This window comes from Lampris incognitus, chromosome 15, assembly GCF_029633865.1.
Source record: "Lampris incognitus isolate fLamInc1 chromosome 15, fLamInc1.hap2, whole genome shotgun sequence".
NCBI lineage: Eukaryota > Metazoa > Chordata > Actinopteri > Lampriformes > Lampridae > Lampris > Lampris incognitus.
In genome coordinates, this window is record NC_079225.1 from 38010205 (window position 1) to 38154383 (window position 144179).

Below are 144179 nucleotides of genomic sequence, written 5' to 3' on the forward strand. Positions count from 1 at the left end.
AAGACTACAACTCATCATGGCCACCAAAGAAGGAACACCAACTCCCATAGGCAACAAAGTAAGGGAAACTGTAGGACCCATCTGATAGTAATAAGGGTTGTTTTGATCAGACAAGGGAGGGAGGATGTTCACAGTGGAGACAGAGATGGGTAGCAGCACACAAGAAAAGAACAAAACCTTTTGTTTTCTTTTTGGACAATGGTTACTTTAAAATTGAGTTTTTTTATGTTGACCCCCCCCCCTTTTGGAAGTCTTTTGCAATTGTGCCTCTTAGAGTGAAGTCTATATATAGTGTGTGTGTGTATATATATATATATATATATATATATATATATATATATATATATATATATATGACTCCACTACATTGTGGAAAGGGCGGTGATCCTAATATATCTATATAACCAGTAAATAGCTGTATAATCACTATATATGTATGTCTCAAAACGTAGAATGAAATAAAGGATACAAAATATCACTCTTTTTAATTATTTTTTAAACAACCTGCCTCATCTTGTTAAGTCAGATTATGTAAAATTTGCAGATTTACACCAAAATATTTTGCAGAGTATTGGCCTATCATACAGACAAAGCAAACAGACTTTAATTTGCAGACAAAAAGGTCCCACACAGCAAACACATATTGTTGGGTCAAGCATCCTAGTCAGTGAGTATCACTGTGTATGCAGATTTTCCAACAAATTAACACTATACCAGCTGATTTCCCTGAATGGTTTGGTTGAAGGTGAGATAATCAGTGAGATCAGCCGGTGTAGCGTTAGTTTGGTTAAAAAATGGTACCCCCAGTCCTCCATAGCTCATGGTTGAGTATCGCTGACATAATTTTTGGGGCATTGTACGTGTTGGTGTTACCGATGTATTATCTTGTGCACACTAGTTTTTCCTCAACATAACAGCAATGGTGGTTGTGGATCGTTTTGGTTTAGACTTTTTCGGTTTTAAATCTGGTGTGTATTCTGTCGCTCATCAGTTCTTTCTCCATATTTACTAAATCTAATTCAGGGTAGTTGAGGAACTGACGTCTGTCACAGCAGGAATGCAGGGAGATGCCCTTGACAGGTTGCGAGTCCATAACAGGGCTCACATACACAGTGACTCACACACCATTCACACCTATGGGCAGAATCTTACAACCTGCCATTTACCTTGAACCCATGTTTTTTTTGACTGTGGAAGGAAACCAGAGGAAGCAAAGGGACAGCATGCATACTGCACACAGAATGGCTGGGTTACGCTGTTGCTTAACTGATTTTTTTTTTTTAATGTAAAGATGTAATTGTCAAAAGGGAACCTCACACAAAGAAGCCCGTAATTGTCTTTGTGTCCCTAACCAAACTTAATTTTTATAGATGTTTTTCCCTCATGGTCAGCATCAACATCATCGCTGGTACACCACCGCTGTTGAATGAATGTGGGGGGGGGGGGACCTCTCTAAATTTCCTCTCAATGGGGCCTCCTGATGAAAGAGACAATAGCCATTGTTAGAACTATTGTCCCAGCCATGCCGCCGATCAGAATTCCAATAATGCCACTGTCAATGTGCTGGTTCTCACATCTCTGGCCGGTGAAGTACTGGGCCTGGCCTGAGGTGCACCTAAGAGAGGGGACATAAGCACAATTTATTTCTATCATGAAGCACTGCCCAACAGCATGGAGGTCAGCTCTCCTGATTTCTTTTTTCTTTTTTGTGTGGATTTTCCCCCTTTTTCTCCCCAGTTGTATCCAGCCAATTACCCCACTCTCCCGAGCCGTCCCGGTCGCTGCTCCACCCCGTCTGCCGATCCGGGGGGGGGGGGGCTGCAGACTACCACATGTCTCCTCCGATACATGTGGAGTCGCCAGCCGCTTCTTTTCACCTGACAGTGAGGAGTTTCACCAGGGGGACGTAGTGCGTGGGAGGATCACGCTATTCCCCCCAGTTCCCCCTCCCCCTCGAACAGGATCCCCGATCGACCAGAGGAGGCGCTAGTGCAGCAACCAGGATACATACCCATACCCGGCTTCCCACCAGCAGACACGGCCAATTGTGTCTGTAGGGACGCCCGACCAAGCCGAAATTAACACGGGGATTCAAACCGGCGAGCCCCGTGTTGGTAGGCAACGGAATAGACCGCCACACCACCCGGATGCCCGCTCTCCTGATTTCTGCAAGTGAGAGATGTACTAAGAGCAACATTTGATATGGTTTCCTTAGGCTGTTGTATCATTTGTCCAATTAGAATCACATTAGAAGTAGGGTTAGGTTAGCCTGAGGTAACAGTGCACATGGACACATGTTCTCTCACACACACACACACACACACACACACACCTGCATGAGAATGTCCCGTGATTGTCCACACACACTCCTCCATTAAGACACGGGTTGACACTGCAGGGGTCATTGGGGGCAGCACGCGCTTCTCTGTGTTCGGGAACACCCGGTTCCCTTTCCTCGTTTCTCATTGGCTCTACGTCTGTGATGTCATCACTGGGCACCTTTGGTTTGACGGGTACTTCCGTGTTGATCAGGTGGGTTAAATCTAGAACGGTAAAGAATGAGATAAAAGATATTACGGGGGCATTTTATGGAGATTGATCGTCACTGGGAATCGGTAATTGTTAAGTGCACAGAAAAAGAGAAGATGGCTGATGCGCAGTGGTGAAGAAAACACCACTCAATCTCTATTGTCCATCCATCCATCATCCAAGCCACTTATCCTGCTCTCAGGGTCGCGGGGATGCTGGAGCCTATCCCTATTCTCCATAATTTACCATTATCCATCCATCTATCGATCTATCTATCTATTAAGTGCATTAAAGCAATTTATGTAATTTGGGTTTTATAAATCATTTTTACATCGTTAAATATTCAACCGTTTATCGCCATTAAGGTAACTAGGCTATAGGCAAGCTGGTTTTCTGAGTCTCACCGTTGAAGTCGGCTGTAATGATAAGATCATCGTTCTTCAGGAAGCTCCTCCTGTGCAGCTGCATGTGAGAGATAAAGGTGCTCCAGCCGAGGCTCGGCCCACGGTAGCACTGGCAGCCGGCATCCCATACTGCCCCCGACGTTGCCGACGGCTTGTTCCAGAGTGCACTTGCGTCTAAAGGAAAAACACAGTTATGAAACGACCAAACAACTACTTTTTGCACTATTTGTGGCGACATATTTTAGAGATAGAATCGGTAGTAGTGTCAAAGAGCGGCCTCTAGGCAAATGAAACGATCTGCAGAAACCAATCAGGGTTCATTTACCCAGAGGCTGCTTTTTTTTTTAAAACTTTTTTACTTTTTTCTCCCCAATTGTACTTGGCCAACTACTCCACCCTTCTGATCCATCCCGGTCGCTGCTCCACCCCCTCTGCCAATCCGGGGAGGGCTGCAGACTACCACAAGCCTCCTCCGATACAGGTGGAGTTGCCAGCGCTTCTTTTCACCTGACAGTGAGGAGTTTCACCAGGGGGGCATAGCACATGGGAGGATCACGCTATCCCCCCCCCTCGAACAGACAGCCCGACCGACCAGAGGAGGCACTAGTGCAGCGACCAGGACACATACCCACATCCAGCTTCAATTGTGTCTGTAGGGATGCCTGACCAAGCCGGAGGTAACACGGGGATTCGAACCAGCGATCCCCATGTTGGTAGGCAACGGAATAGCCTGCCATGCCACCCGGACACCGAGGCTGCTGTCTGACACCATCACAGATTGTACCTCTAAGTGTACGGCAAGAACTATACATGCGTTCGGTTTAAAGGAGCAATCGTTAATTCAAATGTCAACGAGAGGGACGCCATGCAGCCAAAATACGAAGCGCCGGAATGAAACCTGCGGACACTCCCAGCCAGACTGACAGGTCTGGTAATACAACGACTAATACCAAACAACAACTAGAGCGGAGTTTCTGATGTAAAATGTTTGTTTACATTGGTACAGTGGCAGTTGGTGCTAACCTTTTTTTGGGGGGGGGGGCGCAATTTACCTTGGCGCAGCACACCTGACAGCTGCTTTAATGTCCACACAGGGACAGAGTTATTAAGAAGGACAATATAGCCTATAGATTTTAAAGTTTTATGTGGTCAAATAAGATACAGATCGGGCCTTTAATAGACAATTAAAACCTGTTTTCAATTTCCAAAAGGAGGAAGTTGCATTCACCCCTAGGCAAACATGAATGAAAACTATTTACATCCTCACTGTCAACATGAACTGTCATTGAGACCCAGCTCACCGGTGGTGAAGCTTCTCGTGGCAGACATCCCGAGCTTAACATCAGGGTCCTGGTCCATGGCAGTGATGGTCACCTGTCTATTCTTCACTGGCCACTCCAGGACTGCATCATTTTCCCCACTGCAGAGGTGGAAGTACATGGAAGTGTAGTTTTTGTATTTGCCGTCTTGTCTGTTAGGGTAAACCACGATGCCAAAGCTGTAGCCTTCTGAGTTGTAGAAGCATTTGCTGAGAACTGCAGTACCACTGGTGGCGAGCAGGCCGGTGAAGTTGCGGATTGGCCAAACAGCATTGGGACAAACTGTCTCACTCAAAGTGATGTCATCGATCAAAATGGCCCCCGAGGAGCTATTTGATCCTCTGATGCCCTGGAAGGAATAACGGAATTTATCCGTAACCTTCAGGGTCACGTGGGCAATTTTCCAAAGGTCATCTCCATCACCTAAGGGAGATAACTTGTCAGTTATTCAAGACGTCATCTATGAAAACATGACTTATGCAAAAAGACAAAAACGCAGTATTGTGTAGCCAGTATGCTGATGTGGTTCATAGTATTACAGAATGAGTTGGGTTTCTAAGGTCGTGAAAGTAGCACAAGAACCAGAAGGCTCCAGAAACCTTCAGTTCAATTAAAACTAAACTCTGCAACTATAATTTTAATATCAACATCAACAAATTATTAATAGATAAAGATGACAAGAGCTAATTTCCCTTAGAACAGATGCAAGTGTGCCCATTAAACAAAGTGTGCCTTTGCTGTTCCCATAGAATTTAATCTGTCGAAGGCACCTCTTCACCTTGGCTTTGGCTTTAGTGAAAGAAATAAAAATACATTGTCCTCCAGTATGTGGGATGATGTGATTCTGTTCTACTATTTCCCTAATAACACGCTTTCCTTTCCTATGGCCATGTCTTTTTTCTTATCTAGTATTAACTATTTTATACGCATCAAATCAGCTCTCTGTTACGCTTAATGGAGTGTTGGACATCGGAGGAAGTAGAAATAATTTCTAAGCCCTGACTGGTGGATTGATGTGTCAATCATTATTTTGCAAATGGTCAAATGTCCCATTGCACCAGAGACAAATTGCAACATTAACATCCTAAGTAGGATATAGATACGAATGAAGGAAATACCTGTGATAGTGTGAACCTTCCTCATGCTGCGAACAGTTCCTGTCCCATCATCAGTTCTGATCCAGACCACCAGTTTGTCCCCTGCAGCTCCAGTCATCTTGTAGAAGAACTGCAGGCACTGCTCACCTCTTTTGGGGTACAGGATGCGGGATTCCAGCAGGGCGCTTTTACCAGCCACACCGGTAGATGTGTCAAACTTCATGAAGTAGCCAGCATCTATGAAGACCAGTGGTGGTTGGAGGTATTTTATCAAGGGATTTTTGCAAGATTGGTCGATCAGAATAGAACATTTTACATAAATGACAAATGGACTGCATGTATGTTATCCTGTTGGAACAACTTTGCTTCATCTTAAATATGTATTAAATCAGAAACTTATCTGCAGCAACAACAATGAGACCTAAATGACTCCTCTCAATCTCACTGAAATTTCACTTCCTAATAATGATAGTAATAAACTTAATTTATATGGCACTTATCAAACCTGGAGTAACAAAACGCTTTACAAAAAAAGCAATTAAAAAGAGTAAAATTTGAAAAATTAGATAGTGAAACATGGTAGTAAAAAAGTAACAATTCACACAAAATAAGAAAAACAGGGGAAAAAAATGAAAAACGTTTCACAAAAATGCCTTTCTAAAAAAGTCCATTATAGAAAGTGGTACAGATTGTGCGGATCTGAGCTCTTCAGGAAACCCATTCCACAGTTTAGGGACCTGAGTGCAAAGACCCAATCCCCTCAAGTTGTTGAACTGGATCTGGAAACAATTAAGACACTGTCCAATGGACCCCAAGCTACAGTTTAGGCTTATATGGAGTTAAAATCTTAAATGTAATCTGAGGACTGTCTGAGCAGTGCTTTAAAAGTGATTAAAACCCCAGTCCAGTGATTTTAATTCAGTCAGACAAGTTTAATTGTGGAATATTCATGTTAGGGGTGTCAACTTTCAGTTTCACAAGTGTCATTTGGTTTGTTACCCATGTCAGGTGGAAAGCCTGGAGGGGATTATATGTTTGGTCGGTTGCATACGCATGTGTGTCTGTCTGTCCACGGCTAATCTCGCAAACTACCGGACCCATCAGCCTAAACATTTTTGTACACAGTTATGGCTGTATGATGAAGAACCTCTCATGGTTGCTGGGATTCAAAATCTTTGAAAAACGTTTGTTCTTGCTACCGCTGCTCCCTCTCTTCATTCACTCTCTAGCTCGCTTGACCAACGCTGCACTCTGCCGCTGCCCCGATCTGAGTCTAGAGTTGACCCAGATCGGACAGACCAGCTGACACAGACCGATGATGACGATTAAGTCCCTGTCCAATCAAATCTGAGTATTGGATGATGTCATTTATTACCAGAAGCTGATTGTTTTTATGAAACGGTTTAATTATGTCAACAACCAGGAGGAGAGTTTCTCAAGGGGTTTCAGTCACATTTTCACAACAACAGCAGTGCTAACATTTTGGCTAACTTTACACAAACCCTCTGTTGAAAAATTAAATGAGAGTGGGGGAGGGATTCTAATTGCACTGGGTTCATTAATAAAATTTTTAAAATCAATTCTAAAATTTAAAGGCAGCCAGTGCCCAGATGCCCGGACAGGGATAACTTTGTCAAAATACAGTTTCCCATTAGCGTTAGCATGTTTAATATGACGGTTTACTATAGTTTAGGAGCATCTAGTTTACATACCTTTGCACAAAGTCCTGACTAGTCTTGTCATTCTTGAATTCCTTCTCTAAGACCCTGTTATGTTTGCTGCCTGATTTCAGTGGCTGACCGCATTGCATTGTGTCAGTTTTTGCTATTTACCTCTGCAGCGCCCTGCCAGGGTTTGGTCTGTGTTCTCTGGAGTGCTCAGTGTCTGGACCCAGTCTGCATCGTTCGCCTCATCCTGAATCATTCCACAGATGTTGATCAGCTCAAATGAGCACTGGTCCAGGAGCGTGTGGGTGTTCGCTGCAATGACAATGATCACAACATATTGTAGCGCATTCGGGGGACAACGCAACCACAGGAAGTGCCGCGGCCGGGAAGCGAACCCGTATCGCCCGCACCGCAGGAGACATCGCTGGCCGGTGGGTCTGACCCTTTAGTCGAGCGGTTAGCGATGTCTCCTGCGGTGCGGGCGATACGGGTTCGCTTCCCGGCCGCGGCAGCTCCTGTGGTTGCGTTGTCCCCCGAATTCGCTACAATATAATCTATCTACTTTCATTTAAAATGAGGGGAAAAAAATTACAATGTCCAGTGCATCAACAGTTTCATTTTAATAATAACTTTTTAACAGCTAAACCTTGTTTATGGGAGGATGGTGCAAGTGTGAGAGCAGTGTTAAAGTCCCATGAAACAAAAATATATATTTTCATTATTTTTCCCTTTTAGCTGTATGATAGCAAAAACATTTCTAGATGTCTTTCACCTGTCAGTATAATATCTGTATCGTGATATGAGACTATAGATATCTTGCAGGATTTTGGCTCTGGTAATCTGGTGAGATATAATTCAAATTTTGCCATTCACTGTTCTTAAAGGCCGCATTAGAGTAAAGTGAGACTTTTTTTTTATCAGACGGTTTTAGCTAAGTGAAATGAACAATGAATATCTCTACCTGCTTGGTCATCGTATACACATTACTAATGACCCATTCTCCAAAATGACTCAGCTGTGAATATCTTATGGAAGTCAAGCTGTTTCCAAACTATCATCACATTATCAATATCGACAACAGTCAAAAATATCATAATACTTGATTTTGTCAATATTTCCCAGCCCTACTTTCACCGCCCTAGACTTCCTCGGCCGGCCTGGGATTCAAACCAGCAGCAAATCCAGTCTCGATCTCGGTCCTACTTTGAGGTAAATCCTGATAACATGACGACAACTGCAAGCGAGCAGAGTAGGGGCACTCACCACAGTCATACAGGCGGTTTAGCCGGGTGAGGTCCATGGCACTGAAGTCCAGCCGCTGGCCGATGATGTCGTTGAAGTAAAGGATAGTGGTGGTAATGGTGGGTATGCTCTCGTTCTTGTTGAAGGACAGGGGTCTGTAGTGCATGACGGACTCGTAGTCGTATGGCGTGTTCAGGTCGGTGATGAAGTCATCCTCGTACTTGTTGAAATTGTGCTCCCTCCCTGTATTTAGTAACAGTAAAATGAGGTGTGTGTGGGGGGGGGGGTGTCATAATTGATGCATATAACTGTTCAGTGTCCATTTTCCAGGGGAGAAGGTGGAAAAGTTTGGTCATTTCACTAAAGATTGTGCTTCATTCATATGCAGCTTTCCAAACACAAGATACTTAGTAAAACACTTTCCTACTAATACTACAAACATTTCTTACTTTTAAAGGTTGTCACAGTAAGTGCATTTAATACTGAGCACATCTTTTAAGATATATGGATTTACCCAGTGCCCATTTCTGCTTTTATCTGAATACACACGCACATCTTTTACGCATGCTCAATAATCCAGGTAAGAAAATCACAGAAAGTTGAGTCTGTTCATCTGGACACAACGTTTTTATATATGTGAGTGGGCCTGGTTTCTCCAGCAGACTTTTTCTCTCAATAAACGTGTCCGGATGACCTGATTCAACGTCCTGTGATCATACACAGACAGTTTTCAGTGTATAAACGACAAAAATCTGCGTGTCAAAGTTCTCCCGAGTATGAACCATAAGCAAAGGCGTTGTCACGGGAATTTACTCTGCTGCCGGAAGTGAAGCCACTAAATGCAGCGAGCCCATCCAAATGAACTGATTCCGGTGCCAAATATTGCCGTCATAAATGCCGGTGTGAACAGATTGGAAAGTGAAGCCAGAATATCTCTGATGGTTTCTAGAGGCTGTTTCCAGCCCGGCCGTTTAACGCGCCCATGTAACCGAACAGAGCACAGTCCAAACTTACGTTTCAGAATACACATCCAATAAACTTTTTACTCTGGTAATCTGTTACTTGATCTAGTTCACTTCACGTTAAAAATCTCTCCCAATATTAATCTATAACTATAATCTATAACTGTGTTTTATAGAAGTCACTTCAAAGAGGGCGTGGTTTGAACTGGAGACGAGTTGATTGACAGCTCAGTCACAGCGTATACACGCTCTGCAATGAGAGGGGACGTGCCCGTAATGAATTCAGACAGACACACTTAGACCTCCCGTCTCTACTCTCTTCTATTCTATTATAGCTGTTCTATTAATACCTCCAAGTCTCCACTGCCCAGAGTCTGGTGAGCAACCTGGCTGCGACCATAATCAAGATATTTTGGTTTCAAAACGGTATTACGAGAATGAATGATGACCCACTGTCCACTTAGATATACATAAGCAATACAAAGGATTTGCATATAAGTATATACACAAGGCAAATTACTGCTGACAGTTTGGGCTCTAGCTGGTGAGTTGGGGGTGGTTGAAGTGAGGTGAGCATGCTAAGCTAATTCTAAGGCTTATAAAGTACCATGACTTGTTTTAATTTTCTACTGTCAATCTATTATAGTGAAAGTCACTCTTTTTGAAAATGGTAAATTTCTCCTCTTGAAAATGACCAGCCAGGTCCTGACACAGTAGGTTAACCTACGCATAGCTCAATTATGATTCTGGGATCACAGGCAAATACCACAGCCAATAAGAACCCAGAACAATCGAAACCCACCTTCTTCAATCTGGTCCCACCAGATCTTAACGTAGTCATCTCTGTCCGAGCGGGACTGCTCGTGGTAAAAGCCCAGAGCGTGAAGAAGCTCGTGCTCCACAATGGCCTTGGTATCGCACCTCGCCCCAATGGACAGGTTCTGGCCTGTTTGGAGGTTTCCTACAAATGACCAGCATCTGTGAACGCGGTATAGGTGGTGTTATATTATGATCAAGTCGACTGGGCACCTTGAGAAGCCATCCTCCGATTGGACTGCCTGGGTTTAAAGTCCCTCAATCACAAATCTGCCCAAGCACAGTTGAGTAAAGCGCTGATTTCCTGTTTCTGACAGAAGTGCTCAGGGATGAATTAAAACTGAAAGCTAAAAGGAGACACGGCTAATGGATCTCTTTTAGACTCTTCTTCTTCTTCTTCTTCTTTCAGCTTGTTCCTTGTTTCTCAGGGGTCGCCACGGCAGATTTTATACTTTCCATCGGTACCCAATGAGGGCACAGCACCAATGGGGGTCGTTAACCCGGGCTCGACCCATCCCGTACGGAGCCTCGACCAATCCGGTGTGGTCTTGTCAATTCGCATAATGATTTGGTAAAATCTCTTTTAGACTGTTTTTTTTTTATCCCCCCCCCCTTTTTTTGTCCCCAATTGTACTTGGCCAATTATCCTATTTTCCGAGCAGTCCCGGTCGTTGCTCCACCCCCTCTGCTGATCCGGGGAGGGTTGCAGACTACCACATGCCTCCTCCCATACATGTGGGGTCGCCAGCCGCTTCTTCTCACCTGACAGTGAGGAGTTTCGCCAGGGGGACGTAGCGCGTGGGAGGGTGGCTGGGTTGCATTTATATAGCGCTTTTCTACCACGCTATTCCCCCCTTGAACAGGCACCCCAACCAACCAGAGGAGGCGCTAGTGCAACGACCAGGACACATACCCACATCCGGCTTCCCACACGCAGACACGGCCAGTTGTGTCTGTAGGACGCCCGACCAAGCCCAAGGTAACGCGGGGATTCGAACCGGCGATCCCTGTGTTGGTAGGCAACGGAATAGACCGCCACGCTACCCGGACGCCCCTTTAGACTGTTTTTCTGAATGGAAACAGGAGAAAGGCACGATAACTGAAAACAAGCGACTTGCTTTCGTAGAGCCACACAGGTTGTTTCTTTACAGAAGCAGGGCCCACCACACGTCATTACTTTTGCTTTACCGCACTCGTGGATCAGTCGCTGTACAGTTTACTGCCTCCCCAATAAACCACCTGAAAACGTAACCGCTGCCTGTGATCATACAACACATCATTAAATACAACCTCACATTGTTGTGTTCGGGTTTAGAAGGATGAGGCTTGTTTTATTCCACTCTTAACTCACTTATTAACCACCTCGTTCAGTTCCATCCATGTGCGTTCTTAGCGTGTCTTCTTCATCTAATCCTATCTAGTTCTCTCAGGCAAGTACTAACCGCTAGTTCCACCTAGTGGGCGGAACATGTAACAACATCCAATCGTCACATTCCCTTTCTTTAAGGCAAAATGCAACAGAGGTACACTATCAAATCACTAGTGTCAGTTATCTCAACCATTTCTCATTTAACGTAACCTTAAAGCACATGTGCAGTATATATAGCATGAATTAACCTGCATGAACATAAATCTAGGCCAACACCAAGGCCTGCAAGAACACATTAACAACATTGACCAATGTACAATTCTTCACTTTTTTTTTCTTTTCTTCTTCTTTTTTTTTTTTAGATTTGCTTGCATTTCCTTTTATTCATAAGTTCAGTCTATCAGGCTTTCTGATTTCTCTTGTGGACCTCCTCACCCCACTCCTGGTACCATGTTATGTTCGGGTTTAGAAGGATGAGGCTTGTTTTATTCCACTGTGTCTTCTTCATCTAATCCTATCTAGTCCCCTCGGGTAAGTACTAACAGCTAGTTTCAGCTAGTGGGCAGAGCATGTAACAACATCCAATCGTCTCACATAAATTCTAATCCGTGCGTCTCATACGTGAATCTGGCATGCGTCTCATAAAGCTGAGCGACATCCTGTAGGGTTACTCTTAACAGGTCTGTCACAGCTCACCCTGATAACTTGGTGAAGGAGATGTAGGTCTTCTCCCCCTCGTAGGGCTTGAAGTCCACGCAGGATTTCAAACGGTACGCTTCAAAGGCCTGATGGATCACACCCTTGGCATTCAGATCTAAAGTGGAGAAGATTTGATTCTGAACTCAGTAAATGCCGCTACACCCCTTTAGAATGGTGGATTCTGTGGCGCTGTCTGTTGCGTTACTGACACCGTACCCAAGGAGTCTGTCAAGATGTAAGGGATGGGGAACTTCCATCTTTTTGATTCATCGAGGATTGCGTTTCTCCTGGGCTGTAAAGCACATTCGATAACTTAAGCTTATGTTTTCAGGCACTTGACAGCACTTGACAAAATAAAATAAAACCAGAGTATTTACATACATCTCCAGCAATGTCCCCCTGAAAGAGGCCTGTCAACTCTAGAATGTAAAGAAAAGAAAGCCGTGGTGAAGCATCAGCAACTTTTTGGGCATGGGTTTGAATGCTTCTGTGGTGAGAGTGAAAATTAAAATGCAGTGTGCTTCAGGTGAAAATGCACAGATGAAAAAGTGATCGAGTTTTACGATCTCAAAATATTTTAGTTGTGATCGTATTGAATGGGGACAGTAAAAAGAGTACCTCTGTTGAGCTCGGGTATATCATCTCTCAGCTCTCCAGCATCTGCATCACCACCTGGTTTCCATGGAGAGAAGATTAATTACAGAAATAATACCGGGGGGAAAATAATAGATAATAAGGTTGGATCGCTGTGTACTCAATAAATCAATCACAACTAACCGTAAAGTGTCGGAACAGCGTGCACCTACCATGAAGAACATAAATAAATAGCAAAATAACAGATGATACTCCAGTTAGGGCAGGGATTGCAATGAATTTCAATGCAAACAATTAAAATTAGTTCCAAATATTTAAAAATAAATGTCTCCACCTACCTCGAAAACCAGAAAAAATCCAAGTAGAGAAGCAATCCTCCACAAATTGATCCCAGATCGCATGGTTAAGTCTAGAAGTGTCTGGCAATGGCGTAAACATGCCCATAAGGAAGACATGGGCTGGAGGAACTTTGGTCATGATAAAAATGCCATTTAATGAGTAACGAAGCTTTCAGGTGTGTTTCCGACACCTCAGATAAGACTGAAATCCAGTCAGGTGTACTGGCCTGTACCGAGGATGGGAGAACAGTGAGTTTATCGCTCCTGTGAAGACCTCTGATCTTCACCGTGGCTTTATCAGCTCTTCTGAATACTTGAATAATACCGACGGCTGTAAATTAAAATTCAAGTCATCATTCCAAGACCGGTTAATTGAGCACTTCCATTATGTCCACACCTGTATGTTTTGAAATTACAAAAATAATCATCTTTGTCACCAGTCAGTAATTATTACAGTATTTTTATCATTTATTGCTTATATTACTATATGCATTGCTTATTATAGTAAGCATATAAAGAATAGATTATGACGGGTCCCAAGCCAAAGGGTCATTCATTTCCTGTGAGATTGTGGAAATGTGTTTTGTGTGTGTGTGTGTGTGTGTGTGTACTGACGTGATCATGTGACATGAACTGGTAAAAAAAAAAAAGTGCCAGCAACTGGTCAAACAACACCTACACTCATGCCTTTAAACATCACTAGCTATTCTACCACACTATCCATCCGTCCCATTATCCAAACCGCTTCTCCTGCTCTCAGGGTCACAGGGATGCTGGAGCCTATCCCAGCAGTCATTGGACAGCAGGTGGGGAGACACCCTGGACAGGCCGCCAGGCCGTCACACAGGGCCAACACACACACACACACACACACACACACACACACACACACACACACACACACACACATTCATACCTAGGACAATTTAGTACGGCCGATTCACCTGACCTACATGTCTTTGGACTGAGGGAGGAAACCGGAGCCCCCGGAGGAAACCCATGCAGACACGGGGAGAACATGCAAACTCCATACAGAGGACGACCCGGGACGACCCCCTCAGGTCGCCTCTTGCTGTGAGTGATGCTGTAAAGCAACGGCGCCAACCACTGTGCCACCGTGCCGCCCTCTACCACGCTAGTACATTGATAATACTAAAACGGGCTCCGCGGCTACTTCGCAGTAGAAGTGATTAGGTGTGTACTGCGGCATAAAACTGCTTCAGTTTACTTGGTCTGAAACCAACATTTGTACTTTTCAATAGCTGTAAAAGCTGCAAAAGGGGAATAAAATCTGAATTATCTTAACAATTCCTCTCCGTGTTGCAGTAGGACTGTGCATACTGGTAGAGAGAGGTTCAAAATATGTGTGAATACATCTGCTAGCTGGTCAGCACAGGCCTGGAATACAGGCCCATGTACTCCATCAGGGCCAGCTGCTTTGTGTGGGGTTTTGGTTTTTTTTGTGTGGACTTTTTCCCCTGTTTTTCTCCCCAATTGTATCCGGCCACTCTTCTGAGCCGTCCCGGTCGCTGCTCTGACCCCTCTGCCGATCCGGGGAGGGCTGCAGACTACCACATGCCTCCTCCCATACATGTGGAGTCGCCAGCCACTTCTTCTCACCTGAGAGTGAGGAGTTTCACCAGGGGGACGTAGCGAGTGGGAGGATCACGCTATTCCCCCCAGTTCCCCCTCCCCCCTGAACAGGCGCCCCAGCTGACCAGAGGTGGCACTAGTGCAGCGACCAGGACACATACCCACATCCGGCTTCCCGCCTGTAGACACGGCCAATTCTATCTGTAGGGACGCCCGACCAAGCCGGAGGTAACACGGGGAATCGAACTGGCGAGCCCCGTGTTGCTAGGCAACAGAATAGACCGCCACACTACCCGGATGCCCCAGCTGCTTTGTGTGTTGATGCTGTGAAGGGTCCACCATATCTATTGTGTATGGTATATTGTCTAGTCTGTGTGGGTTTCTTCCAGGTGCTCTGGTTTCCTCCCAGTCCAAACACATGTAGGCCAGGTGAATCGGCCGTACTAAATTGTCCCTAGGTGTGAATGTGCCGGCCCTGTGTGGGCTGGCGGCCTGTCCACGGTGTCTCCCCGCCTGCCGCCCAGTGAGTGCCGGGATAGGCTCCAGCATCCCGCGACCCTAAGTAGGATAAGCGGCTTGGATAACCGATGGAAGGATAATGTTTAGTGGGATCCTTTGATCACGTATGTATGTTAATTCAATGATTTATACTATGCAAATGACATTGTTATGCTAGATTTATGAGACCGGAGCTTCTTGTGCATATGTGGTTGAGGTAACAGGCTAACGTTTGTAAGTTAGCTAAATTGTACACTAACTAAATGAACTCTGAGCCCGTTAGCTAACGTTACGTAACATAATCTGCAGTTTTTGATATGGTGACCAGGTGTTGGGGTTTTATATACTAGTTTCTATTTTAGACACGATTCGGTTGTATTTGGCTTTGATGCAATACATATTTGTGCACAGAAACAGTTAAGTAGGAAAACAACGACAGTGTCATGTGAGTTATAAAAGGCCACGGAGAAACGGTGCGACCCTCCTGAGGGGCAGCCAGGCCAGGAGGCTTAACATTGCGATGTACGTTTTTTGTGATGCACTTCTGTTTTCTCCTTAGAGCGGTAGGGCTATATTATCATTTCAGAGCCCCACTCTCCATTGTTGTTCATTTAGGAGGCTTTTTATTGATTGCCACAAAATGCCAAATGTCAGTAAGATGTATAAGGTGCAAGCAGGCTGCAGCGGTTTTCGCTGATGTCGAAAATAAACTTCAACTTTTCATGACCACTGATTTTTAACTGATTTAAAGGTAGAAACTTGACCTGGGCGATGACTCGACTTGTCTTGCTTGACTTATAGCAGGGTTTCGACTTGCTTGATTCTCGTCACAGTAACTTGGGACTTGCTTGAGACTTCAAGGTTGAGACCTGAGACTCGCTTGTGACCTGCCCATGTGTAACTTCCTCCCACCTCTGCTTCATGGACAGCTGCAAACGGTCCATGACTCCAAAATTTTCTGACTCCAAAATCACCCTAATCGTTGCTGGAGTGGCAAAATCTTTGCAAAGGCAGCTTTGAAAGTTAAAAGCTGCATTTATTTGGTGAAATTGTGTAACTTTTTAAAAAACTCTTAAATATGTGTCACAAAAAAACTAAACTATATCAGCTGATTTTGTATTGGTGTTCCTGGGCAAGTAATCAAGTCCTCTGTAGTTACCCGAGTGCCTGATTGAAATTACAGAAAATACGCAGCCGACAGTGTTGTAGTACTCGAGTCCAGGACTCTGACTCGAGTCCTGATTTTCAGGACTCGTGACTCGACTTGGACTTGAGCACTGATGACTCGGACATGGACTTGGACTCGAGCATTGATGCAGTCAATGTTCGAGTCCAAGTTGGAGATGAGGACTCGGACTTGTTACTTGATAAAAACTGCTTTTTTATTTTTGTTAGTTTTTTGTAATAGGCCCTAATAATTTGGCATAAGATGTTGATAGCTGCATTAATACCGTAACATTATTCAATTTCGTGCAAGGGCAGGCACGTGTGTTCCACCTACATCCAGATTCACATGCATACCCTCATATTGGAGGGTATGAGCCCATCTTCTTCGACTCAGACTCAACCTTGATGACTCGGATTTGGACTCAGGTAATGGGGACTTGACTCGGACTCTTCTTTGGGGACTCGGACTCGAACACTGGGGACTCGAGAATTGACTCGGACTCAACTCGGGTGCTTCTTTGGGGACTCGGACTTGAACACTGAGGACTTGAGACTCGACTCGGACTCGAGGTGTAGTGACTCGACTACAACACTGGCAGCTGATGATAAAGTTCATCAGTGTTTGACGAAGCTCGTTCTGCTGATCAGGAATAACAGGCCTGTCACTCAGGAATATGTTCGGCTATTCTATCGACAGTGCAATGTCCTGCACCTTGACTGATTAAAACACACTGATACCAGAGGTGGCAAGGTACCTCCATCATGCCGACTTGTCACTCATTTTTCATAATGATGGTGGTCCTGATGCATCACAAAATGAGAAAAAAACACCACAGTTTTGTTTGTTGGTTTACCTTTTTAATTACAAAAACAAAAAAATCAACCGGATGAAGAGGTTTTGTCCAAAATGCTCAAACACAGATTTTTTTTCCATTTACTATTTAGAAAAAAAACATGGACCCATCCTTGTGCAAATATGAGATACAGTGACTATTTTTATAATAATTAATTTTATTGTCAAAGCAGCAGAGCCTACGTTCTTCGGAGCCTGCTCTTCTTGTCACAGCCGCACGTCTCCGTCACGTCTTCTCAACTCAAATAAGAGACACAAACACGGTGAGTTCAGGGGAACATTTAGGAAACGGGACCGTCGAAGTGGTTATAAAAAAAAAATAATACGGTGACTCACCTCCACTTTGTCATGGTAAAAAACACTCCAGCTGGCTTTACTTCCTTGGTTTGATAGGAACTTCTGTTTTGACCAGGGAGGTTATATCTGCAGACACAACAGCTCCATCACAAGTCATGTTCACCATGCAGACTGGCTTTGACAACAAGTATGCACAATTATTAGTCTCATGTTTTTTGGGAAAAAAAGGAATCCCACCAATTACCCCACTCTTCCAAGCCGTCCCGGTCGCTACTCCGACCCCTCTGCCAATCCGGGGAGGGCTGCAGACTACCACATGCCTCCTCCGATACATGTGGAGTTGCCAGCCACTTCTTTCCACCTGACAGTGAGGTGTTTTGCCAGGGGGATGTAGCGCATGGGAGGATCACGCTATTCCCCCCCAGTTCCCCCTCCCCCCTGAACAGGCGCCTCAACTGAACAGAGGAGGCACTAGTGCAGCGACCAGGACACACACCCACATCTGGCTTCCCGCCCGCAGACACGGCCAATTGTGTCTGTAGGGATGCCCGACCAAGCCGGAGGTAACACGGGGATTCGAACCGATGAGCCCCGTGTTGGTAGGCAACGGAATAGACTGCTACGCTCCCCAGACGCCCATAACCTTATGGACATTTTATCTAATCATCTGGACAAAGAACATGCAAATGAAGGGGGGGTGTGGCCGTTTAGATCCCCCAATGGTCACGGGTCAGTAATTATCGGGTGTAATCTGTAAAAAAAAAAACAACTATAAAAGCTGATATTACTGACTATACTAGAACAGCAATGGACACATGAATATGATGGTTGTGAGTCAGGAGGAAAAGGGAATTGCTGTTACATCCACACATTAAACACACACATAACACTTCCTTATGCCCACGCACAAAATACACACACCCACTCCATAAATGTTAGGTTTCAAACGATAGCAGTACTGACTTCTATAATCGCTACACAATGCTTTATAAGGTCTTCAATATCAACATCCGGCCTACATGGAAAAGACACTATCAACATACACACACAGGCACACACACACACTGACTGACCCTCAAAGTCGATGAAGATGATGAGGTCGTCGTTCTTCAGGTAATTGCGTCGTCTGAGGTCAAAGTGCTTGATGAAGCTGCTCCAGCCCAGAGACTGTCCTCTTTTGCAGTTACACGAAGGGTCATATGTGCCCACCTTGGAAGGGTTGTCCCAAAGCACCTTCCCATCTGGTAAAAAGAGCCCGCAAATGACCAAAAGTCCCACCAAGGGGACTCATACTGTTTGATATATTCACAGGGCGACTCCCCACTACTCGCCATTATTTAGACTTGCAGTCAAAATAAAACGTAAAACTTTTGTTTTTCTATCTTGGGCATCACAGAGTATGTTCAATCTGTCACATATGCAATCAGATAGGCTAGTGCAGCGACCAGGACACATACCCACATCCAGCTTCCCACCCGCAGACATGGCCAATTGTGTCTGTAGAGACGCTTGACCAAGCCGGGGGTAACACGGGGATTTGAACCGGTGATCCCCGTGTTGATGCAGTGGTTATTTAAATAGAGTAAATGAAGACTTTGCATTTTGTATCACACTGCATCTCATCATAAGTCAAATTGTGCGTAGGTCTGTGCCGAGCATAGGCAGAACACTTACTGTGGTTATTCAAGTTGGTGGTGTAGCTGCGGGCGGACGACATCCTCAGCTTAATGTCTGGGTCTTGGTCCATCACCACCAGAGTGGCCTGTCTGTTTATGGCTGGCCACTGCATCACCGCGTCGTTCTCCCCGCTGGCCAGGTGGAAGTAGAGCCCCACATAGTTTCCTGTGTAGTCACTGTAATCTGATATGGACTGGAGGTAGACGCCATAACCGTAGCCTTCAGGACTATAGAAACGGGGGCTGTAGAGGAAATTATTTGTCTCCATGATCTTGGAGAAGTTTTGGATCCTCCAGACAGCGCTGGGGCAGCGAGTCTCCGTCAGGCTTATGTCATCGATCAAGATGCCGCCGGTGGATGCCGAGGGGTCACCGTGCACAGCTTCGAAACCGTAGCGGAATTTCACTCCCACCTCCATTGGGACATGGGCGATCTTCCAGGTGTGGTCAAAATCCGCTTCAGCATTAAAGGAGAAATAGAGGCCCCGTTATCTGAGTTGAGAACGCACATTTACACTACAGGGAATTTGACTTGGTGGATTTCTCATGAAATACATGATAAAAGCGGAATACTTAAGTGTCCTTCTACCAGATTGGACAAATAGAAGTTAGTAGCTACCATGAAAGGTGTGTATTTTTTCCATTTTGTGAACGTTGCCCGTTCCATCATCCTTCTTGACCCAGATGACGAGCCTGTCCTTGGGGCCGCCGGTCATTTTGTAGAAGAACTGCAGACACTGGAGCTTCCTCTTGGGGTAGAGGGTTCGTGACTCCAACAGAGCGGACTTCGAAGCCTTCTCGTTGCTGAAGTGCATGAAGTAGCCGGCATCTGAAATTGTAGAGATGAATAATCGTTGTTCCAATAACGCACACAACAGGACCTGACAGACTGCATCCCAGTGAGTTCACATGCAGCGATCACAAAATATCTGCATATCCGTTTTGTGTATGCTTGATGAAAATTAATTTTGGCCATTATATTTTCTTGCTATTAACATCACTTAAATCAGTGGTTCTCAACACGGGGCCAGGGCCCAAAAGAGGGCCTCGGGGAACTGCCAGGGGAGCCTTGAGATAACAGGAAATTACTGAAAGCTTCAGTCACAAACCATCAAGACAAAAGTAAATATTTGTATAAAGAAATAACACAAAGAAAGTAGTTCATATTATCTATACCATGGTCACAGTGAACACTGGTTTCTGATCGACTAGAGACTGTACATTAAAATCCACATAATCCACAGGTAGTTCAGTTAAAGTTTAATTACTGTTCTTAATTCATGCGCTGGCCACAAATTTGTGTTGGTATGGTTACACAGCAACAAGCTGATTCAGTACTAAGCACAGTGAACATTCAAGACTAGCTTATTAAACCACTTTTATGCCTTTCTGGGGTTGAATTGAATAAGCTCGACTAACTATGTTGGAATTTGTACAGATGGAGTGACAAGCAGACAAGTTATCATGTCTCCTGTGTGTGTGCGGGGCAGGAATATTTCATTGGACATGGGAGGCATTTGGGGGAAAAAGGTTGAGAACCAATGGATTAAGGATGAACTGTGGAATTTTTGGTCACCAGTTGCATGACTAAGTGCGTCCCCATACCATATCAACAACACTAACAACACCGGAGCGTCCTCACCATGACGCTGTGTTGAAACCCATTTGCAAACATTGGAGCCTTGTAGTGTAAACATTGTAGCCTTCTAATTAGTAAAGCGTATGATTTTCCAAATATCTTGGAAGGTAATTAAGTTTTGTCAACATAGTCAGTGGGTTTAGTACCTTAAACTTAAGATAAAAGAATAATAAATTCATGGATGAATATATATATATATATATATATATATATATATATATAATCCGAACTAAAAACAATACTAATGTGTTAATATGTTTGTTAATTGACTCAAGTCTAACCTCTACATTGTCCCAGGAGTGTGTGATCCTCTGCCCCCACGCTGCTCTTGGTATGGACCCAGTCCGCATCATCGTTGGAGCTCTGGATCATGCCACATATGCTGGCGGACTCAAAGGCACACTGGTCCAGCAAAGTGAGAGGACCAGCTGTTGGGAGGAAGAAATGGGTAAATCACATATCGTTAAATCAGCTAATAAATCATTTCAAGCAAAAAGTTAGTTGAGGGAAGAGTTTGACAAGCTAGCTCCGTGTATATTTTTAAGTCCAGACTGAAAACCCATTCACTCTCTATATTACAAGCCTGTCGGCCTCATCGGCTTGCTTAACAACAGCTTTTATGCACTTGCAATCTTGTAGTTTGGTAGTTTTGCAGCACATTTAACATACTATATTTTTCTACTATTTTTGTGGCAGTGCGTTTTTTAAGTAAATAATTAATTTAATTTTTTACATTTTTTTAATGCATTGATATTTTTCATGCGCCGTTGCAATTGTCCACATTAAGCACACACAACACAAAAACTGCAGTTAAAACCATATACTGACAGCAGTTGTACATGCGGTTCAGGCGCAGTGTGTCCAGTTTGCTGAAGTCCAGGTACTGGCCGATGATGTTGTAAAACTCGGGGATCTTTGTGGTGATCGTGGGCTCTCTTTCGTTCTTGTTGAAGGAGAAGGGCCGGTAATGCATGATGGACTCGTAGTCGTATGCCGTATTTTGGTCTGTGATAAAGTCATCGTTGTATTTGTCGAAGTTGTGCTCAAACCCTGTAGGAAAACAAAATGTTGCGATTTGTCAGTTTCTCTCAACAGACGAAAGAGCATAAGGATTCAAGACTGGTGTTATAGAATTTTCTGACTCCCCTGCAGAATCTGACACCCCTTGGCGTGAACAGGTTACGGTTAGGGCTAGGGGGTTAGGGTTGGGGGAGGGGGGGGGGGAATAGTGTTAGCCTAATCTAATATAGCCTCACACCAAGGGGAGTCAGATTCTCCCGGGGAGTCGGAAAATTCTGTAACACCGGCACGACCCACTGTTTCTGTAACAATATTGGCCATGCCCCGTGATTGTGTATTGGTCAAACGGATGAACATGGTATGAATTCTGACAGGGTTTGGGGTCAGTTTCCACTTTGGCTGCTCACGCTTGAATATATCATTTATCCTCAACATAAGGTGTTTCTAAAAGCAAGTGGCAGAGCTGAGATTCTAGACTACTTATATAAACAGTACATTGTTCTAAATCAGATCACAATAGTTTGACATTTTAACAAATGGCACTGCAACAGAAAAATGCTCAAACATAAACGACAATGCCTTTTTCTTTCTGACGAGAATGACTTTAGAGCTTTGAAAGAGGTCGTCATACCCGGTATAACCTTATCCAGCCAGATGTCCACGTAGTCGTCTCTGTCTGTGCGGGACTGTTCGTGATAGAAGCCCAAGGCGTGGAGCAGCTCGTGCTCAATCACAGCCTTGTGATCACAGCCGGTCCCCAAGGACAGGATCTGTCCTGTCTGCTGGTCCCCAACGCTGGAGAAACACCTGAAACCGACCCAGGGGACACAATGGATGAATGATCTGGTCATATGTAAAAGTAAAATGCGGAACAGACATACATAGGCGACTGTGTGCCATGGAGTGCCAAGTGTACACAGAAGTTAGTTAGTCCTGTTGGCTCGTCCTTATTTATACTTTATCGATTTGTGATTGAATATTCACTCTTATCGTTTGGGTTTCTGCCATTGTATGTGTAAGGTTGTTTATAGTATATATTCAAACTTGTTTTGTTGTTCTAACTGTTATGCTTTGTATGTGGTCTCTTCAAGCAGAATCAAAATATTATGTGAAGTGGTCATGTGACTCACATGGCCACTTCAAGAGTTTTAAAATACGCACCAGAGTTTTAAATTGCACGCCTGTCCTCATTTTACCTTATACACAAAGATTCTCCGAGTTGAAATGCATTGCTTTTTCCAAGATTTTTTTTTTCTTGGACTCTTCCCTCCCTTTTCTCCCCAATTGTATCTGTTCAATTACCCCACTCTTCCGAGCCGTCCCGGTTACTGCTCCACCATCTCTGCTGATCCGGGGAGGGCTGCAGACTACCACATGTCTCCTCCGATAAATGTAGAGTCACCAGCCGCTTCTTTTCACCTGACAGTGAGGAGTTTCACAAGGGGAACGTAGTGAATGGGAGGATCACACTATTCCCCCCAGTTCCCCCTTCCCACTGAACAGGTGCCCCGACCAACCAGAGGAGGCGCTAGTGCAGCGACCAGGACACATACCCACAACCGGCTTCCCACCTGCAGACTCAGCCAATTGTGTCTGTAGGGACGCCCGACCAAGCTGGAGGTAACACGGGGATTCGAACTGCCTGTTGGTAGGCAACAGAATAGACCGCTATGCTACCCAGATGCCCAGTCATTGTTTTTCCATTCTCACTCGACTACTTGCTCTATTCTTGAAGTGAAGAGCACCTGATTTTTCTTCTTCAATCATTACCATTACTATTGTTCTTGAACCAGTGCAACACTCCACATTTATTCTTCATTTTTTGTAAACAGGAGAATTTCCCTTCACACATTAGTCTGTCCTCTTTTGGTCAAAGGCATAGAAGTCAGTGAAATTAAGAGATACTGTGACGGATAGAGAAGAGAAATGCACAGTTGATGCAGGACAGAATGTAAAATCTAAACAAAAAGTAAGGATTATGTTCTGGTTGTATACTACTAGTGTACTAATGCCTTTAAGCAAAACAAGCCCGCCGATCACTACTATTTTGGCTATGCAAAAAATCCACACAGGCCAGAATTTGTGTGGATGTCACTGGAGAAAGAGTGGTAAAATTAGCTCAGTTAAACTCCACCATTAACTGGAGGGAAGAGACTAATATGGCCAGTGAATTCACCATATCGTGTGATGCTGTTCAACCTCAAATGTGATTTAATCTATCATACTCGAATTTAAGAGAAAAGATAGAAAAAAGCAGATTTGCCTATTTGTTGTTGACAGGGCGTGGTTTGGATTGGTATTGATCTGGACCTTGTACACGCTGGCGTAAATGACACCCCTTATATTTAGAACTTTCTGAACAGTTTCTTTCGGCCCCTGTCAAGGCAGTAGTAATGACTGAAGACGCCCCCTGGAGACTGATGTAGAACATACTGCGTGCTGGTCATTGATTAAATATTTACCTTACATAAACGCCAGTTCTCTCCCATATCCTTCTGCCACATGTGTGTTACCACATGACAGACACACAACACAAGTATCAGAAGCTGGTGTCATACCCGCCTCTCTTCTCAAACTTGATGTAGGTCTTCTCTCCTTCATAAGGCTTGAAGTCGACGCAGGACTTCAGCCGGTACATCTCAAAAGCCTGGTGGATGCATCCTTTGGCGTTCAGGTCTGAGCAGAGGGCAAGAACAAACACCACAACTCAGATATGCATCCGGGGTTTTCGAAGCACTTACAGTAGCTACCTCCTTCAACTTGGTCTTTTCAGAAGGAGAAATCTTTTGGATTTTAACGAGGTAATAGCCTTTGTGCAGGAGGAACTATCGAGAAATGACCAAATGCAAGGATATCGTGGTGCATCTTCAAGCTATTCAAAGGGGATTTGTGGTGCAACAAGATATTGTAATGACTATGAATGAGGAGACTCACTGGCTGGTTGGCTAATGGGTTGGACCCTTTAGTCGACTGGTTAACGCAGTCGCCCCTCACGCGGGGGACCTGGGTTCGCGTCCTGGCTGCGGTGGTTCCCGGCTGCCCCCTGAATTCGCTACAATATGATATGATATCCCAGTGTGTGTCGGCCCTGTGATGGCCTGGCACCCTGTCCAGGGTGTCTCATCGCCTGCCACCCAATGACTGCTGGGATAGGCTCCAGCATCCCCGCGACCCTGAGAGCAGGATAAGCGGTTTGGATAATGGATGGATGGATGGATGATATTACAGATTATCAAATTAATTGATCCTCCAGGTGTGGAGCCTGTCATGTTAATTTGACCCATTCTATCTTTCTGCGGAGTATGTTTCCTACCTTTTCATTTATTTATTTTACCAGAAACTGACTTTAATCTCAGGAATTCTGAGTTTTTTTCCCCTCAGGAGTTATGTCTTATTTTCTTTCAGATATTCTAACTTTTTTTTTCTCAAAAATTCTGACATTAAACTCAGAATATAACCCCCGCACGTGCGCCCCCCCTTGAGAAAAATTAAATAGCTGATACGTTAATGTATGTTGGGTCTCTATTCAGGTTTTTTTTTTAAATCTAGCCCAGTAGAAGGCACAGATGATTTTTTTTGGGGGGGCCCCCCCCCCATTTTCTGTCCAGTTGTACCCAGTCAATTACCCCACTCTTCCGAGCCTTCCCGGTCGCTGTCCCCTCCGATACATGTGGAATCACCAGCCGCTTCTTTTCACCTGACAGTGAGGAGTTTCGCCAGGGGGATGTAGTTTGTGGGAGGATCACATTATTCCCCCCAGTTCCCCCTCCCCTGGAACAAGCGCTCCCGATCGACCACAGGGGGCACTAGTGCAGTGACCAGGACACATACTCACATCGGTCCCACCCGCAGAGACAGCCAATAGTGTCTGTAGGGACGCCGAACCAAGCCACTGCAGAAGTTGTTCAGGAATGGTTTGAGGAACATGACAAAGTGTTTAAGGTGTTGTCTTGGCCTCTGAATGCCCCAGATCTCAATCTGATTGAGCATCTGTGGAATGTACCGGAAAAACAAGTTGATCCACGTAGGCTCCACCTCGCAACTTACAGGACTTAAAGGATCTGCTGTTCACTTGTTGGTAGATATCAGAGGACACCTTCAGAGGTCTTGTGGAGTCCATGCCTCGATGGGTCAGGGCTGTTTTGGTGACATGAGGGGGGCCTACACAATATTAAGCAGGTGGTTTTAATGTTTTGGCTGATCGGTGTGTGTCTTTGGGCTGAAGAGCAATGCTGAGGTCATTTGGTTGGAGGGACTTTGCGAAGTGATAGGAGGCAGCAGAGAGCGAGGTGGAAGGATTTGCGTTAGCATGTCCATGTTACCTACTGCAGCTTTAACAGTCCAAAATCCGATCCCCACAACAGCCAGTAGGCAGCATCAGTTGCGTGTTTCAATGTTGATTAAATGCGAAATGTGGGTGTTAGTTCTTCCACTGCTTATACCTACATCGAACTGTACAATGACCAGTCTAGTTATATGGATTGCTGTGTGTATCTCAAAGTGGGTTAGTATATTTTGACACTGAAATTCCTTTTTATACAATAACTCACCCAAGTCATCACCCAGAATATAAGGGATGGGAAACTTCCACCGGTACCTCTTGTCAATAAGGGCATTGCGTCCTTGCTGTGGCATACAAAAAGATGATTAACACAGTCAAGAGCATCAGGTCAGCTTACTCTGGAGCAATTCTATAAGCCAATCAGTTCCATCTGGTCTTAACAGAACTACATATTACACTGTATATGACATACCTGCAAGTGTTAATTTAAGCTACTCGTTGAAGTTTCTTTTAATTGGATTTATATTGGTAATTTGATTAAATACTTGATTAAGTACAACAAATGAGATAAAAACCCATTGAAAACATTGTAGGAACAATCTATGTAGACTAAGAGTTATAGCTTTTCAAAAAGGAAAGCCATCAAGTCCACTATGGAGGCTGCAGAGAGGGCCTTCAGATGGCTTTGGATCAGCAGGAGTGATCTGTGGGCCAATGCTGCTGGGACACAAGCCAGGGCCTGATCAACCCTGGCTGGGTCACCTGAGCGAGGGTGTACGACGCTGAAAGACCCGAAACACCCGAGGACCTCAGGAAACACCACTGATGGTGTAACAAAGAAAAATTAACACCGTTGTGATTCAACTCACTGGAACGAGAATGTCCCCTTCAATCAGGTTGGCATCTGAACCTGCAACACCAGTAAAAGAGAAAATGTATACGTAAAACAAAATAAGATGTGACATTTTAATACCAATCAATCAGTGAATTGATGAAGACAATTTGCATAATATACCGGAGGGATAAACATGACAATTCTTATAGTTATTTCTCTATTTTCTACTTCTGTGATTCTGAAAGTTGGACAAAAATCAGTAGTTAGATTTAAACTTTCATACCTAAAACCCTTGAACACGGACGGCATGAAAAAAACATTCAGCAGCAATCTTATTTGCAAATGATTTTTTCCAATATCTTTATACATAACTGTTCTTAATGTCTCGAGAACTTTGAGGGAGTGGTCTAGTCCTCATCAATATTCATGAGCTGAGCTTTGAGCAACAAATAGTTGATGTAAGGGTGGGCGGGGTTTCATATTTTTGACTTGATCTGATTGGCTATATGTAAATGAACATGCAGACAACGTCATAAGCATCAGAAAAAGAGGCTGAGCGAAGCCGAAAAATAGGACAACTGAATTCTACCTTTAATACTTATATCTTTTTAGGATATTTTTTCAGTAGTAAGAGGAAGTACAAAAATACATGACGATTAAAGTAGCAAGTGATGTAAAAAAGCCCCTAAACGGACTGTGACTGTGAACATACCATGCAAACTTTAAGCACTAATGTGCAATCTCAGTGAATAAAAATATAATATATGCCATCTACTACTACTACTACTACTTTCGGCTGCTCCCGTTAGGGGTCGCCACAGCGGATCATCCATTTCCATTTCTTCCTGTCTTCTGTGTCTTCCTCTGTCACACCAGCCACCTGCATGTCCTCCCTCACCACATCCATAAACCTCCTCTTTGGCCTTCCTCTTTTCCTCTTCCCTGGCAGCTCCATATTCAGCATCCTTCTCCCAATATACCCAGCATCTCTCCTCCACACATATCCAAACCATGTCAATCTTGCCTCTCTTGCTTTGTCTCCAAACCGTCCAACCTGATCGGTCCCTCTAATATAATGATGTTTTATGACCTAACATTGCTATTTTCCATGTTCTCAGTATTTCCACAACATTTGATCGTGTTTTATCATTTTCCAGGTGTTTTCCATGACTGGAAAGCTAGTCAAGTCAATTTTATTTGTATAGGCCATTATCACAACTTACAAATTTGCCTCAGTGGGCTTTATAGCAACACAGCATCCTGTCCTTAGACCCTCACCTTGGATACGGAACAACTCCCCCAAAAAAAAAAACCTAATCTAGAAATTTCCAGGTTTTCCAGGATGTCTGTGAATGTTCTCCAGGATGCTTGGGTACCCTGACGTGTGTGTGTATGTGTGTATATATATATATATTCATTCATTCTCCAAACTGCTTATCCTTAATCAGGGTTGCGGGGATATGCTGAAGCCTATCCCAGCAGTCACTGGGCGGCAGGCGGGGAGACACCCTTAACAGGCTGCCAGTCCATCACAGGGCCGACACACACACATTCACACCTAGGGACAATTTAGTATGGCCAATTCACCTGACCTACATATCTCGACTGTGGGAGGAAACCGGAGCACCCGGAGGAAACCCATGCAGACACGGGGAGAACATGCAAACTCCACACAGAGGATGATCTAGGATGACCCCCAAGGTTGGACAACCCCGGGGTTCGAACCCAGGACCTTCTCACTGTGAGGCAACCGCGCTAACCATTGCGCCACTGTGCTGCTTATATAAATGTGTGTTTGTTCTGTTGAGATGAACTTGTGTTTTGATGCACAGGCTTTGGCAGCAAATTTCCTCAAGCAGGAAAATAAGGAATATGCTTGAACAACTGATCAAAATCATACTTTAAATGCGTGTGCAGATCTGAACCAACATTACAATCAATCAAGCCTTTAAAATGTGGACGCTTACCCAAATTAAGGAGAGGGTTCTCATCTTCACCATTCTCATACACCTCTGCAACAGAAGACAGATATGAACTGAAATTAAACTGTTTACCCCAGTAAACAAACAACTGTTAAGATTTTTTTCTGAAACAGGCGATTCTTTGACCTACCGTGCACCCTTGGAGACACGGGTACCTGTGTGAAACCAAGATAGTGCTGCTTATTGTCAAATTACAAACTATCCCCTGTCGTTACTTGTTAACAAACACGTTTCACAGGCACCATCAGTAAACCACCTGCACACAAAGTGTCCTGGTTGACGACTTTGTATAGGTGTCATAGGTGACTAAAGTAGAAACACACACATCATTAAAAGCAAATGAAGACTTACACTGCGTGAGGTGGCCAGAGCCACAGCGAAGAACAGCAGTCTCCGCATCGTCAACATGGTCATTGTGGCAAGGAAAACAGTTTTACCTTGGGCTTTAAGCATGCAAGTTGGACAAAATAGGACCTTTGGCCTTTGATAAAGTTTATACCAGCTGTAAATGAAAAGGCTGTAAATGAAAGGCCTTGGGTTTTACAGTGTAACTGACAGGTGAGCTCATTTGTCAGGACTGTATGTGTGCACACGTGTCTCAGTTTAAGTGTTTGGATGAGACTTTGCCATAAAGGAGGAAAGAGAAGGCATAAAGCAGACTTGTAAATGAAAGGTTCACCATGGCTGGTAAAAAAATGGGGCAAATAAAGTCAATGAGAGATGAATTAAAAAGCTATCACTAAGGTGCCATTGAGCAAGGCATACAACCCCAATTTACTCCTTCCTATAAGTTGGTTAAGTTTCCTTTATTAATCCCCTTGGGGGAAATTCAGTTACTGCAAATCAACCCATCCTAGCTGTGAGCTGTGTAGCTAGGAGCAGTGAGCTGCCGCCTTCGTGCAGCACCCGGACACCAACTCCAGTTCTTTTCCCATTGCCTTGCTCAGGGGCACAGACAGGAGTATAAACCCTAACATGCATGTTTCTTTTGATGGTGGGGGAAACCGAAGCACCCGGAGAAAACCCACTGCAGACATGGGGAGAACATGCAAACTCCACACAGAGGACGATCTGGGATGGGATGACGACGACCACCCCCTCCCAGTTGGACAACCCTGGGGTTCGAACCCAGGACCTTCTTGCTTGTGAGGCGACAGTACTAACCACCGGGCCATCGGGCCGCCCAGTGCTAAAGCTGCATAGTTGGCCAATGAGGACTACGGTTGTATTGAGGTGCATGCCAGGTGAACAAACCCTCCCTGGAGAAGTAAAAAAAGAACAGCACTTGTGATGTATACAGAACATCATATAAGCCAATGGTGAATAAAAAAAAATCAGTAAAGTGAATTCAAATTTCCATTCATGATAGGAATCAACAGCCACAGAGCTACCCATCCATCCACTATCCAAGCCGCTTATCTGAATTCGGGTTGAGGGGATGCTGGAGCCTATCCCAGCAGTCATTGGGCGGCAGGCAGGGAGACACCCTGAACAGGCCACCAGTCCATCTATATGACAGAGCTACAGCTCTATATGAAAGAATAAAAACACCAACAAAAATCCCACTGCCATCCATCTGCTGGGGAGAGGTGAAGCTGTCATCAAAAATAAATCAAATCTTACTTTATGCAGACACATAGGTAGGTCCATATTAAAAAAACAATACAACACAGGACAACACAAAAATATAGCTAAAAACATCAGTTCACAAGTCCACAATGATTAAAAGCTATACAGACATTTGTCCCAATGTTTCCAGAAACAAGAGGAATACCTGGTGTCACTTTGTGTAGGCTCAGTTAAGAGCATTATAATTACATTCTTACAATCAATTAATCGACACACAAATTTGTACATAAAATTCCTCAACACAGCATGAAAAGTGGGAACATTACTAATCACAAACACATGACTTGCACTTGTCCATCTTGGAAGCTTGAGCAAGATTCTGAACGCATCATTATATGCTACCTGCAGCTTTTTAATTTTTGCCTACACACTCACTAGACTGTAAAGCGAGCAAAGAAGATCATCTCCGACCCCCCCCACATCCTGCTCATCACCTCTTCCAGCTCCTTCCCTCGGGGAGGCGATACAGGTCACTGTCCACTAAGACTAAATGCTTCACACACAGTTTTTTCCCCTAGCCATCAGGACTCTGAATTCCTCCCTGTAGTCCCTCCCTCACACACCACTGGCATGCATACTGCCATTCACCTAACTGCTGTGCGTAATGCTTGTTCCTGCTATTGTGTAACTGTATTATTTGTGATAACCTGTGGAGTGTCTGCTGTTGTCCATGGATGTATTGTGCTGCAGAGTTTAACATGCTGTACCAAAAAGAAATTGCACCGGCCTTGATTGTGTGGCTAATAAAACAATCTATCTAATAAAACAATCCGTCTATCTGTTTTTTACAACCTGGGTCTTTTATTATTTTTGCATCGGTCATCAGTTATAATTTTTTTATTAATTTTTTTATCAATTTTTTTTTTATTACTATCCAAAGGAGTTGAATCAAGTGCGACTGGACTTGGTATATATCCGTGAAGACGTTTCGCCTCTCATCCAAGAGGCTTCCTCAGTTCGTGCCTTTCTGACTAGACCAAGCTAGTCTGACTGGCTGGTTATGAGACTCAGAATTTATCCTCTAGGAGTCGTTGTCAGAGCTATTGATATGCGTGGCTCTTTGTGATCCGAAACATATAAAGGATCACAAAGAGCCACGCATATCAATAGCTCTATCCCTTTTCACTGCTGATACTATTTCCTGGAACAGAATTTTAAGTATTGGCCAATACCAAGTCTTGATACAATCTGTTTTGGGTCAATGGACAATGCAATTGTGATAGAACCAGTTTTTTTTTCCACCACTAATGAAACTTCGTTTTTTTATTGTGCACCAAAAAATACAGTAAATCAAGCCATTTTGCTTTGATTGATCTGTGTTACTCATGGATTTGAGCCTTGGGTAAAATCTCCAATACTAATGATCCATTTTAGCCTAGTATTAGTATTAGTGCCTCCCTACGAGACAGATATTTTATTAATCCAAGGAGGGACACACACACACACACACACACACACACACACACCACAGTGTGTCAATGGAAAGCATACAGGTACAGGAACATGGCACCTTGTTCCATCAATCAGTTCATCAGAATTATGACCGGAGGCAGAGTGAAATTAAGTCAAGTGTCATCTGTTAGCACACACTGGAAATTTGTAATTTGTGATACTGGGCTATACAAATAAATTTGACTTGACCGGAGGTGCCAGCTGTCACCAGTGACATATGAAAGCACTGCAAAACCTTTTTACCCCCGAATAGAAAATTGTAGTCTATAGGAGCATCGACGTCACCTGGTTGGTTGTGTGTGTGTGTGTGTGTGTGTGTGTGTGCAGTGCCTCCTCGTGGCCACACACGGTAACTGGGTACCTTGCGATCCCTGGCTAAACTCTAGGGGATCTTGGAGCTACATTGGTCCCTGAGGTCTAATGCGCAGGCCCATGTGAAGTGGACACGCCCTGGCATTGACCAACCACTGTCCTGCTGCCTTGTGGGTAAGTCTAGGAAGACAAAGGCTACGGGAGCACACCCTGAGAGAAAAGCAACGTGCATGGCGGTGCACGATAGGCAGTCATCCGACAGACTGGAGCTCCGGCAGCCTCCTGCAGCTGTGGAAGAGTGCTGGTCGTCTTGGGTTTTCCTTGCCACCAGATCCCAACCTCTCACAGTGAAGAAGTGATGTTGGGACATGCGCACCCCCAACGGCACTCTAAATAATCTCTTTGTGCGGGTATCCACCTCTGCCTCGGTGAGACCAGCAACCGGAATATGGATCAAAGTCTGGCAGCGATTAGGTGTCTGGTGACGGGAGCAGGTATGAATGCACTGGAAGCTCCTAATCAGAACCCTGCACGCCAGCGGCACAGGGGTATTCATGGTCGCCAGCAGCTGGGTTTGAGTGGCTGCTGCTCTCGGCAGACCCGTGTGACTGAGCAGCCCTATTTAGGAGCCACACTGCTCACCCCAACTGGGGAGGGGCCTAGAAAAGGTGGCCTAAACATTGCCCACTCAAAACATCCTGGCACCTATCGGGACATTCCACTCTGCGGTCGAAATAAACAAAACAAAATAATCCCTTTTAAACTGGCAACATGGATCGTAAGAACTCTGCTGGACATTAACGCTGAAAGACCTCAGCAAAGGACTGCAGTCATTGCAGCGGAACTCAACTGCTACAATGTTGAGATCGCTGCACTCAGTGAAACCAGGTCCCTGGATGAAGGCTCCCTGAAGGAGGACACCTACACCTTCTTCTGGAAGGGATACCCTGCAGGAAGACAACATCAGCATGGTGTAGGACTTACAATAAAAAAACAGCCTCCTACCAAGACTCACTGAAACACCGATTTGGCATAAGTGAAAGGCTCATGTCACTCAGGATCCCTCTGACCAAGAAATGCTATGCCACTCTCCTAGGTGCCTATGCACCAACTCTACCATCAGAGGATGACGTAAAGGACCGCTTCTATCAGTCACTAGATGAGGCTCTCCGTCGTATACCCGAGGAGGACAAGATGTTTTTGCAAGGAGACTTTAATGCCAGAGTGGGGAAAGACAACAAGGTGTGGAGGGGTGTCATTGGTGGGAATGGCATTGGGAAAGTCACTGCTAACGGTCTGCGGCTGCTAAGCCTCTGTGCTGAGCATGGCTTGACCATCACAAACACCCTCTTTCAATTAAAAAATAAGAACAAAACATCCTGGATGCACCCACACTCCAAAAATTGGAACCTGTTGGACTACATCATTGTGAGATGCACTGATATAAAAGACATCTCACTCACTCGTGCAATGAGAGGTGCTGAGTGCTGGACAGATCACCGGCTCATCATGACCAGGCTCCAGGTGAAGGTACGCCCTGCTGTTCATCTTCAGAGGTCAGGAAAGAAGAGACTTGACTGTACCCGGCTAGAAAACGCTGAGGTCCAGAATAATCTCCACCTCTCTCTGGCTGAAAACCTGGAAGACATTGAGCTTTTCTTAAGCACAGATGATTCCATTGATAGGAAATGGTCTTCTGTGAGCTCCAGCCTCTATGAGGCAGCATCGCAATCCATCAGTTACAAGAGCAGAAAGCACCAGTACTGGTTCAGTGACAACCCAGGCACAATAACTGCCATACTCAAAGGCATGCACAAAGCACACAGTGCTGTCCTCAACAATCCTACATCAACTGCACTCCGGCAACAATGGCAAGCATCCAGGAGAGAGGTGCAGTCAAAATTGTGTGCCCTACAGAATGAGTGGTGGATATCGCAGGCAAATTAAATACAATCCCATGCTGATAGAAACGATATGCACAACTTTTATGATGCAGTGAAAACCATATACGGCCCAGGAAACTGCTCTGTCTCCCCCCTGAAGTCTGATAATGGTATCACCCTCATAAAGGATCAGAAACTCATCACAAAAAGATGGGCAGAACATTTTGAGACCTTTTTGAACAAGCCCTCCCCAACAGATCCCTCAGTCTTGGATGAACTACCTGTCCACCCCACCATCCAAGACCTTGATCTTCCACCAACCTTTGAAGAGGTTCATTGTGCAGTTAGGTCACTGAAAACTAACAAGACCCCTGGCCCTGACAGTATCCCTGCAGAGATCTTTAAACAGGGAGGCTACTTTTGCACCCGTGACCTTTTCCTGTTCATCTCACACACATGGAAGAATGAAACAGTCCCTGAGCAGTGAAGGGATGCTAACATCATCTCCATATATAAAGGCAACGGAGACAAGTCCCTCTGTGGCAACAGCCGTGGCATTTCACTACCGGCTGTTGCTGGAAAAGTCCTGGCCAAAGTCATGTTACACAGGCTGGTAAAAAACAGCTCAGAGGAACTGTTTCCTGAGTCACAGTGTGGGTTCAGGAGGAATAGGAGTACTGTGGACATGGTGTTCACAGCATGGCAACTCCAGAAGAAGTGTAGGGAACAACAACACCAGGACTTCTTCATAGCCTTCATCGACCTGTCAAAGGCTTTCGACACAGTCAACAGGGACATCCTATGGAACGTCCTCTTGAAGTTTGGCTGCCCACAAAAGTTTTTCAACATCCTTCAACAATTTCATGTTGGGATGATGGCACGTGTAACCATTGGAGGCCAGGAATCCAAGCCCCTCAGGGTGTGCACCGGGGTACGTCAGGGATGCATCCTTGCTCCAGTTCTATTTAACATCTTCCTCCTGTGTGTGACATTGCTGATGCACGAGGAAATCAGGAAGGACAGTGGGGTTACTGTGGACGTCAGACTAGATGGAAACCTATTTAACATCCGTAGGCTCCAAGCAGTCACAAAAATGACATCTGATTACATCGCCGAGCTACAGTATGCAAATGACTGTGCAGTTGTGGCCCACACATTGGAGGCACTGCAAGCTACCCTTGCAGCTGCTGCAAGGGCATATGGTAGGCTGGGTCTCTCTATAAACGTGACAAAGACTGAAGTAGTATGCTAGTGGGCATCTACTCCTCCACCGTATTCACCAACTTTCACCATCTCCGACAAACCACTTGCAACAGTGGAATCCTTCAAATACCTGGCCAGCTTCCTCTCTGACAACTGCAGCATTGACAGGGAGATACAAAACCGGATTAAGCAAGCATCATCCTCTTTTGGCAGACTTAGGAGAAGGGTTTTTCAAAACAAAGACCTCAACCTCCGCACCAAAATATCTGTCTACTTGGCAGTTGTCATCACGACTCTCCTCTACAGCTATGAGACATGGACCCTGTACAGCCACCACCTCAAGATGCTTGAGGCCTTCCACATCAGATGCCTACAATGCATCCTGAGAATAACCTGGCGTGACCGAGTTCCCCATACTGAAATACTCCGCAAGTCCAACTGCATCAGCATGGAGGCTACCGTCACCCAGCACCAACTTCGCTGGCTTGGTCACGTCATCAGGATTCCGAAGGAGCGCTTACCATGTAAAGTGCTGTATGGCCAGCTACATCTTGACCGCCGCTTGGCAGGGGGCCAGAAAAACGGTACAAAGACCAGCTGAAGACCATCATAAAAAAGTGCGGCCTGAACCTGAGCCAGCTAGAGGACACTGCCGCCCAACGCTCCATCTGGCGGGAGCTCTGTCAACAAGGGGTGCAAAAGCTCGAGGAGGACCGAGGTGATCGACGGACCAGGAGACGTCTGAAGAGACATGAAGCCAGTACCACACCTACACCCCCAGTCAGTGATCTCACCTGTTCTGTCTGTGGCAAACAGTGTGGATCGCGGATTGGGCTTTAAGGCCATAAGAAGACTCACAAGTAACAGAGGCAGGATTGTCATCGTCGGACACGACAGACAACCTTAAGCAAGTAAGAATGTGTGTGTGTGTGTGTGTGTGTTAATTGAAATGAATAGTTTTTCTTCTCGATGGCGTACGCTCGCCATCAATTGTGTTCCACTTCTAAATGCATCTGTGTACAGGGAACTTGGTGAAGCGCTAAGAAATGTCAATATGTGAACAAGACACGTTTGCAGTTGCCAATGAAACACAAATTACACTGCAAGTCTGTATGACATTTTTAAACTCTGCATTTAACAGGAATATTTGGCAGCCTTGGGAGCACGACGAACGAGACCTAGATTATTTCTGAATCTTGAGAAACCCACTTTATCTTACGCAGGTGTAACCCTGTTGAAATTTATTCATTATTATAAGATATCATTTTGAATAAATAATTTCATAGTTTAATAAATAGAATTTACGGTTAAAATGTTAAGATTCATTGACCAGCAATTAAGTTATGATTTTTCTCAATGAGAGAAACACATTCTGGGTAATGTTCATGTTTTACTGAATACAGCATTTAAAAATGTTAAATATTTGTTGTGTAATAATATATGTGAAAATGCTTTAAAAATGCCCGTAAGAATAGGAAGAAAGAGGTACACAAATGTTTTGTGAATTTTGTTTATTTCTGAAACTCTGGCGAATGAGCCAATCACATTGGAGGTCAAAGGACAAGGGAGGAGTTGAGAGAGAGCGACGAACGAGTAAGACGTGAGAAGCGTGTTGTGTGCTGAAAAGGGAAACACCAGATGTTATGTTAAGGTGTACACCATTTTTAGTGAAAGTGTTCAACCAGGACTCTTATACTAAACTTTAATGGTGACAGTTCTGTCCGTTTTGAGTGAACTACTCAGCACAAGAAGACAGAAAGAAGTTTAAGTTAGCTGCTGACTTGGTGGCTAATGCTTTTGCATGGCCTTTGCTAACAAGCTAGCGACCAGCGACCTTGACCAGTAAAGCCTGTACGGACGACGAACAAAGACCCCGACGGAGCCGGATAGCGTTGCCGAGATTGTCAGCTGCGTGAGTCTTCTCTTCATCGTGAGTCCTCTCTTCATATCTCCTGCTGCTGCCGCCGCCTTGGACCTTGTGTATTTGAGGCTACATTCCATTGAGTAAAGGTGCCGTTCTTTTGTTTTTTGCCTGCGTGGTGAAGCAGCCATTTTGTTTAAGGCTACAACGTTCACAAGCTACACTCAGGCCTGCATCGTTTGAACTGGGTATTTGAAAGTAGGCTGGGTTATTGCTGGCTATTTTCTTTTCTTGGGCCCTTATGTTTTCAATGTGTATGTGAATGCATTTGACTGGCAGATTTCAAAAGATATTTGAAAACGTGCATTTAAACACCGAACAATATTTTCTAAGTAAATATTTTATACTATTTTATAACACAGTTGTGGTGAATGACTACTTTTGATATTTGAAGTTAATTAAGAAAAAGAGTATTTTCTGTTTAAAAGTGGAAGAGTGTTTAAGGGTTACAAGTAATTCTAGACATTTTAATTTAATTCTAAAGTGTACGAATGCTTAAATAGTGATTTTGAATGAAAGAGTATTGCATACAGCCTAATAAGTAGTAATTACACACATACAAGTTAAACACTGATATGTTTATAAGTGAAACCCCACTTATGTGATTGATTGGATAGATGTTTTAAAGAACTCAGGATAGCCACCTCTCACTGTAGCCAAACCCGCTAGAGAGGCGCTACGCAAGAACCCACAACTTATTCATTGTTTCATTTCAACTCCATTTGTTTCAACACAAACAAGCCCCCAACCACAAGTCTGAGGCGGGCTTTGGGCTGACTTTCAAAGCACTTTCGTATTTACGCCTTCAATCTTGAAGCCAGTGCCTAGCGACTTTTGATTTACTAACATTAGCAATAGTTACTGTTATTACGTTTTAAAGTCGTTAAAGTATGTCGGTGCAGCGGGGAAAAAAAGGCAAATTTACACACCTGAAACTGAGTGCTGGTTGATAACGCTCCCCATCTGGCTGATTGAGCTATTGCCCTGTTAGCTAGCCCTGTTAGCAAAGTAGCTCGACTGGCAGAGCGAATTTACCCGACAGTTTTGTATGCACACCTACTGCCGTCCACAACCTGGCTTTCATTTCGACGTTGCTGAGCGTCTCTAAATTTAAATGATAAAATGCTGGGTATTCTGAGACGGCCCGGATTAACTGACCTTTCGCAAAGTCCCGCCCCCCTTAGTTGCTGTTGCTAAGGGTCAAACTTTTCAGAACCATCCAGGAAGTAGCCGGAAAACCCCAAAACGTGAAGGAAGAAATCCGCGCATTCCCAGAGAAAATAAGTGATGTATTTTGGAGTAATTCGCCCTTAATATCGCCCCGTAAAGGGCAGAAAGGATTACAGTATGCAGGAGGGGTACAGTCAGAATATTAAAAGTAAAACTGACTTGCGTGGACTCCGGGCTGCCGGGTGCGACTGTAACTGAGGGTAAAGCTTACCGGCCGCCGTCAAAGAATGGGAAACCCCATCAACTAATTCTGAAACACATTGCGGACGCCATATGTGTGCCCAATTAGTCTGGTCAAAGTAATACAGTTGGACTGATAATAATGTTAGCCTGAGCAAATCAAATGGCTGGCTATTAAATGTTAACCACCGCTGCGTGCCTCGCCGGGTTAGCAACGTGCAAAAAAAGGCGTTAATGATATACTCAGACAGACAATTGGCCGTAGGTCTAACTAGTGAGCAAATTAAAATCAGGCGGTGAATAAGGGACACAACGCCAATTTGAGAAATACTGCCAGATATATAAAGCGCTGCGTTTGCATTTGTAAGGGATCGAGAAATTGCCTTCATTAAAAGTTTAGAATAAACCCCCCTCCCGTTTTTTTAGATTAAATACAATGTGGGTTTACACCACCAAGTCAGTAGGTGGCGCTGCAGCACCTCTGGGGATCAGTACGAAAGAGAACAAAGCTCTCAAAACCAAATTGAGTTTACAAATTGTTACACTTTTTATTTTGTATTTATTTTACTTTTGATGAATATGGTAAAATGTGGAGAATTTATTTAACTGTTGAGACCGGAAATAAACTGGCGCGAACTTGAGTGACAATGTATTTTCATCGTGCCTCTGTTTTTGATTCACAGATCCACAGTGCTATTTAGCCTGTGTATCATTTGCTGCTGCTCTGGATAGCCCCTAGGTCTGGAGCCGGTAACACATTTATATAGGAAACAGACATCATTGTGTGCTACACAGACGAGGTGGCCGAGTGGTTAAGGCGATGGACTGCTAATCCATTGTGCTCTGCACGCGTGGGTTCGAATCCCATCCTCGTCGGTAAATTCAGTTTTGATTTTGTTATCTTCCGTATCAGCTTCATTGATAATCTTTTTTCCTTCCTTGTTACTAAATTTTAATGCCAAAACTGCCAGTCAAATCAAGTTAAGTCACGTTCAGTCAAATTTTTATTTGTATACGTAGCTCCAAATCACAACTCTGTTCCAGAGAGCTTAACAATACAATCACATTACATTCTTCAACAGATGAAAATACAGTAGGTGCCAAATAATGCACAACAACACCCTTCGATTCAGAAGAGGGAAAATGCCCCCCCCCCCACCACAAAAAAAAATCTGGTGGAAAAAAAATGAATAAACATTAGGAAGAGCATCAGAGGAGGGATCCCTCTTCCAGGGTAGAGAATCGGTGTCGGGCAGAGACAACAAGCAGTAACAGCTTTACAATAACCACTCATCAAACATCTTCAGACACTTCCATTAAATCACCTATATCCCAAAATGTATGTTTTAGCAATGCCATACTCTATCTGTTCAATTTTCCAGGATTTATTTGGGTATGTTTGTACTAAACACTCCAACCGATGGTCACAAAACTTCACAAAACCCACTGTGAACTCCATTGTAAAATGCTTCAGATGATCATATTGCTCATGTTGTTCCCTTAATCAACCATTTTGTCTTCGACAGTTTGATCTTCAATACAATGATAATTTGAAGTTATCGATATCTTCCTGGTATCCTTGGTTATGCAATCCTTGATTTTGTCCCTCCGCCTTCTGATCAAAGCAGGAGGGGGTCCTGGGTGACTGAGTCGCCCCATATTCTTTCCTCTCCCTGGATGAGAGGTGTGTTCTCTCCGCCCCTCCTTCAGCGAGACCCTCTTCAGTGTCTGGACTGCTTTTTATCTGAGAGTGAGATAGGGTTAGAGTGATTTGACAGTGAATTCCTGTCCATTGTGTGAAACAAAGACTTTGAACAATGGGATTCTAGCCACGTAAGCAGCTGGTTTTTCTTAAAGCCATTCTGCCACCCCATTTCCTCTGCACTTAAATCCCGCCCAGTATGTAAATTAGTCATGTGTGTCGTAGCCCAGGTGTCCACACTGGAGTTGTCTGCTGTGAAGGTAAGCTTTTTTTTGCCATTGTTTATTACCTTGTGCTCACGATGGTACTGATCTATGGCATACTGATATTTGGCTGCATTGAGTCCCAGTAGACCAGATAGTTTTTCTCCAAGAAAGTCGCAAGCTAGATGTGGGGAAAAAAAGACTTGGTGACTCAGTGAGACTGTCTTACATGACAAAACAAAGGCATATAGAATACAATAATTATAATACATTTAAATGCTTCAAGCTACATCTGTACATCACTTACTGCGCAGCGACATCCTCCCAACTAGAATGACAAAGTTTATCCATGAGAACTTGCCCTGGAAAGACGGATCACGAGAGATTTTGACAGAAAGACAGAGAAAGTAAAGGGGTGGTATTACCACTACTGTGTGTGCTCCATGTTAAAAGACAAATGTTTTATAGCTAAAAGGGTTTCCCACCTTTTCAGCTGCCCCTGTGAAGGCTTCTCCATTTGTTGGGACCTCCTCTTCTTCGCGCTCCTCTTCCTCTTCCAGAGTCTCGCCACTGGAAAAGTGGATGATCCTCTTCGTGTGGCCAGAGAGGCTCCCACCTCCAAACTCTGTCTCCTGGATGCCCACACCATAAGGCATGAGTAAAGGTTTTGCATATGTTTTGCATTTGTTGTATGGGTGCTTGTAACATTAAGATAACAGCACATCATTTACACAGTCTGTAAAACTGAAGTGTCTACTCTTTACACCTTGTTACTTACTGTTTGTGTGTATATAGGTGTGTGTGTCCCCGTCAAGTTAGGTCAGGCTCCCCAGTGACAATATGGCAGTGTAAATTTACCAAAGGAGAGTCACTAAATACTTTCACAGATGGGAACACACGCACAGAGCAACTGACAACACAGTACACACTAACTTTGTATCCTATCTTACTGAACCATTTTAGATATCAACACTTACTTCCTCGAACTTGTTGTCCATTTTACAGAAATATGCAGCCTTTTACTGATCTGGCTCGTGACGGTCAATCCTCTTTCATTCCAGAGTTGTGTCCCATTGCGGAGGAACCAACCTAATACCAGGATGCAGACTAGCGTGTTGGTCTTGTAACCTGAGATGTCAAATTTTTGGGCCGGAAGGGGTTGGACTTGTTCCCAATGTGTGAAATGTCTAGGTTTATTATTAACTTTTCAATGTGGAGTATGACGCAACTAATATACATCAAATACCATGATATTAATGTAAAACACCTTGGATGACTCTGCTTTCATGGACAATTTTTATTTCCACTTGAAGCACACTGTAAATGAGAGACAACATTAGATAAGGAATAAATGAGCTACAGGTATACACACTGCAACGACTCAGCATCGAATAATATTGATAAACGAGTCCCGAATAGGAAAATAGCAATACTATTGGTCCAAATCCATAAATATGGTTTTTATATGAAATCCACTAATCCAGACATATCCATCCAGTGTCTTGAAAAATAATCAAACTGGACCCAACAACATAAATGGTTTCTGAATAACCCTCTTTTGCCATAATTGTGCACAAGATGTTGCCTCGACTAAAATCTGCATAAGTGATTGTAAAGTGCAAAGGCGTCGTAATGGGCTAAAGTAGAAATGCTAAAGTAACAAGTGGGGGGAAACAATTTTAATGTCCATGTTTTTACGAGTTGCACAGTCACAGCAGCAGATGAAAGCTCACGTTTAAGGATTCACTTGAAAGCAGATGGATCATTATATTTATATTAATGGGATACATACATGAAGAATATACAGACATAACATATTAAACATGTTTCACCAACTGATAGTAGTAGAGCTTCATTGGAGACCGCGTCAATTTCGCGAGTTAAATACTTCTCGAGAGGGTTTGTGCAGCTTCGTCCTCAATATATATGAAAACGGCTGGAACCGCTTTTCAGTTACACGTCTGGGGTCGTATCATAAATACAACATTTGTGTGCAAATTGTGTCAATTTTTTCGCTCGCATTGGTCTTTCAGTTGTTCTGGCAGGGTAGTAAGATGACTTGGTGGGAGTTCTTCCCATGCCTAAGTCAAGGGGATGACACCGTGAGGGTATCGACGGTGTTGGAGCACACCGCATGTGGATCCATGTGTAAACTGGGACAGCTTCATCAAGAGGGCCACGGGAAAAGAAGCTAACGTAGCTGAAAATCTGTGATTTGGTTTACATAGGGATTTTACATGGGCAGAATCGGCGTTTTATTGTTTCATCTAGAACATCAATTAACAACGGAAATAAATTAAAGCCAAGACCAATGGTTTACTGTGTAAGATTGTCACCCAAATAGTCACTGAGATGAAGGAACGGTTTAGCCTAAAAACCCACTATCGATTGTTTTGTTGTTGTTTTTAAAAAACTGGATAGTAAAAATAGAAAATGGCTACCTCTTGTGTAAAAAAAAAAGCTACAAGATGAACCATGCAATCTAAAAAGTAAACTGCTACAGATAAATCACAATCCAATAATAACAATCCATGCAGTCTTAATCATCTCAGCCATTTTTTTTTTTTTTGATTTACAGTTTTAGCATTTGCTGATTTCTGAAGCAGCACCAAGTGAAATCTGTCTGGAACAGTTGCAGATTAAGATGTGTTGGAAAGGAGGTTATAAGAGTTACTGGATATGACTTGAGCCCTTCTGGAGGTGGTCATGAGTCAAATACCAACATGTATCTGTGACTGGAGGTCCTTGTTCAGCAACCCCAACGGCTGAATCTACACATGCCGGTCTGTCATCCAAACAGGCGCTCAGCTCAAGGACAGCAACATCACGTACATCCCTTGCTATGTATCGGTAAATGCTCAATTTTTGTTTAGCAGGTTTGATTTGCTTTTTTTTTTAATCCCCCATCAATGCACATGTATTCACAGCTGATTAGTCTGTGAAAACGTAAGTCGTAGCACATCATTCGTCCAGATCTGTATTGTCAATAGTGTGTTCGGCAAGGCAGTTCAAACCGAATCAGACTTCTAAAGGGAAACTCGAGCGCTCTGCATGCCGGAGAGGTTATAAATTCAGTCACTCAACTTATGACCGCTTTAAAGCCTCCATAGTATTTAGGTTTACATGCAGCCGGACAGCGTGAAGGCATTAATTACTGAGAGCTAATTTAACACTAGACTAAATGAGGACAACCTAACTGGGCCAGGCTCATCCCCCACCCCTAACTGACACCTAACATATTGTTTCCTTCACCAGTTTGATCTCAAGTATTCAATATTGTGGACCAGCGAATTTACAGACCGATTAGAAGGAACGCCATTTTCTCCAGTGAGTCACTTTTAATGACCACTGTCGTATGGCGCCTCTTTTCCTCTCTAATATCTTTGAAATAAATTTGTTCTGGCTCTGATATGGGGATACCTGGTGGCCGACATATCTGACTGCACAGTGAATACTTACCAGCATGTGTAAAACACAATGAATTACTATTACGAAAATGACATTTTCCCCTTGGATGTTTACTTTTCATGGACAGGAAATGGACTCCATCGCTAGGAGAGGTGATGGGGGGGAGCTTCAGAATGGAAAAAGACATCCGCAGAAAATTTAGGAAACAACACAGCCTGTGTCTTTCTGAGGCTTCAAATCTGGCTCCTTCACTGGCTTCACCTCCTCTTCAGGTTTGGTTTTAGCCTGGAACGAAACCAGTTTGAGCAGATAACAAAAAAAAAAAATGTTAATATCGTCAATAAATAGATGAATAAATAAACAAATGACACAGAACAAAAAAATCTCAATTACATGGCAAAACTAATATTATAAAACTCGAACTATCTTCTTAATTTCTTGTGTCATCACTGACAACTTTGAAAAGCATTCTCTCATATTTTCTGAACAGCACAACAGTAGTTTAATAATAAAATAAGCTACATCAAACAACATCAAGGAGAACTGGACTGAACTAAAATGATGATGAAACTGAACGAAATGGCAGGCAATAGAATAATTTGACGCTACTTTCCACTTGCACATGTTGTGTATTGCTTGAAACGAATTTCCTGAGGAGTTTGCAGTACCTTATCACTTTTAGCCCCCTTGGTCAGATCGAAGGTAGCGTAAACTTCAGAGGAGCACTGTTCACTGAGGGCCGGGAGCTCGAAGGTTATTGGCTCAGCCAGGCCGTAACTGGCCTTCAACTCCAGCTGGGGAGCCTCGGCGGGGACTTTGTGGAAGTATCTAGAAAACAGGGTAAATTATAAATTTTTCCCCCCTTTCTCTCTCCAATTGTACCTGGCTAATTACTCCACTCTTCTGAGTCGTCCCGGTCGCTGCTCAAGGAGGGCTACAGACTACCACATGCCTCCTCCAATTCATGTGGAGTTGCCAGCTGCTTATTTACACCTGAGAGTGAAGAGTTTCGCCAGGGGGATGTAGCGCATGGGAGGATCACGCTATTCCCCCCAGTTCCCCCTCCCATCCAAACAGGCACCCCGACCGACCAGAGGAGGTGCTAGTGCAGCGACCGGGACACATACCCACGTCTGGCTTCCCACCCGCAGACACGGTGAATTGTGTCTATATGGATGCCCGACCAAGCTGGAGGTAACACGGGGATTCGAACCGGTGAGCCCCATGTTGGTAGGCAACGGAATAGACCGCTATGCTACCCGGACGCCTGGTAAATTGTAATTTTTGTGTAAAAAAACAAAACAGAATGCTATGAGCAGTTTGTGTGAGTTTTGATATTGTCGGTCTTAATCTATGTACGCTTTCATGTATGTGTGTACATACAAATCTATACATTTTGTATGGGTTTTCCCTTTATTTGGCACATTTTCCTCAATGAGCATGACTGTGTGCCTTCAACTACACATCTGCAGGAAAGTCAACTATGACTGTTTCCACTAATGTCGATGCATCATCTAGTTTGGGTGCATATGCATCTATGTCCCCTTTGCTTCCATGCGAACACACCAACTTTTCCCACACAAATGCCTGTGTTTGTGCTTGCGTTCAGATGTATGCACTTGAATGCATGTGTGTACATCTGCACAAATCTAAGTGTGTGTGTGTGCGTGCGTGCCATGGGTGACTCACATGAAGCCGTTCTCTCTCTGGCACTTCTCCAGGGTGTTCTTGATGAGGCCGCCCAGTTTGAGGAAGAAGAGCTGCTCCGAGGGCTTGGCCGTGCTGCCCGGCCCTTTGGTCTGCCGGTACTCTTTACACAGGGCTTCAGCACGGGAGTAACCTGAATGGGATTGAAGTAGAGGTAGAGAAAAAGCAAGAGAAAGGAATCTTATTTTTATTTATTTATTTACCCCCCCCCTTTTCTCCCCAATTGTACTTGGCCAATTACCCTATTTTCCGAGCTGTCCCAGTCACTGCTCCACCCCCTCTGCCGATCCGGGGAGGGCTGCAGACTACCACATGTCTCCTCCGATACATGTGGAGTCACCAGCCGCTTCTTTTCACCTGACAGTGAGGAGTTTCACCAGGGGGACGTAGCACGTGGGAGGATCACGCAATTTCCTCCTAGTTCTCCCCCCGAACAGGCGCCCTGACCGACCAGAGGAGGCACTAGTGCAGCGACCAGGACACATACCCACATCTGGCTTCCCACCCGCAGACACAGCAAATTGTGTCTGTAGGGATGCCCAACCAAGCCAGAGATAACATGGCGATTTGAACCAGCAATCCCCGTGTTGGCAGAATAGACCACTACACTACCCGGACGCCTTGAGGAAGGAATTTTATTGAGAAAGGTGCATTTTCTAAGATAAAACCATGAAGGAAATCTGTAAGCCTATGGAATTCATTGTCAATACAGTGTTAATGTCTTGGTGGCTAATGAAAAGTCTGTTTCAGGAAGTAGTTTACTTTGTTTCTATCAGCACCAATCAGCATCCCCAGCTGGGGATACTTACTAGTCATGGTGGCGAATGGGGTGCGTTTTGACCTCTATATAGACTGACTTGACCCTGGTAAAACTGCAACCCATCCACCACACTCATTATGCTTCAGGAAGGCAAAAATATTACAAATAACCCACTTAAGAAGACACATTTTGTAACAGAACGCAGTTCAGTCATGCACACCCTGAACAGGTTGCTAGTCCATCACAGGGCCCACTCACTCAGGTTCCTTGCACACCATTCACACCTATGGGCAATTTAGAGACTCCAGTTCACCCTACATGCATGTCTTTGGACTGCTGGATGAAAGCAGAATACCGAGAGGAAATCCACACAAATATGGGCAGAACATGGAAACTCCACACAGATGGGCTGAAATTGAAGCCTGGATCCTCTTGTTGTGAGGCAACAGCGTCAACCCCTAGGCCACTGGGCTGCCACATGGAACAGCATATAAATAAATGTCAAGTCCCAGAGGAACTTACACTTTTCAGCTTCCTGGAGAGATCTGATAGCTTCTCCACACTTGTCACTGGCCAGCAGAGTCTGTCCATGATAGCAGTATGCCTGCCAACAGAATTAACAAGTGCAATAAAGAAATATAAAGATGCAGAAGAGTCACATGCCTAATTGGGCCTAATATGTGCATTCTCTCTTCATTATTTTTTAGAAATTATAAGAAAAATAATAACAAAAATTACAAAAACGATAATATTCGTTTGAGTTTAAGAATCCATAAGGGAGGTTGGGAACAAGGCTCAATTAGAATGGGAAGATGCACAAACTTTCATTGACTCACATAAGCCATGTAAAAGTGCTGCTTCAACTGAAGATACTTCCTCCACTTGCTGCTGCATTCTGGCTCCAAAGTGTTTAGTGTGTGGTCTGCGGGAGAGAAATATTAACTTCTAATAGCCTAATATGAAAACGCAATGGAAAGTTCCTTATCATATTGTCCTCTTTGTTTCACATCTCACACAAGAATAACATTAAGTAAAGAAGGAATAGGTTACTACAAAAATAAATGTGGCACAGATATCAGTCAACACAAATGTGTAAAATCCAAACTGCTTAAAAAACTGACCGGCTTTTTGATAGAAGTTTGCTGTCTCGAAGGCCAAAGCTGCAATGAGTGTGGCATTATGCTTCAATTCAATTGCCCTGGCGATTGTCACTGTAAAATGAGAAAGACACAGAAAATTTATGAGTTAAAGAGGGATTCATTCATTTAGCCTTAATAGCTGAATAATCCAGCTCAGGCTTGCAGAGGGCTGGAACAGACTCCAGCCCTCTGCTGATCAAACTGAAAATAAACACATAGGACCAAACTCTATTCAAAGGCTTAAAAAAATGATTGCAACAAGGTTAAACTGACAAACCTAGAAACATTAGCCTCTACAATGTCTTGGCAGCAACTGATCACATGATGAACAGCCATTGTGTGCAAAACAAATCTAAGCAGCAATGCTTGGTATATGCCTGCCATATCCTGACATGCTGGCTACTGTATCGCTCTGTAATACAACAGGGCTAATGAGATGTTAAAGGCTGAAACGATTGCTACCTTCTTGTGCCTCTGCCTGGCACTGGATAATGTAAGCATCAATCACTCTGGGCTCCAGATCTCGACCTTTCTCAGCAGGGGTGATGAGACGAGGGATGTGCACCTCCTGTAGGAAACATAAATATGGAAGTCATTTTCAGCCGGACTCCACCCATTCATCCGTTATCTAAACCGCTTATCCTGCTCAGTGTCGCAGGGATGGTGCAGCCTATCCCTGCAGTCATTGGGCAGCAGGCGAGGAGACACCCTGGACAGGCCGCCAGTCCATCACAGGGCCAACACACACACACGCACACATTCACACCTACGGACAATTTAGTATGGCAGATTCACCCGACCTACATGTCTTTGGAATGTGGGAGGAAACCGGAGCACCTGCAGGAAACCCACGCAGACACGGGGAGAACATGCAAACTCCACACAGAGGACGACCTGGGATGACCCCCAAGGTTGGACAACCTCAGGGTTCGAACCCCGGACCTTTTTGCTGTGAGGCAACCACGCTAACCACTGTGCCACCAATATTCAATATTCAATTTCAATATTTTGAAAAATGCAAATAATAAATACAGATAAATCCAGCTGTCTACATTTAAATCAACAGGGGGACACATTATTTAGGTCAAATAGTATTAAACCCTTGCTTAATATCCTATACAGTTAGTCATTCTTAATATACAGGTATTGGTGATAAACACCATGCCATCTGATAAGATACTTTTCATTACTACTTAGGGAAGTTCTGTGATGGTGCTTTTCTGAATTTTTTTGCGTGGTGACATCCTCCCCACCATTTGCTTTAAAAGTTGCCCCCAATGCTAGAGTAATGAAAAGGCAAAAAAAAAAAAAAAATCATTTACAGACCTAAGTACTACCTAAAACAGATATAACACAGTTCCTCCAATCATCACCCCTGAGACCCACTAGTGATTCTAAAAATAAGTATCAGGGTTATAGAACCGGAAGTACCTCCCATGCTGACTGCTCCATAACATTTTAGGGGAATCAATCGTGTGTTGGGCATCTTTCTCACCTTAAGATATTTGAATATCCCAGCAGCTACCTTCAGACTTCGGTGGACATCTTTTGCTTCAGCTTCTGTTATGCTGTGAAAAAGGCAAACAACGGATAGATAGTATAACATGAATACCCCACCCATGGTGATGATTCAATGTGATGTTATGTCCCAGCAAGAATCCATCAAGAACTCAAGTTCCAAACTCAGAATAAGTGATTAGCATAACTGGATTTTTAAAAAAAAATACACGAAATACGCAAGACATACTTCTCTTTTCCTGCTAGTCTTGAGGCAAACTTGGTGTACCAGACGGCAATGTTGAAGGCCATAGAGATTAGTTCAAAGACTGCATCCTGTTGGGAACTTTGAGAGGAATAGAGGGAGGAAATCAATAAAGAGAGACATTTAAGAGATTGATCCAAGCAATGTGGACAACGTTAAAGGACTGACACAGCACTTAGTACAGGTTCGTTTTGGCTGTAGCTTTGGCTGTGGTTCCACTTGTTTTGACTCTTAAAAGATTTTGAGTTGTTGTCTTCACCTTGGTGTGTTTCCTTGTAAGGTGTCAGTCCACTTGAAGTTCTGGAAGAACCTTAGCTTGTTCTCCTGTGTGGTTCCATCCAAGGACGCAATGAAGCCTGTTGTATTATAAACAAACCAATCACAAGCCAGCAGCTTGTTAGTGGCAACACAAAAATTACCAACGATTAAAAATGTTAGAAGACAAAACAAGCAGAAACAATAGTTTATATCAATTCAACAATTGTTTAAATCAGTAAATTGAATCTACTTTAGGACTGTACTCAGTGAAACAGATTACGTATTGCTTATGTCTGGCCATTACAGCATGCAGACAAAATATGTTGGCACTTTAGCATATCTAATGATGTGGAAGAAAAAAATCACACTAATGTGGCATAATACACAAACATTTTAATGTCAAAAAATATCATGACTGGGCTTTTTTTTATTCAGATGGAAGACTTAACTGATTAGCTAATATAAAAAAATTACCTTGTAGGAGGGAGAAGTAAGCATCCGTGGCATTTTTTATGATCTCGGGGTTACAGGTGACATCAGTGAACATTTCCAGCAGCCTTGCCCTGGTTGTCCTCAGGTCACTAAGTGAGGTCACCAAAATGAAAACAGCGATCAATCAATATTTAGCCTCCCTTTTGACTGCTGTGTTAATCTAAATCCTCCGTCACATCACCCGACAGCCCTCTTAGTGGGAAAACACATGATGTTTTTAGTTACAATGAATGGCAAAATGGTATCATTATGAACACTGAAATATTTTCCTCTCAGTGCCTGCTAGTGTAACTTTATTTATCATATCAGCGTTCTTCGCTAATAACATTGTTAGTCATGTTACTTAACAGACATACTTGCATATTTTATTGGCAGCAGGGCTAGCTGCAACTCCATAGAAATTAAAGGAAACTGGTGCTGTTGCCTTCAGTGGATTTCTGTGAAACCAATGAGCCATCCTGTTTGAATGAGGACACACCTAAAGCACCTGAAAGAAATGAGAACCAGCTTAATGAGTAACACATTCTGTATCATAGGTATTTATACTTATTGCATATACTTGAGGAGCTAGTCTCACAAACAACATGTTTAAAAGACGAATACTAGATGGGGCAACAGAAAGGAGCATCACCTACTTGACTAAGTAGCCAGGGTAGCTAATCACTGATACGACGCGTTAGCTATAGCGCCGGCTGCCTAGCGTCTTCACACACTTGTGACCAGACGCTATCCTGCCTGGCTGTTGTTATTTTATTAATTCGCTAGGTAGTAAACCTCCATATCAGGTGATACAAGCCATGGCAATGATAAGAAGAAAAAAAAGCATGTTTTAGCCTAATGTATACGAAAGCGTCCATTACGTAAGCTATAGTAAACCACAGCTAACATAAACCTTTTCTGAAAACAAACAATATTTTCGAAAAAACTGAACAATTTGATAAAGCATACGGATTAACGAATACGCCAACAACTTAAAATCACACAAAATGCATTCGTTATCGTCACCTTGCAACACTGTAGATCATGGATTATGTGGTCCTTCTGGAAAGTCTGACAAATAACCATTTATTTCCGGAAATAAACACCAGGAATGTTACGGGATTTTTAACAACATCGGCCAATCGGAACGCTGGCATAAGACGTTTAGCGTCGTTACGTTTAGCGTCGTTACGTACGTCGTCGCACAAACGCGTAACGCGCGGGAGTTTTGGTGTAACTTAACGCCGACGGAAGGAGTCTCCAGCGGGTAGGTTCTGGGTTTTTTTTTTAGCGTCGCTTATCAGATATGAAAATGTTCGCCTGGCATCTTCGGCTGTGTCTGTGACGACGTTAAATGTATGTAAAATGACATTTCCTATTTCACGCCGCTGTTTTTGAATCAGCAAACGTGACTCTTCCACCGTCTGTCGCGGGGCAACTTGAACGGGCCGCTAAAGTGACGACAAAGCTAATGCTAATCAGCTCAGTGACTCGTTAACGCCGAGTTGGACTCCGATTTGGTTCGAATTGACTTATAAAAATTTAAAAACAAACCGCGATTAGTGCACCTGTGTTTATTCCACGATAGTTTAACGGGATTAAATTTGGAGCGATATTTTAGCTGTTCTACGTTACAACGGTCCACTCGGTAGCGGTTCCGGTAACCGGCAGCAGTTATGGATTGTTCTGCGGGCCGTCTCAGCTGCGCCGCGCCACCGAACGACAGCAAGTCTCGCCAAGGGACACTAGTGTCGTCGTCTAGGGCAGCGTTTCTCAACCGGGGGTCCGCGGACCCCTAGTGGTCCGTGGTGTACTTGCAAGCGGTCCGTGAAAATAAAATATCTTTAAAAAAAGATCCTATGACATTTATAGAAATAGGATTATTTTACTCAAATGTGACTGAGACCTTTATCTACCTAAACTATAGAGGGTAACAGGACTTTTTTCTCTAATTACATCTGTTTCACAAGTGTAATTTATTGTATTGTAATAAGAGATCTCTCTCCCGTTTGCATTGTTAAAAGTTACTGCATAAAAATTCTGTTACATATATCTGAAAGTTACTGAATACATATTCTGTTTTATTACATATATCTGAAAATTACTGCAGAAGAATTCTGTTTTGCTAGCTATATCTACGTTACAACTGAAGGCTCTTATTTTTGCCTCAAAGAGTGAATAAATGCTATAATGCAATTTAAAATGCAGTTTCTACTGTTTCTATCAAATTGCAACCCCCCCTCCCCCAAGATCAGGTGGAGGGGTCCTCAGGGTAGATCAAAAATACGCAGGGGGTCCAGGACCCCAAAAAGGTTGAGAACCACTGCTCTAGGGTGCAGCCTCACGTTTGAATATGGAGACAGTGAGTCATATGCGCTATCTTTGCATTAACTTGTGTTTTACTCGTTTCGGGTGAAGGCGCGTGTGTGTACACCAGAGGTCCCCAATAGGCGGCCCGCGGGCCACGTCCGGCCCGTGACAGGTTGATTTATGGTCCGCGAGAATTTTTGGAGAAATGCCAGAAGGAAGATTTTTTTTTAGTTACCTACCAATTTTTTTAAAAAATTTCTTAGTAAAAGTAAGACTAGTAATATATCGAAAAATAGATGAAAAATCTCTGTTTAAATTATAATACCTGCAACGTATCGACACCAAAACAAACTAACGAACAACAGCGTGCCTTTCTGACTAGACAAAGCTAGTCTAGCTAGTCAGACTAGCTTCGTCTAGTCAGAAGGGCACGAACTGAGGAAGCCTCTTGGATGAGAGGCGAAACGTCTTCACGGATATATTATGTCTTCCTTTGTACAATATTTGTGTAGTCTTAACTTCTACCAGGTCCATGAACTTCATAGCTCGTGAATTTAAAAACAATTTGTTAGTGTGTTCCCTATATCCTACATTGTTTACTATCTGTCTGTGTAATAGGACCCAATTTCCCCTCGGATTAATAAAGTATTCTGTTTATTGCTCTTTTTGTAGTACAAATAACGATTGTTGGTCGCTTTTGTAGGTGGTCCCCCGTACCTCCACACCGTAATTCAAATATGGCAATACAAGTGAACAATACAGAATGTACAGTGCTTTATGATCCAGAATGTGCCTTGCCTTTTCCAGAACTCCAATGCTACTTCCCATTTTTGTTCTCACAAATCTTATGAGATTTCCAGCAGATTTTATGGTCAAGTAGCACACCCAGAATTTTATTTTTATATAATTTTTCAATGTTAATATTGTTGATCATTACTTCTACTTGTGTGTCTATTTTACGATTTCCAAAATAACATAAACTTAGATTTGTTCAGATTTAATTATAATTTATTTCTGTCAGACCACATTTTTAACTTTTTCATTTCGGCTGTGATCAACTCCAAAAGCTCCTGTAAATTCTCCCCGGAACAAAAAATGGTTGTGTCATCTGCAAATAAAATGAATATCAATAGCCTTGATACCTTACATATGTCAATGATATACAGAACAAACAATTTGGGAAATGGATTCGACCCGAGAGAGGGGCCCACGCCCTGGAAAGCGTCACGGTTCTGGCGGCGTCCAGTGAGCTCTCTCCGGTCGGCCCTTGAAAATCAGGGGGAGAAGGTGTAAATCTCGCAGAAAAATACATTGAATAAAAAAGCAATCGATAAATAAAAGTAGAAATAAAGTAATCAGACAAAATATGTATACATAATGTAAGTGAGCATGGTAGCAGCACCACTAGCAAAAAAGTACACAGTTTTTGTGGCATGAATAAATAAGTTTTCTGGCTTCAAGTCAGTTCAGCGGACAATGTCTAGATTTCTCTGACTTGCTGTGATGAAGATAACTAAAATTGTATCTAATCCCTCAGTTTACCTGGTTTCTGCGGTGTAGAATTTGTTCACCAAGGCCTCCTTTCTTTCCTACATTAGGACTTGTCAAACTCCAGGGAATGGCGATGAGAAGTGAGGTCAGAGTTGAGGCAGGGGTAGAGGAAGAGGAGAGCTATGGACCCCAGTTGTTGAGAAGATTGGAGGTACTGTATTACATATGACGGTTTCAGTTTGCTGCTGTTGAGGGAGCAGGGTTGCAGAATTATCAGGGATGCCTGTATGTCAACTGCAAGACCCTGGTTGGCAAGCATCCACCCTGCTGGTATGCTTGAACAAGATGGCAAATTACTACCAGATCCAAGGATGCAGTCCTGTAGATAACCCTGTGTAATGTTTTTGAGGGCAGCAAGAGAATAATGAATTTTCCCTTCTGTTTCCTTAACTAAGTATTATGAAATTGTTAACGTGATCTGGAATTGAGACCTCCTGATGTATGTATCTGTGATCAACATTAACATGCAGCATCATGATCATTTTATTGCTTTCAGGCATACTGCTTGTATTTGCAAAGTCTCAGGTGTGTGAATCTGGCTCATGTCCTGTGGAATATTGAATCTTCTCTGTACCCTGTTAATTTTCACTTGGGTATCAATGTTGCCCTTTATGATGTTTCTTTGTGCAGCAAAGTGGCATCAGTGCCAGTGACATTAAGAAGCTGGAGGATGCTGGGTTCCACACCATTGAGGCAGTGGCGTACGCCCCCAAGAAGGAGCTACTCAACATCAAGGGGATCAGTGAAGCCAAAGCAGACAAGATTCTGGTAGAGAGGGGATAGTAATCTTAATTACCTCATTTATTCAGTTATTTCTGAGTGAATTAGGGGGGATCAAGTTTAGATTATGCAGATGGGACATTATTTCTGTAACACCTGTCAAATTGTGTTCATAAAGAGTAGATGAATACAGCAATATTTCACTTTTGAAGAATTTTTTTTTGGTATATACTTTTTTGAAAGAGTTCATGAATAGTCAGCCGGTGAAATAATTCTTCTGAGGATTCATAATTGGTGCCAGATTTCTTGCACTTCTACTATACAGTAGCTAGAGCATATGGATACAATCCCCTCCCCCTCCCCACAGGCTGAGGCTGCTAAACTGGTGCCCATGGGCTTCACCACAGCTACAGAGTTCCACCAGAGGAGAGCTGAGATCATCCAGATCTCCACAGGGTCCAAGGAGCTGGACAAGCTTTTGCAAGGTCCGTAGTTAAGTGGGTCATTAACAGACATTCAATCATGGTTCTTATGGTGCATTTAACAATGTGGGAATCTCCTTCCAATCACAAGCAAAATTAATGCCAGATTACACGTGTTTATCGTCCTCCCACATTATACCAGCAGTATTATTAGCATCTTGATAACTGGATTTCCTTGTTTCTACCCATGTTTTAAATACCGTCTTTGTCCTCCAGGTGGGATTGAGACAGGCTCCATCACAGAGATGTTTGGAGAGTTCCGGACAGGAAAGACACAGCTGTGTCACACCCTTGCTGTCACCTGTCAGGTAAGCTTGCCCATCTAATGTGTTAAAAAAAAAAATTTTTTTTTTGTTTACCCCCCTCCATTTTTAGCAGCAGAAAAAAAAATCCCAGCCGTTAGTATAAATTGAGCGATGGACTGTGCTTTATGTTGTTTTTTTAAGTTTCAGTGCTACCTTCAGCTGTTGAAATCCAAATGTCAGTATGAAGGCCATCCTTCCTCGAACATGAAAAAACTCATTAATTGGTGTAGAAAACCTCTTTTTTTTTGCCTGATCACCAGCTAGTCTCAATCTTATGCACTTTATTTTAATCTGTGGTTTCAATATTTTGCCAACAAAAAGGGTTATTTAGGCAGGAAACGGGCATGTCCAGAAACTGTATCAGTCTTTTGTTTGCAGACAGTGTTAATTTCTTATCCTGAAGGTTTTTGTGATCCTCACTCTCCGCTCTGTCCCTAGCTGCCCATTGACCAGGGCGGTGGAGAGGGCAAAGCCATGTACATTGACACAGAGGGAACCTTCAGACCTGAGAGACTTCTTGCTGTAGCTGAGAGGTGAGTCAGCAACTCTCCAAGTTCTTCAATGCTAAAAAGCCCTAGCAGTCATTAGGCTAGGCTGCACTGTATAGCCACGGTTATTTACTAATGAATCTTAAAGTTGGGCCATTCAGTTAAACTTGTTTTGGGACTCATGTATATTCTAGTAAAGCTGATATTTAGGATTCTTACACAGGCTTGAAAAATATGTGAAATGAAATTGATAATTTTCAGATTTCAAAAGGTTTATGAATTGCACAAAACATCAAGAAAATAACGCAAAGCTGCCTTCAGTCCTGAAAAAGATGATTACGCATTTTATATTGATGTTGCTGTCATTTTAGACATTGTAATATTTAATGTTGGAAAGGGTAACATCCAGCTACTGATTGACACTGCTCAGATAATGGTCATATCATGTGACATCACGTTTAACACTTAGAAAAAACTCAAATCCATTCATGAAATAAAGGTTTGGAAAAAAAGTTTGCAGTTTTGAAATGTAAAACCTTAAGGAGGCTTGTGTTCTGAACTGCCAGTATCTTCAGAATGCACTTTGACCCCCACATCTGTCTCATGTTAGATATGGACTGGTAGGCAGCGACGTGCTGGACAATGTGGCGTATGCACGAGCCTTCAACACGGACCACCAGACACAGCTGCTGTACCAGGCTTCTGCCATGATGGCCGAGTCCAGGTCAGTCACAGCCACCTCCACCCAAGTCACCTCACACATGCTACTTCTCACCATCTTTAGGTTTTCAATCACGTAATAATTTGTGAGAATCTGATATCTTGAGATAATCTAGATTACATGCGAATCCCAAATTAGTTGTTAACTCCCCCACTCACGTTCCTCCATAGGTATGCCCTGCTGATTGTAGACAGCGCCACAGCACTTTACAGAACAGACTATTCAGGCAGAGGGGAGCTGTCGGCACGACAAGGCCACTTGGGGCGCTTCCTGCGGATGTTGCTGAGGCTGGCAGATGAGGTAGGCAGCAAGTGTGCTGCAATCAAGCAATTACACCCACAGAATGTTTTTGGTTTTTTTTGTGTTTTTATATATATATATATATATATATATATATATATATATATATATATATATATAGACAGGAGTTGAGAGGTATGAGGTGAAGTCTCTCAGACATGGTTATTTTACTTTGTCATTCACACATCACTTCACACAACAGTTTGGCGTCGCTGTGGTGATCACAAATCAGGTGGTGGCTCAAGTGGATGGGGCTGCCATGTTCTCTGCAGATCCTAAGAAGCCAATTGGGGGAAACATTTTGGCACATGCCTCCACCACACGGTGAGTATGCATTTGCCATTTTAGGGTATGGTAGATTAAATATATACAGCATGATGAAGTGGTCCCTTTATAGCTCTCATACAGTACAGTGATGGGAAAGTATGTGCTGTGAGGAGTCATTTTTTCTTTCCAACTACATACTCCACCTGCTGTTTTTACTGATTCATTAAGCCCATCTTTGATTTGTTTATTTGGAATGAAAACCTGCATACGCATGGTCCCCCCTCACCATCAGTTGGAGTGCCTCAGTATTGATAAATACAGAAAATACTGCACTTGGCCTATATTTAGTATTTGGTACCAATGGAATTGATTTATTGAGATTTAACACCCTTGGGACTTTTTAAAACTCTATTCTAGGTTGTATCTGAGGAAGGGCCGAGGAGAGACGAGGATATGTAAAATCTACGACTCGCCGTGCCTTCCTGAGGCCGAAGCCATGTTTGCCATCAACGCTGATGGCGTGGGTGATGCCAAGGATTGATTGAGTGCTGTGTAAGAGAGAAGTCAGTGAACGTTGCCATGTTGCACCCTCCTTTATGTGTCTAGCTGCAGGGTTGTACACATTTAGATGTGCTCCTGCTTTACCGTTTCCTCACAATGTTCAAGAAAGATTGTTACCAAGGAGCTTGAAGGCCGTCATCCCCGGGTTGTGTACGAGTCTGGACTGGGTTGTTGTGTAAAGCAGACCTGAGCGACAAGATGAAGGGTGGAGATTCTCTTTCAGAGGACAACAATTCACAGTAAGGTGGGACATTTGTACATATTTCAAGCCTACTGGAGACTGGGCTATTGTCACTACTGCATGGTTGAAAGGAAGAAAAAAAAAAGTACACCTTAATTTTCTAATGGTCTCCAAGGGGTGTCAAGCGTTCAGTTTTTGTTTCTCATTTTTATTTTAAAGGAGGATGCTGTTGAAACAATATGACGAGTCGCATAACTCTATACTTGCCGTCATTTTGCCTGTTTTTTAATTGGAAAGTTAATGGCAAGCGATGTATTTTGCTCTTTTTTTGTTTGTCCTAACCAGACATTCGTTCTGTATATAAACTTTATGTTCAAGGAATAAATTAGTTTTATTGTTTCAATGCCTTTTTTGGAGGGTGAATCTTGTTTCAGATGATCTTGGCAAATGGGTGGAGTGATAATTATTTTGGTACCGGTAGAATTTTCCCAAGTCACTGTTGCATCCAAACAATCTCCATCTCATAAGATCATGTACAAAAAAAAAACAGACTTTATTCAGTGCTGTTAATGTGCGAATGTTAGTTGTAGCCTTGTCATTCTTGATAGGGTCAGAGTCATTCTTATTTTCAAACATGACATCCATGTAAGGGCTGTATGAGGAACACACACTAATCTCAAAGCAAATACAATTTCTTCAAAATTAACATTATAAGACTTAAGGTGAACTCGGATTACAAAGCAATGTTGGCTCACATACTGCATCTTCTCCATAATTGATGAAAAAAGAATGTAAAACATCTCACAGATCGAAGGCAGAAAATACAATGGGGGGAAAAAGGGAGTAAATCTAAATATACTTAATTAATGCAAACCATGCACTTCCAGTGATAACACGTTTCAGCTGGGAATGATTGGTGCAAGCAGTCCAGGACAATTTGCCTTGTACTACATCAAGACAAATCAAGTCCGACTTGATTGGAGGGACAATTAAGGAATTTTCCAGACTGATATTGGTCAAAATAATACAACACTCTACCAAGGATCATTTAACAATTATATAACTGTGTTATCCAAATTTGTGGTTGAATCACCTCATGGTTGAAAAGAGCTGGCATAGTGTTATTCTCCACATAATGGCAACCTACTCAACATATTCAAGTACAGTAGTAAAATAAGAGGCATTTCACAACAATGAGAACTATTAGTTATTGAGAAAGCTCATTTTGAACATGCTATGAAGCACAGGCCTACTACACCCTCCCCAATCTCCTGAATCACCGATATAACAAAACACCCCCAAAGTGTCCCTGCATACTGTATTAACTTCTAAAGCCCATGTCTCTCGGCTGAAATAGTGCCACATTATCATACCACTGACTGGGTCGATATATCTGGTATATAGTCTTGGGTACAAGCGACTCAATATTGTAGTGAATTCACACATTTTTCATCCAAAACTTGAAATGTTTTTATCACCTCCAACACAGATTAAAACAGCTAGAAAATTATAATTTTCTATACAGTTCAATCCTGTTTAACAAACCTGCCCCCACTCCCAGTTCAGTATGTAATATGCTTTACTCTTATACACATAACATAAAAAAATAATCCCTTCAAACTCAGAGTCCTCACGACACCGCATAATCACTTGACACACACGGCACAAAGTATTTTGGGTCGGAAACTACTAAACAGGAGAAAACCAGGGTAGCGTAGTGGTCTATTGCGCTGCCTACCAACACGAGGATCACCGGTTCGAATCCCGGTGTTACCTCTGGCTTGGTCAGGCGTCCCTACAGACACGATTGGCTGTGTTTGCGGGTGGGAAGCCGGATGTGGGTATGTGTCCCGGTCGCTGCACTAGCGCCTCCTCTGGTCAGCCAGGGTGCCTGTTCGGGGAGGGGGAGGGGGAGGGCGAACTGGGGAATAATAGAGTGATCCTCCCACACGCTATGTCTTCCTGGTGAAACTCCTCACTGTCGGGTGAAAAGTGGCTGGTGACTCCACATGTAAGAGGAGGCATGTGGTAGTCTGCAGCCCTCCCCGGATCGGCAGAGGGGGTGGAGCAGCGACCGGGACAGCGTGGAAGAGTGGGGTAATTGGCCGGATACAATTGCGGAGAAAAAAAACAACAAGCAAACCAGAGCAGCAAAGAGCTCTGCTTGTATGCCTGTTGAATTAACAGCACTTCAAAAATTAAATCTGATGTGCAACACTTGATAATAAATAGAATCTTTAAATTAGGGTAGCAACAACAAATATCTCGACTGCAAAATTAGCCACATTAAAGGTTGCAATAAATAAACATATTTAAAAACTCACTCCATATTTATCACAGTGACTGTGACAGAAAAAGACTTTTTCCCCTCTGCTCATTAGTGAGGGAGGAACATGCGATGTTAATGGCGCACACCTGATTGAAAGGATAGCAAGCCAACCAGCTGATATGTCTACACGGCTCTTCCTATTGGTCCTCGCCGGTGAGCAGGTGGTCAGTTACTTTGTCAGTTAAGGCTCCAAGCTCCGCCTCCAAATTAGCAGCATCATCATCCTGGAAAATGAGGAACAATTGGCAGAAAGTCAGTAAAAACACATTATGATGGTGTCTGTGGCAAAAATGATTTCAGATCATACTGGAGGGGGGGTATTCTGCTGCCGTGCAGACATCCTGGCCTACAAACAACATTGCATGATGGGAAACAAACACTTCCTTTCTTTGTTATAGCTCGCAAATGAACAGCATTAGCAGCACGTCCCCTCCCCACAGTTTTCAACAATTGTGTAGAAAATAGCAGTGCTAAAATCAAGCGCTAAAAAAAGAACAGATGTAGAAAAGAATTTTGACCCCACATTATTAATATTATATTGATAACGTGGGGCACCTTAGCGCACCGGAGGGCTAGTGGGAGGGCCTGTAATCACAGACTGAAATAACTTCTCACACGCCACTGAAATACCGCAACGGTTATGTGCCAATTTAGTTCTATTTTTTATGCTTGGATTAATTAGTAATTACATTTGATGCAAATTTAGCTATATTTCCATAACTTTTCCAAAACTTTAAAGAAAAATATATATTCCATAACCTTTCCAGGACCTGGAAATTGCATTTTCAATTTCTATGACTTTTCCAGGTTTTTCATGACCGTACAAACCCTGAATATAGCAATCAATATTCTAAAAAAATAATGATTATGACATGCTTTCTTCTGGTGGATATTGTGCAGATAGGGCTTGTATCAACGAAGTTATATCATGGCTTGAGGTCTTACGTTGTTGGAGGTTCTGGGCATCTTCAAAGCCAGCTTGGTCCAATTCCTCGCCTCGGAGATGTTTCCGAGCTCCTTGTGACACTGAGTTAAAAATGAAGTTACTTGAGTCACTTTAAAGGAAAATGTTCACAGATGGTTTTTGTGTATGTGCAATCAATACTGATTGGTAATGTCGTCTATTGAAGCAATATAAGCCCTCACTGTGTATTATACTGATGGAGAAAAGAGTGTTCTCCTGCTCAGAGAGTCTTTCCATCAGTGCCTACATGCACCAGACTGCATTCTGAGTAAATCTCCATCGTCATACATATTAACCTCTGCGTTAGTGTTGTGGGATATCAATTCCACCATCGGAAACGTAGCGCAGAGAATGAGGACGTGTGTTTTGAACAACGTGTTTAGTATTGGAAACTCTGCTAAGTTGTATTTAGTTTCTCTGGCTGCCAACTGACGTCACAATACACTTGGAGGCCGGGGGGGGGGGGTGAGACTTCACCGCCTTCAGAGATGCAGAAACAACTGCAGGTGTTTTTATGTGCTATCTCTGTCACAGGTAGACAGAAATAAGGTTTTATATCATCAATTAAATCACATTTATTACTACCAAGTGTTTGCAGTCTTGCATGACTGATGTCTCTTTTTTTTTCTCTTAAGATTTTTATTTTTTATTTTTTGGCATTTTCCGCCATTTTATTTGATAGTGATAGTAGAGATGGACAAGGAAAGGCAGGGGAATGACATGCAGCAAAGGGCCCAGGCTGGATTCGAACCCAGGCTGCTGCAGTAAGGACTCAGCCTTATGTGGTACGCACTCTACCAGGTAAGCCACCGGGGCACCCCCAATGTTGTCTTTTAACACTAACTTTTGCTACAGGGTTTACATTCATCGTCAGAAATTATTTCTTGCATTTGATCCCACTCAGTTCAACGGTGTCACATCTCTATTTGTCACTCACGCCTTCCCCTTCTCCAGCTGCGGATCAGACCGTACGCCATTAAACAAATGGTGGGTTCATGTAGGATGATATGAGCAGCCTTGTATGCTGTTCACAACACTGTTGGCATGATCCGAGATTGCCCTGTGCCAGTGTTGTAGTACTCGAGAGGACTCGTGACTCAGACTTGGACTCGAACACTGGGGACTCGGACTCGAGGTTTAGTGACTCGACTACAACACTGCCCTGTGCTGTGTGTACCTTGATTATCCAGAGACAAACTCCTGTGACAAGTTCATTCCAAGGTGACTGATTCATTACCTTGGCAATGTAAAGTCTCACGGTCTTGGAGAAACCTGGGCTGAGTTCCTCTGCCTGAAAGAAAACAAGGTGTGGGAAAAACACAGATGTTAAGTTTCACATCAAAATCCAGATAGTTTCCCAGTCGGTCTGAGTTAATGCATAACATTTTTCATTTGAGATATGAGCCGTTTGGAAAACAATGAAAAATGAAGAATATGCACAAAAATGAAATAAATATTAAAACATTATAGGACTTTGTAATAGGGAGTTGAGTATCTTGTGTTCTAGTTAACACAGACCAGTTCCTTCACAATTCACACACGGTCAGTCACCAGCCTCCAGTACTGATCTTCTAGGTATACGGTGTTTTTTTAACCCAATTAATCGTATAGTCAGGGTCTGAAAATATGAAGCTCGCCAAAACCTCGAGTCTCTAATGTTGGTCAATACCTTGAGGAAATTTTCCAAGGCGTCATGGAGGGTGGAGTTGGGCGGATGCTGGTAAAGGGCGGCCGCAGCCTTCTTCTCCAGCCAACCCAGGGTGGCTACCTAAAGATTAACAGCACAAACGTTGGCGCTGCAAATTTCAAAACAATCTTCTTTCAGCTTGTTCCCTATTTTTCAGGGGTTGCCACAGCAGATTCTACAGCACCAACGGTGGTCGTTGTTAACCCGGGCCTCGACCGATCCGGTAGTGAGCCTTGACAGATCCGGAATGGTCTCGTCAATCCGCATAATGATTCGGCAAAATTTTACATTGGATGCCCTTTCTGACACAACCGCTAACCCTATGGACAGGGGCACAAGGAAAGCGCTGTATGCCATCCCAGTGTTAATGGACTTGTGCCTGTCGCCAAATTTCAGAACAATAACATCTTGAAAGAGGTGTACTACTTTTTGACATCAGCCATGTTGTGCAAAGAAACTATTTCAGCTCCTACAGGTGAAGCGCTGGCTTATGCAGCTGTTCTACAGCTCCAACTGTGAAACCTGTAGACCAAACAGGTCGATGCTATGAGACAATGAGCGGCTAACAGTAAGGAGGGAGGATTTACCTCATAGCACCATCGCCCAAGCAGGTAGAAGCACAGCGGGTCGTCGTCGTCTCCGAGGGCGATCGCTCGGTCCAAGTGCTCCTACGTGGAAAAGGCTGATTAAATTCTGCAGGCAAAAAAGGTATTAAAACACAGCACATTTTGACACTATAGCCAAATATATACACCTGTTAACCTCTACTAAAGAATAAACATAAATTACCAAAAAAAAAAAACCCCTCCAAAACATATAAGAGCAACTCGAAGAATGCAACAGCACAAAGAACTTAACTCTTTACGATCCCCTAAAATAACAGCCAATCAATGGTCAACCCTGCTCTGACCCTTTTACACCTGACCATTGGTTGCATTTGATTTTGGGGAATGTAAATATTTTCTCTCTTTTTCTTTAGCTTGTATTCTTATCGATTCTCCCAGTATTGTAGTCGAGTCACTAAACCTCGAGTCCGAGTCGAGACTCGAGTCCCCAGTGTTCGAGTCCGAGTCCCCAAAGAATAGGCCGAGTTGAGCCCGAGTCAAGTCCCCATTACCTGAGTCCGAGTCATCAAGGCTGAGTCTGAGTCGAGTTCCAACAGGATTTGCATGAGGGTATGCACGTGAATCTGCATGTAGGTGGAACACACGTGCCTGCCCTTGCACGAAATTGAATAACGTTACGGTATTAATACAGTTATCAATATCTTATGCCAGATTATTAGGGCCTATTACAAAAAAACTATCAAAAACAAAAAAACAGTATCAATTAACAAGCCCGAGTCCTCATCTCCAACTTCCGAGTACGAATGCAGTCAATGCTCGAGTCCGAGTCATCAGTGCTCAAGTCCAAGTCGAGGCACGAGTCCTGAAAATCAACACTAGAGTCTGACTTGAGTCCAAGTCCTGGACTCGAGTACTACAACACTGGATTCTCCTACAACTTCTTGCCTACACGGTGTTTCACTCTGTCTGACCTGTGCAACACTTCCTGTGGGCTTTTTCTTTTTTTCATGGGATCAAGGAATTGAAGCTCAATCTACCCTGGTGCTCACTGTTTTGTCTCTGTGATGCGGTCTATTCCGTTGCCTACCAACATGGGGATAGCCGGTTCGAATCCCCGTGTTACCTCCGGCTTGGTCGGGCGTCCCTACAAACACAATTGGCCGTGTCTGTGGGTGGGAAACCGGATGTAGGTATGTATCCTGGTTGCTTCACTAGCGCCTCCTCTGGTCGGTCGGAGTGCCAGTTCAGGGGGGAGGGGGAACTAGGGAGAATAGCATGATCCTCCCACGTGCTACAACCCCCTGGTGAAACTCCTCACTATCAGGTGAAAAGAAGCAGCTGGCGACTCCACGTGTATTGGAGGAGGCATGTGGTAGTCTGCAGCCCTCCCCGGATCGGCAGAGGGGGTGGAGCAGCGACCGGGACGGCTCAGAGAGTGGGGTAATTGGCCAAGTACAATTGGAGAGAAAAAAGGGGAACCCCCCCCCCCAAAAAAAGGTAAGATAAGATGGCGGCGTGTTACCTTTAGTAAGTGGCTGCTCTTCAGTTTGCCATGCATGGTCTCGTACTGTGAGGTGAGTCCTGTGAGCACAGCAAACCTGCACCAGAAAAAAAATAAAAGCTCTGATATCAAGACATCGCCGAGGAGCGCAAGTAATTTTACATTCACCGTTAAGCAAATGTTAAAGTGTCCTCCGATATCACCGTCTCACCATTTGTGGCATTCTGCATTCAGGCCGTTTTTCTTCAGCGCATTCTCCGCCTCCTCACGACCTGCATGCATAATTCAAAAAGTTCAAATCCAAATTATTTAATGGAAAAGTTATTTGCCCTGTTTTAAAAAAGACTAAAACTAAAGACTTAAAAAAAACTGAAATAACAGCAGTGTTTATCTTCTACAGTAAAAATTCTAGCCACAAAAACACAGTTTTCCTTTTTCAGGAAAGGATCTGTGAGTCAAACTGACGATTACAAACAATTAAAATTATATTTTTTTTTCTTATTTCACTATTATTTACTTATGTCATTTCATCACTCAGAACATATTTCATACAGAACATAGCAAAATTTATTGTGACTTTTATCCTACAGTAACCCAATCAGGCCTCCCTTGAAAAAGATTTTTTTTTAATCTCAAGGGTTGGATAAAGATTGTCATAATAATAATAATAATCTCGAGTGTCTATGGTAATTATAGGGAAAAAGGAACACCTGCCAAACAGAACTTAATTTTGGTTGTGGCTGGTTAGTCTGTCGATTGGCAGGTTAAAAGATGTTTGGAAGTTATTTTTAAAATCAAATAACCATGGTTTAAAACATCAAATCAGCTTGTGAATTTTGAAAGCTTCCAGCCACTGTAATAATAATAATACATTTTATTTATGGAGTGCTTTTTAAGGTACACAAAGATGCTTTACGTGAGTTAAAATAAATGTAAAAGCAACACACCAAAAATAAAACACTCAACATTAATCACACATTAAAAGCAATTCTGAAAAGGTGAGTTGTGATTGGGGAGAGAGTTCCAGGGGGCAGCTATGGAGAAGGCTCTGTCACCCCAGGTCTGGTGCTTGGTCCTGTGTGGTGGAGATAGGAGGATGGCATCGAAGGAGTGTGGTTGTGGAGCAGGTCGGTGAGGTAGGAGGAGACCTGGTTATGGCGGGCTTTGTGAGTGAGGAGAAGGGCTTTGAATTGGATCCGCTGTGGGACAGGGAGCCGGTGGAGGTTCTGGAGGACAGGGGCGATGTGGTCACAGGAGTGGGTGAGCAGGCTGGGAGCAGAGTTCTGGATGTACTGGAGTTTGTTTAGGACTTTGGATGAGGAGCCATAGAGAATGCTGTTGCGGCATGGATCCAAGTTTCTGTAGCAGAGAAGGAGGGTGAAGGGCGGAGTCGAGCTATGTTTTTTAGGTGGAAAAAGGCAGTTCTGGTGATTTGATTTTTGTGGTGTTCGAAGGAGAGGTTGCTGTTGAAAATGATTCCAAGGTTGCAGACGTGTGGGGAGGGAGAAAGAGTGGCGTTACAGATGGCGAGACAGAAGTTGTGAGTGGTTTTGGCAAGAGATTTGGGACCGACGATCATGTCAGATTTATCACAAATGTAGTTGGAGGAAATTGGCTTGCATCCATTATTTAATTTCAGTGAGGCAGCTGGTCAGACTGCAGTAAGTTGCAGTGGAGATGGATGAAGTAGAGATGTAGTGGATGTCATCGGTATAGCAGTGGAAGTGGAGACCATTTAAAAATGTATTTCAGATTTTTCCCTTTTTCTCCCAATTTAGTGGCCAATCGATCCCTATTTTAATTCAAACACCCACCCTCGTACTGCACACATTCGCCAACTGCATCTCTCCGGCCGGCAGTCTCGAAGGAGTCGCCTCGCCACTTCCGTGACAAGGCGACTCCAGGCCGAACCACTGCTTTTTCCGACACACACAGAGACACATTCATGTGACGAACACAAGCCGACTCCGCCCCCCTCCCGAAGACAGTGCTGCCAATTATCGCTGCTTCATCGAGTTCAGCCATAGTTGGATCTGGGCAACTGCATCGACACAAAGCCGATGCTTAGACCGCTACACCACCGCGGACCCGGAAGTGGAGACCATGACGACATATGATGTTACGATGGGGGAGCATCTAAAGTATGAACAAGGGAGGACCAAGCACTGAACGCTGGGGGACGCCTTGGGACATAGGAGTTGAGGGAGGATTCAAGGCGGGAGAGAAGAATGGTGTGGTTGATGGTGTCGAATGCTGCAGTGGGGTTGAGGAGGATGAGAATGCTGAGGTGGCCAGAGTCGAAGGAGAGGAGGAGGTTGTTGGTGACTTTAAGAGGGGCTGTTTCTGTGCTGTGCTGTGAGCGGAAACCAGATTGAAATGGTTTGAACAGGTCGTGAAAGATAAGGGGAGCTTTGAGTTGGGAGGCAACAACACGCCACAGTATTTTTGACAGACTGGGGAGATTAGACGTAGGCTGGAAGTTGCTCATGATATCAGGGTCGAGTCCAGGTTTGTTGAGGATGGGGTGACAGCAGCCAGTTTAAGCGTGTGGGGGACTGAATCCCAGCTGAAGTAGGATTTAATGATTTCTGTGATGAGTGAGGAGATAGCTGGGAGACAGACCTGAACAAGATTGGATGGGATGGGATCCGAAAGACAAGTGGAGCTTCTCATTCCTACCATAAGGTTGGACAGCTCCATTGAGGACATAGGAGATAACTTTGACAGGGGCTGAGTGGTGAAGGGGGAGTGAGAGGGTGGAGGAGGTGGTCAGGTTGCAGTAGGTGTGAAACGAAAGAGTTGCACTTTTACACAAGACAAACATTTCACTACTTGACGCTAGATGGGAACTGTACATAACTGTTCTGACTTACATACAAATTGGACATAAGAACAGACTCAAAAACGGAACTCGTTCGTAACCCGGGGACTTCCTGTAACTGACAAGATCGGAGGGGGAGGCAGACATTTTACTGGCAAGAGAGGCAGAAAGAGCTGAGAGGGAGATAGATTTGAAATGTCTTAAGGCTATTATGCGTTAAGACTCATGGCATGGACTCAGGAATCAGGAACAATTATTTGTCATTTCATTCCATGCACCTGCGCACATGAAATGAAACAAAATATTGTTTCCCCCAGCCGCCAGCAGCGCAACACAAAGACAAAAACACAAATCCAAACTACAAGAACACATATATCCATCCATCCATTATCCGAACCGCTTATCCTGCTCTCAGGGCCGCGGAGCCTATCCCAGCAGTCATTGGGTGGCAGGCGGGGAGACACCCTGGACAGGCCGCCAGGCCTACACACAGGGCCGACACACACATTCATACATATGGGCAATGTAGTACGGCCGATTCACCTGACCTATATGTCTTTGGACTGTGGGAGGAAACCGGAGCACTCGGAGGAAACCCACGCAGACACGGAGAGAACATGCAAACTCCACACTGAGGACGACTCAGGACAACCCCCAAGGTTGGACTACTCCGGGGCTCGAACCCAGAATAATCTTGCTGTGAGGCGACCGCGCTAACCACTGCACCACCATGCCATGAATACATATATCCAAACTACAAAAAAACTACAAAAACACATATATGCTCACTGTCCAAGAGAGTGAACACCAGGATGACTGTCGAAACTACTGGTCTGCATGGGCTAGCAGTTAGCTTAGCCTGCCCCGCTTCCGCATCCTGTCAGACTGCCCCCGGTGTTTCCTCCTCGGGCGCAGCTCCAGGCAGCAGCAGATCAGGCTCCCCAAGCCGATCCAACTCTAGCTCTCCCAGCCAGACACCTTTGACACACCTCCCCACACTCTACATAATGACACCAAAAACACATCCAACGCCAGGCGAGGCTGCTGCCAGACCGCCCTCGGTGTTCTTGGAACTGCCGGTCTCTATGGGCTAGCAGTTAGCTTAGCCTGCCCCGCTTCCGCGTCATGTAAGACCGCCCTCTGTGTTTCCCCCTCAGGCAGGGCCGTGGTGCTTGGGTCCACAAGACCCAGCAGACCAAGCTCTCTCAGCTGATCCAGCGCCAGCTCTCCCAGCCATCAAACGAAAACACAAACTTAGACGCAGATGTGGACAAAGACACTGCATAGAAGGTACTGGATGAGGCTGCCGCAAACATAAATTCACTTCGCCATCTTCCCACATCGGTACTGTGTGAATTTGCGCAGCCATCTTCCCACACCGGACATGCTGTGGGAAGATGGGGATAGGGATGTCAATGTCCATGGTGATTGCCAGGTGGTCAGAAATATTGAGGTTGAGGCTGGAGAACTGATGTATTGTGAGACCAGTGGAGAAGACCAAATCCAGGATTTGACCATGGCTGTGAGTTGGGAAGTTGATATGTTGTATGAAGTTGAAGCACTTTAGCCATTGGACCAAATTACTTTCCTGTCCAGCTGGTTATGTAAGATTGGGATATCAGGTCAGGGTGCTCTGTTGTTTTTATACATGAACGCTTTCAACAGAAATTCTGCGGAAAGAAATATTAAACTTCCAACTTTTTATGTTTGTGTGCGAGTGTACATTACCTTGTTCTGCATAGCACCTCTTCTCCTGTTTGTCCTCTGTTGAGTCATACATGTCATTGTAGGCTCGTGCCAGCCGCCATAGAAACTCCCTGCTGTCTCCACACTGATGTCAAGGCAACCGGAAAAAAAATGTCAGGCGTTACTGCTCAGTGTCCAAATGCAAACCGAGTCAAATTTAACAGAGATTAAAGTCACGTATTGAAATTACTTCATGACTTGACTTAGGCCAGTTAAATGTGACACACACCAAACTGCACTAAGCACATGACCACGCCTCATAAAACGGTGCCACAAAAAAATGGGCTTCAAATTTTCGGGAATTCTTGTTTCAGATTGACATTCCTCTCGTGTATCCCATTTTCAAACGATGAAGTATGGACGACAGTGCACAGAAACTGATGTATAGAGAAAAAAATGTGATTTAAGCAGGGCTGGAAATCAGCAGGTACACTCCTTTTAATATTATATTTTAGTGATGCTTCGATAGTGATTTTTTTCAAATATCACGATATTATAAATATTGCGATATGATAAGATTTTTTAAAAGGCTCTAATGCCTTTTCTCTAGAGGATCATGTGAAAACTGCTGTGATCATGTACAACAGAAAGCTTGGTTTGAGTGATATAAACTTTAGTTTAAGTACAGCTCTGGTGCACAACCATGTGTCTCCTACCCTATTTGCCTCCATTTTTCAACTGTCAAAGATTTTTTTTTTATAAAAAAGGCAAGCAGAATGCCAAACCCCCTCTATTAACAAGAAAGAGGAAAATATTTTTTTTTGGCCTTTCCCCCCCTTTTTCTCCCCAATTGTACTTGGCCAATTACCCCGTTGCTGCTCCACCCCCTCTGCCGATCTGGGAGGGCTCCAGACTACCACGGCTCCTCCAATACATGTGGAGTCGTCAGCCGCTTTGAGGAGTTTCGCCAGGCGGATGTAGCATGTGATAGGATCACGCTACCCCCCCCCCCCCCAGTTCCCCCTCTCCCTCGAACAGGCGCCCTGGCCGACCAGAGGAGGCGCTAGTGTTTAGACCAGGACAAACATCCACATCCGGCTTCTCACCCGCAGACACAGCCAATTGTGTCTGTAGGGACGTCCCACCAAACCGGAGGTAACACGGGGATTCGAACCGGCGATTCCCGTGTTGGTAGGCTATGGAATAGACTGCCACACTACCCGCCCGCACGCCCCAGGAAAATCATTTTGAGTAGGGATGCACCAGTATCACTTTTTTACTGTCGACACCCATTGCAAGTATGAATCTTTAAGTATCAGCTGATACAGAGTACCGATTCAATCCAGTATTTTTACTCAACAGTACAGATTTAGACCGTTAGTTTGGCATAAATGGGCAAATTAACCAAGAAGGATTTTTTTTCCTACAATTAAAGAAAAACAGGCTTCTATGTGCTGTGCCAAAAAACGCAGTACATCAAGCCATGCTACTTTTATTCATGATGTTACTCATGACTTTTAGTATCGGACTTTAGTCTTGGGTAAAATCTGATATGATACTCCTAGCCTGGTGTCGGCCTGATATCCGATACTTGAATCGATATCTACACATCTCCAATTTCGAGCTGTGGACTTTGCAGCTGTCTCCTCTTCCTCACCTGCACTCTGTTGGCCAGCAGCAGGTGGAAGCCGTCTGCTTTTAAAGTGGCATCGCCTGTGTGCAGGATGTCGCTCTGTGCCAGGAGGAGGGCCAGCTCCCCGCTGGGAATCCCAATCACCAACTCTGGCCTCTCCTCCTGCTGCTGCAGCTCCTCTTCCTCCCTCTCCTCATCCTCCTCTTCTTCTTCTTCTTGGGAGTCTTCCTGGCGTAGGGTGAGAATGGTAGCACAGCTCTTCTCCTCCTCCTCCTCCTCTTCTTCAGACTCTTGCTCGGGCTCCTTGTCGCCTTCCTCTCTGTCCGTGTCACGGTCGGTGTAGTCAGATTCGGCATAGGCCGTGGTGTACCTGGGATAAAGGAGATTTTAGCTTTTTTACATAAGGTTTGATTTATTTATTGATTCCGATGTGTGACATGCTGGTCAAAAATAATGCAAATTCAAATTATGAAGTTACTAGCAGAGGTACCCGGTGCTGCCTGGGGAAAATGTTCTCACCAAAACAACCAACACGATCTGATCTTTATGATATGATACATGTGATCAACGAATGTCGAATAAATGAATCGTATTAACGAAAATGATCAAATGTCATAATTTTCAATCCATTCATCAAGCTTCTTTGCTAATGTGTGTATTAATCGCTTAGTGCTCAAGCACCTCAGGGTAAACCACGTTGCGTGCCTTCAGGCTAGCACTGACAATGTTAGGTGTAGTGCCTCCCTTGACCACTGGAAGGATTTGCCGGAAGTCTCCACAAAGCATCGTTGGAATGCCTCTTTCGCAAATAAATCAAATTTTTTACTTGGTTTTTGAAATATTTTTCAAACTGTGCAATCCTTGGAAAGTGCTGATTCTAAAGATACCTTTCTTTTTGTTCTACAGTGAGTATTTCTGGAGTTTTAAGCGAACATACACTCTCACTTTATATATATATAGATATATCTATATATATAGAGAGAGAGAGATGTGTATATATATGTATATACATCTATACACACACACACACACACACACACACACACACACACACACACACATATATATATATAGATGTAAATGTATTAAATCTAATGGAAATTTGAAATGTATTCAAACAATCTGTACATTTTTCATTGTTTTGTACATTAGTGACATTATATTCTATTACTTCAATGCTTACAAACTAGTTTGTCGTTCTGATTTTCAGGACACGACATTTATGATTTCGGGTGTTTTACCATAAAATGTTCTGCCTGATAATACCAATAAGAGCATTAACATTTAGAGGACTCTGAACAGATAAGACTACTGAAAAAAATACTAAAATAAAATAAAGTATGACAAACATTGGCCAGTTCTTTGTCAGTGTCATGTTCTTTTGTATGCAGTTATACCATTTCCTTATCTTCCATTAATATCTTGCTTTGTGCAAAAGGTAACACCATGCCATTCGTGCTGTCATGGCGTCATTGTTGACCAGCAGCAAGAACGCAACAACCCAGAAAAATCACCTACCCTCCCTCACTGGTCTCTCCTCCGTAGGCGCTGGCAACTCCCTGGCTGGCGGTGAAGTAGACGGAGCTGGAGCTCACGGAGTCTGTGCGCTCCCGGTGGATGACGTGGCGCCGCCTCCGCGCCCGTTGGCTATCTTCTACACCCTTTCTGTAAACCACAATTTATACAGTTTATTTTTCATTTAGTACAGAGAGATAAGGATCCGTTTGTGTGTAGACAGAGGTGAGCTGAGTGTTTTGTGAATTTAACAACGCCCCAGAAGGCCTGAGGAGGTTTCTGGTGTGGAGGCTGTACAGTTTTTACACCACACACAACCTGACATAGAAAGTTCCTTTTTCTGTGGCATATTTGATTCATTTTCCCCTCATGGTTTTTGACTATACCATCCATTTTGCACCCGGATATTTACTTTATTTGGGAGTATTTCAGTCAGTACTTGAAGTGTGACAGCACTCACTGGTGTATCGTATTGGTGTGTCGTATTGGTAGAGCTGGGCAATATCGCCAGAATCAAACATCACAATACCCCCCCCCTTTTTTTTCTCCCCAATTGTATCTGGCCAATTATTCCACTCTTCCAAGCCGTCCCAGTCGCTGTTCCACCCCCCTCTGCCGATCCGGGGGGGGGGGGGGGGCTGCAGACTACCACATGCCTCCTCCGATACATGTGGAGTTGCCAGCCACTTCTTTTCCCCTGACAGTGAGGAGTTTCACCAGGGGGACATAGCATGTGGGAAGATCACACTATCCCCCACCCCCACCGAACAGGTGCCCCGACCGACCAGAGGAGGCGCTGGTGCAGTGACCAGGACACATACCCACACCCGACTTCCCACCCGCAGACATGGCCAATTGTTTCTGTAGGGATGCCCGACAAACCCGGAGGGAACACGGGGATTCAAACCGCTGATCTCCGCGTTGGTAGGCAACAGAATAGACCGCCACGCCACCCAGATGCCCCAAATATCACAATATTTATGACCGAATACCTTGATATCGATGATGTGACAGTGTGTTGGGGATGACTGCTGGTGCTTTCATAAGATATTTATACGGAAATGTTTTTGGAGAAATGCTCATTAGTAATGTGGATATGATGACCCAGCAGGTAGAGACATTCACCGTTCATTTCACTCAGCTTAAAACAAGTCTAATAAATCGAATCACTTTACTGTAATGCAGGGAAAGACAACATTAAAGTTATATCACAATATTATGATAAACAAAATCCCAGGCGTCATCTTGTCTCATATCATGATATTGATATAACGATTTATTGCCCAGCTCTAACATACTTGAACTTCTACATTTTGCTCTTAGGCGTAGTGGCATCATCACTTCTCATCGGACCCTTTAGTCAGCTGGTTAACGTAGTCGCCCATGGTGTGGGAGAACTGGGTTCGCGTCCCGGCTGTGGCGGATTCCTAGCTGCCCCCCGAATTTGCTACATTGGTGTCAAAAGTGGTATGGTGAGACTGTGTGGCCATTGGAAGCACGTGTGCCCAGAGGCGTGAGGGAGCTGGTATGCTGAAGCGCGGGGACGCACTTCCCGAAGGAGGGGGCTAGTGTAGCAATAACGAATGACTAGACTCGCTAGCCCTTGGGTAACAGGTTGGACACTTTTGTTGATCGCCCGTGGTGTAGGCAATCCGGGTTCGCATCCTGGCTGCAGCGCTTCCCGGCTGCCCCCCCCCAATTTAGCTACATTGATAGTGTTTACGTCCCCCGCCAGCTTTTCTCACCAACTTGTTTTCTCCCTCAAAAGTCGCTGCGCTCCTTTGTAGTCCATAGCAATTGATTTTAGTGATCCTTCACTAAACATCAAAGCCAAGGACTTCATTACCCAGACTGCACCATGTCACACAGTTCTGAGCTGTGTGCTGCTGCCCTGTCATAATTTATTGATTGAACGCAATGTTTGTCGGCGGGTTTGACTGGCTGTCCAACTTTTTGTCAGAGTTGTGTTAGGTTTCGGCTGGCTGGGAGAAGTTCTGCTGATGAAACCAGTATGTGAAGTCCCCAACCAGTCAAACAAGTCTGACCTCAAAAAACCTGGCAGGTGAATGTCTTATTCCTAATGCATACCACTGTTGTCTTCTCGAGAATATTTAGAGCATGCTTGATTTAATATGTTCCTGAATAAGACCTGATAAATTGATATTTCTTAAGTGTCCACCAAGAGTACTTGATTAACCTAACTAATGTATTCTATTATTTTAAAGGGCAAGAGGTGATATAAGATGCTAAGTTGCCATCACCACTGATACTGGACTAAATTCATTGCCACTTACATAGCAAGTATAGGAAAGCATCATAGAGGAAAGTGACACTTTGGCTTATTGCTTGCACAGACTTGTCTGATAGAGATAATTTTTTTGGATGCGGGATCAGATGTACATCATCTTTCATACCAGAGAGACTGTACCACAGCAAAACAATGTTGTGGTCGTTAACTGTATCTTGCTAACTACAATTTACAATTAAAATTCATGTCCTTTTTAATTGCAGAAATACATATGGAAATCAACAGTCTCTTAGTCTCTTAAATTCACTACATAAATTCCACATTTAATACAGAGTGAACTGGTGTTGGGAGGTGTAGTTCCCATACTGTGCATCACCGCCTGGTATGGGAACTGTACCTCACAAGACCAAGAAGCCCTGCAGAGAGTGGTACGTTCTGCTGAGCATACCACTGGGTCCACACTCACCCCCCTACAGGACGCGAATATTTTTTTCCTGGGATGAATCCGTAAAGTTCCCGCCCTCAGGCACTAGGATTGGCCAGATCTGCCTGTCAGTCAAGGCTGATGCGAACGCGCAACAACCCTAACCCTAGCCACGTTTGCTAGCTAACTGTTAGCCATTAGCCACGTTTGCAACCAAGCTAACTGTGCCAACTTAACTGTGTGTACGGTAACAACGTTATGTTCCAGAACAGCCGTATAGGCGTCGACTGGCTGGCAGATCTGGCCAATCCTAGTGCCTGAGGGCAAGAACTTTCCGGATTCATCCTAGGAAACAAATATTGGCCTACAGGACTTACACACCAGGTGGTGCAGGACCAGGGCTAGAGGGATTATTATGGATCCCCACCATCCAAATAACGGGCTGTTTCAGTTGCTGCGGTCCGGCAGACGCCTCCACAGCCACAAGGCCGACACTGAGAGACTCAGAAGGAGTCTTTCCCCAGGCCTCTGACGCTTTCCTTCAAACAGACTATTTGCACATTTGTATATTGATATTTATCAAGAGTATATCTTCTGTATACTTCTGGATTTTTAACTTTTTAAAAGTTATTTTATTTCTTTACATGTTGTTCTACCTGTTTTTGTTTCAGTGTTCATCATAAAAGCATTTCACATGGGGTGTCCGGGTAGCACAGCGATCTATTCCGTTGCCTACCAACATGGGGATCTCAGGTTTGAAACCCTGTATTGCCTCCGGCTTGGTCGGGCATCCCTACAGACACAATTGGCCGTGTCTGCGGGTGGGAAGCCGGATATGGGTATGTGTCCTGGTCGCTGCACTAGCGCCTCCTCTGGTTGTTAGGCGCACCTGTTCGGGGAGGGGGGCTGGGGGGAATAGTGTGATCCTCCCACATGCTACTTCCCCCTGGCAAAACTCCTCAATGTCAGGTGAAAAGAAGTGGCTGGCGACTCCACATGTATAGGAAGAGGCACGTGGTAGTCTGCAGCCCTCCTCGGATCAGCAGAGGGGGTGAAGCAGTGACCAGGACAGCTCGGAAGAGTGGGGTAATTGGCCGCGTACAATTGAGGAGGGAAAAAAGGGGACAATTTTGAAAAAATAAATAAAAATAAAAGCATTTCACAGCTCATTGTACTTGTTTGTACATCAAGTATGTGACAAATAAACCTTTGAATTTGCTGATAAGCATGGCAAAACCAGTGGCTACACGCATCCCCCCCCCCCCCCAGCTTCCATTTTAAATAGACTGCAGTTTGTCAAGACAAGTCTTTTGTATGATCACCACAGCGGTTATGGCAGACTTTTCATAAATGTCGAACTTTTGAAAATCACCAGTGCAGTCACATTTCTATAGTGGGTGTTGACAATGAGGACATTGTGACAAGCTGACGAGTTGGGGACAAAACCTCTTCAGAGCCAATCCTTATCCCGAAGTTATGGATCTGACACCTTCTCCCCCGGATCAGCGGACTGTTAATGTAGTCATCCCCTTCCAATGACATTTGTCCATTTTCCATTTTGAGCGCCAGCACAAAGTTGCTGAACGGAAAACAAAAATCTGCTGTGTGAGTATTCTATATTAGAAAGACCCTGACTCCTGTGTGAGGTCAGCGTCGCCAGCCTGCCACCACTTACTTGACATCCTGGATGATCTGCTGGGCGATGTCCTGCAGGCCGCCCCTCAGCTCAGCCACCTCTGAGCGCAGCGAGGCCACGCAGCTCAGCACGTTGTCCAGCTGGTTCCTCAGCTCCAGCTGCTGCTCCGGGGACAGGCCCTGCACCACGGCCTCCACCGCCGCTAGCGCCTGCTGCTGGGCCTCCGCCTCTGATGGGACACAGCAGGTGGAGGAGTAAAGGTCAGACTTGTGGAAGTGTACCCCGGTTTAAAGTTAAGACACCGTGTCTGACGTGGGGAGCGAGCAGTTTCTGTGTCTTGCTCAAGGATACTTCGGCAGGATAAACATGACCATGTCTGAACTAAGGCTGAACAATATTGTGTGTGGGGGGGGGGGCAAATCAACATTATGATATTTTTGTGTTTTAGTGTTATGTATTGCAATATTAAAGAACAAAAACGAGTTACATAATTTCACCACATACATGCAGCTCTTAACCTTAAAAGCTCCATTTGCAAATAATTTGTCATTCTAGCAATGCTAGGCTGACTAGAGAGAGAGGGGGTGGGGGGGACGCAGTTGTCCAACTAGTCATGCAATCAGACGGATGTTTCATTTATCAGAGTCACTGACATATTTTTCTTCAAGAGCACTCATTAAATAAATAAATAATTAAATAAATGAAACCTAGCCAGGTTTCGTTTCCTGTCATGCCACAAGAGTTTTAAGCGAACGGGACGGACAGTCCCTACATTACACCAGTAGTTCTCAACCTTTTTGGGGTCCTGGACCCCCTGCGTGTTTTTGATCTACCCTGAGGACCCCTCCACCTGATCTTTGGGGAGGGGGGTTGCAATTTGATAGAAACAGTAGAAACTGCATTTTAAATTGCACTATAGCATTTATTCACTCTTTGGGGCAAAAATAAGAGCTTTCAGTTGTAACTTAGATATAGTTAACGAAACAGAATTCTTATGCAGTAACTCTCAGATATATGTAACAAAACAGAATATGTATTCAGTAACTTTCAGATATATGTAACGAAACAGAATATGTATTCAGTAACTTTCCGATATATGTAACGAAACAGAATATGTATTCAGTAACTTTCCGATATATGTAACAACAGAATTTTTATGCAGTAACTTTCAACAATGCAAACGGGAGCGAGATCTCTTATTAAAATACAATACATTACACTTGTGAAACCGATGTAATTAGAGAAAAAAGTCCAGTTACCCTTTATAGTTTAGGTATATAAAGGTCTCAGTCACACTTGAGTAAAATAATCCTATTTCTATAAACGTCATAGGATCTTTTTTTTTAAAGATATTTTATTTTCACGGACCCCTTGCAATTACACCACGGACCACTAGGGGTCCGCGGACCCCCGGTTGAGAAACACTGCACTACGCCATTCGCAACGTGACGATTGCGCGCGCGTGTATATTGCGTCAGGATACCGTGGATACCGTTCCACGCTTAACATACGGGACGCACGTTTCAACAGACATTTTTATCCCGAGTGACAAAGTGGGTGCACACACGGGTATGGCCACCGGGCAGCCAAACGTCTGGGGTTGCTTTGCACGTCCACACGTAGTACGGTTACAGGGGCAGAACGTCAGCGCGCATGCGCAGACCCGTTTGGGTTTCTGCACCGTTGCAAGCGCCCAGCCTACCTTGGGCATCCAGCGACCCCAGCAGCAGCGTTGGTCCATCGGTGGCGTTGAACGCCGGAGCGGACGGGCTGGCCTCCAGCAGCATCCTCTGCGACCTTCTCCTGGACACTTCCTTGTAAATTAGGAACGCGATCAAGCCCAAGCCCGCGGTGGCTCCGACGGCCAGCCCTATCAGACCACCCCTGCCCAGAGACGGGTTCATCGCCGTCCGCGCCGATGACGCCACGCAGATGTCGGGAGCACGCGAACCGGCGCGAAGTAACCAAACCAAAACGCCGCGTTCGCCGCCTTCTCGAGGATCACAGCCGCTGACGTGCGAGGCGCCCGCTTCGCGTCTCGTGTAACATGACTAGTAGCTTAGCTGCCTTCGCTATATCCCGACAAGCGCCGTCGCCACGCCGTACTCCCCCGGACGTGGACGAGCGAAACCGATCGGACTGCGTCACGGGTGACGTCACGGAAACGCCGCCTCCGCAGCGTGGACTTTTTGACGGTCCCTTATGATTTGTCAATCGCCTCCGCAGCGTGGACGTTTTGACGGTCCCTTATGATTTGTCAATCGCCTCCGCAGCGTGGACTTTTTGACGGTCCCTTACGATTTGTTAATCTATACCCTTCCCTCGGGATTTGGCTGGGCGGAGATAACGCGTGAAGGAGAGAAACTACGCGTAGCTGTGCTTTTATTGTTTACTGATGGTGAGTCTGCCACTTGCGTCACCTGCGCAATGTTTTTTTTTCTTTTCTTTGTGAAAAATAAATGAATAAAATAAATGATTGTCGAACAAAGATAAAGCCCGGGCGCAAGAATATCTAATAGTAATTATTTTTGCTTGGCACCAAACTGCTTGCGGCCAGCTGGAGTCAGAGTCTACCGAACATAGTCAGCAGCGAGCGGCGGCAGCGTCGCAGCCGCGTCACAGCAAAATCGGCGACCGTCGAAAATTGTGACCACCGAGCTGCTTAAGGAAATGGGATCACTCCGAGAGAGTTTGTCTGGTTTTCGGATTAGTTTTGATTGACCTTTATCAGAAACTCAAAAACTAGTGTACTGTTATTCTGATGACTTAATGTAAGTATTTAAGTTAGTTGAAAACTGTATTTGAACACACTTCAGTGTGTTGCAATGCTTTCACAAACACTTGTGTTTGCACACTATTGTACTTTTTGGCCCTGATGATATTTGTGGTTGGTAAGATCTTTGATTTAAGGTCAAATATCAAAAAAGGCAGAAAAAGCAGTGCAGAAAGGTGCTGTACTGTCTTTAAACTGTGCAAATGGTGGAAGAAACAATAAAGAGACGTTACAAAAGCAATATAAAATGAAATCTGAGCTTTTTACCTGTACCTCACAATAAAATAGCTTTAATTTACAAATCTAAAAAAAATAATGATTCATAAAAAACTACATTCAGCACAGCTTGGTAGATGTACACATTGACAAAAAAACATTTCTGTACACATATTGTCAGTGCTGGCAGACAAGAATAAAGTACTTTATAGAAGGGAACAGCTACGTACATCAATAAAATAATAAGCAGCAATTTCATACTAATGCAATATCAGGAATCAGGAACAATTTGTTGTCATCTCATTCATGTACTTGCGTACACAAAAGAGACGAAATTTCGTTTCTCCCAGCCCACAGCAGTACAACACAAAAGACAAAAACACATCCAAAACTTCCCAAAAACGACACCATCAACAATGTACAAAACCAGAGAGAACAAAGCAACAAAAAAAAAACACACACACACACACGGTCAACAACACCGTCCATTCAGTAAATTTGCAACACAATTCAAAAATTTCACTGTCCAGGAGAACGAAGGATGACTGTCAGAACTGCCGGTCTGCATGGGCTAGCAGTTTGCTTAGCCTGCCCCGCTTCCGCGTCCTGTCAGACCGCCCTCGACGTTTCCTCTTCAGGCACAGCTCCGGTCAGGGCCGTGGTCCTTTGGCCCACAGGATGCAGCAGACCAAGCTCCCTCAGCTGATCCAGCGCTAGCTCTCCCAGCCAGACACCTTCGACACACCTCCCCCGCACTCCACACGATGACAAAGGTGCAGACAAAAACACTGCACATGGGCTAGCAGTTAGTTTAGCCTGCTCCGCTCTCCCAGCCGATCTAACACCAGCTCTCCCTGCCATCAAACGAAATCGACGATCACAGACATACATCCTCATAAAAGTTCTTCACACGATGGCACAAACTCAGATTCAGACGTAGACGTGGACAAAGATGCTGCATAGTCGACACTGGGTGAGGCCGCTGTCTTCCCACCCACATAAATGTGTGCAATTCAGATGCTGATGAAGGATTCAGTTGCACCAGAACTGCTGGTGTTTGCAGCTTCCATGACACGGTACATATCTGAGGGACAAATACCAAACGTTATTTATTAAATGATGTAACACACTAAAGATGTTCAGAAAGAAAGCTGCAACTTACCTCTGTTCCTACGGAATATCCTAAGAAAGCCACTGGAGGAGGAAATGCCAGCGCTTGTGCTCTGCAGTGACAAGATGAACAAATGAACACTAACAGGTTTGGAAAATGATTTTGCAATGCTTAACAAGTTTGTGAGTTAATTAAAGCCCCCCTCAAAAAAAAAATCGTGCAAAATAATGAATGCATAAGAACTATTTTACAGCAAAAAGAAGGGCTTACTCTGGTTTGGTGAGAGCCTGTACTTGGAATTGGGGGTTTTCTCGCTAGGGCAGCACGGATCTACAGGCACAGCAATATTCATCAATATTAATGTTTTAATATCATAAATCTATCAACTATGGTAAGAAGATTCGACAAGTTTTACTTCTTTTGGCTCAACATACCTTTGCATCCAGTAGAGTACCAAACACTAAAATGAAGAAGCCCTGTGAAAACATTTAGAGTTACACAAATAGCTTAAACCTTCAAGAGATGTAAGAAATGTTTTGTTATTAAACTCGTTTAGATATAAATGACTGGTTAAACACATGTTCAAGTCAAAGGCCATCTCTGGATTTCACCTCAACATCAGAATTTCAAAGTTTGCAAGTACCTGTAATGAGTTGAAGAATGCAAAAGCGATATGGATTCCTTCGTTTGTTGGATCCGCCATAGTCCCCACTCCTAGAGCCCAGGTCAGTCCAAAGAAAGGTGTCAAAATGGCCAAGCATCTTGCAATGACCATCAAGGCATGCTTTTCATCTGGCTGGGAAGCATCACCTACACCTCTTCTCAGCATTTTGAACACAACCACAACAAGGATGATAAAATTGATAAAAACTATAGCTAAGGCGGGAATCACAAAGGCCAGAAGGGCCTTCGTCTCGTCCCAATTTAGCCAGCAAGCTTCCTCTCTGATGTAGCCATTGCCTGGTGCTGTTGAGGCAACAGTAACTACTGCTATGATAAGAGGGGCACCATAGCCTAAAGTGAAGCCTATGGCTAACATGATTGCCTTTGACATGTGGGAAAAGACCAAGACAGTTCGATAAAAGAGAAGAAGTCCAGACCCGAGCATCCAAAAGAACAAAGCGAGGTAAAAAAAGTGGACGAAAAAGGTTGCCGCGCTGCATGAACCTTTATAGTTTGCAGTCGGGTTCTCGGTGATGGCAGCACCGACAATGAACCAGATGTTTGCGATCAGGAGACACACGGCAATGTTGACAATGGATACGTGACGCATGAACGAGGTGCTGTTGCGGGTCATGGTTTTCCAAATAATTCCTTCGATGATGAGACAGATAACCAAGCTTCCCATCGATATGCCAACACCAATAAAAGTAATAATTCTCAGAAACTCTTTCACTGATTCGGGAATGCTTGTTGACATGAGAATCGAGAAGGAAGTAAGATGGTTGCAACTGCAAGTGACTATGTTGTCTTCGTCCGACACGAATTCACACCCCTCGTTGTCCCATCCACCAAGATTATCGAAGAGTCTGAAGTTCCAGAAAATGCATTGCGGATTCAAGGTCAATGAGTTGTTGGACTTGTCAAATCTCAGAATTACGTTGTCAATCGTTTTGTTTATCTTGACAAGCAACACAGGGGCGTTAATGGTGTTATTGTAGATGGTTTCATTGCTGGTGGCATTGAAGCTACTGATGTCGAAGCTGGTGTCCCGAGGAGGCAGAATGTTATCGAGGGAGGCGAAGACTATGGTGGTGATGAATAGATTCTCCGTGTTGGGGTCTTGAATGTTGATGGCAACACTGGAATTGAGGTCCGCTGTGAAAACGTTGTTGAAGGTAGTTCTGTTGAGCAGGATCCGGCTGGTCAATAGGTCAAACTCTCCATCCAACTTATCAGTTAAGGACTCCAGTGAACCCAATAATGCTGAGCTAGCATTCTGGGTTTCATTTACATTCAGTTGTTCCCAGGAGCCTATTGTCTCATCAGAAATTAGGACATCTACTATTTGCAGTACATTCTGTGGACAAGAAAACAATTCTCTTTTAGGCTTGTTTCCACATAAAGGTTTCATCACTTACAAGGCTGCATGATACGCTAAAGCCACGTTGATATGTACTGTGGTGAAGTAAAAGGGCACATGTGAGGTGTTTTAATAACTGACCAGCATGACGGTTTCATTGACGCTGGCAGAAACATCAGCAACATTTTCCAGGATGTCAACGATAGCGGATATGGTTGCAGTTGAATTTGTGATTTCTGATTGTAAGCCTTCTGTTTGAACCACTTCAGAAAGACTCACCACGAATTCGAGAACCCCTTCCGACACCAAATTCTAAAAGGAAATAATCAAATCAACATGTTGACTTAGTAACACACATCAAAATATTTTGTTATATAAATCAACTCATGAGACGCATCATAATCTTTAGCATAATTAAACTGCTCCAAAAGACAATGACAGGGAGACTGGTATGTGGACCGGTTGCGGGTATGTTACTCTACCCAATTGAGATTCATTCTGCTCGAGCTTCTTCCTCAAATGTGCTCTCGGTCTTCTCGTATTTGCTTGTGCCTACTTTCGCCAATCTGTTTGAGCACCAGTGGCACCATCGAAAAGTTTTAGATCTTTGGTTTCTGGTTTTGGAAATAGTTTATATTCGCTGACATATTGTCAGAGCTGCCCGATACAAATACGACATGCGTCACTGCAGGTGATGTGGGTTTCCCCTTTGAGAAGCATTCAAGAAGCATTCTGCTTTTATTTTCAAATTACATAGCATTTTAAACTTGCATAGGAGTATTTTTATCGATCTATTTAGCACTAATCGGCATCTTCGAATAACATTCAACTATCAACCACTTGTCTAGATGTATGAACCAGTTACTTGTTTGTACTGTATTTGCTGTGGTGATTTATTGTGTGTTGTGAATGAATAGCCTTCTTGAAAACCCTGTCTGCAAACCCAATACGCTTCACAGGACAAAGTTTTACAATAAAGTGAAGTGAATTTAGGAGGTAAAAATCAGAGGGGTCCACCAACCTGGGATTCAGTTAACAAGTCTCTGATTTCTGTTACGATACACGTGTCCTCCAGGAGTCGCCATGCTCCGTTCTCCTGACAGATGGCAGTCTTGTTCCCCATCTCGCCAGCAGCACATCCCGGGTTGGATATGTCATTAACACGTCCACTGCCATACAGATCACTCTGACACGTAACACCTGAAGTGCAAAGTGCGTAACTAGTCAGAGCAGCGACTGGTAACGTGGTAAAAGTATTAATAACAAACTGAGTGCAGCGCTGCTGAAGAAACCTCATGGTCCCAAGTTCAGCTGCAATTCTCACTTTCTCTGAAAATGGTCAGTGTTGTTGTCCTTTGAAAGTCTGACGGGTCAGTGACCCTGCATGTAAACACCAACTTCTCTTCCGCCTGTCCGGTGCAGCTTTGCACCTTGTGGTCATACTCGATGCAGTCCGTTGTGGGATTGGCTGTAAACAGTAGTTGACATTGTGGTTAATGTAATAAACTGGAGACAGGGACACTGCGTCTTGACAGCACAATTATCAGTTTGTCCTTACATGAAACTAAAAGGCTTGTGCCCTGCCACCACTGAACTTTATAGGGACTCTGCACGCAACACTGAAGACTTGTCGTTTTGCTTTCTTCACACGGGATGTTGAGTTTACTCTTCACCCGCACGTTGGGAGCTTTTCGAATGATGTCTTTGTTCAGAGTTCCACTTTGGATGAAGTTCATTGCTTGACCGTTCAGTTTGCATTCAAAAAGACCTGAAATCAAATGAATCCAGAGTGAATGGCTGTGTCCGGGTAGTGGGGTGTGCTGTCATGTTCAGAAGTAGAGTAAGCATTATTGTTTTTTTAATTAATTAATTAATTAATTAATTAATTAATTCATTCATTCATTATCCATGCCGCTTATCCCAACTGGGGTCGCGGGATGCTGGAGCCTATCCCTGCAGTCATTGGACGACAGGCAGGGAGACACCCTGGACAGACTGCCAGTCCATCAAAGGGCCCACACACACACACACACACACACACACACACACACACACACACACACACACACACACACACACACACACACACACACACACCTAGGGACAATTTGTTACGGCCAATTCACCTGACACACGTCTTTTGACTGTGGGAGGAAACCGGAGCACCCGGAGGAAACCCATTCAGACACGGGGAGAACATATAAACTCCACACAGAGGACAACCCAGGACGACCCCCAAGGTTGGACTACCCCGGGGCTCGAACCCAGGACCTTCTTGCTGTGATGTGACCGCGCTAACCACTGCGCCACCGTACCTTAATGTATAGCCAATAACTAAATAGCCAATAACGAAGGGTATACAATGAATTTACAATGAAATGAATTACAATATATCACAATTTTAACGTTAATAAATTAATTATTTACCTTTAATTTATTTATTGGGGATTTTTCTTCCCCCTTTTTTTCCCCCTCTAATTATATATCCAGCCAATTACCCCACTCCTCCAAGCTGCCCCGGTCGCCGCTCCACCCCCTCTGCCAATCCAGGGAGGGCTGCAGACTACCACATGCTTCCTCCGATACATGTGGTCACCAGCCGCTTCTTTTCACCTGACAGTGAGGAGTTTCGCCAGGGGGACGTAGCATGTGAGAGGATCACACTATTCCCCCCAGCCAGCCCTCCCCCGAACAGGCGCCCCGACCGACCAGAGGAGGCGCTAGTGCAGCGACCAGGACACATACCCCACATCCGGCTTCCCACCCGCAGACACGGCCAATTGTGTCTGTAGGGACGCCCGATCAAGCCAGAGGTAACACGGGGATTCAAACCACCGATCGCCATGCTGGTAGGCAACGGAATAGACCGCCACACCATCCAGACGCCCCGAGTAAGTGTTATTGAGACACACGTTCAAGGTGCAGTTTTGCAAGTTTATGTCTATATTGCTCAATTCAGTTTTATTTCTAAATTGAAGTATTGGGAATTCAGATTACTTAAATTCTACTTTGCCTGTATTGCAACGGATTTGTATTTGTTGTCAAAGCTGACCACTTGCCACTTACCACTGTCTGCAAAAATCACGCTGTTAATTGTAAGTTGTGAGCCGTCGCTAGTAGTGGTTATTGTAAACCTTTCCAGGTCTATAATTGTCCTCCCTTTGAGTTTCCATTCTGAGCTCGTCGTCACTCCAATACTAATGTCGCTCGGAGGGGGCCCACATAGCACAGTCATTCTTTGAGTTGTGTAAACGGGGCCTCGAAAGCTGATTGGGGTCACACCTTTGGAGGGCATGAAGAAAATCAGTTGGGAACTTGTCGCATTTAAACAGATAAAAATGTGAGTTCTACATCCGACATTGGCAACCGTGTGTGATGAAGCACCAAGAGATGCAGGTTTTCCTTCCAACCAACAATGCTGTAGAATTGAAATTGTGATATTTACTCTTGTAAATTGCAGAGACTGAGCCAATGACAGGGGCAATGGGGCGAACTACTGCTGGGAGTCCATTGTTTGCTGCCGACACTTGAGCAGGATTAACAAATCCTGTCTGCAAAACAAAGTCTACAACAACACTTCCCTGACTGTTAGAAAAAAAAAATAGACACAAAAAAAAACAAAGTTTAGAGCATGAATCTGTAACATTGCCCACCTCCATATTTACTGTGGTGCTGAAAGAAAAAACCTGTACCTGAATCCAGTCACGAAAGCATTACTGTATCCTGTGATTCCACCATACTGTTCCTGTATCTGTGTGAGAAATAAAGCTGATGACAGCAGCACTGAAATATGAGCGGCACCCAAAAATCAAGGGTTGAACTGAACATGGGGACATAAATCCACTTACCACTGCATCAAGCGGCTGTTTGAGTTGCTGGTATTGGACACTTGCTGGGTCAATTAATTGCTCTGTGAACTCCAAGTCGAGTCGCATCGACAGCTCCACATTGAAAACTGTTACGGAAGGAAATAATAAACAAACTAGAGTGATGTTTTCTTTGATATGATATATGCATGATCTGTCCAACTAAGGTATTTTGGCTCATAATTTGTTTGGGCCAAATAAAGGCCATGTTGAGAAGGTGATGGAAATTCTGCATGGTTTGGATGTCCATCAGTTACAATGTACATATGAGCTGGAAAACAAGACAATAAATGGGAGAACTCTTTGTGATGGCATTGATTTAGATTAAAGCTGCAACTAATTAATTATTATCATTATTTAATTATTAACTAATAATGAAACAATTTGTTTCATTAGTAGTTAACCCCCCCTTTTTTTTCTCCCCAATTGTACCTGGCCAATCACCCCGCTCTCTGAGCTGTCCTGGTCGCTGCTCCACCCACTCTGCTAATCCGGGGGGGGGGGGGGGGGCTGCAGACTACCACATGCCTACTCCGATACATGTGGATTCGCCAGCCGCTTCTTTTCACCTGACAGTGAGGAGTTTCACCAGAAGGGTGTAGCGCGTGGGAGGATCATGCTATTTCCCCCCAGTTCCCCCCCGAACAGGCACCTGCCCCGACCGACCAGAGGAGGCGCAAGTGCAGCGACCAGGACACATACCCACATCCGGCTTCCCACTCGCAGACATGGCCAATTGTGTCTGTAGGGATGCCCGATCAAGCCGGAGGTAACACGGGGGTTTGAACCGGCAACCCCCGCATTGGTAGGCAATGGAATAGACCGCTATGCTAGCCGGACGCCCCCATTATTAGTTAATCTATTGATTTTTTATTAATCAATCAATCAATACTTTAAACTATACAATTTAAAATAATAATAATAAAAATGCCATCACAAGTTCCTAAGTAAAGTCTTACAACTGTCAGTCTGACCAGCAGCCAAAACATTTCAGGTATTTGTCTCATAATGACCCAAAGAAAGGCGAGTAGACCTTATTTGTGAAGCCGTAACCAGATAATATGTAGTATTTTAACTTTCTAAACAACCAAAATTAATAATCGACGACCAAAATTATACTGAATAATGAAATTATAATGAATACGATGAATTTTCTGTCAACTAATTGGCTAAACAACTAATCATTTCAGCAGCAGTTTATATAAATAAAGATGCAAGATTGAGATGAATTTTTTTTTCCACATTAAAAATTTTTTTTTAATCAATTCATTTTTTGGGGGGCGAGTGTGGAGACTGAAGTTTTAGAAAATGAGATGTTTATGATGACGTCTCAAAAATTAAATTAAAATGTGATATAACCAAGGTTGAATGGCCGGCAAGGTTTTACAAGACTGACCCCCATAAGCCCAGTCTTATTAAATCATGAAAAAGGGTTTCCTGCCAGAGTCTTTACTTCTGAAAAACAGGCATTAACTTCCTTTTAGAAGTAGGTAGCATTGCTCGTGCAAGTCAATGGGATATGATGAAGTAATATTTTCTTATGTTGACACAGCTATGGAATGGTCATTAACTGATGGAGTACTTTCAAGTATTTTTACCACTATTACAGCATACACCGGCTCAAATGCAATGTGGCGGACATAACAGCAGACAGGCTAAATGCCACTTCCTGCCTGGTGGCCTTTGTGAAATTTGCCTCCTTTCATTAATCCTACACTCACCGGGCTTCACTCCATCACTCAGATTTTTACTGAATGATACACATCTGAACCAAAATGATATATTGCGACAGTCATTTTCTATCCTAAATAATCACTGGATTGTTCCTTTTCCATCCCATAATACACAAGCGCAAAACTGGATTTTTCCCCAAACAATTCTAAACGAAACACAGCATCTAGTTTAAAGACAGAGGAATGAACGATTTCCCATGAATTCAAAAGTATACCAGCCGGCGGCGTTGTGGGAGGATTAGAAGAGGGTGCTACTGTAGTCGCTGGTGTCACAACTGTCGTAGCTGGAGTGGGAGTCGTTGGTGCCTTAGTCGTCGCAGTAGTTGGTGCTTCAGTTGACGGAGTTAAACTTGTAATGACTGTGGTGGTTGCGGTGGGGACAGCGGTGGTACTTCTGATGGTAGTAGAGGCTCCTGTTGTAGCTGTTGATTGAGTGACGGTGGTGCCAGGGCTGGTGGTGACGACAGGGGTAACAGTCGTCTTCTCCGTTGTCGAGTTCCCTGTTGGTGGGGTCGTACTCATATTGGTCGACGACGTTGACATTGTGGTTGTCGACAGCACCGTTGTGCTTGGGATAATGGTGGTGTTGTGTTCTGTTGTGCCAATAAATGATACGACAGAAAGACATCTCAACAATTAAATTCAGGCCAAATTAAAATATATTAAGCAACGTCTACATAACTGACAGTTTCAACCATATTCATTTGTTCCCATCAGGTGATGTCGTGATGGCTTGAGCTGTAGAGCTCAGCACTGTTGCAGCTTTAGTTGTTGAATCTGTTTTAGGGGGGGTTTTTAATTAATTTTTTTGTTTACACAACAAATCAAACATCTTGATGAGTGCTCAATAATCCATCTGTAGAAACCCATAAAAGGTGAATCAGTTCATCTGGACACAACGTTTACTGAGAGAAACGTTTCATCACTCATCTAAATCATCACTTCTTCAGTCTCAACTGACTGCAGGTGTCCCCACCCTTATGAACAACACAGTGGCATAACAACCGAAACCGACAATCGTTTTCATATGCAAATTGCCGTGACAATTAACTAGTTACCATGGCCATGTGTACTATTCACAGAGGATTGGGGAACAGTTGCAAATTAACCCAAATTTGGACTCTCATCATCCACTGGAGCACAAACTAGGAGTCACCAGGATGCTGTACCACCGAGGTGACAATGCCCCCACCGACACAGCAGCCGGGGAAGGGGAGAAATCCCACATTAAACAGGCCCTGGTTAAGTGTGGTTATCCTAACTGAGTGACTGTCAAAGCCAGGAAGATGCCCAAACAGTGCACCAGCCAATCAAAGAGAGGAGAAAGACAACAGCTGTCTAAGCATTAACCAGTGGTGATTCTGAATGTGGTGGGAGTGTCAGAACAGTCGGGATGCGTATTTTCCAAACAGAGAGTCTCAGTTGCTTTCAACCCTCAAAACACGCTGCATCAGAAATTGGTTCATTGCAATATAGTGTACGCTGTTAAGTGCCAGGAGGATTGCCGTGACTTGTACATTGGGGAAACCAAACAGACGCTGGCCAAGAGGGTGGCACAATACAGGAGAGCTAACACGTCAGGCCAGGACTCCACAGTCTACACCATCTCCAGGCCAGTGGCCACTCTTTCAGGGATGAGGATGTATACATCCTTGATAGGGAGGAACGCTGGTTTGAATGGGGAGTCAAAGAGGCCATCTATGTGAAGAGGGAACGACCACCATCCCTGAACCGGGGGGGGAGGGGGGCTAAGAGTACATTTGTCACCATCTTACAATGCTGTGATTGCAACCATTCCCAAATCCTCTGTGAATAGTACACATGGCCATTGTAATTCTAGTTAATGCTCACAGCAATTTGCATATGAAACCCATTGTTTTTGGTTGTTATGCCACTGTGTTGCTTGTAAGGATGGAGACTGAAGAGGTCACTTATAAGGGTGGAGACTGAAGAGGTCACTTAGATGAGTGATGAAACGTTTCTCTCTCAATAAACGTGTCCAGATGAACCGATTCAACTTTCAGGAATTTAATAAAATGAAAATTATTTTGAAAACTCAAGTATTCAACAATAATTTGATGTTTTTTCCATCATGTATATACTTCTACTTTGTTATGTAAATGAATATAAAAAATGGAAATATGAAGAGATGCTTATTTTTGATTACTGAAAGTAAGCATTAAAATATTTGTAATGTACAAATTGTTTCTATTTACAAATGCTAAAAAAGCTTTTTTAACATTTTTTTTTAGCATTTAGACCATTTATATCAAAATGAATGCAAACATCCCACCAATTACAATACAGCACTCTACATTCTTGTAGTATTAATAAATCTCAATGACAAATTAGTTTTTAATTCAAATCATGTGCTGAATGAATGAATTTCGTGTTACAGTCAATGTTTCCCAACACTTACCGGTTACCATAGTTGTTGGTGTTGTCGTGACAGCTGTAGTGTTTTGAGCTGTTGTTGCAATGGGCGTTGAGTCTAGAAGATTATTGTACAATTATTTGTAATTGCACGGAATAAAAAGTACGTTTAGACTGATAAATAAACAAACTGTGACTGTTAAAGCTTAAATTGAATATTGACCATCAAACACTTACTGGTTACCACAGTTGTTGGTGTTGTCGGGACCGTTGTAGTGTTTCGACCTGTTGTTGCTGTCGGTGTTGAGTCTTTAGAGAGGATTTTTACAATTATTAACCATTTGATAAAATAAAAATGTAATTCTATAAAATGAAGATTGTTTAAAAAGCGAAGTAACAAATCAATTTATTTGATACCTTAATGCTTTTAAGGACGTCGGTCACTAGACGGGCCCCCTTGCTAGCAACATTAAAAATTTTGGTATTCTTTTGACCAACATTTGAACTTTGAACCTCATATTACTAAGCTCATTCAGGTTTTTTTCCTTTCAGGTGAGGAAAATTGCAAAAATCAGACCTATACTATCTCCCAAAATCGTGGAACTTCTCGTGAATACCTTTAATATTTTCCGATTTAGACTACTTAACTCCCTCTTTACCTGCATCACTCAGTCCTCTCTTGCTCGCCTCCACATGGTGCAAAACGCATCGGCTATGCCGTTAACAAAAACTAGTCCCACATCACCCCGATTCTTGCCTCCCTTCATTGGCTCCCAGTCTTCTTCTTAAAACACATAAATGATTTAAAATTTTACTAATTACGTACAAGGCCTTGCATGGCCTGCACATGTGGCCCCTGTATATACAGCAGAATTGTTGGGCCCTTCCTTATTCGAGCTGTCGGACACTCACATCTTCTGATTAAGGCCTTCTATCTGCTCCCTGTTCCCATTTTAAATCCAGAGGTGGCCATACTTTTGCTGATGTAGCTCCTAAACTTTGCCTTCCCCATTCTATTAGACCTGCTGGATCTGTGGTTTGTTCTAAGCAGCTGCTGAAGACTCATGTCTATAGGTTAGCCTTTTCATAAATACTCTGATTGCCTTTTGTTTTGTTTATTTGGTTGTGTGCTTTCATTTTTGCCCATGTATCATGCATATATATATATATATATATACACACACACACACATACACACACATACACACATACATACTTGTATTTGTATGTATGTATTTTATCCTATTTGTGAAGCACTCTGTGGCTGTGTTTTAAAAATCATTATTATAATTAATTTGATATTTTTTATAATGCATATACTTCTACCCTGTTGTGTAAACAAATGTAAAAGCTGGAAAATATTATGAAAAGATAAATTCAATCATTTTTAGTGTACTTTTTACATCTACTTTAATAATTATTTTTAGTGTACTTTTTACATCTACTTTAATAATTATTTAAAGAAATCATTAAAAATTTGTACTCTACAAATTCTATTTACAAATGTTGAATAAAGCTTTCTGTTTGTTTTTGTTTTTTTTAGCATTCAGGCAATTCAAATAGAAAATATGAAGAACGTAAACCACCATCCAATTAGAATAAAGTAATCTATAACAATGTTGTAGTATAAACAACCTCAATGACAACTGAGTTTTTATTCAAATCATCTGGTGAATGGACGGATTTCCAGTTACATGTAATGTTTCCCAACACTTACTGGTTACGACGGTTGTTGGTGTTGGTACCATTGTTGTATTCTGGTCCGTTGTTAGAATAGGTGTTGAGTCTGCAAAAGATGAACTTACAGTTAACAGTTTTATTGTGCATCCATATCTTTATAGACTTACATGTTAGTACAGCTTTTGGTGTTGTAATAACAGGTGTTGAGTCTAGAAAGATAATTTAACAAATAAAAGGATATTTATACGAAGCAATCTGATTTTATGACAAGGTTTTAAAGCTTTGTATTTTACTTATTCTGTCACGAGTAAGGCAACAGTATAGACAAAACTAATGAAAACCTACAACTAATCAGAAAATGGTTTTCCCCCAAAATGTAGTATGAACAAAGACAATAGAAAACCTCCGGCCAGTGAGAACTGAGTATTTAATCAATTGATTATTTAAGGGATGTAATGAGTGGATGACTTAAACGACAGGCTTAATGTTTACAATTCAATTTTTACAATTTACAATTTAATTTAGCAGACACTTTTATCCAAAGCGACGTACATTTGAGAGCTGATACAACACATGCAAGGATCTAGTCAGGAGAGAACAACACCATTAAGTGCCATAAAGCTAAGTTAGAGTCCGATAGGACATAGGTGCTAATAGGCAGTGCACAGAGGCAATGCATCCATGCATAGAGTCCAGTGTAAAGATTGAGAGGGACTCTGCCGATCGAACAGTTTGGTAACGTGTTTCACCACCGCGGAACTACAGAAGAGTCTAGCTAGCGACTTATGGCCCTGTTGTGGTGGTGGTACCAGGTGCCTTTCATTGGCAGAGTGTAATGAGCAGGAGGGAGTGTAGACCTGAATGAGGGAGTTCAGGTAGGTGGGAGCTGTTTTAGTTACTGTTTTGTGAGTGAGTGTGTCAGGGTTTTGAATTTGATACGGGCAGCGACTGGGAGCTGGTGGAAGGATATGAACAGCGTGGTGATGTGCTCTTTTAGGCTGGTTGAAGACCAGATGGGCTGCTGTATTCTGGATCATCTGCAGAGGTTTGAATGTACATGCGGGGAGGCCTACCAGTAAGGAGTTGCCGTAGTCAATACATGATATTACAAGAGCCTGTATCAGGAGTTGTGCTGCATGTTAAGACAGGGAGGGTCTGATCTTCCTGATGTTGTATAGGACAGATTGACAAGACCAAGCAATTGAGGCCACATGAACCTTAGAGATTAGTTGGTCAACAATCATGTCACCCAAGTTTCAGACACACTTTGTGGGCATGAGTTGGGTTGATTTGAGCTGAATACTGATCTCTTGTTGTAAAGAGGGACTTGCTGCGATGACAAGGAGCTCGGTGACACGATCACTGGCCAGAGGATCAGCAGCCAACAGGTGTGACATTTCCCTGTCAGCCTGCTATCAGCCAGTATGAGTGGCACCTGCATACTGGTAAGCCTGTGATTAGGTGCACCTGTCATGGTCTGTGATTTGGGTTCTCCCATCTCTGGATTGGTGCTTTGGTTCACCTGCATCCAGTCTCCTTGATTGGCCTGTGATTAAGTGCACCTGTGCTGGGGACTACTTGACTGGGTGCTTTGCAGAGACACGTCATCGAGTCTGGGAAAGGCTTCGCGTCGGTCTGCAGAAGCCCGTGTCTCCTGAACTCTCATCTGCCTCCTCTGTGTGAGAGAGTGTTTCCTTGGTTTAGTATTTTGTTTATTCTGGTTTGGCAGGGTTTTTTTTGTGGTTATTGTGGGTTTGCTGAAGTCCAGTAAAGCGACTTAGTACTTACCAACTGCCTCTTCTCTGCAATTGTATCCAAACACACGGCATTACAGCAGGTCTGGCTGTAATGCCAGTCAAATAGTCCCCTGCACAGGTGCACCTAATCACAGGCCAATCAAGGAGACTGGATGCAGGTGAACCAAAGCACCAATCCAGAGATGGGAGAACCCAAATCACAGACCATGACAGGTGCACCTAATCACAGGCCAACTAGTATGCAGGTGCCACTCATACTGGCTGATTGCAGGCCGATAGGAAAATGTCACACCTGTTGGCTGCTGATCCTCTGGCCAGTGATCGTGTCACTCAGTCTAAGAGAGGCTAAGTTGACGCTGGCATTCTTTCATCCGTGCCGACATATCGGCAAGGCATAACGAGATTCGAGGCGAGACTGTGTGGTCTTCCGGCGGGAACAACAGGAGGAGCTGGGTATCGTCAGCATAGCAATGGCTTATAAGAAATCATGGGAACGGATGATTGCACCAAGTGAAATGGTGTATATTGAGAAGGGGACCGAGCACTGACCCTAGAGGAACCCCTGTGGGTTTCCCAACACTTAATGGTTACCACAATTGTTGGTGTTGTCGGGACAGTTGTAGTGTTTTGATCTGTTGCAGTCGGCAGTGAGTCTTTAGAGAGGATTTTAAACTTATTAATCATTTGATGAAATAAAAAGATAATTTAATGAAATTATTCATAAAATGATTTTAAGAATGAAGGTATCAAACAATAACTTGATGTTTTTTATAATGTATATACTCCATGTAAGTGAATATAAATTGGAAATTATTATGAAAAGATAAATTTAACTTTTAGTGTACATTTTACATTTACTTTCATCATTATTTAAAGTAATCAGTAAAGTATGTTTTAATTGTACAAATTGTATCTATTTAAAATGTTAGAAGGTTTTTTGTTTTAGCATTTGGAAAATTCAAATGGAAAAAGAAAGAAAGAATGGAAACAGCCAACAATTAGAATAATCCATAACAATGGTGCAGTATAAACAACCTTAAAGACAACTGAGTTTTTATTCACATCATCTGATGAATGGATGGATTTCCCATTACATGTAATGTTTCCCAACACTTACTGGTTACCACAGTTGTTGGTGTTGTCGGAACAGTTGTAGTGTTTTGATCTGTTGTTGCCGTCGGCGTTGAGTCTAAAAAGATTATTTCAAAATTATTTGTCATTTCATGTCATAAAAAGTACATTTGGACTGATATAGGTTTACTATTAAGTTTTAAACAGTTTTACTGTTCAAGCTTTAATTGAATATTGATCACCAAACACTTACTGGTTACGATGGTCGTTGGTACCATTGTTGTATTCTGGTCTGTTGTTATAACAGGTGTTGAGTCTGTAAAAGATGAACTTAGTTTAATTTTGCAAACAAATCCCCAGAGACTTTTATTGTACATGCAGGCTTACAGGTTAGTGCAGCTGTTGGTTTTGTCACAGTGATTATATCCTGGTTTGTGATAATAATGGTTATTGAGTCTCATCAGATGTTGAGATTCTTTAATTTAATAGTGTAAAAGTAAAATTCGACCAGTCTACTTTTTTTTTACATTACATTATTAAATTGTCGCATTACTGGCCAAGTTCAATTCAGACACTAATCTTAAAATATTTACTGGTTACCAAAAACAGGTGTTGTTGAGTCTACGAAGATAATTTAACAAATAAAAAGGATATTTATACGAATCAATCTGATTTTATACAAAGGTTTTAAATCTTTGTGTTTTACTTATTCTGTCATTGACAACCACCAGTAAGGCAACAGTGGGGAACAGACAGGTGTAATGTTTTCCAACACTTACTGGTTACCACAGTTGTTGGTGTTGTTGGGACGGTTGTAGTGTTTTGATTTGTTGTTGCCGTCGGCGTTGAATCTTTACAAAGGATTTTTACAATTATTAATCAATTGATATAATAACATTGTAATTCTGTAAAATGAAGGATATCTAAAAAATGAAATTATCAAACAATAATTTGATTTTATTTATGTTTATACTTCTACACTATTGTGTAAACCAGTGGTCACCAACTCTGCTCCTGGGGAGCGACAGTCCTACTGGTTTTCACTCCAACCCTAATTCAACACACCTGATTCTACTGATGAATTGAATCCATCCATCCATCCGTTATCTAAACTGCTTATCCTGCTCTCAGGGTCACGGGGATGCTGGAGCCTATCCCAGCAGTCACTGGGTGGCAGGCGGGGAGACACCCTGGACAGGCTGCCAGTCCATCACAGGGCCAACACACACACATTCACACCTAGGGACAATTTAGTATGGCCGATTCACTTGACCTACATGTCTTTGGACTGTGGGAGGAAACCGGAGCCCCCGCAGGAAACTCACACAAACACGGGGAGAACATGTAAACTCCACACAGAGGACGACCCCCAAGGTTAGACTACCCCGGGGCTCGACCCAGGACCTTCTTGCTGTGAGGCGACCGTGCTAACCACTACGGTACCGTCCCACCTGATTAATTGAATCATGTGTGTTAAATAAGGGTTAGAGTGAAAACCAGCAGGACAGGACAAATATAAAGAGCTGGAAATTATGAAAAGATACATTTAACTTTTAGTGTACATTTTACATTTACTTTCATCATTATTTAAAGTAAAAAGTAAAATATGTTTTAATTGTACAAATTGTATCTATTTAAAATGTTAGAAGGTTTTTTGTTTTAGCATTTGGAAAATTCAAATGGAAAAAGAAAGAAAGAATGGAAACAGCCAACAATTAGAATAATCCATAACAATGGTGCAGTATAAACAACCTTAAAGACAACTGAGTTTTTATTCACATCATCTGATGAATGGATGGATTTCCCATTACATGTAATGTTTCCCAACACTTACTGGTTACCACAGTTGTTGGTGTTGTCGGAACAGTTGTAGTGTTTTGATCTGTTGTTGCCGTCGGCGTTGAGTCTAAAAAGATTATTTCAAAATTATTTGTCATTTCATGTCATAAAAAGTACATTTGGACTGATATAGGTTTACTATTAAGTTTTAAACAGTTTTACTGTTCAAGCTTTAATTGAATATTGATCACCAAACACTTACTGGTTACGATGGTCGTTGGTACCATTGTTGTATTCTGGTCTGTTGTTATAACAGGTGTTGAGTCTGTAAAAGATGAACTTAGTTTAATTTTGCAAACAAATCCCCAGAGACTTTTATTGTACATGCAGGCTTACAGGTTAGTGCAGCTGTTGGTTTTGTCACAGTGATTATATCCTGGTTTGTGATAATAATGGTTATTGAGTCTCATCAGATGTTGAAATTCTTTAATTTGATAGTGTAAAAGTAAAATTCGACCAGTCTACTTTTTTTTTACATTACATTATTAAATTGTCGCATTACTGGCCAAGTTCAATTCAGACACTAATCTTAAAATATTTACTGGTTACCAAAAACAGGTGTTGTTGAGTCTACGAAGATAATTTAACAAATAAAAAGGATATTTATACGAATCAATCTGATTTTATACAAAGGTTTTAAATCTTTGTGTTTTACTTATTCTGTCATTGACAACCACCAGTAAGGCAACAGTGGGGAACAGACAGGTGTAATGTTTTCCAACACTTACTGGTTACCACAGTTGTTGGTGTTGTTGGGACGGTTGTAGTGTTTTGATTTGTTGTTGCCGTCGGCGTTGAATCTTTACAAAGGATTTTTACAATTATTAATCAATTGATATAATAACATTGTAATTCTGTAAAATGAAGGTTATCTAAAAAATGAAATTATCAAACAATAAGTTGATTTTATTTATGTTTATACTTCTACACTATTGTGTAAACCAGTGGTCACCAACTCTGCTCCTGGGGAGCGACAGTCCTACTGGTTTTCACTCCAACCCTAATTCAACACACCTGATTCTACTGATGAATTGAATCCATCCATCCATCCGTTATCTAAACTGCTTATCCTGCTCTCAGGGTCACGGGGATGCTGGAGCCTATCCCAGCAGTCACTGGGTGGCAGGCGGGGAGACACCCTGGACAGGCTGCCAGTCCATCACAGGGCCAACACACACACATTCACACCTAGGGACAATTTAGTATGGCCGATTCACTTGACCTACATGTCTTTGGACTGTGGGAGGAAACCGGAGCCCCCGCAGGAAACTCACACAAACACGGGGAGAACATGTAAACTCCACACAGAGGACGACCCCCAAGGTTGGACTACCCCGGGGCTCGACCCAGGACCTTCTTGCTGTGAGGCGACCGTGCTAACCACTACGGTACCGTCCCACCTGATTAATTGAATTATGTGTGTTAAATAAGGGTTGGAGTGAAAACCAGCAGGACAGGACAAATATAAAGAGCTGGAAATTATGAAAAGATACATTTAACTTTTAGTGTACATTTTACATTTACTTTCATCATTATTTAAAGTAAAAAGTAAAATATGTTTTAATTGTACAAATTGTATCTATTTAAAATGTTAGAAGGTTTTTTGTTTTAGCATTTGGAAAATTCAAATGGAAAAAGAAAGAAAGAATGGAAACAGCCAACAATTAGAATAATCCATAACAATGGTGCAGTATAAACAACCTTAAAGACAACTGAGTTTTTATTCACATCATCTGATGAATGGATGGATTTCCCATTACATGTAATGTTTCCCAACACTTACTGGTTACCACAGTTGTTGGTGTTGTCGGAACAGTTGTAGTGTTTTGATCTGTTGTTGCCGTCGGCGTTGAGTCTAAAAAGATTATTTCAAAATTATTTGTCATTTCATGTCATAAAAAGTACATTTGGACTGATATAGGTTTACTATTAAGTTTTAAACAGTTTTACTGTTCAAGCTTTAATTGAATATTGATCACCAAACACTTACTGGTTACGATGGTCGTTGGTACCATTGTTGTATTCTGGTCTGTTGTTATAACAGGTGTTGAGTCTGTAAAAGATGAACTTAGCTTAATTTTGCAAACAAATCCTCAGAGACTTTTATTGTTCATGCAGGCTTACAGGTTAGTGCAGCTGTTGGTTTTGTGACAGTGATTATATCCTGGTTTGTGATAATAAAGGTTATGGAGTCTCAGCAGATGTTGAAATTCTTTAATTTGATAGTGTAAAAGTAAAATTCGACCAGTCTACTTTTTTTTTTACATTACATTATTAAATTGTCGCATTACTGGCCAAGTTCAATTCAGACACTAATCTTAAAATATTTACTGGTTACCAAAAACAGGTGTTGTTGAGTCTACGAAGATAATTTAACAAATAAAAAGGATATTTATACGAATCAATCTGATTTTATACAAAGGTTTTAAATCTTTGTGTTTTACTTATTCCGTCATTGACAACCACGAGTAAGGCAACAGTGGGGAACAGACAGGTGTAATGTTTCCCAACACTTACTGGTAACCACAGTTGTTGGTGTTGTTGGGATGGTTGTAGTGTTTTGATTTGTTGTTGCCGTCGGCGTTGAATCTTTACAAAGGATTTTTACAATTATTAATCAATTGATATAATAACATTGTAATTCTGTAAAATGAAGGTTATCTAAAAAATGAAATTATCAAACAATAAGTTGATTTTATTTATGTTTATACTTCTACACTATTGTGTAAACCAGTGGTCACCAACTCTGCTCCTGGGGAGCGACAGTCCTACTGGTTTTCACTCCAACCCTAATTCAACACACCTGATTCTACTGATGAATTGAATCCATCCATCCATCCGTTATCTAAACTGCTTATCCTGCTCTCAGGGTCACGGGGATGCTGGAGCCTATCCCAGCAGTCACTGGGTGGCAGGCGGGGAGACACCCTGGACAGGCTGCCAGTCCATCACAGGGCCAACACACACACATTCACACCTAGGGACAATTTAGTATGGCCGATTCACTTGACCTACATGTCTTTGGACTGTGGGAGGAAACCGGAGCCCCCGCAGGAAACTCACACAAACACGGGGAGAACATGTAAACTCCACACAGAGGACGACCCCCAAGGTTGGACTACCCCGGGGCTCGACCCAGGACCTTCTTGCTGTGAGGCGACCGTGCTAACCACTACGGTACCGTCCCACCTGATTAATTGAATTATGTGTGTTAAATAAGGGTTGGAGTGAAAACCAGCAGGACAGGACAAATATAAAGAGCTGGAAATTATGAAAAGATACATTTAACTTTTAGTGTACATTTTACATTTACTTTCATCATTATTTAAAGTAAAAAGTAAAATATGTTTTAATTGTACAAATTGTATCTATTTAAAATGTTAGAAGGTTTTTTGTTTTAGCATTTGGAAAATTCAAATGGAAAAAGAAAGAAAGAATGGAAACAGCCAACAATTAGAATAATCCATAACAATGGTGCAGTATAAACAACCTTAAAGACAACTGAGTTTTTATTCACATCATCTGATGAATGGATGGATTTCCCATTACATGTAATGTTTCCCAACACTTACTGGTTACCACAGTTGTTGGTGTTGTCGGAACAGTTGTAGTGTTTTGATCTGTTGTTGCCGTCGGCGTTGAGTCTAAAAAGATTATTTCAAAATTATTTGTCATTTCATGTCATAAAAAGTACATTTGGACTGATATAGGTTTACTATTAAGTTTTAAACAGTTTTACTGTTCAAGCTTTAATTGAATATTGATCACCAAACACTTACTGGTTACGATGGTCGTTGGTACCATTGTTGTATTCTGGTCTGTTGTTATAACAGGTGTTGAGTCTGTAAAAGATGAACTTAGTTTAATTTTGCAAACAAATCCTCAGAGACTTTTATTGTTCATGCAGGCTTACAGGTTAGTGCAGCTGTTGGTTTTGTGACAGTGATTATATCCTGGTTTGTGATAATAAAGGTTATGGAGTCTCAGCAGATGTTGAAATTCTTTAATTTGATAGTGTAAAAGTAAAATTCGACCAGTCTACTTTTTTTTTTACATTACATTATTAAATTGTCGCATTACTGGCCAAGTTCAATTCAGACACTAATCTTAAAATATTTACTGGTTACCAAAAACAGGTGTTGTTGAGTCTACGAAGATAATTTAACAAATAAAAAGGATATTTATACGAATCAATCTGATTTTATACAAAGGTTTTAAATCTTTGTGTTTTACTTATTCCGTCATTGACAACCACGAGTAAGGCAACAGTGGGGAACAGACAGGTGTAATGTTTCCCAACACTTACTGGTAACCACAGTTGTTGGTGTTGTTGGGATGGTTGTAGTGTTTTGATTTGTTGTTGCCGTCGGCGTTGAATCTTTACAAAGGATTTTTACAATTATTAATCAATTGATATAATAACATTGTAATTCTGTAAAATGAAGGTTATCTAAAAAATGAAATTATCAAACAATAATTTGATTTTATTTATAATGTTTATACTTCTACACTATTGTGTAAACCAGTGGTCACCAACTCTGCTCCTAGGGAGCGACAGTCCTACTGGTTTTCACTCCAACCCTAATTCAACACACCTGATTCTACTGATGAATTGAATCCATCCATCCGTTATTTAAACTGCTTATCCTGCTCTCACGGTCACGGGGATGCTGGAGCCTATCCCAGCAATCACTGGGTGGCAGGCGGGGAGACACCCTGGACAGGCCGCCAGTCCTTCACAGGGCCAACACACACACATTCACACCTAGGGACAATTTAGTATGGCCGATTCACTTGACCTACATGTCTTTGGACTGTGGGAGGAAACCGGAGTCCCCGCAGGAAACCCACACAAACACGGGGAGAACATGTAAACTCAACACAGAGGACGACCCCCAAGGTTGGACTACCCCGGGGCTCGACCCAGGACCTTCTTGCTGTGAGGCGACCGCGCTAACCACTATGTTACCGTCCCACCTGATTAATTGAATCATGTGTTTTAAAGAAGGGTTGGAGTGAAAACCAGCAGGACAGGACAAATATAAAGAGCTGGAAATTATGAAAAGATACATTTAACTTTTAGTGTACATTTTACATTTACTTTCATCATTATTTAAAGTAAAAAGTAAAATATGTTTTAATTGTACAAATTGTATCTATTTAAAATGTTAGAAGGTTTTTTGTTTTAGCATTTGGACAATTCAAATGGAAAAAGAAAGAAAGAATGGAAACAGCCAACAATTAGAATAATCCATAACAATGGTGCAGTATAAACAACCTTAATGACAACTGAGTTTTTATTCACATCATCTGATGAATGGATGGATTTCCCATTACATGTAATGTTCCCAACACTTACTGGTTACCACAGTTGTTGGTGTTGTCAGAACAGTTGTAGTGTTTTGATCTGTTGTTGCCGTCGGCGTTGAGTCTAAAAAGATTATTTCAAAATTATTTGTCATTTCATGTCATAAAAAGTACATTTGGACTGATATAGGTTTACTATTAAGTTTTAAACAGTTTTACTGTTCAAGCTTTAATTGAATATTGATCACCAAACACTTACTGGTTACGATGGTCGTTGGTACCATTGTTGTATTCTGGTCTGTTGTTATAACAGGTGTTGAGTCTGTAAAAGATGAACTTAGTTTAATTTTGCAAACAAATCCTCAGAGACTTTTATTGTACATGCAGGCTTACAGGTTAGTGCAGCTGTTGCTTTTGTGACAGTGATTATATCCTGGTTAGTGATAATAAAGGTTACTGAGTCTCATCAGATGTTGAAATTCTTTAATTTGATAGTGTAAAAGTAAAATTTGACCAGTCTACTTTTTTTTTACATTATTAAATTATTGCATTACTGGCCAAGTTCAATTCAGACACTAATCTTAAAATATTTACTGGTTACCAAAAACAGGTGTTGTTGAGTCTACGAAGATAATTTAACAAATAAAAAGGATATTTATACGAATCAATCTGATTTTATACAAAGGTTTTAAATCTTTGTGTTTTACTTATTCCGTCATTGACAACCACGAGTAAGGCAACAGTGGGGAACAGACAGGTGTAATGTTTCCCAACACTTACTGGTAACCACAGTTGTTGGTGTTGTTGGGATGGTTGTAGTGTTTTGATTTGTTGTTGCCGTCGGCGTTGAATCTTTACAAAGGATTTTTACAATTATTAATCAATTGATATAATAACATTGTAATTCTGTAAAATGAAGGTTATCTAAAAAATGAAATTATCAAACAATAATTTGATTTTATTTATAATGTTTGTACTTCTACACTATTGTGTAAACCAGTGGTCACCAACTCTGCTCCTGGGGAGCGACAGTCCTACTGGTTTTCACTCCAACCCTAATTCAACACACCTGATTCTATTGATTATCTACTGATTAACTGAATCCATCCATCCGTTATCTAAACTGCTTATCCTGCTCTCAGGGTCACGGGGATGCTGGAGCCTATTCCAGCAGTCACTGGGTGGCAGGCGGGGAGACACCCTGGACAGGACGCCAGTCCATCACAGGGCTGACACTCACACAATAACACCTAGGGACAATTTAGTATGGTCAATTCACTTGACCTACATGTCTTTGGACTGTGGGAGGAAACCGGAGTCCCCGCAGGAAACTCACACAAACACGGGGAGAACATGCAAACTCCACACAGAGGACGACCCCCAAGGTTGGACTACCCCGGGGCTCGACCCAGGACCTTCTTGCTGTGAGGCGACCGCGCTAACCACTATGTCACCGTGCCACCTGATTAATTGAATCATATGTGTTAAATAAGGGTTGGAGTGAAAACCAGCAGGACAGGACAAATATAAAGAGCTGGAAATTATGAAAAGATAAATTTAGTAATTTTTAGTGTACATTTTACATTTACTTTAATCATTATTTAAAGTAATCATTAAAATGTTTTTATTCTACAAATTGTATCTATTTAAAAATGCTAGACAAAGTTTTTTGTTTTAGCATATCTTAGCATTTGAACAATTCAAATAGGAAAAAAAAAGAGAAAAGAATGGAAACCGCCAAAAATTAGAATAAAGTTATTTATAACAATGTTGTAGTATTAACGACCTTAATGACAACTGAGCTTTTATTCACATCATGTGATGAATGGATGAATTTCCAGCGTAATGTTTCCCACCACTTACTGGTTGGTGTCGGGACAGTTGTAGTGTTTAGATCTGTTGTTGCCGCCGGCGTTGAGTCTAGAAGATTATTTTACAGTTATTAATAATTTTATTTAAAAAAACAAAAGGTATCCAACAATAATTTTATGTTTTTTTTAGTATATATTTATACTTCTACCCTATGTAAGTGAATATAAAAGTTGGAAATTATGAAAAGATAAATTTAATCATTTTTAGTGGGAATTTTACATTCATGTCAATAATTATTTAAAGTACATCGTAAAAAGTACATTTGGACTGATACATGTAAGTGTACTGTTCAAGCTTTAATTGAATATTGATCATCAAACACTTACTGGTTACCACGGTTGTTGGTGTTGGTACCATTGTTGTATTCTGGTCTGTTGTTAGAATAGGTGTCGAGTCTGCAAAAGATGAACTTACACTTAATAAGTTTGATTTTGCACCCGTACCTTTATATACTTACAGGTTAGTACCACAGTTGTTGGTGTTGTTACAGTGTGAACGTAATTCTTGAAAAAATGTAGTTTGATCCGGACCCTTCCTGTTAAAAACTTACTGGTTACCACAGCAGTCACTATAGCAACAGTTGTTGTATTGTGGTCTGTTGTAATAACAGTCCAGACAGGCTACTCTGGAAAGAATTCAACAATGACTTATTTGTTGTATCAAAAAGTAGCCAAACCAAAATGATGTTGCAGTAGAATTTAAACCGATTTTTCTTTACTTTGACATGTTACCTATTCACAAATTTGTATGTATATAAATGAGACTAATGTAATCCTTCAAACAACAAAAATATTGTATTCTCCCCGCCTGTGGTATAACCAAAGGTTATGGACATCTTCTGGCCAATGAAAACCGAGTATTTATCCTGGCTGTTTTACACCATCAGCTGTAAATACCTGCTGCTGAACACCATATTGGTGCTGTTGTCTTCTGCCCTGTTGTGACAACTTGAGTCTGGTAAATATTATTCAACAATTTGTAATTGATTTGTATTATTCAACAATGATTTGGGATCAAGCTGTAATGACACCAAATTTAGCGAAATTAATATAATTTAATTTATATAATAATTCAAGTAATTAAATATAATTGATAAGATGATTTAATTAACATAATTGAGATAATTTAATTACTTTAATTATTGGTAACTTTTAAACAATTGCTGTAATGTCCGTAGACGCCTTGTCTTACTGACATAAGAATAATTCAAGAACGAGCCGACTTCGTAGGTTCTTAACTGTGTAGCTTTTACTAGCGTTCATCCGACATACAACCTTCATAACATGCGCGTCTCACTTCCTGTATACGTCACACGCACTGCACGTACACCCGTGAGTAGGTCAAGTTAAACACGTGACCTTTCATTCATTACATCTCCCCCTCTAAGATTATTTTCTAAACATTTCTCTGAACATTTACTGCCAACAATTTTAACCTGTATATCACCCCCCTTTTCACAAAGAAATAAAAAATCTCCCACAGTACACAAGTCCATACGCCTCACAAATCCAGCCGGATTGCTGGCTTGCTCATCCTGCCAGAGCGAGTAACATATGGTGTGGAAGTTGGCATTTCTGCTGCTCGGGACTCATCCATGTTTCCATTCTCCCCTGGAGTGACATGGTCAGGATCCCTGCTGACAAAGGTGAGTGTTTTAGGTGTGGCCAACAGGTGGCGCCTGTTCCTTCTGTAATGTTCACCTTGAGCTGTCTCCACTATGTAGGATCTGGGAGTGGAGCTCTGACTGTGAACAACTGCTGGCATTGTCCATGTTTTCTGTCCATCAAGTTTGGTGAGTACTGCGTCACCCGAGTTCAGTGGGCGCAGTGTCCGCACGCCGTTCCTGCGGTTGTAGTAGAAAGCCTGCCTCGATTTGGCTGCGGCGTCAGCGGTTTTGATCAGTTCCTCTTTAGGCCAGGCCGGTTTCAGGTTATGCTGCAATGTGGGTAAGGTGGTTCTGAGTCTCCTACCCATGAGCAATTCCGCTGGACTGGCTCCAGTGGAAGAAGAGGGTGTAGCTCTGTATGTCAAAAGGGCGAGGAGAGGGTCTTCCTGCCTTAATATGCTTTTGGCTATCTGAACAGCCCTCTCTGCCTGTCCATTACTCTGGGGGTAGTGTGGGCTTGAAGTCACATGGATGAAATCATAATCCTCACTGAACCTCCTCATTTCTTCTGAAACTAGCTGTGGCCCATTATCGCTAACTACAATTTCAGGGATACCAAAACGTGCAAATGTAGCCTTCAGCCTAGCTACAACCTGACGTCTAGTAGTTGTTGGTAGATTTAGGATCTCCAAAAACCTGGAATAATAGTCAGACACTATCAAGTAGTTTTGCTTTTTGTACTCACACAGGTCTATGCCAACTTTCTGCCATGGTCTGGATGGGAGCTCACTTGACATTAAAGGCTCTTTTCTCTGTGTGTTCTTGTGTTCTCTGCAGAATTGACATTGCTGTATCTTTGTTGTAATGTGCTCTGTCATTTTGGGCCACCACACTGACTGGCTAGCTCTCTCTCTGCACTTAACTATCCCCTGGTGCCCGTCGTGTATTCTGTCTAAGATCACCTCCCTCATCTCTGTGGGAATGACGATACGACTGCCTCTGATGACTAAACCATCTACCGCAGATAACTCCCCTCTCACCTGATAAAAGTCTCTGACTGTCTCCGGCACTTTATCGACATACTCAGGCCAGCCGTGTCTGATGAAGCCCAACACTGTCTGGAGCTGCAGATCCCCATCCGTGCTCTGTTTTATCTCCTGCATCCTTTGAGGTGTGGCAGGCACCTGGCACACGATGGCATCAATGTGCGCTGCAACATCATCATGAGAAGCACCATCTCCGTAGCGCTGCTCTGGGCCTCTGGAGAGTGCATCAGCCACAGCTAAAGTTTTGCCTGGTGCGTATTCAGCCACTGCATTGAAACGCATCAGCCTCATTAACAGTCTCTGGCACCTAATGGGCACATTATCCAAGTCTTTGCTGTTCATGAGAGGCACTAGTGGTTTATGATCGGTGACAAGTCTGAAATTGTCAAGCCCAAACAAGTACTTTTCGAACCTTTCACATGCCCAGACGCTGGCTAAGCACTCTTTCTCGATCTGTGCGTACCTTGTCTCTGCGTCACTCAGCCGTCGGGAGCAGTAGGCCACGGGCTTCCAGTGTTCCCCGTGCTGCTGGAGCAGAACGCCTCCCAGCCCGTAGCTGCTGGCATCTGCTGACACCACCGTAGCCTTAGTGGCGTCATAAAAGGTGAGTACCGGGGCGGTGGCGAGTGCTGCTTTAAGGTCTTGGAATGCTGTGTTCTGTGCAGGTCCCCACAGCCACTCTGTCGTTGCTTTAAGCAGTCCATAAAGCGGCTGACCTACAGTGGACAGCTCTGGGACATATTTTGCCAAATAGTTCACCATCCCGAGGAACCTCTTGAGTTCCGTCACGTTCTGGGGCTGAGGAAAGTTCTCTATTCCGGCCACTTTGTCCGGGTCAGGTCTGATGCCTGCCTCGTTGATGATATGACCAAGGAAGCGGACTTGTTTCTGTTTGAACTTGCATTTCGCTTGGTTCAGTTTGAGACCTGCTGTTTCAATGACCCCCAGCGCTTCTGCTAGGCGCCGGTCATGGATTTCCTCAGTCTCTCCATGTATAAGGATGTCATCCATGTACACCTCTGTGCCCTCTAGCCCGGTCAGAGTTTCCGCCATCTTTCTCTGGAAAATCTCTGGAGCACTCGTTATACCAAATGGAAGGCGGCAGAAAGCATACCTCCCAAATGGGGTGATGAAAGTGGTGAGCCCCCTGCTGTCTTCATGCAAGGGGATCTGGTAAAACCCACTTGCTGCATCCAACGTTGTGAAGAACTTTGACCCTGCGAGCCTTGGCATTATTTCCTCCATAGTGGGCAGCACGTATTTCTCACGTTTCACTGCTCGATTCAGCCTCCTGAGGTCAGCGCAGCAGCGAACCTCTTTCTTGTTCGGTTTCAGCACCGGCACCATAGCGGCGCACCATTCTGTGGGCTGAGTCACTTTTTCAATAATGCCCTCATTTTCCATGCGCTGCAGTTTTCTTAACCAGTGGTACAAGTGGCAGTGGTATCCGTCTGGCTGTATGCACCGCGTATGGCTGGGCACCCTCCACCAGAGCTATTTTCACTGGGTCTGTTTTCAGCAGTCCACTTGAACCGAAAACTCCACTGACCTCATTCATCCGCTTCACTAGACCCATCTCCACTGCCTCTGGACGACTCAGCAGACAGCTGCCTCTCCCCTTGATCACATACACTGGAAAGGAGTATTGTTTCTCCTTGTATTTGGTTGTGGCTTGAAACTGTCCTATGCAGCTGATGTTTCCACCTGGGCTTATGAAGCATGTGTCAGGAGGTCCCAGTTTTATGTTTGGCTTCAGCTTTTTAAATGTCCCTTGGTTGTTAACAGTAGCGTCAGCCCCCCGTGTCAATTTTAAAGGTTATTGGTACATCACGTATTGTTAAACTAACAGTCCAATCTTCCTGACTGCTCTCTTTGCCAACTTCTCCCAGAAAGTACAGCTGTTTAACCTCTTCAGTGACTTCTCTCACCGCTTTAGAGTGACATACACGCTCCCAATGTCCCTTTTTATGACACTTGTTGCACTTACTGTTCGTTGCAGGACACTTCCGCTCATCGGTGTGCTGCGTCTTGCCGCACCTCCCGCATTCGTCTACTTTGTTGGTTGCCGGACTGCCGCCACCATGACGCTGTCCGCCCTTTTTGTTTTGGCGTTCGTCCCGCCATCGGACAACATTGACGTTAGCCAGCAGGGCCTCTGGTTGGTTAGCTTGGAGGCTGAGCTGCTTTGTTATTGCCTCCGCCTGGCGCACTTGTTCAATGACTTTCACCAGAGTAAGGTCCGCTGTGAGCTGGAACTGACGGGAGAGCACCTTATCTTTTATGCCCACTACCAGACGATCTCTGATATGTTCATCCCTCTTGTCCCCAAACTCACAGTGTTCAGACAGCTCATACAATGTCCGGATGTACATCTCCGCTGTCTCTCCTGGCTGCTGGCTACGTTGATAGAAGCACGCCCTCTCATGTATGATGTTACGGCGGGGAATAAAGTAGCCGTCGAACCTTTTCAGTACGATATCATAGTCCACTTTATCACCCTCCGCCGCGAAGTCAAACGAGCTGAATATCTTTTCAGCCTCGCTGCCCATTGCATAAATCAGCGAACTCACTTGAATCTCCCCGTCGTCTTTATCCAGCTTTGTCGCGAGCCTGAAGCGCGAAAACCGTTGTTTCCACTCCCGCCATTCAACGGGGCAGTCAAACTTGAATTCACTCGGCGGATTAAACTTCGGCATGACCGCTCGTGTTCCGATACACAGACTATTCTGACACCATGTAATGTCCGTAGACGCCTTGTCTTACTGACATAAGAATAATTCAAGAACGAGCCGACTTCGTAGGTTCTTAACTGTGTAGCTTTTACTAGCGTTCATCCGACATACAACCTTCATAACATGCGCGTCTCACTTCCTGTATACGTCACACGCACTGCACGTACACCCGTGAGTAGGTCAAGTTAAACACGTGACCTTTCATTCATTACAATTGCTTTTGCTCTAAAATTGTCATCCACACCCTAATCTTCAGCACTGCTACGTGGAGATGGTCACTTATTATTTATCAGTTGTGGATTAATTTCGATGCCTCTATATTACCGACATGATCGACCGAGACCATCAGTGATAACTTCAGATGTTAATAATGATTCCAAATGCTCGTCTCCGGGTCCGATTACCCCGGAAATCTGACGAAAGGATTGTTGGCACACAGGCAGGGTACATACACAACTAGAGATGAATTATCTCATTGCTGTATATCTTGCAAACAGCTGCTTTTCCAGAACACCGATACACATCTTACTCTTCTGTTATAAATAAAAGCATGGTTTATCAGAAGGTGAAGTTGGATCTTTGTGACAAGGGGCAATTCTTATGCAATAGGAAGCTTTTACTTATCTGTATTTACTGAATAAATACTGTCTTCTGACTCTTACCTGTTGAAGTTGTTGGAAAGGATGTTGTAATGGGACAAACTGTAAAGTCTGTTTGGAGGAAGGAAGATAAATATTAATGTGAAATATAAATTACTGATGTTGATGTGTAGGTATTTCTTCTTTTTACCATGTGCTTCTTTTTGCCCAATTCAGAGAAGAGTTTTTTGAAAATGAAAAAAAATGTGCACAATTTGGCCAGTCTAGCCATATTTGGCCTTCATTAGGAGGAAGATATATGACCAAATGCCGTTTCTTCGGTACTATATCAGGCCCAAATTGTCAAAAACATTGATATAGGATGTTGTATCGCATTAGATTTAGTGACAAAGTCCTTACTGTGTTCATGGACTGCCTGACAGTATTCTCCATCGGGAGGAATGGCATTGATACAGCCACACGAGTCAGCGATGTTGTCACATGACCCATACAGGATACACTTGTCACATGACCAACGATACTGGTCCTCGCACCTGCACTGGAACCCCACACTGTTTGGAGAGCAAACTGAGAAATAAAAATATTGTGAGACTTTGATTTTAAGTAGAGTTACATTTGCACATAAATCTGTTGCAGGTATTGGCAGCGGAAATCAATTCAGCGTCAGATGACACCTCGACCCGAGCACGTTTGCTGTGAATATTAGCACATGACAGCACATATCAGGGAAGCAGTTTTAAAGAATGATCATTTTGAAAATCTGCTTTTCACTCATTTTCCTGAACATTTTATACAAACAGAATATAATTTACTAGTTTATGTTAAGAAAAACACATTGTAGGTTAAACTGGAAAATCAAAGCAGTCTAAAGATGACTACTGTAATGGCATCTTTGCAGGTCTTTCGAGCAAACAGTTTCAGCTGATTCAGAACGCTGCTGCTCAAGTCCTTACTAAGACCAGAAGAGTGGACCACATCACTCTAGTCCCGAGGTCTTTACACTGGCTTCCTGTCCATCAGAGAATTGATTTTAAAACTCTGGTCTTGATTTATAAAGCACTAAATGGTTTAGGGCCAAAGTACATTTCTGATCTTCTGATACACTATAAACCATCCAGACCTCTCAGATGGCCTGGGACAGGTCTGCTTTCTGTCCCCAAAGTCAAAACTAAACATGGAGAGGCAGCTTTCAGTTTTTATGCACCACATATCTGGAACAAACTCCCACAAAACTGCAGGTCTTCTGAAACTCTGTTCTTTTAGTATAAATCTAGGCTGAAGACCTTCCTGTTTGCCTTCCTGTTATTAAATAAAATTTGAAGCTTTTGATTATAATCTTACACTGCTTGGTAATTTTTACTCTCTTTATTTGTTTTTAAATGTCTTTTTATTGCCTTATGTTTCTTAATGTCTTATATGTTTTATTTAAGGCACTTTGAATTGACTATGCTGAAATGAGCTATACAAATAAATTTGCCTTGCCTAAAGTGAGCCATTGTCCTTCCTGTAGAAAGGCTGACATCAGCGACATGTATAAGAAAAGCAATTTTAAAGAATGACCATTTCGGACAAAAAATGACACGTAAAGGATATAATTTAATTGTGTATCTGCATAAAAATGCATTGTAGATTAACATACGAAACTGATGAGCTAAACTGACTTCAATGTGCATAGAAATGCAACCAAATGGTTTGTTTTGTCAAATGCTTCAATTTGAATAGGCCTTTACTTGATGACTATGAAGTGCAGGCCTTGAATTAACCATTCCTTTTGTAGCGAATTCGGGGGGGCAGCTCGGGAACCACCGCAGCTGGGACGCGAACCCGGGCCTCCCAAATCATGGGCGACTACGTTAACCAGTCGACTACAGGGTCCAACCCATCAGCCAAGGGCAAGCGAGTCTAGTCATTCGGGCACGTTACACTTACATAATCATTCCTACCTGTAGAAATGTTGACATCAGAGATTTGGATGTGGTTGTTGATACTGATGGGGTAACTGGTATTTCCCAGAATGCTCCTCAGTTGATTTATTACAGTAATATCTGTGGTGTTCAACTCAATGGAAATCAGGTACTCATGAACAACCGGAGGATCTGGAGAGCGAAGAATAAAAAGGCCATGGGAAAAACATGCAGTTGAGCTTTACCTCTTCACATGAGTGGCATTTTGCTGATTTGATGGTTGTCAGAAGTGATATGGGGGTTATAGTTGCCTTTTACCCTTCTTCCTTTTCTTACATACTGGGACTGGTTTTCATTGAGAAATAACTGGAAGCATGGTTAAGCAGTGTTTATAAGAGGACATCACTGTGAGATGCCTGCGCATCCCCTGGAGTTAGTTAATGGCGGCGGTGTGCATACATATGCGTCAGGATACACCGGTTTGAACATGCTGTTCAGGACACTACATGTTCACACCTTTCCAGCTCAAGGACTTTGACGAAAACCAAGTTTCTTTTATGCTTGAGGATCCATCCACCTTCAACCTAAAACTGAACTAAAATACCAAGACGGAGTCCACTGCTTACAGGAGCTGAGACCCACACGGCCAAGGCCTTGTCGGAGGGACCTGATAACTGCTAGCCTGCTATCTCGGTAAGCTAGCCCACCTCCTGCCTATTTCTCTAGTCTTGGAAATAAGTCCTTCTTCCTGTTTCTTCTCTTGTTTTTCATCTTTTCTACACACTCTAGGTTAGGACTAGTATTGCATGATTAACCCTTAACCCCCTAGACCTGACTAGTCTGTAACAATGGTCTTGTTTGGTTGGATACTGTCTTCACAGTGTTACCTGTTGGTGGTGTTGGAGCGGGTGTTGTAAGTGGACAAGCTGTAAAATCTAAACGGAGAAAGACAGAGAGAAAGAAATATAGATGATGAATAAATGATGTGGATGGTGAAGTGTCTCTGAATTTACTGCACACTTGCTGTGGGCCTATCCAGAGAGAAGTTTGAAAAAGAGAAGAATAAGTGCAGGAATAGACCAAAGTAGACATCATTGGCATACATTAGCAACATAAGGCATTTAACTTTTTCATTGGTACAATATTTGCGAAATATTAGACCAAATTCACCAGTGCAAAATCGATATGGGATTCAGTTCATTAATTCATTCAGTTCTATAACAAATCCTACATCAGTATTATTGTAAAATGACTGCCACTGGATGGATTCAAGAATTTATGTGGTGGCTTTAAAAGTCCTTACTGTGTTCATGAACAGCCTGACAGTATTCTCCATCGAAAGGAATGGCATTGATACAGCCACATGTGTCATCAGTGATGTTGTCACATGACCCGTACAGGAAACACTTGTCGCATGACCAACGATACTGGTCCTCACACCTGCACTGGAAACTAGCACTGCTTCGATGGCACACTGTGGAAAATTTCAGACATGGAAGGCCCCGTTTGTTAAATAAATATAGTTCCTCAGAAATTTAACCGAGTAAATTTTGGCATGACTTGTTTCCAGCATATTTCAGAGTTTTAAACCATGACGTACCTTTAATGAGTAAGGAGACATGATAACTTAAAGGATTTCAATTTTATCTTCCTCTGCATAAATATAATGTCAATTCATGACTTGCTTATTATTAGTTTACATAGTAAACTATGACACAGTTAATAAAAATTGTAAATTTAACTAGTGTTTATTCAGACCATTTTCCCTACCTGTGGTAATGTTGACATCAGAGATTTGGATGTGGTTGTTGATGCTGATGGGGAAACTGGTATTGCCCAGAATGCTCCTCAGGTAATCTATTACGGTAACATCTGTGGTGTTCAACTCAATAGAAATCAGGTACTCATAAACAACTGGAGGATCTGGAGAGTGAAGAATAAAAAGCACCATGGGAAAAACGAGCTGTTGAGTTTTACTTCTTGGTATGTGTACCATTGTGCTGGTTTAAAGTTCTTGTTTGGTTGGATACAGTCTTTTAGTCTAACCTGTTGGTGGTGTTGGAGCAGGTGTTGTAAGTGGACAAGCTGTAAAATCTAAAAGGCAAAAGAGAGAGAGAAAAATATAGATGGTGAATAAGTGTTGTCGATGTTGAAGTGTCCCTGCTTTTTACTGCACATTTGCTGTGGGCTAATCCAAAAAGAAGTTGTTTGAAGACGAAAAGAATAACTGCAGGAATGGGCCAATACAGCCATGTTTAGCATACATTAGGATCCCAATATAAGACATTTTACTTTTTTAATCAGTATTTTTGAAATCCATCCATTATCCAAACCGCTTATCCTACTCAGGGTCGCGGGGACGCTGGAGCGTATCCCAACAGTCATTGGGTGGCAGGTGGGGAGACAACCTGGACAGGCCAACAGGCCATCAAAGGGCCATATCAGACCAAGTTGGCAAGTCCAAAATTGATGCAGGATTCAGTTCTATAACAAATCCTACATCAGGATTCTTGTAAAATGACTGCCACTGGATGGATTCAAGAATTTATGTGGTGTTTAAAAGTCCTTACTGTGTTCATGAACAGCCTGACAGTATTCTCCATCCAGAGGAATGGCATTGATACAGCCACATGTGTCATCAGTGATGTTGTCACATGACCCGTACAGGAAACACTTGTCACATGACCAACGATACTGGTCCTCACACCTGCACTGGAAACCAGCACTGCTTGGATTGCACACTGGAAACATTCAGACATGGAAGGCCCCGTTTGTTATATAAATAAAGTTCCCCAGAAATGTATTTTTGCTTTTTATAGCAAAGAAAACATCTTTTCCTCAAATGAAACTTATCTTTGAGTAAATTTTGGCATGACTTTTTTACAGCATATTTCAAAACTTTAAAACATAAATTAACTCTACTGAATAAGGAAACATGATAATTTAAAGGATTTGAATTTTATCTTGCTTTGCATAAATGTGAATCAGGACTTGTCTATTGTTAGTTTACATAGTAAACTATGACACAGCTAATAAAAATTGTAAATTTAACTTGTGTTTATTCAGACCATTTTCCCTACCTGTAGTAATGTTGACATCAGAGATTTGGATGTGGTTGTTGATGCTGATGGGGAAACTGGTATTTCCCAGAATGCTCCTCAGGTAATCTATTACGGTAACATCTGTGGTGTTCAACTCAATAGAAATCAGGTGCTCGTAAACAACTGGAGGATCTGGAGAGTGAAGAATAAAAAGCACCATGGGAAAAACGAGCTGTTGAGTTTTACTTCTTGGTATGTGTACCATTGTGCTGGTTTAAAGTTCTTGTTTGGTTGGATACAGTCTTTTAGTCTAACCTGTTGGTGGTGTTGGAGCGGGTGTTGTAAGTGGACAAGCTGTAAAATCTAAACGGAGAAAGAGAGAGAGAAAAATATAGATGGTGAATAAGTGTTGTCGATGTTGAAGTGTCCCTGCTTTTTACTGCACATTTGCTGTGGGCTAATCCAAAGAGAAGTTGTTTGAAGATGAAAAGAATAACTGCAGGAATGGGCCAATGCATCCATCTTTAGCACACATTAGCAGCATAACATAAGACATTTTACTTTTGTCATCGGTATTTGAAATAACAGCCCAATTTGGCAAGTGCAAAACTGATGCAGGATTCAGTTCTATAACAAATCCTATTTCAGTATTCTTGTAAACTGACTGCCACTTAATGGATTTAAGAATTAAAAGTCCTTACTGTGTTCAAGAACAGCCTGACAGTATTCTCCATTGAGAGGAATGGCATTGATACAGCCACATGTGTCATCAGTGATGTTGTCACATGACCCGTACAGGAAACACTTGTCACATGACCAACGATACTGGTCCTCACACCTGCACTGGAAACCAGCACTGCTTGGATTGCACACTGTGGAAACATTCAGAGATGGAAGGCCCCATTTGATAAATATATAAGTTCCTCAAAAATTTATTTTTGCTTTTTTCACAAAAAAAACAGCAAAAAACAAAAACAAAACAAAATAAATCAAAACAGAAAAACACCATTTCACTTATGTTTCGAGTAAATTTTGGTAAGACTTGTTTACAACATACTTCAGATTTTTAGAACATGGAGTAACTTTAATGAGTAAGAAAATATGATAATTTAAAGGACTGGAATTTTATCTTGCTTTGAATAAATATAATGTCAATTCATGACTTGTCTATTATTAGTTTCCACAATACACTATGATACAGTTAATAAAATTGCAAATTTAACTTGTGTTTATTCAGACCATTTTCCCTACCTGTGGTAATATTGACATCAGAGATTTGGATGTGGTTGTTGATGCTGATGGGGAAACTGGTATTTCCCAGAATGCTCCTCAGGTAATCTATTACGGTAACATCTGTGGTGTTCAACTCAATAGAAATCAGGTACTCGTAAACACCTGGAGGATCTGGAGAGTGAAGAATAAAAAGCACCATGGGAAAAACGAGCTGTTGAGTTTTACTTCTTGGTATGTGTACCATTGTGCTGGTTTAAAGTTCTTGTTTGGTTGGATACAGTCTTTTAGTCTAACCTGTTGGTGGTGTTGGAGCAGGTGTTGTAAGTGGACAAGCTGTAAAATCTAAAAGGCAAAAGAGAGAGAGAAAAATATAGATGGTGAATAAGTGTTGTCGATGTTGAAGTGTCCCTGCTTTTTACTGCACATTTGCTGTGGCCTAATCCAAAGAGAAGTTGTTTGAAGACGAAAAGAATAACTGCAGGAATGGGCCAATACAGCCATGTTTAGCATACATTAGGATCCCAATATAAGACATTTTACTTTTTTTTAATCAGTATTTTTGAAATCCATCCATCCATTATCCAAACCGCTTATCCTACTCAGGGTCGCGGGGATGCTGGAGCGTATCCCAACAGTCGTTGGGTGGCAGGTGGGGAGACACCCTGGACAGGCCAACAGGCCATCAAAGGGCCATATCAGACCAAGTTGGCAAGTGCAAAATTGATGAAGGATTCAGTTCTATAACAAATCCTACATCAGTATTCTTGTAAAATGACTGCCACTGGATGGATTCAAGAATTTATGTGGTGTTTAAAAGTCCTTACTGTGTTCATGAACAGCCTGACAGTATTCTCCATCGAGAGGAATGGCATTGATACAGCCACATGTGTCATCAGTGATGTTGTCACATGACCCGTACAGGAAACACTTGTCACATGACCAACGATACTGGTCCTCACACCTGCACTGGAAACCAGCACTGCTTGGATTGCACACTGTGGAAACATTCAGACATGGAAGGCCCCGTTTGTTATATAAATAAAGTTCCCCAGAAATGTATTTTTGCTTTTTATAGCAAAGAAAACATCTTTTCCTCAAATGAAACTTATCTTTGAGTAAATTTTGGCATGACTTTTTTACAGCATATTTCAAAACTTTAAAACATAAATTAACTCTACTGAATAATGAAACATGATAATTTAAAGGATTTGAATTTTATCTTGCTTTGCATAAATGTGAATCAGGACTTGTCTATTGTTAGTTTACATAGTAAACTATGACACAGCTAATAAAAATTGTAAATTTAACTTGTGTTTATTCAGACCATTTTCCCTACCTGTAGTAATGTTGACATCAGAGATTTGGATGTGGTTGTTGATGCTGATGGGGAAACTGGTATTTCCCAGAATGCTCCTCAGGTAATCTATTACGGTAACATCTGTGGTGTTCAACTCAATAGAAATCAGGTGCTCGTAAACAACTGGAGGATCTGGAGAGTGAAGAATAAAAAGCACCATGGGAAAAACGAGCTGTTGAGTTTTACTTCTTGGTATGTGTACCATTGTGCTGGTTTAAAGTTCTTGTTTGGTTGGATACAGTCTTTTAGTCTAACCTGTTGGTGGTGTTGGAGCGGGTGTTGTAAGTGGACAAGCTGTAAAATCTAAACGGAGAAAGAGAGAGAGAAAAATATAGATGGTGAATAAGTGTTGTCGATGTTGAAGTGTCCCTGCTTTTTACTGCACATTTGCTGTGGGCTAATCCAAAGAGAAGTTGTTTGAAGATGAAAAGAATAACTGCAGGAATGGGCCAATGCATCCATCTTTAGCACACATTAGCAGCATAACATAAGACATTTTACTTTTGTCATCGGTATTTGAAATAACAGCCCAATTTGGCAAGTGCAAAACTGATGCAGGATTCAGTTCTATAACAAATCCTATTTCAGTATTCTTGTAAACTGACTGCCACTTAATGGATTTAAGAATTAAAAGTCCTTACTGTGTTCAAGAACAGCCTGACAGTATTCTCCATTGAGAGGAATGGCATTGATACAGCCACATGTGTCATCAGTGATGTTGTCACATGACCCGTACAGGAAACACTTGTCACATGACCAACGATACTGGTCCTCACACCTGCACTGGAAACCAGCACTGCTTGGATTGCACACTGTGGAAACATTCAGAGATGGAAGGCCCCATTTGATAAATATATAAGTTCCTCAAAAATTTATTTTTGCTTTTTTCACAAAAAAAACAGCAAAAAACAAAAACAAAACAAAATAAATCAAAACAGAAAAACACCATTTCACTTATGTTTCGAGTAAATTTTGGTAAGACTTGTTTACAACATACTTCAGATTTTTAGAACATGGAGTAACTTTAATGAGTAAGAAAATATGATAATTTAAAGGACTGGAATTTTATCTTGCTTTGAATAAATATAATGTCAATTCATGACTTGTCTATTATTAGTTTCCACAATACACTATGATACAGTTAATAAAATTGCAAATTTAACTTGTGTTTATTCAGACCATTTTCCCTACCTGTGGTAATATTGACATCAGAGATTTGGATGTGGTTGTTGATGCTGATGGGGAAACTGGTATTTCCCAGAATGCTCCTCAGGTAATCTATTACGGTAACATCTGTGGTGTTCAACTCAATAGAAATCAGGTACTCGTAAACACCTGGAGGATCTGGAGAGTGAAGAATAAAAAGCACCATGGGAAAAACGAGCTGTTGAGTTTTACTTCTTGGTATGTGTACCATTGTGCTGGTTTAAAGTTCTTGTTTGGTTGGATACAGTCTTTTAGTCTAACCTGTTGGTGGTGTTGGAGCAGGTGTTGTAAGTGGACAAGCTGTAAAATCTAAAAGGCAAAAGAGAGAGAGAAAAATATAGATGGTGAATAAGTGTTGTCGATGTTGAAGTGTCCCTGCTTTTTACTGCACATTTGCTGTGGCCTAATCCAAAGAGAAGTTGTTTGAAGACGAAAAGAATAACTGCAGGAATGGGCCAATACAGCCATGTTTAGCATACATTAGGATCCCAATATAAGACATTTTACTTTTTTTTAATCAGTATTTTTGAAATCCATCCATCCATTATCCAAACCGCTTATCCTACTCAGGGTCGCGGGGATGCTGGAGCGTATCCCAACAGTCGTTGGGTGGCAGGTGGGGAGACACCCTGGACAGGCCAACAGGCCATCAAAGGGCCATATCAGACCAAGTTGGCAAGTGCAAAATTGATGAAGGATTCAGTTCTATAACAAATCCTACATCAGTATTCTTGTAAAATGACTGCCACTGGATGGATTCAAGAATTTATGTGGTGTTTAAAAGTCCTTACTGTGTTCATGAACAGCCTGACAGTATTCTCCATCGAGAGGAATGGCATTGATACAGCCACATGTGTCATCAGTGATGTTGTCACATGACCCGTACAGGAAACACTTGTCACATGACCAACGATACTGGTCCTCACACCTGCACTGGAAACCAGCACTGCTTGGATTGCACACTGTGGAAACATTCAGACATGGAAGGCCCCGTTTGTTATATAAATAAAGTTCCCCAGAAATGTATTTTTGCTTTTTATAGCAAAGAAAACATCTTTTCCTCAAATGAAACTTATCTTTGAGTAAATTTTGGCATGACTTTTTTACAGCATATTTCAAAACTTTAAAACATAAATTAACTCTACTGAATAATGAAACATGATAATTTAAAGGATTTGAATTTTATCTTGCTTTGCATAAATGTGAATCAGGACTTGTCTATTGTTAGTTTACATAGTAAACTATGACACAGCTAATAAAAATTGTAAATTTAACTTGTGTTTATTCAGACCATTTTCCCTACCTGTAGTAATGTTGACATCAGAGATTTGGATGTGGTTGTTGATGCTGATGGGGAAACTGGTATTTCCCAGAATGCTCCTCAGGTAATCTATTACGGTAACATCTGTGGTGTTCAACTCAATAGAAATCAGGTACTCGTAAACACCTGGAGGATCTGGAGAGTGAAGAATAAAAAGCACCATGGGAAAAACGAGCTGTTGAGTTTTACTTCTTGGTATGTGTACCATTGTGCTGGTTTAAAGTTCTTGTTTGGTTGGATACAGTCTTTTAGTCTAACCTGTTGGTGGTGTTGGAGCGGGTGTTGTAAGTGGACAAGCTGTAAAATCTAAACGGAGAAAGAGAGAGAGAAAAATATAGATGGTGAATAAGTGTTGTCGATGTTGAAGTGTCCCTGCTTTTTACTGCACATTTGCTGTGGGCTAATCCAAAGAGAAGTTGTTTGAAGATGAAAAGAATAACTGCAGGTATGGGCCAATGCATCCATCTTTAGCACACATTAGCAGCATAACATAAGACATTTTACTTTTGTCATCGGTATTTGAAATAACAGCCCAATTTGGCAAGTGCAAAACTGATGCAGGATTCAGTTCTATAACAAATCCTATTTCAGTATTCTTGTAAACTGACTGCCACTTAATGGATTTAAGAATTAAAAGTCCTTACTGTGTTCAAGAACAGCCTGACAGTATTCTCCATTGAGAGGAATGGCATTGATACAGCCACATGTGTCATCAGTGATGTTGTCACATGACCCGTACAGGAAACACTTGTCACATGACCAACGATACTGGTCCTCACACCTGCACTGGAAACCAGCACTGCTTGGATTGCACACTGTGGAAACATTCAGAGATGGAAGGCCCCATTTGATAAATATATAAGTTCCTCAAAAATTTATTTTTGCTTTTTTCACAAAAAAAACAGCAAAAAACAAAAACAAAACAAAATAAATCAAAACAGAAAAACACCATTTCACTTATGTTTCGAGTAAATTTTGGTAAGACTTGTTTACAACATACTTCAGATTTTTAGAACATGGAGTAACTTTAATGAGTAAGAAAATATGATAATTTAAAGGACTGGAATTTTATCTTGCTTTGAATAAATATAATGTCAATTCATGACTTGTCTATTATTAGTTTCCACAATACACTATGATACAGTTAATAAAATTGCAAATTTAACTTGTGTTTATTCAGACCATTTTCCCTACCTGTGGTAATATTGACATCAGAGATTTGGATGTGGTTGTTGATGCTGATGGGGAAACTGGTATTTCCCAGAATGCTCCTCAGGTAATCTATTACGGTAACATCTGTGGTGTTCAACTCAATAGAAATCAGGTACTCGTAAACACCTGGAGGATCTGGAGAGTGAAGAATAAAAAGCACCATGGGAAAAACGAGCTGTTGAGTTTTACTTCTTGGTATGTGTACCATTGTGCTGGTTTAAAGTTCTTGTTTGGTTGGATACAGTCTTTTAGTCTAACCTGTTGGTGGTGTTGGAGCAGGTGTTGTAAGTGGACAAGCTGTAAAATCTAAAAGGCAAAAGAGAGAGAGAAAAATATAGATGGTGAATAAGTGTTGTCGATGTTGAAGTGTCCCTGCTTTTTACTGCACATTTGCTGTGGCCTAATCCAAAGAGAAGTTGTTTGAAGACGAAAAGAATAACTGCAGGAATGGGCCAATACAGCCATGTTTAGCATACATTAGGATCCCAATATAAGACATTTTACTTTTTTTTAATCAGTATTTTTGAAATCCATCCATCCATTATCCAAACCGCTTATCCTACTCAGGGTCGCGGGGATGCTGGAGCGTATCCCAACAGTCGTTGGGTGGCAGGTGGGGAGACACCCTGGACAGGCCAACAGGCCATCAAAGGGCCATATCAGACCAAGTTGGCAAGTGCAAAATTGATGAAGGATTCAGTTCTATAACAAATCCTACATCAGTATTCTTGTAAAATGACTGCCACTGGATGGATTCAAGAATTTATGTGGTGTTTAAAAGTCCTTACTGTGTTCATGAACAGCCTGACAGTATTCTCCATCGAGAGGAATGGCATTGATACAGCCACATGTGTCATCAGTGATGTTGTCACATGACCCGTACAGGAAACACTTGTCACATGACCAACGATACTGGTCCTCACACCTGCACTGGAAACCAGCACTGCTTGGATTGCACACTGTGGAAACATTCAGACATGGAAGGCCCCGTTTGTTAAATAAATATAGTTCCCCAGAAATGTATTTTTGCTTTTTATAGCAAAGAAAACATCTTTTCCTCAAATGAAACTTATCTTTGAGTAAATTTTGGCATGACTTTTTTACAGCATATTTCAAAACTTTAAAACATAAATTAACTCTACTGAGTAAGGAAACATGATAATTTAAAGGATTTAAATTTTATCTTGCTATGCATAAATATAATGTGAATCAGGACTTGTCTATTGTTAGTTTACATAGTAAACTATGATACAGCTAATAAAAATTGTAAATTTAACTTGTGTTTATTGAGACCATTTTCCCTACCTGTAGTAATGTTGACATCAAAGATTTGGATGTGGTTGTTGATGCTGATGGGGAAACTGGTATTTCCCAGAATGCTCCTCAGGTAATCTATTACGGTAACATCTGTGGTGTTCAACTCAATAGAAATCAGGTGCTCGTAAACAACTGGAGGATCTGGAGAGTGAAGAATAAAAAGCACCATGGGAAAAACGAGCTGTTGAGTTTTACTTCTTGGTATGTGTACCATTGTGCTTGTTTAAAGTTCTTGTTTGGTTGGATACAGTCTTTTAGTCTAACCTGTTGGTGGTGTTGGAGCGGGTGTTGTAAGTGGACAAGCTGTAAAATCTAAACGGAGAAAGAGAGAGAGAAAAATATAGATGGTGAATAAGTGTTGTCGATGTTGAAGTGTCCCTGCTTTTTACTGCACATTTGCTGTGGGCTAATCCAAAGAGAAGTTGTTTGAAGATGAAAAGAATAACTGCAGGAATGGGCCAATGCATCCATCTTTAGCACACATTAGCAGCATAATATAAGACATTTTACTTTTGTCATCGGTATTTGAAATATCAGACCAATTTGGCAAGCGCAAAACTGATGCAGGATTCAGTTCTATAACAAATCCTATTTCAGTATTCTTGTAAACTGACTGCCACTTAATGGATTTAAGAATTAAAAGTCCTTACTGTGTTCAAGAACAGCCTGACAGTATTCTCCATCGAGAGGAATGGCATTGATACAGCCACATGTGTCATCAGTGATGTTGTCACATGACCCGTACAGGAAACACTTGTCACATGACCAACGATACTGGTCCTCACACCAGCACTGGAAACCAGCACTGCTTGGATTGCACACTGTGGAAACATTCAGAGATGGAAGGCCCCATTTGATAAATATATAAGTTCCTCAAAAATTTATTTTTGCTTTTTTCACAAAAAAAACAGCAAAAAACAAAAACAAAACAAAATAAATCAAAACAGAAAAACACCATTTCACTTATGTTTCGAGTAAATTTGGTAAGACTTGTTTACAACATACTTCAGATTTTTAGAACATGGAGTAACTTTAATGAGTAAGAAAATATGATAATTTAAAGGATTTGAATTTTATCTTGCTTTGAATAAATATAATGTCAATTCATGACTTGTCTATTATTAGTTTCCACAATACACTATGATACAGTTAATAAAATTGCAAATTTAACTTGTGTTTATTCAGACCATTTTCCCTACCTGTGGTAATATTGACATCAGAGATTTGGATGTGGTTGTTGATGCTGATGGGGAAACTGGTATTCCCCAGAATGCTCCTCAGGTAATCTATTACGGTAACATCTGTGGTGTTCAACTCAATAGAAATCAGGTACTCATAAACAACTGGAGGATCTGGAGAGTGAAGAATAAAAAGCACCATGGGAAAAACGAGCTGTTGAGTTTTACTTCTTGGTATGTGTACCATTGTGCTGGTTTAAAGTTCTTGTTTGGTTGGATACAGTTTTTTAATTTAACCTGTTGGTGGTGTTGGAGCAGGTGTTGTAAGTGGACAAGCTGTAAAATCTAAATGGAGAAAGAGAGAGAGAAAAATATAGATGGTGAATAAGTGTTGTCGATGCTGAAGTGTCCCTGCTTTTTACTGCACATTTGCTGTGGCCTAATCCAAAGAGAAGTTGTTTGAAGACGAAAAGAATAACTGCAAGAATGGGCCAATACAGCCATGTTTAGCATACATTAGGATCCCAATATAAGACATTTTACTTTTTTAATCAGTATTTTTGAAATCCATCCATTATCCAAACCGCTTATCCTACTCAGGGTCGCGGGGATGCTGGAGCGTATCCCAACAGTCATTGGGTGGCAGGTGGGGAGACAACCTGGACAGGCCAACAGGTCATCAAAGGGCCATATCAGACCGAGTTGGCAAGTGCAAAATTGATGAAGGATTCAGTTCTATAACAAATCCTACATCAGTATTCTTGTAAAATGACTGCCACTGGATGGATTCAAGAATTTATGTGGTGTTTAAAAGTCCTTACTGTGTTCATGAACAGCCTGACAGTATTCTCCATCGAGAGGAATGGCATTGATACAGCCACATGTGTCATCAGTGATGTTGTCACATGACCCGTACAGGAAACACTTGTCACATGACCAACGATACTGGTCCTCACACCTGCACTGGAAACCAGCACTGCTTGGATTGCACACTGTGGAAACATTCAGACATGGAAGGCCCCGTTTGTTAAATAAATATAGTTCCCCAGAAATGTATTTTTGCTTTTTATAGCAAAGAAAACATCTTTTCCTCAAATGAAACTTATCTTTGAGTAAATTTTGGCATGACTTTTTTACAGCATATTTCAAAACTTTAAAACATAAATTAACTCTACTGAGTAAGAAAACATGATATTTTAAAGGATTTGAATTTTATCTTGCTTTGCATAAATATAATGTGAATCAGGACTTGTCTATTGTTAGTTTACATAGTAAACTATGATACAGCTAATAAAAATTGTAAATTTAACTTGTGTTTATTGAGACCATTTTCCCTACCTGTAGTAATGTTGACATCAAAGATTTGGATGTGGTTGTTGATGCTGATGGGGAAACTGGTATTTCCCAGAATGCTCCTCAGGTAATCTATTACGGTAACATCTGTGGTGTTCAACTCAATAGAAATCAGGTGCTCGTAAACAACTGGAGGATCTGGAGAGTGAAGAATAAAAAGCACCATGGGAAAAACGAGCTGTTGAGTTTTACTTCTTGGTATGTGTACCATTGTGCTTGTTTAAAGTTCTTGTTTGGTTGGATACAGTCTTTTAGTCTAACCTGTTGGTGGTGTTGGAGCGGGTGTTGTAAGTGGACAAGCTGTAAAATCTAAACGGAGAAAGAGAGAGAGAAAAATATAGATGGTGAATAAGTGTTGTCGATGTTGAAGTGTCCCTGCTTTTTACTGCACATTTGCTGTGGGCTAATCCAAAGAGAAGTTGTTTGAAGATGAAAAGAATAACTGCAGGAATGGGCCAATGCATCCATCTTTAGCACACATTAGCAGCATAATATAAGACATTTTACTTTTGTCATCGGTATTTGAAATATCAGACCAATTTGGCAAGCGCAAAACTGATGCAGGATTCAGTTCTATAACAAATCCTATTTCAGTATTCTTGTAAACTGACTGCCACTTAATGGATTTAAGAATTAAAAGTCCTTACTGTGTTCAAGAACAGCCTGACAGTATTCTCCATCGAGAGGAATGGCATTGATACAGCCACATGTGTCATCAGTGATGTTGTCACATGACCCGTACAGGAAACACTTGTCACATGACCAACGATACTGGTCCTCACACCAGCACTGGAAACCAGCACTGCTTGGATTGCACACTGTGGAAACATTCAGAGATGGAAGGCCCCATTTGATAAATATATAAGTTCCTCAAAAATTTATTTTTGCTTTTTTCACAAAAAAAACAGCAAAAAACAAAAACAAAACAAAATAAAACAAAACAGAAAAACACCATTTCACTTATGTTTCGAGTAAATTTGGTAAGACTTGTTTACAACATACTTCAGATTTTTAGAACATGGAGTAACTTTAATGAGTAAGAAAATATGATAATTTAAAGGATTTGAATTTTATCTTGCTTTGAATAAATATAATGTCAATTCATGACTTGTCTATTATTAGTTTCCACAATACACTATGATACAGTTAATAAAATTGCAAATTTAACTTGTGTTTATTCAGACCATTTTCCCTACCTGTGGTAATATTGACATCAGAGATTTGGATGTGGTTGTTGATGCTGATGGGGAAACTGGTATTCCCCAGAATGCTCCTCAGGTAATCTATTACGGTAACATCTGTGGTGTTCAACTCAATAGAAATCAGGTACTCATAAACAACTGGAGGATCTGGAGAGTGAAGAATAAAAAGCACCATGGGAAAAACGAGCTGTTGAGTTTTACTTCTTGGTATGTGTACCATTGTGCTGGTTTAAAGTTCTTGTTTGGTTGGATACAGTTTTTTAATTTAACCTGTTGGTGGTGTTGGAGCAGGTGTTGTAAGTGGACAAGCTGTAAAATCTAAATGGAGAAAGAGAGAGAGAAAAATATAGATGGTGAATAAGTGTTGTCGATGCTGAAGTGTCCCTGCTTTTTACTGCACATTTGCTGTGGCCTAATCCAAAGAGAAGTTGTTTGAAGACGAAAAGAATAACTGCAAGAATGGGCCAATACAGCCATGTTTAGCATACATTAGGATCCCAATATAAGACATTTTACTTTTTTAATCAGTATTTTTGAAATCCATCCATTATCCAAACCGCTTATCCTACTCAGGGTCGCGGGGATGCTGGAGCGTATCCCAACAGTCATTGGGTGGCAGGTGGGGAGACAACCTGGACAGGCCAACAGGTCATCAAAGGGCCATATCAGACCGAGTTGGCAAGTGCAAAATTGATGCAGGATTCAGTTCTATAACAAATCCTACATCAGTATTCTTGTAAAATGACTGCCACTGGATGGATTCAAGAATTTATGTGGTGTTTAAAAGTCCTTACTGTGTTCATGAACAGCCTGACAGTATTCTCCATCGAGAGGAATGGCATTGATACAGCCACATGTGTCATCAGTGATGTTGTCACATGACCCGTACAGGAAACACTTGTCACATGACCAACGATACTGGTCCTCACACCTGCACTGGAAACCATCACTGCTTGGATTGCACACTGTGGAAACATTCAGACATGGAAGGCCCCGTTTGTTAAATAAATATAGTTCCCCAGAAATGTATTTTTGCTTTTTATAGCAAAGAAAACATCTTTTCCTCAAATGAAACTTATCTTTGAGTAAATTTTGGCATGACTTTTTTACAGCATATTTCAAAACTTAAAACATAAATTAACTCTACTGAGTAAGAAAACATGATATTTTAAAGGATTTGAATTTTATCTTGCTTTGCATAAATATAATGTGAATCAGGACTTGTCTATTGTTAGTTTACATAGTAAACTATGACACAGCTAATAAAAATTGTAAATTTAACTTGTGTTTATTCAGACCATTTTCCCTACCTGTAGTAATGTTGACATCAGAGATTTGGATGTGGTTGTTGACGCTGATGGGGAAACTGGTATTTCCCAGAATGCTCCTCAGGTAATCTATTACAATAACATCTGTGGTGTTCAACTCAATAGAAATCAGGTGCTCGTAAACAACTGGAGGATCTGGAGAGTGAAGAATAAAAAGCACCATGGGAAAAACGAGCTGTTGAGTTTTACTTCTTGGTATGTGTACCATTGTGCTGGTTTAAAGTTCTTGTTTGGTTGGATACAGTCTTTTAGTCTAACCTGTTGGTGGTGTTGGAGCGGGTGTTGTAAGTGGACAAGCTGTAAAATCTAAACGGAGAAAGAGAGAGAGAAAAATATAGATGGTGAATAAGTGTTGTCGATGTTGAAGTGTCCCTGCTTTTTACTGCACATTTGCTGTGGGCTAATCCAAAAAGAAGTTGTTTGAAGATGAAAAGAATAACTGCAGGAATGGGCCAATGCATCCATCTTTAGCACACATTAGCAGCATAATATAAGACATTTTACTTTTGTCATCGGTATTTGAAATATCAGCCCAATTTGGCAAGTGCAAAACTGATGCAGGATTCAGTTCTATAACAAATCCTATTTCAGTATTCTTGTAAACTGACTGCCACTTAATGGATTTAAGAATTTATGTGGTGGCTTTAGAAGTCCTTACTGTGTTCAAGAACAGGCTGACAGTATTCTCCATCGAGAGGAATGGCATTGATACAGCCACATGTGTCATCAGTGATGTTGTCACATGACCCGTACAGGAAACACTTGTCACATGACCAACGATACTGGTCCTCACACCTGCACTGGAAACCAGTGCTGTTTGGAGAGCAAACTATAAAGAAAAATAGATATTGTGAGCGTCTGATTTTAAGAAATGTATAGTAACATTAACACCGTGGAAAAATTCAGCGATGGAAGTGCCGTTTGTTAAATAAACATGGTTCCTCAGAAAATTCGTAAATACATTATTTTTAAGCAAACAAACAAACAAACAAACAAACAAACAGAAACTATTGCCTCAAATAGAACTTGTCTGAGTAAATTTTCGCATAACCTGTTTCCAGAATATTTCAGAGTTTTAAAGCTGAAAGAGACTTTAATGATTAAGGAAACATGATAATTTAAAGGATTTAAATTGTATCTTGCATTGAATAAATACAATGTTAATTTAGGACTCATACATTATTAGCTTACACAACTAACTTCCATACAGTCAATAAAAATTCCAAATTCAACTAATGTTTATTCAGACCATTTTCCTTACCTGTAGTAATGTTGACATCAGAGATCTGTATGTGGTTGGTGATACTGATGGGGTAACTGGTATTTCCCAGAATGCTCCTCAGTTGATCTATTATGGTAACATCTGTGGTGTTCAACTCAATAGAAATCAGGTAATCATCAACAACTGGAGTAACTGGTAGGAAAGGAACAAAAAGCATCATGGGAAACCATGCACTCTAGTCGTATCACTTCACATGTATACCATCTTCATTTCATGTTCTTTATTGAATACTGTCTTCTCAGTCTAACCTGTTGGTGGTGTTGGAGAGGGTGTTGTGAGGGCACAAGCTGTAAAGTCTAATGGGAGAAAGAGAGAGGAATGAATTGTAAATAAATGCTGATGTAACTGTTGAAGATTACCTACTTTTTGCCAAATGCTTTCTTCATTACTATATGATGGATTGTGGGCTCATTTAAAGTGGAAATATTTTGAAACTGACAAAAAGTGCAGGAATGGGCCAAGAAGAAATTTTGACACTTTTGACAATTAGTGACATAAGAGCTATTGCTGTAATTTTGTGGTCCACTATTTGTGAAATCCCACTTCATAATTGAGAGCAAAACTGATGTAAATATTTGTATATGCCGCATTGTTTTTTTTAAGATGACTGGCACTGGATCAGTATAAGAATCCATGTAGTGACTTTAAAAGTCCTTACTGTGTTCATGAACAGACTGACAGTATTCTCCATCAGGGGGAATGGTGTTGATACATCCACATGTGTCATCAGTGATGTTGTCACATGACCCATACAGTAAACACTTATCACATGACCAACGATACTGGTCCTCACATCTGCACTGGGACCCAGCAGTGGTTGGAAAGCAAACTGATGAAAAAAATACAGATATTGGTACCACAAGATTTAAAAAAAAAAATCTACTGCTACATTTACATTTAGTTAATGTGTTAAATGAACCATTATCCTACCTGTAGAAATGTTGACATCAGAGATTTGTATGGTGTTGTTGATACTGATGGGGTAACTGGTATTTCCCAGAATGCTCTTCAGTTGATCTATTACAGTAACATCTGTGGTGTTCAACTCAATAGAAATCAGGTATTCATAAACAACTGGAGGATCTGGGGGACAGAAGGATAAAAAGGCCATGGGAAAATCATGCAGTTGAGTTTTACCTCTTCGTATGTGTACCATTGTGCTGGTTTAAAGTTCTTGTTTGGTTGGATACTGTCTTCTCAGTCTTACCTGTTGATGGTGTTGGAGCGGATGTTGTAAGTGCACAAGCTGTAAAATCTAAACGGAGAAAGAGAAAAAAAAATTCTCTAAATAAGTGATGTGGATGTTGGAAGTGTCTCTGTGTTTTACTGCATACTTGCTGTGGGCCAAACCAAAGAGAAGTTGTTTGAAAATGAAAAGACTAACTGTAGGAATGGGCCAATACAGCCATCTTTAGCATACATTAGGAGCATAATACACAACATTTAAATTTTTCATCAGTATTTGTGAAATAGTAGACCAAATTGGCAAGTGCAAAACTGAAGTGTCAACATTTTCTGCATTACAGTATCATGGATTGCTGTTTCATTTAAAGAGGAAATATTTTGAAACTGACAAACAGTGCAGGAATGGGCCAGAGAAGAGATTTTGATATACATTATGATCGTGAGCTAAGACCTATTGCTGTAATTATATGGTGAAATATTTAAGAAATCCCAAATGATAATGGAAAGCCAAATTCATGTCGATCACATATATGAGGAATTATTTTTTAAGATAACTGGCACTGGATCGGTATAAAAATCCATGTAGTGACATTAAAAGTCCTTACTGTGGTCATCAACAGCCTGACAGTATTCTCCATCAGAGGGAATGGCATTGATACAGCCACACGTGTCAGCAGTGATGTTGTCACATGAACTGTACAGGAAACACTTGTCACATGACCAGCGATACTGGTCCTCACATCTGCACTGGAAACCAGCACTGGTCGGAGAGCAAACTGGAAAAATACATTGGGACCATCAGATTTTTTTTTTTAAATCAACAGCTACATTTACATTTAGTTTTATGTGTTAAATGAACCATTATCATACCTGTAGAAATGTTGACATCAGAGATTTGGATGTGGTTGTTGATGCTGATGGGGTAACTGGTATTTCCCAGAATACTCCTCAGTTGATCTATCACGGTAACATCTGTGGTGTTCAACTCAATAGAAATCAGGTACTCATCAACAACTGGAGGATCTGGAGAGTGAAGAATAAAAAGCACCATGGGAAAAACATGCAGTTGAGGTTTACCTCTTCATATGTGCACCATTGTGCTGGTTTAATGTTCCTTTTTGATTGGATACAGTTTTTTAGTCTAACCTGTTGATGGTGTTGGAGCGGGTGTTGTAAGTGGACAAGCTGTAAAATCTAAATGGACAAAGAGAGAGAGAAATACAGTTTGTGAATAAGTGATGTGGATGGTGAAGTGTCCCTGCTTTTTACTGCACATTTGCTGTGGGCCAATCTAGAGAAGTTGCTTGAAAATGAAAAGAATAACTGCAGCAATGGGCCAAAGTAGCCACTTTTGGCATACCCATAATATGAGACGTTTTACTTTTTCCAATGGTATTTTTAAAATATCAGACCAAATTGGAAAGCGAAAATTTTATGTAGGATTCAGTTCTATAACAAATCCCACATCAGCATTGTTGTAACATGACTGCTACTAGATTGATTTAAGAATCTATGTGGTGGCTTTAAAAGTCCTTACTGTGTTCGTTAACAGCCTGACAGTATTCCCCATCGAGAGGAATGCCACTGATACAGCCACATGTGTCATCAGTGATGTTGTCACATGACCCATACAGGAAACACTTGTCACATGACCAACGATACTGGTCCTCACACCTGCACTGGAAACCAGCACTGCTTGGATTGCACACTGTGGAAACATTCGCACATGGAAGGCCCCGTTTGTTAAATAAATAATTATTGTTCCTCAGAAAAAAAATTAAGAAAAAAAAACACAAAAACAAACAAACAAAAACTACTGCCTCAAATAGAACTTGTCTGAGTAAATTTTGGCATAACTTGTTTCCAGTATATTTCGAAGTTTTAAAGCTGAAAGAGACTTTAATGATTAAGGAAACATGATACTTTAAAGGATTTGTGTTTTATCTTGCATTGCATAAATACAATGTTAATTTAGAACTTATACATTATTAGTTTTCACAATAAACTACAATATGATCAATAAAAATTGCAAATTCAACTGGTGTTTATTCAAACCATTTTTCTTACCTGTAGTAATGTTGACATCAGAGATCTGTATGTGGCTGGTGACGCTGATGGGGTAACTGGTATTTCCCAGAATGCTCCTCAGTTGATCTATGACTGTAACATCTGTAGTGTTCAACTCAATAGAAATCAGGTAATCATCAACAACTGGAGTACCTAGAAGGAAAGGAATAAAAAGCACCATGGGTAACCATGCACTCTAGTTGTATCACTCCACATCTCTACCATCTTCATTTAATGTTCTTTATTGAATACTGTCTTCACAGTCTAACCTGTTGGTGGTGTTGGAAAGGGTGTTGTAAGGGCACAAGCTGTAAAGTCTAATGGGAGAAAGAGAGAGGAATGAATTGTAAATAAATGCTGATGAAACCGGTTCCTACTTTTTACCAAACGTTTTCTTCATTACAGTATGATGGATTGCTGCTTCATTTAAAGAGGCAATATTTTGAAACGGACAAAAACTGCAGGAATGGGCCAAAGAAGAATTTTTGACATACATTATGACAGTGACATAAGACCTATTGCTGTAATTTTGTGGTCAAATATTTCAGAAATCCCAAATGATACTGTAAAGCCAAAGTCATGTAGATCTCATATATGATGCATTATTTTTTAAGACAGCTGGCACTGGACCGGTGTAAGAATCCATGCAGTGACTTTGACAGTCCGTACTGTGTTCATGAACAGCCTGACAGTATTCTCCATCAGAGGGAATGGCGTTGATACATCCACAGGTGTCATCAGTGATGTTGTCACATGACCCATACAGGAAACACTTGTCACATGACCAACGATACTGGTCCTCACATCTGCACTGGAACCCAGCAGTGGTTGGATAACACACTTAAGACAAAACACACAAAAAAACCCGATATTTATTTACGTCACTGTTCCATCACTATTAACTTCAGAAAAACAAATCATTGACGAAAAAGCAAAAATTATTGTAGATACAGTAACCATAATGAAAAGGCAAACACTTTGAAAATAGTTCAAAGTTAGCTCTATGTGTTAAAATATTGCATCAAAGTAATTTATAAAATTGTGCTAACCATTTCCTGTTGACAAATTATGTAACCACTATTCCTTAACTAAATTTTCTAGTTCATACCTGTAACCTCTTTTAACTCTTTTTCGTGTATGTTTTTGACCTTATATTTGCTTCTGTTTTTTGTGTGAAATGTCTTTTTATGTCCTTTTATAGGCCAAGTCAAAGACAATCTTCTGCCGTGTTTTGTGATAGACAATAAAGTTCTCTGAATCTGAATGTAAGAGAAGCATTTTGTTGATGACTTGTTACTGAATAAGACTGACTAGTATTGTTCTGGGGCAATACCAAGTTGTCTTTCATTACCTGTGGAAATGTTGACATCAGAGATTTGTATGGTGTCGTTGATACTGATGGGGTAACTACTGTTTCCCAGAATACTCCCCAGTTGGTCTATTACTGTAACATCTGAGGCGTTAAGCTCAATAGAAACCAGATACTCATAAACAACTGGAGGATCTGGAGAGAGAGAAATCAAAAGGTAGCATGGGAAAATAACACGGTTTTGTATTCTTGCTGTGTTACTTTAAATTGTACCACTGTCATGTTTTGCTGCTCTTCATTGTTTAAATAAAGTTTTACCTGTTGATGGCGGGGGAGATGGTGTGACAACGGGACAAACAGTTGAGTCTGTTTGGGGATAAAGACAGGAGGAGAGAAATACGTGGTATATTCAGGTAAATGGTTAAGTGTTAAAAATGACAGGCATCTCTATCACAACAAAACTTCTTACTTTGCTGTTCTGCTGACTGACAGTATTGCCCGTCTGTGGGAACACCTCTGATGCATCCACACTTATCATCTGCATCACCTTCACATTTCCCATAGGTGGCACACTTGTCACAAGGCCAAAAGTAGTCTTCTTCACATTGGCACTGAATGTCAGTGCCATTTTGGCTGCAAACTTAAATACAAGGAAGTAAAGAATTCAAGTTTGGGTCAAAATTTTTTTTCCCCTTTATTAATATCTCAAGAAGAAAATTCCCAACACAGGCTTTTGTATGGGGCGCTAGATCAGCTAACAATTTCTTCACCCCTGCAGCAGGGTAGTATTTCTCTTAACTGGTTAAAAGGATTTGATTCCTCCTGTGGCCATTCCTGTGGCCACTGTCCACACCCACCTTCAGATTTGCATCAAATCTCTCAGTGATGGTGTACAGCATTTACATGTTGACTAAAACACTCCAAAATGTAACGATTATTATCATTATTATTATTTGCTGGAATGTAAATATTCAGGTTGGTAGCTTTAATGCCTCTTTTGTAAAACATCCTGGATTAAGTCACTGTGTGCAGGTGCTAAACGTTTTTTTCAAGGATATTTTCACAAGGACATCCCATTTTGATGACTGGTCTTGAACCCAAAACCTTCCAGTTACTGGGGTGGGGGTGGGGGTTGGTTAATTCTCAACACAGGCTACTGTTCTTCAGCTCTTACCGGTGGTGATGTTAACATCAGAAATGTTTATCTGTCCATTGACAGGGACGGGATAAACAATATTTCCCAGGGAGGTCCTCAAATGATCTATGGCTGTGGAGTCTGTGGTGTTCACTTCAATGGAAATCAGGTATTCAGAGATGACTGTAGGAACTGTGGGCAAGGAGGAAACTATTATGACAAAAATGTTACCTCATACAGCAGCCAACAATGATAAACTAGGAAAAAAAATTCCTTTAGTATAACTTTATTACTACTACTACTACTACTACTCTCGGCTGCTCCCGTTAGGGGTTGCCACAGCGGATCATCCGTTTCCATTTCTTCCTGTCTTCTGCATCTTCCTCTGTCACACCAGCCACCTGCATGTCCTCCCTCACCACATCCATAAACCTCCTCTTTGGCCTTCCTCTTTTCCTCTTCCCTGCCAGCTCCATATTCAGCATCCTTCTCCCAATATACCCAGCATCTCTCCTCCACACATGTCCAAGCCATCTCAATCTTGCCTCTCTTGCTTTGTCTCCAAACCGTCCAACCTCAGTTGTCCCTCTAATATAATCATTCCTAATCATGTCCTTCTTCATCACTCCCAATGAAAATATTAGCATCAACTCTGCCACCTCCACCTCCTGTCTTTTTGTCAGTGCCACTGTCTCCAAACCATATAACATAGCTGGTCTCACAACCATCTTGTAAACCGTCCCTTTAACTCTTGCTGGTACCCTTCTGTCGCAAATCACTCCTGACACTCTTCTTCACCCACTCCACCCTGCCTGCACTCTATTCTTCACCTTTCTTCTGCACTCCCCGTTACTTTGGACAGTTGACTCAAAGTATTTAAACTGATATGCCTTCGTCACCTCTACTCCTTGCATCCTCACCATTCCGTCCTCCCTCTCATTCACGCATAGACAGGTATTCCATCTTGCTCTTACTGACTTTCCTTCCTCTTCTCTCCAGTGCATACCTCCACCTCTCCAGGCTCTCCTCAACCTGCACTCTACTCTCACTACAGATCACAATGTCATCCGCAAACATCATAGTCCACAGAGACTCCTGCCTGATCTCGTCCAACAACCTGTGCAAACAAGAAAGGGATCAGAGAGGATCCTTGATTTAATCCCACCTCCACCTTGAACCCATCTGTCATTCCAACCGCACACCTCACCATTGTCACACTTCCCTCATACATATCCTGCATACTTCTCTGCAACTCCCGACTTCCTCATACAATACACACAGTCAAGTGTCCAACTGAAAACAATTAGAACAAGACAGCATACGTGCATGTACACTCGTGAGCCAAAACATTATGACTTCTCTGCAACTTCTGACTTCCTCATAAAATACCACACGTCCTCTCCCAGCACCCTGTCATATCCTTTCTCTAAATCCATAAAGACAAAATGCAACTCCTTCTGGCCTTCTCTATGCTTCTCAAATCAACATTTTCAAAGCAAACATTGCATCTGTGGTGCTCTTTCCTGGCAAGAAACCATACTGCTGCTCGCTAATTGTCACCTCTCCTCTTAACCTAGCTTCTATTACTCTTTCCCACATCTTCATGCTGTGGCTGATCAACTTTATACCTCTGTGGTTGCTACAGCTCTGCACAACACCCTTATTCTCGATGAGCGCCCCCTGATAAAGATATTTTATTGGCAATGTACACATCACTCTGAAAACCAGACAAGGCAAAAATAAGACCCAATAAGAGTAAAAATAAAAACAGTATGAATAAAAAACATAACATTTGTAAAAGCTTTAACAAAATTAAGTTTTAAGACGAGATTTAAAAGAAGCTAGAGACTTGGTTTGTCTTAGTTCAACAGGAAGAGAGTTTTATAGTGTGTGTGTGTGGGGGGGGGGTGTCTTAACAGCAAAAGCTCGATCGCCCTTTGTAACAAACCGAGGCCTGGTAATAGCAAGCAAGGCTCCATCTGCGGATCTAAATGGTCGAGAGGGCGCATACCAGGCCAATGAAGCAGAAATATACGTGGGAGCAAGACCGTTTAAAGCCTTAAAAGTGAGCGTTTTTAAACTCAATTCGAAATATAGCAGGGAGACAGGGTAGGGGAGGCAAGCCCAGGGGCGATGTGGTCATGCCTCTTTGTCCCGGTGATGAGCCGAGCAGCGGCATCTTGTACCAACTGCAGACGGTGGAGGGAGCCCTTGCTGCCACCCGGGCAGAGGGAGTTGCAAAGTCGGCAACAGATAAAAGCATGTGCAACAGATAAAAGCATGTGCAACAGAGAAAAGCATATGCAACAGATAAAAGCATGTGCAACAGAGAAAAGCATGTGCAACAGAGAAAAGCATGTGCAACAGATAAATGCATGTGCAACTTTTTGCAGATTGGCAATTGATAAAAATGACATTTTTTTTTAGCTTACCTCGAGCTGGAGAAAGCATGGCTGAACACGTTTGATTTGATCGTCAAAACCAAGGTTAGCGTCGAGTATTACCCTCAAGAGTCCCGGCAGCCTGTTCTTTTTTATTCTAATGACTCTAACGAGTCAGTACGCTGAAGAGAAGCGCTTTGCCCAGCTGGCAACGTCAGGCTAACGACTTCTAGCTAGCTGCCCGACTCGGTTCGGTCCAGCCGATTCTCGCAATTTCTCGCGTCGCGAAAACTGAACTCGCGAGATGTAGCCCGAGCTCGCGAGGTGTAGAATAGCTTCGCGAGACGTGTCTTGACGTACGCTCAATAATCCAGGTAGGAAAATCAAAGAAGGTTGAATCAGTTCATCTGCATATAAGGTTTATTAACAGGTACGTTTCATCACTCATCTAAGTGACATCTTCAGTCTAAAGTGACTGCTGGTAGCCCCGCCACTTATAACTGTAAACTACTGTAACCGGTTATTTTCTTGCCTGGTGCGGGATTCGATACGAGGTGTACTGCACCACAAGGCGACGTCGCTAACCGCTCGGCTAAAGGGTCAGACCCGTTAGCTAGGGGCTAACGTGTCGTGTCGAATCCCGTACCGGGCAAGAAAATAACCGGTTACATAAACAATACAGTTGCATAACGACCGAAACCACCGACCGGTTTCATCTGCAAATATGGGTGTGACCATTAACTAGAGTTTCAATGGCCATGCGTGCTATTCTAGTTAATGGTCACACCCATGGGTGTGACCATTTATAGCCATAACGTTAAACTAAACCACAACTTTCTTTGATTGTCTTACCTGGATTATTGACCATGCATGAAGACATTAAACCATACCAACCACATTCACGCACCCAAATTCATATCCACCGCAACTGCTCAGCCTTGCACCCAGCATATTTTGTTGAGTCTCAGTGCCAACACAGAGGACTGGAGAAATTGTCGAGGAGTTTATTTAAGGACGTTTTTTTTTAAAGTTTATTTAACATTTGGGTTTGAAGAAGCTGCCTGGCATATGGATGGATGTTTGGTTTGAAATTAATGTAGTCATCACATGTGTCTAGTAGTTTGACACCAGATTATATTCTATAATAAAAAAGGTTCCTCCTCCCGGTTATCTCAATTTTGGAGATGTTCAGTGTGCCGCTGGGTTATAAGGGAACACGTTTTCAACCATTTCTGTTAGTCGCTTTATCACCGAGCTGTCATTGGCACTGATCTCCACTTCTGCCGTGTATTCATACAACTGGAAAGACTCTGTGGTGAAATAAGTATTAGATTTTCAGAGATTTTATTATGATAGATAGATAGATAGATAGATAGATAGATAGATAGATAGATAGATAGATAGATAGATAGATAGATAGATAGATAGATAGATAGATGTGTCTCCATTGCCTGTCTTTATCTGGCAGTACTGCCCATCAGATGGAATGCCGTTGATACATCCACATGTGTCTCCGGTGATGTTGTCGCAGACTCCGTGGGTAATGCAGTTATTATAAGACCAGACATATTGCTCCTCACATCTACACTGGTAGCCAGTACCATTTGGGTAGCACACTAAACAAAACACAGAAAAGGGAGAAAAAACATAATGATGTCAAAAAAGTTTTTGTAAAATGAGGATAATCTACGTTTGATAACTATTTGGCTGTTCATGTTAAGAAAAATATTCATCTTGAGCTGAAGAATGACATGACCCCTCATTACAGTTTTGAAGATAGCATGTGAAGGTAATGAAATTGGTTCCAAACAGCTTCACTGGGTTTCGGAGGGCACTTGCTGTCACAAGGATAATTATGAATGAATTTATATCCATCCATCCGTTATCTGACCCGCTTATCCTGCTCTCAGGGTCGCGGAGACGCTGGAGCCTATCCCAGCAGTCACTGGGAATGAATTTATATCTTTATACAAAAACACTTGGCTTCAGCTTGGCTCCAGGCCAGTTAGCTCACGCACATAAGAAGGGCAATGAAACAGGTTAGCACTATACTTATCTCTCATTTCATAGTTTACATTTCACTACTTACAATTAACAATTTTATTTACCAGACACTTTTATACAACAACATACATCTGAGAGTTAATACAACACAAGCAAGGATCTAGTCAGGGGGCAACAATGCAAGTAAGTGTAAAAAAACTAGATCCTAATCCGATAAGACATAAGTGTCAACAGCCAGTACACAAAGGCAATGCATAGGGTGCATAGAAGCAAAATTTTATTTATTTTTTTAATACCATCAGGGGTGGAGGTGTTCGTGAAAGAGCTGAGTCTTTCGCTTCTTCTTAAAAATAGAGAGACTCAGCGGGTCGAATGGAGTTTGGTAAATCATTCCACCTCCAGGAAACTACAGAAGAGAAGAGTCTGGCTAATGACTTGGGGCCCCGTTGTGGCGGAAGTGCCGGGCACCTTTCATTGGCAGAGCGTAGTGAGCGGGACTGAGTGTAGACATGAATGAGGGAGTTCAGGTAGGCGGGAGCCATTTTAGTTGCTGTTTTGTAAGCGAGCATCAAGGTTTTGAATTTGATACAGGCAGCAACTGGGAGCCAGTGGAGGGATATATATATATATATATATATATATATATATATATATATATATATATATATATATATATATATATATATATATATATATATATATATATACTTATTTTTATTTTGCCTACTTTTCCTTGTTGTTATTATGTGGGTAATACATAATACCATAAGAAATTTATATACAGACAGGTGATGACATGAAGTGTCTTAGTAAGGTGTTGGGGCATTTTTCATTGGGAATGATGATTTTCGTCGTGAGTGAGGAAGAAGGACAGGATTAGGACTGAGTATATTAGAGGGGCAGTTCAGGTTGGACGGTTTGGAGACAAAGCAAGAGAGGCGAGATTGAGATGGCTGGGACATGTGCGGGAGAGAGATGCTGGGTATATTGGGAGAAGGACGCTAAATATGGAGCTGCCAGGAAAGAGGAGAAGAGGAATCAGAATCAGAATCAAAGAGGAGGTTTTAGGATGTGGTGAGGGAGGGTGCAGGTGGCTGGTGTGACAGAGGAAGATGGAGAGGACGGGAAGAAAAGGAAACGGATGATCCGCTGTACCAACCCCTAATGGGAGAAGCCGAAAGTAGTAGTAGTAGTAGTAGTAGTAGTAGTGGTAGTGGTAGTAATAGTAGAAGTAGTAGTAGTAGGAATAGTGGTAGTGGTAGTAATAGTAGAAGTAGTAGTAGTAGTAGTAAGGTGTTGGACTACTACAAGCCTCCAGAACAACTTCAGTGATCCTTGTCATAGATCCTACAAGTCTCTGAACTCTACTGGAGGGGTGGAGCACAATTCTTCCAAAATATATTCCTCATTTGGTGTTTGGATGATGTCTAACATGTTGATCCAAAATCTCCCATAGGTGTTCGACTGGGTTGAGATCTGGTGACTGAGAAGGCCATAGCATATCATTTACATAATTTTCATCCTCATCAAACCATTCAGTGACCCCTTGTGTCCTGAGGATGGGGGCATTGTCATCCTGGAAGAGACCACTCCCTTCAGAATAGAGATGTCTCATCATAGGATAAAGGTGCTCACTCAGGATAACTTTGTATTGATTTGCAGTGACCCAAACCATGTAAGGAAAATGCCCCCTCAGCATAACAACGACCCCGGACCCCTTCATTATAGGGGTCAAGCATTCAGTTTTTTTCCATTCATTTGTCACCCGTCTGTATCTTCTCTAGCTATTTTAGTCAATGTATTTTAGCAAGGAAAACATTGACTGTATAATGGAGGTATGATGGGATTGAAGTGTCTGGCCTGGCTGGTGTTTACTCTCTGGTAAAACACGTTACTATATCAGCCCCAGTTGTGTTTGAAGTGCAGCACCTCTCTGTTTTTGTGATAAGCCTTTTATTGGCGGGGTGTTATGAAGAGAAGTGGACCTCAGTACAGGCGCAACAAATCATCTAAAGTTTACCTCGTATGACATTCTCATACGTCATGTGAGAGAAAAGTACACAAAGCAAAAAGGGAACGAGTCCCAGCGTCACAAGATCAGAGAGCAAGAAAGAAAGAAAGAAAGAAAGAAAGAAAGAAAGAAAGGAAACTATATCAAAGACAAAAAGTGCTTGTGATACTTTTTTTGATAGTATAAGTAAATACATGACTGTAGGGGTGGACTGCGAATGAAAAATGGCCCTGGACTTTTTGGCTCAGACTGGCCCACCAACACCCCCCCCCCCCCATCCCCCGCGATACACCACCACCCACACAACACACAAACCACCGGGAAAACGCCCAGTGTTCCAGATGGCCAGTCCACCATTGTATGACTGACACCCACAGTGAGGAGTGAGAAAAAAATACCCCCAAGTCGTTGCCTTCAAATAGGTGATGTCACTGATCAGGAGGTTTCATTGAAAGTCGGTAGGAAAAGGCCGTACTGCCTTTGGTGTCAGCCCCTGGACGAGGGATTTAAAGGTTGGGGTGTTCTTTAATCCCTATCAGATATCTTCTTCAAGCCCTTGTATGAATCAGTAAGGTCAGCCTCGTACGTTCGAGTACGGCAGCCTCGGTGTGTACATGGTGTAGATGGTCATGGTTCTGTGGTCTTCAGACTCGGGAGAGTGTGACCACCATGTTCTTTGAACTTAAAGGCCTGGACATTTGTTTTTGATCCCAGGGCAAATAAATAAACAAACAAACAAATAAATAAATAAAATAAAAGGTCATAAAAAGCATTGTCAAAGTAACATGTTCTAAAATAGGTGTCTGTCTGAAAAAGTGAAGGCTTTTTTTCATCTCTGGAAAAGTCAATTTCTTACTTCCAGAGACAAGGACCGCCAAATACTACGTTATGTGTTTTCCAAGACTGAGTGGATTCCCCTGCAAAGCACTTCCTTCAGGACTCACCTGTGGTCACGTCGATGTGTGTGACATTCAAAGTGGGGCCCAGGACCAGGGAAAGGCTGCCATTGTCCAGCAGCGTCCTTAGGGTGTCCAACGCGTCTAAATCTGTGACGTTCAGCTCCACCTCCACCTCATACTCAGCGACTGCTAGCAGAGCTGTGGGGGATATTAAACATTCAGGGAAAAAAAAGTTTAATCTCCGAGGACTATCTCTGATGGACACACTCCCTGGACAGGTCTCTCGTCCGTCAGATGGTGCACGCATGCACACACACACGCACGCACACACACACAAAACTTTAATACCTGTAGGCAATTAAGTTAGCATCTCCATTTAGCATAGCATGGATGTCTGGTAAAAACCCAAGGAAACACACAAATACCCCACAGAATGGCTGGGATCCAAGATGAACTAATCGGGCGTTTCCTGTCCGTATGTCTGTGAATGTTCTCATTCATCCAGGTCATGGTTATCCAAAGGAATTGGATCGAGTGCAACTGGACTTGGTATATATCCGTGAAGACGTTTCGCCTCTCATCCAAGAGGCTTCATCAGTTGGGGTCAGCCCTATGTTCCCACAGCCCTATGTTCCCACAGCCCTCTGTTCCCACATTTCTAGGGTTAGGGTTAGGGTATGAGGGTTCGTCACTCCACAGCAACCCCATGTTGGAGTAGCGGTGTTGAGCTCGAGAGAGTTTGGAAGCTAGCTCTCTCCTTCAAATCGTCAGCCGTGGGATTGAGTGGCGAACCCTCAACTACCTGGGGTAGAAATGTGGGAACGTAGGGCCTAATTTAAAAAAAAAATCTTAGAAATATGGGAACATAGGGCTGTGGGAATATAGGGCTGTGGGAACATAGGCACACTACCCATCAGTTCGTGCCTTTCTGACTAGACCAAGCTAGTCTGACTGGCTGGTGATGAAACTCAGATATTTGTCCTCTTTGGAGTCGTTATCAGAGCTATAGATGTCCATGGCTCTTTGTGTTCCGATGTTTAGCAACACCCGTCGTTATCAGAGGTATTGATATGCATGGTTCTTTTGTGTTCCGATGTTAAGCAGCGACGGTCGTTGGGGGTGTTAGTTTTGACTTCGTTAGTGCTCCATTCAGTGGTCATGAGAGTCGTTGGAGCCGTTAGTGACCGACTGTTGTTTTTGGAGGCTAGGCTTCTTGAGTCTCCTGGGTAGAGATGAAAGGACGGCATTGTAAGCGGGAGATAGGTGGTGTTGCAGACCTCCTCCTCTGTTGAGGGATGGTTTTTCCAGTTTTGCATAGATGGCTTCCTTCACCCCTCTTTCAAGCCATCTATCTTCTCTGTCCAAAATGTGTACGTTGCTGTCCTCGAAGGAGTGTGTCTTCTCCTTTAGGTGTAGATAGACTGCTGAGTCTTGTCCTGAGGAGTTTGGCCTTCTGTGTTGGGCCATCCGTTTGTGTAGTGGTTGTTTGGTTTCTCCTATGTATAGGTCAGTGCAATCCTCATTGCATTGTACAGCATACACCAGATTGCTTTTTTTGGGTGTGTGGTACACGGTCTTTGGGATGAACCAGTCTTTGTCGGAGTGTGTTGCTGGGTTTGAAGTATACCGGGATGCGGTGTTTGTTAAAAATTCTCC

At 42.3% G+C, this 144179-nt stretch overlaps 7 protein-coding genes and 1 non-coding gene across 10 annotated transcripts; 2 read left to right on the forward strand and 6 right to left on the reverse strand.

The window, feature by feature from the left end:
• Positions 1 to 385: 385 nt before the first annotated feature.
• On the reverse strand, positions 386 to 13105 carry mep1a.2 (meprin A, alpha (PABA peptide hydrolase), tandem duplicate 2). The gene is made up of 14 exons (XM_056294477.1): positions 13037 to 13105; positions 12882 to 12906; positions 12723 to 12776; positions 12486 to 12523; positions 12321 to 12396; positions 12102 to 12219; positions 10023 to 10198; positions 8280 to 8501; positions 7182 to 7328; positions 5371 to 5586; positions 4235 to 4675; positions 2934 to 3107; positions 2333 to 2543; positions 386 to 1615 (listed from the first exon to the last, which is right to left on the reverse strand). Exons 1-14 carry the CDS (start codon positions 13097 to 13099, stop codon positions 1465 to 1467), a joined length of 2112 nt encoding a protein of 703 aa, XP_056150452.1. The 5' UTR covers positions 13100 to 13105; the 3' UTR covers positions 386 to 1464.
• Positions 13106 to 17285: 4180 nt separating this feature from the next.
• mep1a.1 (meprin A, alpha (PABA peptide hydrolase), tandem duplicate 1) lies at positions 17286 to 29289 on the reverse strand. Of its 2 annotated transcripts, none has more exons than XM_056294653.1 (14): positions 29230 to 29289; positions 29009 to 29033; positions 28864 to 28908; positions 26931 to 26971; positions 26330 to 26405; positions 24338 to 24455; positions 22411 to 22586; positions 21588 to 21809; positions 21041 to 21187; positions 19740 to 19949; positions 19119 to 19577; positions 18518 to 18685; positions 17484 to 17570; positions 17286 to 17379 (listed from the first exon to the last, which is right to left on the reverse strand). In XM_056294653.1, exons 1-13 carry the CDS (start codon positions 29284 to 29286, stop codon positions 17521 to 17523), a joined length of 1794 nt encoding a protein of 597 aa, XP_056150628.1. In that variant the 5' UTR covers positions 29287 to 29289; the 3' UTR covers positions 17286 to 17379; positions 17484 to 17520. The 2 variants fall into 2 exon arrangements, with proteins under 2 accessions (XP_056150628.1, XP_056150629.1); XM_056294654.1 differs by having other exon boundaries at positions 17286 to 17387.
• A 10193-nt stretch (positions 29290 to 39482) lies between these two features.
• Positions 39483 to 39564, forward strand: trnas-gcu (transfer RNA serine (anticodon GCU)). Its single transcript has one exon. It is a non-coding gene; the product is annotated as a tRNA-Ser (tRNA).
• Positions 39565 to 39680: 116 nt separating this feature from the next.
• Positions 39681 to 41870, reverse strand: LOC130124982 (protein FAM177A1). Its single transcript, XM_056294374.1, has 5 exons — positions 41571 to 41870; positions 41079 to 41225; positions 40901 to 40955; positions 40680 to 40774; positions 39681 to 40432 (listed from the first exon to the last, which is right to left on the reverse strand). The coding sequence occupies exons 1-5, from the start codon at positions 41589 to 41591 to the stop codon at positions 40223 to 40225; spliced, it is 528 nt and encodes a 175-aa protein (XP_056150349.1). The 5' UTR covers positions 41592 to 41870; the 3' UTR covers positions 39681 to 40222.
• A 2-nt stretch (positions 41871 to 41872) lies between these two features.
• Positions 41873 to 51205, reverse strand: brox (BRO1 domain and CAAX motif containing). The gene is made up of 13 exons (XM_056294373.1): positions 51125 to 51205; positions 50476 to 50606; positions 50102 to 50208; positions 49629 to 49725; positions 49355 to 49450; positions 49103 to 49175; positions 48070 to 48175; positions 47590 to 47679; positions 47305 to 47390; positions 46991 to 47072; positions 45691 to 45841; positions 44670 to 44829; positions 41873 to 44286 (listed from the first exon to the last, which is right to left on the reverse strand). Exons 2-13 carry the CDS (start codon positions 50574 to 50576, stop codon positions 44200 to 44202), a joined length of 1236 nt encoding a protein of 411 aa, XP_056150348.1. The 5' UTR covers positions 50577 to 50606; positions 51125 to 51205; the 3' UTR covers positions 41873 to 44199.
• Positions 51206 to 51352: 147 nt separating this feature from the next.
• Positions 51353 to 58356, forward strand: rad51 (RAD51 recombinase). Its single transcript, XM_056294637.1, has 10 exons — positions 51353 to 51365; positions 54007 to 54110; positions 54590 to 54727; positions 55047 to 55164; positions 55378 to 55469; positions 55905 to 55999; positions 56565 to 56678; positions 56846 to 56975; positions 57178 to 57299; positions 57660 to 58356. The coding sequence occupies exons 2-10, from the start codon at positions 54027 to 54029 to the stop codon at positions 57781 to 57783; spliced, it is 1017 nt and encodes a 338-aa protein (XP_056150612.1). The 5' UTR covers positions 51353 to 51365; positions 54007 to 54026; the 3' UTR covers positions 57784 to 58356.
• A 150-nt stretch (positions 58357 to 58506) lies between these two features.
• rmdn3 (regulator of microtubule dynamics 3) lies at positions 58507 to 81038 on the reverse strand. 2 transcript variants are annotated; one of them, XM_056294735.1, is made up of 12 exons: positions 78697 to 81038; positions 77034 to 77223; positions 72690 to 72836; positions 71196 to 71541; positions 69581 to 69683; positions 65243 to 65303; positions 65053 to 65128; positions 63552 to 63632; positions 62947 to 63045; positions 62515 to 62568; positions 61259 to 61339; positions 58507 to 60537 (listed from the first exon to the last, which is right to left on the reverse strand). In XM_056294735.1, exons 1-12 carry the CDS (start codon positions 78896 to 78898, stop codon positions 60451 to 60453), a joined length of 1527 nt encoding a protein of 508 aa, XP_056150710.1. In that variant the 5' UTR covers positions 78899 to 81038; the 3' UTR covers positions 58507 to 60450. The 2 variants fall into 2 exon arrangements, with proteins under 2 accessions (XP_056150710.1, XP_056150711.1); XM_056294736.1 differs by lacking the exon at positions 62947 to 63045.
• LOC130124866 (adhesion G-protein coupled receptor F1-like) lies at positions 80997 to 84853 on the reverse strand. The gene is made up of 9 exons (XM_056294213.1): positions 84766 to 84853; positions 84442 to 84585; positions 84139 to 84317; positions 83259 to 83429; positions 81738 to 83114; positions 81529 to 81570; positions 81365 to 81424; positions 81146 to 81206; positions 80997 to 81067 (listed from the first exon to the last, which is right to left on the reverse strand). Exons 1-9 carry the CDS (start codon positions 84851 to 84853, stop codon positions 80997 to 80999), a joined length of 2193 nt encoding a protein of 730 aa, XP_056150188.1.
• Between the last annotated feature and the right edge of the window lie 59326 nt (positions 84854 to 144179).

What these genes read in the sequence shown, in the direction of transcription:
- mep1a.2 (XM_056294477.1), bottom strand. Translation starts at nt 13,099, where the DNA reads ATGCGATCTGGGATCAATTTGTGGAGGATTGCTTCTCTACTTGGATTT. An exon ending in TATACCCGAGCTCAACAGAG is followed by an intron (nt 12,524 to 12,722) that starts GTACTCTTTTTA and finishes TTTACATTCTAG; the next exon opens with AGTTGACAGGCCTCTTTCAG. An exon ending in GTGGGACCAGATTGAAGAAG is followed by an intron (nt 8,502 to 10,022) that starts GTGGGTTTCGAT and finishes TACTAAATACAG; the next exon opens with GGAGGGAGCACAATTTCAAC.
- mep1a.1 (XM_056294653.1), bottom strand. Translation starts at nt 29,286, where the DNA reads ATGTTGACGATGCGGAGACTGCTGTTCTTCGCTGTGGCTCTGGCCACC. An exon ending in CGTGTCTCCAAGGGTGCACG is followed by an intron (nt 28,909 to 29,008) that starts GTAGGTCAAAGA and finishes CTTCTGTTGCAG; the next exon opens with AGGTGTATGAGAATGGTGAA. An exon ending in CACCAACTTGAATAACCACA is followed by an intron (nt 18,686 to 19,118) that starts GTAAGTGTTCTG and finishes TCTTTTTACCAG; the next exon opens with ATGGGAAGGTGCTTTGGGAC.
- LOC130124982 (XM_056294374.1), bottom strand. Translation starts at nt 41,591, where the DNA reads ATGGACAACAAGTTCGAGGAA. An exon ending in TGGGAGGATGTCGCTGCGCA is followed by an intron (nt 40,775 to 40,900) that starts GTAAGTGATGTA and finishes CCCCACATCTAG; the next exon opens with CTTGCGACTTTCTTGGAGAA. An exon ending in AGTACCATCGTGAGCACAAG is followed by an intron (nt 40,433 to 40,679) that starts GTAATAAACAAT and finishes TCTCACTCTCAG; the next exon opens with ATAAAAAGCAGTCCAGACAC.
- brox (XM_056294373.1), bottom strand. Translation starts at nt 50,576, where the DNA reads ATGGCTCATTGGTTTCACAGAAATCCACTGAAGGCAACAGCACCAGTT. An exon ending in CCAGGCAGAGGCACAAGAAG is followed by an intron (nt 47,680 to 48,069) that starts GTAGCAATCGTT and finishes CTCATTTTACAG; the next exon opens with TGACAATCGCCAGGGCAATT. An exon ending in TCTCCAGGAAGCTGAAAAGT is followed by an intron (nt 45,842 to 46,990) that starts GTAAGTTCCTCT and finishes AATCCCATTCAG; the next exon opens with GTTACTCCCGTGCTGAAGCC.
- rad51 (XM_056294637.1), top strand. Translation starts at nt 54,027, where the DNA reads ATGGCGATGAGAAGTGAGGTCAGAGTTGAGGCAGGGGTAGAGGAAGAG. An exon ending in AGTTGTTGAGAAGATTGGAG is followed by an intron (nt 54,111 to 54,589) that starts GTACTGTATTAC and finishes TTCTTTGTGCAG; the next exon opens with CAAAGTGGCATCAGTGCCAG. An exon ending in CCAAAGCAGACAAGATTCTG is followed by an intron (nt 54,728 to 55,046) that starts GTAGAGAGGGGA and finishes CCCTCCCCACAG; the next exon opens with GCTGAGGCTGCTAAACTGGT.
- rmdn3 (XM_056294735.1), bottom strand. Translation starts at nt 78,898, where the DNA reads ATGAACCCGTCTCTGGGCAGGGGTGGTCTGATAGGGCTGGCCGTCGGA. An exon ending in CAGATCATCCAGGATGTCAA is followed by an intron (nt 72,837 to 77,033) that starts GTAAGTGGTGGC and finishes TGTGGTTTACAG; the next exon opens with AAAGGGTGTAGAAGATAGCC. An exon ending in TTGGGCGATGGTGCTATGAG is followed by an intron (nt 63,046 to 63,551) that starts GTAAATCCTCCC and finishes GTTAATCTTTAG; the next exon opens with GTAGCCACCCTGGGTTGGCT.
- LOC130124866 (XM_056294213.1), bottom strand. Translation starts at nt 84,853, where the DNA reads ATGAACTTCATCCAAAGTGGAACTCTGAACAAAGACATCATTCGAAAA. An exon ending in ACTGACCATTTTCAGAGAAA is followed by an intron (nt 84,318 to 84,441) that starts GTGAGAATTGCA and finishes TTTGCACTTCAG; the next exon opens with GTGTTACGTGTCAGAGTGAT. An exon ending in CATTCTTCAACTCATTACAG is followed by an intron (nt 81,571 to 81,737) that starts GTACTTGCAAAC and finishes ATGTTTTCACAG; the next exon opens with GGCTTCTTCATTTTAGTGTT.